We start from the raw sequence: 142,692 nt of genomic DNA, 5'->3' as shown, positions 1-142,692 counted from the left end.
TTAAAGAGGAAGTTAACACAACCACTGAAATGATAAATGAGTTCAAAGCAACTTGGAAGACAACCGGGGTTTTGTTGTTATCAGATGGTTGGTCAGACATGAGAAACCCAAGTCTAATCAACTTTTTGGTCAGCAATCAATATGGCATAGTTTTTTTTTGGAAAACGGTTGATGCATCAGGTTGCATTAAAAACGCTCAAAAAATTTTCGAATTGCTTCATATGGGGTTGAAGAAATCGGGGAAGAGATAGTCGTTCAAGTGGTGACCGACAATGCTAAGTGCATATAAAAAGGCCGGAGAGATGTTAATAAAGAAGAGAAAAACATTGTATTGAACCCCATTTGTCGCCCATTGCATCGATTTGATGCTTGAAAAAATTGGGGAATTGCCACAACGCAGAAATGCTTTGCTTAAAGCAAAAAAAGTTAGCTATTTCATTTATAATCATCAATGTGTGTTGAGTTTAGCACGAAAGATTCTTGGGAAAGATCTTCTTTGACCGGCCGCCACAAGATTCACTATGGCTTTTTTGACCATACAAAGTGTTTATGATTCGAAAGATGCTTTGCAACAAATGTTTGTTTCAAATGAATGGAAGCATTATGCTTGGGCTATGAAAGCCGATGGAAAAGAGGTAAAGAAAATAATCATGGATGAAAGATTTTTTTAGGTCTAGTGTGGTCTATACTATTCAAACCACAAGTCCACTAGTTGAAGTTTCGAGGATCGTTGATGGGGAGCGAACACCCGCAATGGGATTTATCTATGGAGCCATGGACACGTGCAAAGAAAAGATTGCAAATAACTTGAATTATGTCCTCGCTTCTTACAAAGAGATATGGGAAATCATCGATGAAAAATGGGACTTTCAAATGCATCGCGATTTGCATGCGGCTACCTACTATCTAAATCTGCAATATCGATTGAGTCTCAATGTTTCCCAGCATCCAGAGATTAAGAGAGGATTCTATGATGTCATGGAACGACTCGTTAAGGACACGGAAGTCCACATGAAGATTGAAGAACAACCCTTTCTTTATAAAGAAAGGATTATTCGGTTATAGAAGTTCTTTGGCAACTTATAGACACGTCCACCAGAGTACATTATTTGCTAGTTATGTTATTATAGACTTATAGTTTGTTTAAATTAAATAATTTTCTATTTTTTTAACAACTGTAGTTTTATGGTGGGGCGAATATGGAGATGATACCCCTGAACTCAAGGCCTTTGCAATGAAGGTTTTGGGTCTTACGTTTTCGACTTTAGCTTGTGAACGTAATTGGAGAACGCTCAATCATGTCCATACAAAGAGACGAAACCGATTGACCACCGAGAGGATGGACAACTTGGTTTACATCATGTACAATAGGAAGTTGAAGCAGAAATTTATGAAAAAAAAAACTAATTTAAAAGAAGATGATGATCCTTTACTTGTTGAAAATGTCATGTCTGATGATGTGTGGATAGCCCGCCAAAGAGATGATGAAGATGCAATTGAAGGTCACGCGGCAAATGAGGAGGAAAGTGAGGAGGCTATTAGAACAAATAGAGGTGGTGGGACAATTGAGCGAGGCGGGGGAAGTTCCTCATCTAAGAAAAGGAAAACCGTTCATTTGATTGACGAGGATGATGCTGATTGGGTTAAGGAAGATTGTGAAGATGATGTTTGTTATGCTATTTGAGTTTAATTAGAAACTATTTGTGTCTTTTTTATGTTTTTAACTATTGAATTTGATGAGAAAACTCTTTTTTTGATGTTAAGTACTTATTTTTTTATAGAGTTAACTGCCATTTTCGTCCCTGTGGTTTGGTCACTTTGGCCATTTCAGTCCATTTTTCAAAAATGCGCCATTTTCCTCCCCGACGTTCTGGAAAGGTGCCATTTCAGTCCAAAAATCATAACCCAGTTAAGTCAGTTAGTAAATAAGGACTGATTGTGTAAATTTGTAACATAAAGGACTGATTGTGTAAATTTGTAACACCACCACCACTAGCCCTGCCACCACCACCACTCCGCTGCCACCACCACCACCACCGCCACCACAGCCACTGCCACCACCACCACCACCGCCACCACAGCCACACCGCCACCACAGCTACACTGCCACCACAGCCACTGCCACCACCGCCACCACCTTTGTGAAGATCTTGAGCGGGCTAACTCCAGACTCGGTTTTAGAACACTTTCTAAAAAACAGTCCAACCCGTTATTCAATAAGTTAACACAATCCCTAGAGACATCTAAACCTTCAACTCGCAAATTGTGGTTCAACCTGTTCTTTAAAGAATTTGCAGCATGCAAATGACCACTGTAATGGCAAGTCTCAGTACAGTATGCAGAACCTAGACCATTAATGCATAATTTTCGTTTTTCTTGTGAGTGGATGGTGATGCCAAATGGCGCACTAACAGGGTTTCTACTATAAACACCGGGACTTATTGCATCCTGCTCAACTTCTTCCCCATCTTCAACTGAATTAACTTCAAGTGGCGGTTTGCTACCTAAAGAAAACAACTCAGTAGCACTTTGTTGTTGTTGTTGAACTTTTGTCGTTACCAAATGTTGGGGAAAAGGAACCGTTCGGTCTTTAAACTTTCTTTCACGAAGATTTGGTGTACGTACTTTTCTAGGGGACCGAGGAAACGCACATAGAGACTGTAGATCAGTCACCGGATGGGTCCCGTTAGGGACCTTTAAAGGCAAAGGACCATCACTCTTCGCACGTTTCTGAGGAGGTATTTTCGAAAGAGCAGCATTTTTCACAATAGCTATGATCAGTTCATTGTGAAGACGAACATTTTCCCGACCTATTAAACCGATACAAAGCTTATCAAACTCTGATTTCCCGAGCTTAAGATTTAAATACCTGATGACTAGATTGAAGTACTTCTCAGCCTTTTGTGAACCGAGCCTCTTTTCGATCTGAACCTTCAGCTCGAAAGTATCGACTCTGGAAAAACGCCGAACCGACGGCATAATATTGCTGTTATCAATATTCAATACCTTAGCATCATCAAAACATATTCAACACCCACTGCATCACTAAAACTAATCCAAATACCCATTTCGTTTTGCACGTAAACGTTTCAGAAAATGTATAAAACGATTAAGAGGAGAATTGGTGATAAAGGTCTGATGATGATGAAGATCGCGATGATGATGAAGGTCGATGATGATCGATGATGATGATAACAGTGGCTGTAGTTGCGGTGGTGGCGGTGGTGGCAGTGGCTGTGGTGGCAGTGTGGCTGTGGTGGCGGTGTGGCTGTGGTGGCGGCGGTGGTGGCAGTGGCTGTGGTGGCGGTGGTGGCTGTGGTGGCGGTGGTGGTGGTGGTGGCAGCGGAGTGGTGGTGGTGGCAGGGCTAGTGGTGGTGCTGTTACAAATTTACATAATCAGTCCTTTATGTTACAAATTTACACAATCAGTCCTTATTTACTAACTGACTTAACTGGGTTATGATTTTTGGACTGAAATGGCACCTTTCCAGAACGTCGGGGAGGAAAATGGCGCATTTTTGAAAAATGGACTGAAATGGCCAAAGTGACCAAACCACAGGGACGAAAATGGCAGTTAACTCTTTTTTATAACATATATAATTTTTATATTTATTTATAAATACCGCCTCGTGAGGCGAAGGGAAAACGCCTCGAACTCGTTTCCGTTTTTTTTAAACCTTGGCTAGTGGGTCGATTTGGATTGCCCTCTCTCAATCAGGTCAAGGGGATACGGGTCAAACGAGTTGAAAGTTGTGCGAATTATGTGTTAAATGCTGTACATGTTACAGCCCCCTAAGTCACTTTATTTTAAGATTTAATTTATTATTGTGATAATATTGTTTTTGTAATTATGATTAATAAAGAACATCGACAGTTTATGGGTCAACTTACCCAAAATCCGGCCCGTTTCAGACAAAAAAGATTGTTTTTTATCTTGTCTTTTCCAGGCAGAGCATAAATTACTCTCACCCGAAGCTAAAGAAGCCGCTGCTATCATTGGTCAACGTCTGGAGCTCGGGTCAAAGCTCTCTGAAATTGTCAAAACCAAAACAGACGCCCATGCATTACTTGATTTGTACAAAAACCAAGGCTACATTCTAACAGAGCAAAATGGCAAATTTTGTGTAAGTAAATTCAAATTATTACTCATTTTCTTTACTTTTTGTTTCACTTTTAGCGATAATTTATAAAAACTAAACAGGTGATATTGAAAGATACATGTTCACCGCAAGATATGCTCAAATCGATGTTCCATGTGAGTTACCTGTACTGGTTGGAGAAAAATGTCGGGTTAAAGCCCGTAAGCATATATGATGATTGCGGACCTGGAGGAATGTTGCAAATATCTTTAGAATATGTAGAAAGGGAATTTAATCATGCTAAACATGATGGTGAACTTGCAGGTTGGGTTACTGATAGTCTTGTAGCTAGGCCTTTACCTCATAGAATTCGACCCGACTATTGATCAAATGTCTAAAATATGCCATAGAAAAAGATAATTTTTGGTTTACAGGAATAGTGGAAGTAGGAAAAGGTTTTTGTTAGTATTAATGTCGTGAACTTGTGAACGATGCGCCTTTAACTTCTTGCTCGAGGGTGTGTTTGGGTTTGCGTTTTGAAACTGATTTTGTTATTTATTATTTTTTTGATATCTTAGCAAAACCAAATTAATGTGTAGATAAAAATATATTTTCTTATAAATTTTTTTTCCTAACATCATTCCATTTGATTGTGTTTTATAAAACACAATGCTAAAAACATTATGTAATCAATATTTTACTAAAACGCAATGTTAGAACACAATGAATTGGGTATGTAAACAAGCTTTCACACGATGTAATCAAACTTTTTTAAAATACAATGAACATGGTATGTTGTTAAGCTTTTATTTAAAAGCAATGTTTTCATGTGTTAGACTATCCGTAATGGTTAATGCCTCCTAAGGAGCATTTTTCGCCGTAGCAGCATCATAACGCTTCTCTGAATAACGTGTAATGGTTAATGCCTTTTAATGTTCTTTCAATCAATTAATGTGTAACGGTTAATAACACTTCTCTGAATAATGTGTAACGGTTAATGCCTTTTAATGTTCTTTCAATCAATTAATGTGTAACGGTTAATAACAGTTCTCTGAATAATGTGTAACATTTTAATGTTCTTTCAATCAATTAACTCAAAATCCACTATTTCTAATCCCCTTAGTAATCTGCAATCATGGGTGAATCATCTATAATAATAGAACTCAAAGAATCAAGCCAAACTATGCATATGTTCATGTGTGTGTTTATATAAAGATCCATTAACTTATTTTTGAAAACCGATTATTAGATGTTTGGGTTTTTTTTTTATTGGATCAAAGTTGTGAAAATTAGAAAAAGAATAAGTATATGCATGTATGTGGTATATATATATAGAGTCCGGTTAACGTACAATATTCCTTAACGTATGAGCGTACGATGTGAAATTACGCACGTTGTAAAACTCAAAACCCTAATCACGCATGTTGAAAACCATAATCACGCATGTTGAAAAGAAATAATCAAGCATGTTGAAAACCATAACATGCTTCATTACATAATTATAACATGCTTCATTAGCTAAGTATAACATGCGTGATTATGGTTTTTCAACATGCGTGATTAGGGTTTTGAATTTTACAACGTGCGTAATATCACAGCGTACGCTCGTACGTTAAGCAATATTATATTTTACAGTTTAACTGTATATATAAACAAAGTGATTGTGGTTTAATGTTTTGTACACGTTGATAGTTTTTAAACTTCACATCATTCTTTGTGTACTTATGTGATAGTCTATGAAAGTAGAAAATTTTAATTAACAAGTAGGTGATATGTATCTAAGTGATTTTCGATAGATTAACCAAATTGGCACATTTTCTACCCATACGAGAAGGTTATAAAATGAAGAAGCTAGTAAAGTAGTATGTAAATGAAATAATGGCAAGGCATGGAATACCAATTTCAATCATATCCGATAGAGATATTCGCTTCACATCCAGATTCCAGCGAACACTACAAAAGGCATTGGGGACACGCTTAGATATGAGTACAACATATCATCCCTAAACTGATGGTCAGAGTGAAATGAATATTCAAATCTTAGAGGACATGCAACAATTTGAAACATAAAGTATAAAACTCACCAATTCTAAAGACAAAGGACACCGTCTGAAATTATGTATAAAGATAAAGGACAACACTTGTAATTTACTATTTATTTTAGTAATGACCAACATATCTTCATGTTGGGTCAACTTAGTTAGAGCTAAATGACATAACAAGCAAAAGTTTGAAAACATAAATATGTTTGATGTATTTTTTGAAGGTAAAGGATATCGAAATCTAGTGTAAGAGCATTCAGATCCATGACATCAAATTTTGTGTGTGGTGTTTTTAAAATATAAAAAGTATAAAAAGTGATTGTGAGTGGAGTAGAGAGAAAATGTTACTGTTAATCTGTATATTTAGGGGGAAACTGTTCACCCCCAATAATTTTTTTTATATATTTTGAAAGTGGTTGTAAGTGGAGGAAAGAGAAACAAGTAATGATAAATGTATAAAAAAATATTATTTAATTGCAAAGAAGAGAGAAAATATAGTGTTTTTTAGTGTAATTTAGGGTGAAAATATAATGGGATGAATGTGAATGCTCTAAAAGCATTCACATCAATTCATCATATTTTCAGCCTAAATTGCACTAAAAAACACTACATATTCTCTCTCCTTTTCAATTAAGTAATATTTTTATACTTTTATCATTACCTTTCATCTCTCCTCCACTCACAACCACTTTCAAAATAAATTAAAAAATTATAGGGGGTGAAGAGTGTCCCCCAAATATAAAGATAAACAGTAACATTTTCTCTCTCCTCCATCCACAGCCACTTTTTATACTCTTTATATTATAAAAACTCTACACACATAATTTGATGGCATGAATGTGAATCCTCTAAGACCATGCGTAGTGGTAAGGGTGAATAATGCCCCCACCCTTGGGCGTTTTCCGCCATGTGACAGTACAGACAGCAAGGGGCATTATTGAGCGTTTTTATAAAATTGGTGTAGTGGAGATGTGGGCATTATGTTAAAAGGGTGTAAACAATTAAATAAAATAAAATAAACTAACAAAAAAAAGGTATTGGTCCAACCTAAAAAAGACAGATGTGATTGGCCAAAACAATGCCCCCATAGCGTGATTTAAATAACGCCAAAACAACAATTCCAGCCAAACATGCCCAGGGAGGTGGTGGGGCGGTGTGTTTGTGTAGGATCGTTATTGACGATCAATTGAGTCAATCTGAGCTAAACACCACTGTTTATGCAGCAGAAATACACAAACAGCTTGAATCAAAGTAGAATGGAGTAGAAACAGAATGCAGATTACTTTAAACACGTTTTCTCATTAATCTTTCTCAGAAAAATTCGGCAGCAGTTCGGCCACACGGTCGACATTCAGATGCAAAATGAGAAAACATCACAACTATATATATAGGGGTGATTTCGCTCCAAATGACACAATGTCATTTGGGGCGAAATCAGAACATTACAACACTACTTTACAAACAGCCCCCTATACTATACATAATTAACACTTCTGACCCCTAGACCCTATACAAGCTTAACTAAGACTAAGACGCAGGCTTTAGACATTCGTGCACCAACAAACTCCCCCTTGGATACAGCCGCAGTCTTCAGTCTTGTCTTCGGGTCTTCAGAGTGACTTGAACGTTTCTTCTCTAGGCTTTGGCTTCTTCCTAAGCAAGTTTCTTAGCCTGTCATTGTCTTTCTTCCGTTTATTTTCTTCCTCAGCTTGAATATTCATCCATTTTCCTCTGTTCTATTCAAGCTTTTTACGTTCACGATCAGCTTTCCTCTTTTCGTTTTCCTCTTTTCTTCAAAAAGTGTAGTAAAAAAGCTTTGATTATGGTATTCTAGCTCATAACTTGCTCTGATACCAATTGTAGGATCGTTATTGACGATCAATTGAGTCAATCTGAGCTAAACACCACTGTTTATGCAGCGGAAATACACAAACAGCTTGAATCAAAGCAGAATGGAGTAGAAACAGAATGCAGATTACTTTAAACACGTTTTCTCATTAATCTTTCTCAGAAAAATTCGGCAGCAGTTCGGCTACACGGTCAACATTCAGATGCAAAATGAGAAAACATCACAACTATATATAGGGGGGTGATTTCGCTCCAAATGACAAAATGTCATTTGGGGCGAAATCAGAACATTACAACACAACTTTACAAATAGCCCCTATATTATACATAATTAACACTTCTGACCCCTAGACCCTATACAAGCTTAACTAAGACTAAGACGCAGGCTTTAGACATTCGTGCACCAACAAACTCCCCCTTGGATACAGCCGCAGTCTTCAGTCTTGTCTTCGGGTCTTCAGAGTGACTTGAACGTTTCTTCTCTAGGCTTTGGCTTCTTCCTAAGCAAGTTCCTCAGCCTGTCATTATCTTTCTTCCGTTTCTTTTCTTCCTCAGCTTGAATATTCATCCATTTTCCTCTGTTCTCTTCAAGCTTTTTACGTTCACGATCAACTTTCCTCTTTTCTTTCTCCTCGAGCGACCACCAAGTAGACTTCCATTTACTTTCAGAGTTAATGCCTTTCTGAAAGCAAAGAGTAGCAACTCTTTGAAACTGCATCGCCTGTTCTTTATCTTCAGCCTGATAGTGAATCTTGTTAATGAATAAATATTCAATATCTTTCGTTGAGCAGTTCACTAACCACATCGGGTCATAAACATGTATTTCTCTTATCTCACTACCAGCACGATAAGTAATGACAGCCTCAGTCGAGATGTAACTGTATACCCAGCCCAAAAAGCCTTTATAGAAATCCTGCTCCATCTTTGGCACTGGTATATTTTTCATCGTCTTCGGCCTTTTAACATTAAGGATAGTTTCTTCAACCCCTGTTACCGGATCTACCCTTCGCACTCTCTTTGGATAATGCGGCTTCCAGTGTCTAAACTCTTTCAACGATTCAAACTTTATGTATCCCCACATTGGAACATCATTCTTGTGAACAGGATACCCTAAAGTTCTTACTTTCGACAGCTCCTCCACATCCCACCATGGTAATGACATTATGTCATATAAACGTTCAAAGTATTGCACTCCAAACTCCCTTCTGATCGCATATGCATTAACATGAGGCAGGAAACCCCAGCTAATGATGTCACCATGTGAAATGCTTCGATCCCTCTGATAGAACTTCAACGGCCTTTTGAATTTTCTCTCGTGACTGTCTTTAAACCATTTCTGCCGTTCTTCTTTTTGCATATCCTTCGGAGTACCATCGAAATTTTTATCTTTTAAGATCTCAGCGACCTTTCTTCTCAACTCATCTCTATTCTCTTCAGTAAAGAACTCCATCAGCGTAGGATACTGAGAAGTATCTTCACTAACACTCTCATCATCTGTGCAATCCTCAACCTCAACCCTGTCATACATGTCAGCATCCTCAACATACTTATACTCGTATTCTGGTTGGTGGTTGATGTCGAATGCATTTAATTCATCCTCAAAATCAAACTTGAAATCAGGATCAACCATACGCGTCATTTCTTTAATCTTTTCCAATGTATACGTATGAAAGTGTTCACCTTCTTCCATGTAAGTATCCAATCTCAAAATTAGCTTCTCAACATGTTCAACATTTTGAGCATCACCAGACTCCCCCTTTCCTTTAGCTCCCCCTGTCTCTTCATTTACAGAATCATTCAGAAAATCATCAACAGTTCTTTCACTGGAAGCTTCAGTTACTTTAATTCCCATACCACCTTGAGCATCGTCATCGTCATTATCAGAACTATGACTGCTAGCCGAAAAAACTTTCTCATCATCGTCATCTTCTTCATCATCACCCTTTTCCTCATCACCCTCTTCGTCGTCATCCTCCTCATCATCTTCCTCATCGTCATCAGTAGTAAGATCTTCTAAAGTTACAGGTTCTTCAAAAAGTGCCGACACGGAAGATATTGGTACTGGATTTTCAATTACTAAAGATGGAACAATTGATCTCTCAACAGCTGCCACACTGCTTTCAGCACCCTTACCCTTATCTTTCATCTGTTCGTCAATCTCAGCTTGGCGTTTTGCCCTAAGCTCTTCAACTTGTATCTCTTCGTATCTTTGTTCAATTGACGTTCCAAGCATATTCTCAACAACTTTGTTCAACATGTAGAAAGCATGCTCTTTTAATGCTTTTGCAGCCTCAAGCTCTTTGTTTTTCATCTCGAAATACTTGTTCTGCTCATCTCTGCGAGCCTTTTCTTCTTCAAGTTCAGCCACTCGCACCTTCAGGAAATCAATCTTAGTCTGATCAGTATCAATCTTCTTTAACAAGGCTTTGTTATCAGACTCTAATTTCTTCACGCGCATTTCGAGAATCTTTTCACGTTCAGCAACTTTCTTGCTTTCTGCTGCAATAACTTTGTTTTCATTCAACACTTCATCCATCTTCTTCTCTAACTTCTTAACTTGTTCATCATTTGCAAAGCCAAAATCTCCAATATCTTCAAGATTATCTGGAGGAATGTGAAGACCTCTGTGCCCAGAAGAACCAGGAGTTAGTTGAATTTGAGTGAGTGGTGGTGTTTGAAATATCTCTTGAGATGTAAGCAAGGTTTGTTGTTGTGGTGGTGAGAGATGTAGTGGTGAAAGATGTAGTGGTGATGGTTGTTTTGGTGGTGAAGGCTGTTTTGGTGGTGAAGGCTGTCTGGGTGGTGTTGGTTGTCGTGGAGGTGATTGATGTGGTGGAGATTGTACTGGTGTAGGTTCAGGTGGTGGAGTTGATTGTTTACTGGTTTCTTTGGCTGGCTTCTTCTTCAAGACAATCTTGGGCTTTGTAATCTTTGTAGTAACTTTCTTGATTTTTGGAGATACAATCCTTTTCTTTGCATCTGCTTTCTTTTTGCCGCTTGAAGGTGATTGAGATTCAGAAACGTGCTCAGGAGATGGAACATAAGCAGCATCATCTTTCTCCTGTCTCTTCATCTTCCGTAATTGTTTCTCTTTTTCTGTAGCCTCTTTAATTCTTCTTAGACGTTCAGTCTCATCTACTTCATCATCTGAAAAACTCGAAGAGCTTGTAGTATCTTTATCAACATCATAACCTTCGATATCATCAATAACCTTCTCTTTTTCAGCTTCCACATTAACTGCTTGATCAGACACTAAATCATCAACGTTAAGCATCACTTGATCAATACCAGCATACGGATCTTCTTCCGCAGTAACAACCGGCTCATCTACCTCAGGTTCATCAACCAATAACGTCTTTGTCACTTTCTTTTGCTTTTTCTTTGGTTGTGATGAAGACCCCTCACCCTCTTGTGATTTAGGGGTAACCTTCCTGCCTCTCCTTCTCGTTTCTTTGACAAACCAGTCATTTCGGGTAGTTTTGAACTCCTTAAGAGTTTTTAGCTCTTCAGCATAAGCTGCTTCCTTCATTTCTTCTTCGTTTCTCCAGTTTTGATGATCAACTGGATCAGGATCAACGTAGTTTGCATCCTTAATAAATCCGAAGAACTCAGCTACTACTTTTGGTTCTGGATGGTTTGGGTGATATCTCGCAAGCTGCTTTAGAGAATCGTTGCTCATGTGTGACTGTACTAACAAATCATCCTTCAAATCACGTTCAATCTCTGGATATGCATGATCGATCATGATCTGCACAAACCTTGGATAACACCAAGTCCGACTCTTTGTAGTAATATTCTCGGCCATATAATGAAAGACAATATGCGAGAAATTATATTTCTTGTTCAACACCAATGCAGTGACCATGTTCATCTGATAATCGCGCATTGTATCGTAACTTCCCTTGGTATGGCTAAGTGACATCAAAATACAATGAATAAGAAACTTGTAGGGTTTCTAGAATTTTGATTTCAAATAGTTTCCAACATTCAATGCACCTTGATAACCCATCCTGAGCATACAGCCCTTTACCACCCGTTCTGGAAACTTTGTTGGCGACTCTGCATCGTCCGGAAAATTTACAACCTCACGAATAAGTGCCTCAATAATCGAATGAATTGCTTTGTTTTCTTCATCATACTTTGAATGCTTCCAGAAACGCTTAATATGTGACTTGTACAATGGACGTTGATCAGTCAAAGCCTTTTGAATAGGGATTCTACCCATGAACTCCAAGATACTACTGAACTTTGCCAACTCTGTATTTTTCTCCATATCCAAGTCACAACAGCTGTTGTGAAGTGGATCAAATATCACACTTGAACCCTGCATAACATCAAAACATAATCATGAATCAAACACTTTGAAAAATCTCAACATTATGCACCTACAAGCGAAATCAACTAAGTACACTAGGAGCGAAATCAGATTAACATATAGGAGCGAAATCACTAAGTTGAATTAGGAGCGAAATCAGGTTGACATTTAGGAACGGAATCACATTAGGTGACTTAGAAGTGAAATCAGATATTTTGCTTAGGAGCGGAATCACCTATCCATCAGTTTGGGGCGAAATCACAGACAACATTCAAAACTTGTTGGATGATTAAATTGATTATGTTAACTTGTTAAACTGATGATTCCGACAATAGGGTTATGTTTTGATTTAATTTTTGCCCTTTCAAACAACCTTGATCTAAGAATTCACAATCAGTTCATCGTCAATCATGAAACAACCCTAAATCTTGAACAATCAAAACTCAAATCATAAACTACATCACAATCCGACAACATATGATTGATTTCAAGTTTAGATTTAACAGATAAAGGCCCTAAATCTAGGTTTCGTTCATCACAGATGCCGACAATCCAGAATAGACATGATTTCGGTTAAATCAGTTCACAATTTACCTTGCCTATGTTGAATCGTTGTGATTTCTAACAATAAACACAAGATTTGACAAGATTTGGGCAGCAATTCGTTTAGAAAACGATAGATTGGGGGTTTCGCTCTAAGTCGCTGAGAGAGAAATGGGTTGGGGCGAAATCAGACAAGTGACGGTAGGAGCGAAATCAGATGGCTTATATAGCTGGTCTGATTCCGCTCGAAATCACTTAGATGCTATGAGCGGAATCAGCTAAGAAACAGCTATGAGCGAAATCAGTTTTAAGTGCAATTAGAAGCGAAATCAGCTTTTAGTGTGTTTAGGAGCGAAATCAGAAAATTATTTTTCAAAAATTTAACTTTTAAGCAATTTCTGGTTGATCACCGACACACGCAGTTAACCAAGTCCAAGTTAATGACCTTGGTCATATGTTTGGCCTACCAAGTCCAAGTTAATGACCTTGGCTGACCAGATTATGAAGTACGCTGATGTTTAGATATGAAAACAGTTCAAATTAATGAACTTTCGAACATTTTGAGCTTTCAAACACTTTTTCAACACATGTACCAATCACAGTTTAGGTATCTCCTGCTTACCCAACCCTCATCAAACAGACATGATCTGCACAAGGCTTTGATCTTCTGATTCCCAATGTCGGTTGTCGAAAATAAGATGAACAAATAAAATCTTTTTGGATTTTTAGCAAGATAAACTGAAATATGTACACACAATCTTTTTGTGAGCGTGTTAGGGGATCATATCAGCATTTGACAAGACACAAGCACCGTTAAGCTACTATTTCATACCAAGCCTTAAACAATTCGCGTAGATTGCCGATATACTGATCCTCTTAAATTCTCACAGAACTTTCAATCTGTCCGGGATACGGAATTAATGTCTTAAGACTTAAACCTCTACATGTGTCCCACTTCAGTATATATTCCCGTATCCAGATCCCAATATTCAGTCTTACAGGTGAGTATACCTAGATGATATCTGTAATGGGGTGAATTGCGAGGGCCGTGAGAGCTCAGGTCAATACTTCCGTATACGCAGAGAGATGACGGCTTCGACTTTGGTGGGTCCCCTTTGGGGATCTTCTTTACAACAGCACATGATTATCATTTTGCAATGTTTAATCATTTTTTATGCTGAGGGGAGGCTTTACAAGTAAAGCATATGCGTAAAGTTTTATCCGGGGACTAGGTCAGTATTTCCATACAGCAGAAGTCCCGGGATAATACCCCAGATATCACTAAGCATAAAGACCTGGTATCCCAGAATAAGGGACCTTTCAAACGAGATTTCGGGGGTTACCCATATATCCTGGAGGTGTTCCCCACGTAAACGCAAGTAAATTTTAGGTTTATATCCCAAACTGATCTACTAATTTTGCAAAAACCTATCGGCACATCTTTAGCAAGACTGCTTAATTGCATTTTAAACGTTACATTTCTTTAGCGTACTGTGTCCGTCTAGCTGATGTACTATCATTTCCCCTATTATACACAAACTCTTTTTGAGGTTTTCTAATGTTTTTGGATTTTTGAATTTTATCATGTTTTTGTATTTTTCTGCGAATTTCTCCCCCTAAAAAGAAAAACATATTTTTGTGTTTTTGTTTTTATCGAAAAGCAGAAAACAAACTGCACAGAAATTTGACAACACGACATGGTTCACGTCAGATCGCCGCCCTCCTCGGCTTCACATTCTACTACCCTCCCAGAACTCAGATTTTTTAACCCATTCAATTTTGGAAGATAGCAAAATCTCTTTTTGTCAAAGGGTTTTGTATAAAAATCAGCTTTCTGATCATCGGTGTGTAGGTGCTCAATCTGGATTAACTTCTTCTCGTGACAATTGACGTGATGTCGTGGTCACAATCAAATTTAATCCCAAAAACAACTAAATAGATAGCGGTAAGTGGGTATCGATAACAGGGAGTTTGTGGAATATGTGCTATCTCGATGTATGTCTAACTTCACTAAAGTAAACTAAACTGAAAGAAAAATAAATTCAAGAGTGGGTTTGACTGGTTGATTTTTAAAACTAAGATTAACTAATTAAATTGCAAAAGAAAAGTTTTTTTTTTTTTGGTTGTAAACAATTTAGAGACGAGTGACCATCTTTAGTTTCCGGTTTGCTTCAACATTTGTGCTATCATTCACTAGAAAGAACTACATAGACATAGTTCATGTGCAATTACTTGTTGTGATGAAAGGGAACTAAGTACTCAGATTCCTAGAACGTGAGGTTGTTACCCGATGACCAATTGACCCTTACCCGATCCTAGTTCTACCCATGATATCTCGATTGCCAACGGCACCAAGAACGTATGGTTTCAAAATAGAATAATCATAAGCATCAACAATTTACAAGCAAATAAGAACACACCATGATAAATAAGACATAAATTCAATTTACCATTCTAGAAATATGAAATCAAGCACAATTGTCTCTACAAACTTTCAACTAAAGATGACCATAAAGAGTTTAGCTATCCATGGCTTGAACAACCCCCTTCCACCAAGTCCCCAAATTCGTTTTTTTTCCAAAGTGCTGTGTCCCTTCGATAGTGTGTAACCGAATACAAAAAAGAAAAATGATTAATCTCTACGTTGTAACCGAAATAGCATGATTGGCCCCTTAACTCTTCATCAAATGGTTATTAAATGCGATAAGTTACATATGCTCTCCAATCCATGTGATGTTTTGCTTTTATTTTGTGTCTCACGAAACCAAAGAAGTCTGCCGCCAATCTCCTTGACTTGCGTGGATCCCATGATGATCTGATGAGATTAGCGGCCCAATCCAAAGAGTCCACGATGCTCCTTACCATCAAAGCCACGCCGCCAAAGTCCAAGCTCACATGTAATTTTGTTTTATTCTCTCTTTGGTGATAGCGGCCCACTCAAAGAGATCCCAAAAGCCATCCAATGTAGTTGTCAGCCCAATGTTGCCGCCAATAGCAAAGTCAGGCTCCATATGTGCGGCCCAATGAGAAGAGTCCACATGAGTTGATTTTTTTCTCAATCCATTTAATCCATCAAGTCCATGTGATATTGATGGATCACTTTTTTTTGACTTCTCATACTTCCACTGCCGTCAAAGATGATAATGTTGAATTGATTATTTTTATGACATAACAATAATCATCCATTTTAATTAAAGCTGCCAACCAACCCCTCAAAAATGTGAATGTGATGTTGTTTGCTTCCTTATATTCGCGGGCCCCCCAATCCATATGCCAGCCGCCTTCTGAGATGATGGTGTGTATATTTATTTGACTTGCACGTGATGTTAGTGATGGATCTTGGCGGCCCACTCCAAAGGCTCCATGTGTCCACAAGCCCACATGATCGGCCCAATTAACAATCCACATGTGCCTCTCAGTTTGTTCCCATCTATGCCGCCAATTCTCATCCCCTATGCTTGTATGCGTGTGTGATGATGATGTTAGATGATTATGTTGTTTGACTTCTTTCCTTGTGATAACTGCTACTCCCCCAAATATTTGTGCCATCCTTCACGTGACTTCACTTTTTGAGAATATGGCTTGTATCTCAGCTGCCAATTGTGTACATGATGTCACCAAACATAAGGTCCAATGAGAAGTCAACATATGGTGCCGTAAGCTACGGCACCCGCCATAGCTTACGGCGATCAGTAGATCCTTACGCCACTTTGCTTCTGTCTTACGGTGGTGGATGTTTCACAAACATGGGAGCCGTAGCCTACGGCCAGAGCCGTAGGTTACGGCGCTGAGTCTTTCTTTTCTTCATTTCTTCATGCAATCTTTAACTTTTTCGCATATTGTTTATGCCCGGCTTCCGTCAACCATTCAAACTTCCTTAAACCCACATTTCAAGCACTTTAACACCTGCAAATCCAAACATCTAGTGGTTACCATGTTCAAGCAATTAACCGAATAAAGTATAGAATGTGCATTGTATTAAACCTTTTAAGGGTTGTCCTACGGACCACCCGTCACATCCCCACACTTACCCGTTGCTTGTCCCAAGCAACTCATTCAAAAACCATTTTCACACATACGCGATCAACATAAAGCAAACAAAACATGTTGTCCTTTTAATAACCCGTTCTTAAACACCCCAAAACAACACACCCCTCACTATATCTCTCCTCTCGGCTACAAATAAGCACTAACAAAGATAAGCTAGACACACAAAAGGCAAACGGGTGATTGCACAAATATATGCTTGTACCTAAATCGGTCCTTCTCCTAAAGCGTGTCAAACATGAATGCAAATCAAAGGGACTTTTAAGGTTGTAACGTGGCTAGGCATATGGTAGGAAATGGAATATATATGTAGTAGCGAAGGACTTACCCGGTCTTTTATTACATAATGAAACAAACAACAAACAAACTTAAACTTATATACAAGACAACTCAACATTACTTTTTTTTTTCAAACATTCAACATAACGTCGAACGTATCTACACACTACTAAAATAACTACTAGCACTATAAGACCGGGTCAAGTCGGGTAAATTTTTAGGAAACTAGCTAAGGAGTAACAAACGATAGGCTTTTAGGCACAAAATTAGGCAACTAAATGTCCAAACCCCCGCCCCTCTCGCAACCATGCTCATATATATAATTAATGAGGTCCAACCCCCCAAATCCCACACTCGCACTCACCATGACGAAGCTACCTAATTGCCCTTATCCTTTTTACATTCATGTTCAACTAGGGACTCAAACCGTATCGAGGCACAAGTTCTAATGCACCTCCACCAGTTGCCACTCTCATCAAAGACAAGTATTATTTATTTACATGTATGGCTTCAACTCTCACCAAGAACAAAAGGGTATTAAGGGTTGCCGGTGCATCATTTGGAGTTAATCCAAGGTGTTCAAATTCTCACAATGTTTTGCTTGATTTAATTTTTTTTTTAAACCTCAAAATTTTCTCCCCATCCCCACACTTGGGATACATTGACCCCAATGTATGGTTTTGAGGAAAAGATCGCTTTAACCAAAAACATCAACAAATGCTTATACTCTCAAACCCCAAATTTCTTTTTGTATTTTTATATTTTATTTATTTATTTTTTAATTACTAGAAACACCACCAATCCTTCACAACCCATAAACTAAACACATCAAAACACCACCCAACCGTCCAACCGTAAACTTAAACATGAATATATACAAAGGTGCACAAAATGAGAACAAGACACAACCTGATTAGTAAATCAGCAGTGTTGGTAGTGATGCAGCTGCGGTAATCGGACCGGTTCATAAACATCTCTTGGATTCGCCGATATCTCAACGGGGATGTTGCCAAACATCCCCACACTTGAATCATTGCATCCGCGAGGATTGAAACGTAATAACCTGCCAAAACACAAACACAACACCAAAACAAAACCAAACAAAGCAAAACAAAACAAAAATACAATACTCTACATCCTCGGGCTGCCTCCCGAGAGCGCTAAGTTTAAAGGTCTTTAGCCAGACCATACCTGATATGCGTTATGGTGGTCTTAATGCACACTTACTTTTTTCGTTGCTGATGTAAGCACGGTGTTTGATTCTTCTATCGTGTGTGTGCTTTGTCACGTCCCATCTTTCTTTGCAAAATTCTTTAAATCCACATTTTCCTACCGAATTTCCAACAAATGCTCGGTAGTTTACTCTCCACTTCACTACTTCGTTTTCTGTGCCCAACAAATCCAAACTCTCCCATAAACATAACTTATGAATGAAATCTCCCACATCATGAAGTGCCACCTTCCTAAATTCTAAACATGCATCCTTAACACTCTTGGTTTCCACAACCACCACAGTCGGAGAGTTGTAATCAACTTTGATTGGTTCATCAAGTAAAAGGCCCTCAACTTTGCTCTCCATAGGTGGTTCCTCCACAATAATTTCAATTGTATATTCCTCATTTGGCCCTAATAATTCAGTTTCAAGTTCGGGAGGACTCACAACCTTTTCTTCTACATCACCCATAGGTGTCATTTATTCAATCTGCACATATATCCAGTGTTGTTTTGCTTGACGTTTTTCCAATATCGACGTCCCTGGCCTCATCTCTTTCACCTCTTTTGGTAACAAATCATATTTCCATTCCAAAAGTTCTACTCGTTCTTCCATTGACAAATGAGGTTTTGTTAATTCTTTTTCAACATGAACCATGTGTCTCTTTCTCATCATCTCGTCAAGACTTTCAGATTTATGTGACTGATAATGCAAAGGAGGTTGTTGGGTTACACATTCATAACCATACTGATCAAATGTATACTGAGCATGATAATAGTCTTGATCGTACATCTGAGGGCCTTCATATGAAAGTTGGGAATATTCATCATAATAATCACCGTAATCGTACTCCTCTTGGTAACTCATTTTTTTTTAATTTTTTAATTTTTTTTTAAACTAATACACAAGATAACACATGTTGCGCACTACTCCCCGGCAACGGCGCCAAAATTTGACGTGATGTCGTGGTCACAATCAAATTTAATCCCAAAAACAACTAAATAGATAGCGGTAAGTGGGTATCGAACACAGGGAGTTTGTGGAATATGTGCTATCTCGATGTATGTCTAACTTCACTAAAGTAAACTAAATTGAAAGAAAAATAAATTCAAGAGTGGGTTTGATTGGTTGATTTTTTAAACTAAGATTAACTAATTAAATTGCAAAAGAATTTTTTTTTTTGGTTGTAAACAATTTAGAGACGAGTGACCATCTTTAGTTTCCGGTTTGCTTCAACATTTGTGCTATCATTCACTAGAAAGAACTACATAGACATAGTTCATGTGCAATTACTTGTTGTGATGAAAGGGAAATAAGTACTCAGATTCCTAGAACGTAAGGTTGTTACCCGATGACCAATTGACCCTTACCCGATCCTAGTTCTACCCATGATATCTCGATTGCCAACGGCACCAAGAACGTATGGTTTCAAAATAGAATAATCATAAGCATCAACAATTTACAAGCAAATAAGAACACACCATGATAAATAAGACATAAATTCAATTTACCATTCTAGAAATATGAAATCAAGCACAATTGTCTCTACAAACTTTCAACTAAAGATGACCATAAAGAGTTTAGCTATCCATGGCTTGAACAACCCCCTTCCACCAAGTCCCCAAATTCGTTTTTTTTCCAAAGTGTTGTGTCCCTTCGATAGTGTGTAACCGAATACAAAAAAGAAAAATGATTAATCTCTACGTTGTAACCGAAATAGCATGATTGGCCCCTTAACTCTTCATCAAATGGTTATTAAATGCGATAAGTTACATATGCTCTCCAATCCATGTGATGTTTTGCTTTTATTTTGTGTCTCACGAAACCAAAGAAGTCTGCCGCCAATCTCCTTGACTTGCGTGGATCCCATGATGATCTGATGAGATTAGCGGCCCAATCCAAAGAGTCCACGATGCTCCTTACCATCAAAGCCACGCCGCCAAAGTCCAAGCTCACATGTAATTTTGTTTTATTCTCTCTTTGGTGATAGCGGCCCACTCAAAGAGATCCCAAAAGCCATCCAATGTAGTTGTCAGCCCAATGTTGCCGCCAATAGCAAAGTCAGGCTCCATATGTGCGGCCCAATGAGAAGAGTCCACATGAGTTGATTTTTTTCTCAATCCATTTAATCCCCTCAAGTCCATGTGATATTGATGGATCACTTTTTTTTGACTTCTCATACTTCCACTGCCGTGAAAGATGATAATGTTGAATTGATTATTTTTATGACATAACAATAATCATCCATTTTAATTAAAGCTGCCAACCAACCCCTCAAAAATGTGAATGTGATGTTGTTTGCTTCCTTATATTCACGGGCCCCCCAATCCATATGCCAGCCGCCTTCTGAGATGATGGTGTGTATATTTATTTGACTTGCACGTGATGTTAGTGATGGATCTTGGTGGCCCACTCCAAAGGCTCCATGTGTCCACAAGCCCACATGATCGGCCCAATTAACAATCCACATGTGCCTCTCAATTTGTTCCCATCTATGCCGCCAATTCTCATCCCCCTATGCTTGTATGCGTGTGTGATGATGATGTTAGATGATTATGTTGTTTGACTTCTTTCCTTGTGATAACTGCTACTCCCCCAAATATTTGTGCCATCCTTCACGTGACTTCACTTTTTGAGAATATGGCTTGTATCTCAGCTGCCAATTTTGTACATGATGTCACCAAACATAAGGTCCAATGAGAAGTCAACATATGGTGCCGTAAGCTACGGCACCCGCCATAGCTTACGGCGATCAGCAGATCCTTACGCCACTTTGCTTCTGTCTTACGGTGGTGGATGTTTCACAAACATGGGAGCCGTAGCCTACGGCCAGAGCCGTAGGTTACGGCGCTGAGTCTTTCTTTTCTTCATTTCTTCATGCAATCTTTAACTTTTTCGCATATTGTTTATGCCCGGCTTCCGTCAACCATTCAAACTTCCTTAAACCCACATTTCAAGCACTTTATCACCTGCAAATCCAAACATCTAGTGGTTACCAAGTTCAAGCAATTAACCGAATAAAGTATAGAATGTGCATTGTATTAAATCTTTTAAGGGTTGTCCTACAGACCACCCGTCAACAATCACGGATGAAGTGGTGACGGATTTCGATATGTTTCGTTTTAGAATGGTGAACCGGGTTTTTAGTGATGTTTATAGCTGCTTCATTGTCCACATAGATCGGAGTATCCAAGAATTGCAAACCGAAGTCGCGCATTTGCTGTTGGATCCATAGGATCTGTGAGCAACAGCTGGAGGCTGAATAGCTGAAACGTATTTAGCCTCACACGTAGAAAGCGCCACTGCGGTTTGTTTCTTGCACTGCCAAGTAACGAGTCGAGTTCCGAAGAACTGACACCCAGCAGTGGTGGACTTAGCATTCTGCTTGCAGCTTCCAAAATCAGAATCAGCGAAACCTGATTGGGAGAAGTCACCCGAGCGAGGATACCACAAGCCAATGCTTGGGCAGCCTTTCAAATACCGTAAGATACGTTTGACAATGGTCAGGTGTGACTGCTTTGGGCTCGACTGATATCTGGCACAGAGACATGTCGGGTACATGATGTCTGGACGGGAAGCTGTGAGATACATCAGGGATCCAATGATTGATCGTTACAGTGTCTCGTCCACTTTCACTCCACTTTCGTCTGGACAAATCCCGTGGTTCTGTGCAAGAGGGGTTGCTGCAGGACTGCATTCAGTCATGTCGAACTTGTCAAGCACGTCCTTCACGTATTTCGTTTGGTGAATGAAGATTCCATTGGGCATCTGCTCCACCTGCAGCCCGAGGAAGAACTTCATCTCCCCCATCGAACTCATCTCAAACTTTTTCTTCATCACTTTCTCAAACTCTTTACAAAGATTATCGTTGGTGGAACCGAAAATGATATCGTCAACATAAATCTGCACGATCAACAAATGTCCTGCCACTTCCTTTGTGAATAAAGTACTATCCACTGTCCCTCTTGTGAACCCGTTGGTCAACAAATATTGGGAAAGCGTCTCGTACCAGGCTCTCGGGGCCTGGTGTTGTCCGTAAAGCGCTTTGTCCAGCAGATAGACTTTGTTTTTGTGCAGTGGATCTGTGAACCCCGGCGGTTGTCCCACATACACCTCTTCTTTGATTTTTCCGTAAAGGAAGGCAGATTTGATGTCCAGCTGGTACACTTTAAAGTCTTTCCATGGCGCGAACGCCAGGAAGATCCGAATTGCCTCGAGTCGAGCAACAGGCGCGTAAACTTCGTCGTAGTCGATGCCTTCTTGCTGACTAAAGCCTTGTACCACCAGTTGTGCTTTGTTTCTCACCACGACTCCTCTGTCATCCCGTTTGCACTTAAAAACCCACTTTGTCTTTATCAACTTCTGATTCTATGGCAGATCGACCAGTCTCCACACACCTAGCTTTTCAAACTGTAATAGCTCCTCCTGCATCGCATTTATCCAGCTATCCTCCGTCAACGCCTCTTTGTAAGTCCTGGGCTCGATCTGCGAAATAAAACACTTTAATGAGAATTCTTCTTGCAAATGAGCAACAGAAGAATAAAAACATGTAAGAGCTCGGTTTATTTGGTCTCGGGTTTTGACACCACTTTGCAGGTCACCAATTATTTGCTCTGACGGAGGTAAGACAATGTTCGAGGCATGAGAGTTTCAGGCACATTCACTTCCGATTGCAAGTTCGATATATCAACGGTTTGATCAACGGTTTGATCCTCAGCTTCCATCGAAGTATCATTTAGTTCCTCGTCAAAGGTCGGAGCGGGTTCCACCTCTGAGTCGTCAGAATCGTCAAATGTTGGAGCTGGTTCCTCTGGTGGTTCGTGAGCTATTCCACTCGGTCCTGCTTCATCATTGTGAGTACCCTCGGTGGGTGAAGGAACCACTAGCGGTCTAGGCACTTGCTCCTGTGACATATATTGCTGGTACTGGTACACAAGTGCTAGTTCCTCGTCACTCGGCTGAACCGGTAGATGAAACGACTCCCAGAGCTTGTCGTAATCGAACAGGAATCTTTGTCCGGGAAGTTGTGGTGATGGAGTATGCTTCTGACAATCCACATGCTGAACTTGAATCACTTTCCCCAGGCACGGTACGAACACCCTCTTCAGCGGGCTTGCGTAACCTACAAAGAAACCCTCATTTGATTTAGCACCAAATTTTCCATTCTCATCAATAAACGTACACAGAGACCCAAATGGCTCCAGAAATTAAAGATTCGGCTTGTATCGGTGCAGCAGCTCAAAGCATGTCTTTTTGTACTTTTTGACAGTGAGTACACGATTCAATGTGTAGCAGGCTGCTGATACTGCTTCGCTCCAGAAGAAGATTGGTACTTTGGAATCGGCTAACATTGTGCGTGCTGTCTCTATTAGGGTTCGATTCTTTCGTTCAGCAACGCCGTTCTGTTGTGGAGTATACGGTGCACTGAATTCATGAAGAATTCCCTTCTCATTGCAAAACTCGTACATTTTGTTGTTTTTGAATTCCGTTCCATTGTCACTACGAATTCTCCGGATTGGCAGCTTATACACCGTTTCCATCTTCTTGAATAACACCATCAATGACTCAAAAGTTTGATCTTTTCTTTCTAAGCACACTACCCACGAGAATCTTGTAAAGTCATCAGTCACCCCCAAGCAATACAAGTCTCCACTGATGCTCTTTACGTTGACAGGCCCGAAGAGATCCATGTGTAATCTCTCAAGAGGTAACCTGATCGAATTAAGTATCTTCGGTGGGTGTGACTTCCGAGTCTGCTTCCCCTTTTTACATGCAACACAATCATCAGACAAGTGAAAATTCTTTAGATTTACACCTTCTACCAAATCATTGTGTACTAGAAAATTCATTTTACGAACATGAATGTGGCCCATCTTTCGATGCCACATAATTGTTTCTTTTCGGTTTCTTTTGATGTTGACACAAAACATTGTTTTTGATGAGTTGTTGGTGTTGCAACGCTCATATCAAGAATATAAAGGTCGTAAACCCGTGGAGCGCGCAACAACACCATCTCATCAGGGATTTTAAACCTTGGTTTTAAAACCACACACTCATTCTTTGTGAAATGTACACTGAAAGACTTATCACATATTTGCGAAATGCTAAGTAAATTGTTTTCCAACTCTACGATATAGTTCACTTTGTCGAATGAGATGACACCATTTGTCAACGTTCCCTGTCCAACAATTCTCCCGCCTTGATTTCCGGCGAAGCCCACATAACTTCCATTTATTGATTTGACATCGTAAAGAAGAGCTAGCGTCCCTGTCATATGTCTCGATGCACCACTATACATGATCCACTTCGAAAGTATATACTTGGGTAGCCCCTGCAAGCATCAAATCAACTTATTCAAACAATGACGCCCATGATTTCGTAACCTCAGAAACACTGCCAAACACTACATCACACTTCTCATCTGTTTTAGGAAAGTTAAATGTGACATTTGGTACATCATCTTTCACAACTGGTTTTACTTTGTTGTTAATCGGGGGAAACTCAGCAAGAAATTTATCAAGTTCATTTTCAAACTCAAAAACATCATCTTTTAAAACCTTTGTTTCATTTTTCAAAGCATTTTCCATCTTTTTGACCTCAACAGATGGTTTCGACTTCGCAACCCATGATTGGTTCTCAAAATTTTTGTTTTAGGATAAATTTTTGAAGTCTTGCGAAACTTGGAAGATTCGCCAACCTCGAAGGTAGATTTTGGCTTATCCTCGGACTTCAAAGATTCTCCTCTTTTTAGGATGCGAATCGGAGAAACCATTGGTTTTTTACCTTTTGTATCAACCGGTGATTTTGGTCGAGGTTTTTGAACAGTTGGTTTTTGTACAGTTGGTTTTTGTACAGTTGGTTTTTGAACAGTTTGTTTTTGAACAGTTGGTTTTACAAAAACAGGTTTCTCAAACACTTTCTTGCATTGTTTTGCCATGTGCCCGATTTCATTACAGCGATAACAGACTCTTTTGTCATACTCGACAAAAATTGATGCAACTGTCTCCTCTTTCAACTTTTTCGCTGCATTGAAATCGTCCACGACCTTTTGACTAATAATATAGTCCTTTTCATCATCTACACTCGGCCCAGCGACAAAAATATCATTCATTTTCTCTTTCGGCTTAAACACCTGCTTAGCCGTCTTCTTCTCAAACCCGATCCCTTTGTTTTTCAAATTGTTTTTCTTGTTATTACCCTTACCTTCCCACTCTTTCTTTCCCGAACTGGTAGGACGTGATGTAACAAAAGATTTTTAAGGTTTTGAAAAGAATTCTTTGTTATTAACTTCATCAATGTTCATTTCAACCAACTTGAAAACTTTCTCAACATTTTCAATCTTCACGTTCTGAAGAGGATACTCGAAATTGGAGTAAAGTTTGTCTGTTCCAATCATAGTGTATATCACTATAATCGGATCATCATTCACACTCTTATCCGATTTCGGTATGAATCGATCCAAGAAATTACCCTCATCTTCAGACTCACTAACAACTTTCTCAGATTGAGACTTCTCAGAGTTATCACTCTCCTCATCTAACACTTGATCGACAACGGTTTTGATAACCTATGATTCGTTGTCGGTGTCGGATGCTGAGAATGTAACATCAATGCTTTCAGGCAAATCATCCTCAATTGATCTCAACTTGAGATTCAAAGCACCTTCCACCCCATCTGGATATTTTTGCGTATAATGATTCCACATTGGGGGTGGAACGCTCTTAAAGACTGGTGCAGCATGTGGCTGCTGTGGGACAATTTGTTCAAGAACATAAGATGAAGCCACATAACTCATCAATTTTTTTTTTATCAATTCTCTCGTTTTCAATTTTAGCTAATTCAAGCTCTTTCTTTAGTGAAGCGATCGTGTCAAGATGAAAGTTAACCTCAACTTGTTTATCAAAAAAGTGTTGCTTTAGCCAATTTTGTTGCTTTGTCATTTTCAACACTCTCTTGTCGGATCATTTTAATTGACCTGGCAAGAGTATCATAAGCCTCTTTGACTTGTCCAAGGTCAAATTTAAGCATATCAGCATGATGTTTCAATTCCTGATACTTAGTGTCTTTCTCAAGACACTCCATGCACGGTTGTAAACACTTCTGGCATGGTGTTTCAGGGATTGAAACAACTTTCTCAACAACAACCTGTTCATCATACACAATTTTCACATCTTGTTTACCGGCAATTTTCAACTCAGACTCAAACACTTTGACCTCCTGAACTCCAGATTTCTGATCAGACTCCTGTTTGACTGACACGGTACTGACAGACTCTGACTTCTCAGGTTCTGTGTCTACCTCTTTTCTTTGTATCTTGGACACGATCCAGTTGTCGGTTCTTCGAAATAACGTGCAAAAGATTCAAACATGTTAGGAGGCATTATTGATTTCATAGAACTTGCCAATACCTCTGGTTCTGACTAGTCATAGTAAACTTCTGCAGTGATTTCTTCAATGTCAATCATATTCTCTACAGGAACATCTTCAACAACCATTTCTGGCTCAGTCACCATCTCTGGTACTTCAACTATTTCTGCCATCATGGCCTGCCCATCACTTCCCGGAATGTATTTATCCCAGGTAAAACCTTCGGCTACTTTTTCATCGTCCTGATTCACTATAAGAGCCTTCTCCGGTTTGTTTTCGATTTGCGGCCTCTGAACAGCAGGTTGTTGGTTAGGTCGATGATAGATCGCCTGCCTGTAATAATCGTTGGTGAACGGATTTTGATGGTTGTTCACTTCACGGTTAGGACATTCTCTTTTGAAATGACCACGTTCCTTACACTTGAAACAGGTAACCTTTGATTTGTCGAACCCCAGTTTCTGATCAGGACCTGAGAGACTGTTTCTGCCTGTGATCTCCATAAAACGTTGTGCCCTTCTAACCAAACTTGCCATGCACCATTTTATATCAATCAATTCAAGCTCCTCGGGGTCGATCTGGTCGTAATCTTCTTTTGTCATATCAGGATTACCGATCCTACCCGCCACTAAACCTTCATACGCCTCTAAAACGGAAGCCAGTAAAGCAATGTGTTGTTTCGCGGCTGTTTCAGTAATTTCATTTCCATTCTTAATATTCACCGCGATGTTGCATTGTACCCCAGAAACATAAGCCTGATTGTTGGAACTTGTAGAGCTTTGAGGTGAAGGCTGCTCTTGAGCTTTGAAGTTTGGATCATAGTTCACAAACGGTGAGAGCTTGTTTGATTGTGGAGTGTTTGTAGAAGCACTTGAATTTGTATCAGCACTAAAACCCGTTTGAATCTTTGTACTTTGATTTGTTGCAACAGGAGTGCGTCCTTTGTAGTAAAGAGATACGTCTTGCTGTACATTTGCTGAATTCATCTTCCTGATCTTCAACAATTCCAATTCATGAGCTTCTATCTTTTCAATGAATGCACTGAGATTCAAATTCACAAAATCTGAGTTGTTTTTCAACATCATTAAGTACGTGCCCCATTCATCATAAGGTAATGCGTCGGACAACTTGTCGATCCATTCCTCGTCTGTCTTTTTAATATCCAATCTTCTCATTTCTACCACAAGATGGCAATAACGTTCAATCAACTGCTTCGTCGTTTCACCCTTCATCCCAGTAAAGATGTCGAACTCTTTCTTGATTAGGGCTTTCTTGCTTTTGATCATAGAAACACTGCCTTGGAACTTCAACTTTAATGCTTGCCACATCGATTGTGAGTCGTCATCATGTTGTAACAACACAAGAATATCTTCTTTTATGGCCTGTTGGAGAATACTGATCATCTTCTTCTCCGCCTTAAAATCATTCTGTTCAGTCTCAGTCAAACTTCCAATGCCTTTCGGTAATCCCACTCCATCAACAGGTGGAACATATTTTTTCTCTATCTTCATCCAACACTCAAAATGGTTGGCTTGAACCCAATTCTTGAAACGACCCGACCATCCAGCATACTCATCCAAGTTCATAAGCTTTGGCGGTTTCTGCATTGTTCCTAGTTCATTCTCCATGTTGACATTTTGAACTATGCTTGCCGGACTTTGTGTTGCCGGCATGCCGCTACCCGCGAAAAGATTGTAAAAATCTTGATTTTCCATTTTAGATGACAAATTTCGAAATTTTTTTAACTTTTTGACAAACAGGTTACTTATACGGAAAAACTTTTCTACACAGACTGAATTCCCAACACGATATCACGAACGAAACGGACTTAAACTCTCAAACCATGATTTTACACTAAAACAGGTTTTAGGAGCGAAATCACAATTTAGTTTTGGAGCGAAATCAAGAGTTGCTATCTGGAGCGAAATCAGAAAGTTTTTCACTCGAGCGAAATCACAACTTGACTTTTGGAGCGAAATCAGAAGGTAATTCCGAGCGGAATCACCTTTGGAGGGAAATCAGTGATTGAATCTCGAGCGAAATCAGAATTCACGAGCGAAATCACTGATTTTGCTTCTACTGCTCGAGCGAAATTAGAAATTTTTGGAGCGAAATCAACCACAAACATCCTCGAGCGAAATCAGGTTTCGAGACATTTTCAACCAATTTTAAGCCGTATTTTAATCTGAAACTCTCAAGGGTTTGTTAATTGTCAATTTTACACAATATGTCCAAATTTCAGTCCATTTTGTCCGTGGCAATATCCAGAAACTCAAAAAGTGTAGTAAAAAAGCTTTGATTCTGGTATTCTAGCTCATAACTTGCTCTGATACCAATTGTAGGATCGTTATTGACGATCAATTGAGTCAAACTGAGCTAAACACCACTGTTTATGCAGCGGAAATACACAAACAGCTTGAATCAAAGCAGAATGGAGTAGAAACAGAATGCAGATTACTTTAAACACGTTTTCTCATTAATCTTTCTCAGAAAAATTCGGCAGCAGTTCGGCTACACGGTCGACATTCAGATGCAAAATGAGAAAACATCACAACTATATATGGGGGGTGATTTCGCTCCAAATGACATTGAGTCATTTCGGGCGAAATCAGAAAGATGTGATTTCGCTCCAAATGACACAATGTCATTTGGGGCGAAATCCGAACATTACAACACAACTTTACAAACAGCCCCCTATACTATACATAATTAACACTTCTGACCCCTAGACCCTATACAAGCTTAACTAAGACTAAGACGCAGGCTTTAAACATTCGTACACCAACAGTTTGGGTGTTTTCTGGCGCAAAAAACGTCCGCTTAGGCACGACTACGGGTGGCCTAAGACATATAGAATGTTTTTTTTTTGTAATTTAATCATTATATATTATATATATGAATAGAAAGAGATCATGAACAGTACTTTTTGATTTTTTTTTATAGAAAGAGATCATGAACAGTACTTTTTGATTTTTTTTAATATTGTTTTTTTTTTCTAGGTTTTTATTATTATATTGTTTTATTAGTTTAATTGATTTAAACATATATTTTTATATAACTTTTAAGGTACGATATTCTTTTATTAGTTTAGTTGATTTAAACATATATTTTTATATAACTTTTAAGACACGATTATCAAACAAGAAATCATAAAAATGAATGTATACTGATACCGATATTGTTCAGTACGATATGGTTTCGATACGATATTAATTCATCGAAAGCAAAAACACTAAAAATAAATATTGATACGGATACAGATGTTATTCAATCGGTTTTGATTGAATTTGGTACGATAGCGACACAATATCCGTTTAAAAAATATATATGGTAATTGTTGAAATAAAAAGGGGAACAATTGTTTTTGATTTTTTTCAATATTGTTTTTTCTAAGGTTTTATTATTTTATTGGTTTATTACTTTAATTGATTTAAGTGTATTTTGTTCTCTCATATAATTTTTAAGATACGATCAAAGTACCCGTTATCAAACAGGAACAATAAAATAAACATAAAATGCAAGCGAACCGAACCGATATCAACTGAACAACATATTATTCCATATATAACTTTGCAAGTTTTTTGTGCATCATAAGTTGTACAATGAGCTTTGGGAGTTTCTCCAAAAAAAAACTTGCTTTTTTTACTTCTAACCTTAAGATTTTTACCTTTTTCATTTTTAACCCTACATAATTTGTTTTTAACTTTAACCCAAAACTTTTCATTATTTACAATTTAACTTCGCAACTTTTGTCACCTTATACTTTTCATCTTTCGCAAATTTTCGTTTTACGTATAGTTCTAAATCTTTTCGAGTTAATACGACGCAACGTGCATGTATGGTTCAACGTTTTTACCTCTATTTTCCCATGTTTGATAGGTTCGTCGCAACACGCATACCCTAGGTCGAGTCAGTGTTGGTAGTCGATGACGGTTGTGTGACATGAGTACTATTTGACATCGTTTTACGCCCCGCTGCAACGCGGGATGTGCTTTGGGGTTTTTCAAATAAAAAATAGTTATGCATATGTTTGTCGTAACGTTGGCGTTGGGGATTTTCCAAAAAAAAAAATATTTTTTTTACTTTTCACCCAAAAGTATTTCATAAATTACATTTAACCCAAAGCTATTTGTTTTATTACTTCTAATCCAAAATTTTTTAACTTTTGCAATCTATCCTCATAACTTTTTTTACTTTCAACTTAGTCCTTTATAGTTTTATTTTTCTGCAAATTTTTCGCTTTATGCTTGGTTCTAAATTTTGTGACTTAACACATCGCAACGTGCGTCTTTGGTTTAACGTTTTTACGTTTCGTTCTAATTTTGCGAGTTAACACGACGCAACGTGCGTGTGTGGGTGAACGTTTTTACATCGTCTTTTTTTCTCCGTTTGACAAGTTTAACATAACATGCGGGTCCTAAATCGACTTAGTTATAACTAAAGATTCTCCGCCGCATTGCGGCGGGTCGCAATCCTAGTTTAGATAACATATCAACATGTGTTTTTTTTTTGTTTTCAACCGATGCAGTGCTTTCTCTTTCAATTTCTATATCGAGTACATAAGGGGACTCGGGGCGGTCCGTTATGGACTCCCGAGCACGCGTGATCACCTCCGAGCACACCGCCGCCGCCCCCATGATAACGCGTGGAATTTTAAACGCGTTAATTGTATAACGCGTTGTGAAGTATGTTGAATGCATAAAGCTGCCGTACAATCTGCATGTTGCACACCATCTGCCGCACACGTGTCCTCATGGCAGAATTTTGGAAGAATATTGGGTGTTGTTGGGTACAACACGTGTCCTCATGGCAGAATTTTATAAAATAAAAATTAAAAAATTTGGGAGTATAGAATTCCATCACTAGTGATTCCACCCCTCCTACATTTCTATCACTAGTGATGGAAATTGGATTGATGACATGGCATTACTTGATTGGATAGTGAGAGTGATGAAATTCCATCACTAGTGAACCACCCCTAGTCCCCTAACAAACCAAATTGATACCGGCTTAATCCCCGCCGCGAAAGCGCGGGGAAATATCACTAGTTAAGCTATTAAAATTGAGTAACGTCAACAGATTGCTACCGTGGTTCTCTTGCTCCTCTCGTCACTAACCAGTGAACAACCAACGTATCATGAATCTTCAACCAATTTTTATGGAAATCACATCAAAACCAACTAATTTCAAAACCATTTCACCCTCCCAGAATCCCAAAACCCATCACCAGCATATATATTCTTGTAGCAAATCATCCACCGTTCAGTTACCCCTTCACAGACCTCACCCGAAAATTCTCCCACCCATCAACAACCCAGAAAAGAAACTGATACCCACCACCACAACAACAACAACCACCACCACCACCACCACCACCTCCTCCGACATCCTACGGTTGTTGGACTGTCTTGGGTTTCCGGTCCCCGATGCGTTATACATTTCTCTTATCAAAGAATGTACCCACTTTGTTGACGCTCATGAGGCTGTTTTGTTACATGCCCATCTTGTCAAGAGTCGTTGTAACAAACCCCGTTTGGGTTTGCTTAATCGTGTGTTGATAATGTTCATTTCGTGTGGGTGTATGGAGAATGCACGCCAGGTGTTTGATGAAATGTCTAAACGAGATTTCAACTCCTGGGCGATAATGATTGCTGGGTATGCTGATCGTGAGGAGTATGAGGAAGTAATTAACCTCTTTACAGATCCTAAGTTGCAATATATTATGTATAGTTGTAGTAGTTTCCCGGTTTCTTGGGTTTTCGTATGCGTTCTCAAGGCGTGTGCCAACACATTGAACTTGAATCTTGGTAAACAAATCCATGGTTGGTTGATGAAATCGGGTTATTCGAATGATTTGTTTGTGAGTAGCTCGTTGATCAGTTTTTACGGGAAGATTGGGTGTTTCAAAGATGGGGATTTAGTGTTTAATGGTACGTCTTCGCGGCGTAATGTTGTGATATGGACGGCGAGAATCAGTAACAACTGTAAAGAAGAAAACTTTCGTCAAGTTCTTGATGTTTTTAAAGAGATGGGGAAAGAGGGTGTTCGGAAAAACAGCTTTACGTTCTCAAGTGTTCTTCGTGCGTGTGCAAATATAAATGATGATGGAAACTGTGGCGAGCAGGTTCATGCCAATGCTATTAAGTTAGGACTTGCGTCCAAGAGTTACGTGCAGTGTGGGTTGGTTAACTTGTATGGGAAGTTTGGTTCGATTAAAGATGCTAAACGGGTTTTTAATATGAACGGGAGCATGAGAAACCGGGCTTGTTGGAATGCTATGTTGACTAGTTATGTACAGAATGGATGCCTTATTGAAGCCATTAAGTTTCTTTATCAGATGAAAGCAGCTGGAGTGCAACCGCAAGAATTGTGGCTCAACAAATTGAGGTCATTGTGTGGGAGTGAAATTCTTGAAAATTGAAATTAAAGCGCGGTTGCATCTACTTAGATTAATGCTTTAAGGTCTATCTAAACTTCTGTTTATCCTGCCTCTATATATAATGCTGTTTATAGATTAAAGTTGGCTTACTGGTCCGTGAAACACTTATATATGTATTATGTATATATACCCATGCACTATCTATATAATGAAGTTGTATGTAGAGTTACTTGGCTCACTGTGCTAGTTGCTTGTTTTTTTGGTAAAGTGATCGACATACCAAGATGGATAGGGGCGGAACCAAGTTGTGTCAAGTGGTCTACTGACCCGCACAATACATTGGTTTAAGTTTTGTATGAAAAATAATATGTATATGCATTGCGCCTAGCATATTCCAAATGATCATGGCTGCCTCTATTATAGGTCATTGGTGATTGTTCGTGAATAGTCGGGGTGCTGCATAAGTAACTGTCACTTAAACCATCATGACCCTTTGTTTGGTAACCGCCGTAACTGATTGTCATAAATCAAATCAACACAACCCTTTGAACCATTTCTGATTGAATCAATGCGACCCAATCTATCTTCTGACTTGAATTGTTGCATCGCGAGCTTGGTTTTAAAAAGCGCGCCTTAAGCGCATCTAGGCGCAGGCTGGATCGCCTTGTGTGACACAAGGCGCACTATGTACAAAAAGCGCAGGTGAGGCGCGCTTTTTAGGGGAAAATCGACCTAAGGCGCAGGCTGAGGCGCACGCTTTTTGTACATGGGTTGTTTCTATGCTTTGCACAGGTAATTTTATTTTTTTACCTCTCGTCTGGGCTTGGCTTTACAAAAAAAAAAAAATGAAGGTTAAATGCAAAAACTGGCCCACGCGTGCCTGGGGTTTTCGGAGCTGCATTCGTGTCCGCAGGACGTGCGGGCATGCACGAGTTCAATTAAATTTCAATGCAGAAACTCATTTTTTGCACCCCCCCTGCGCGCGGGTAGGACTTGTGGTAAAACATGTCATAAAGCTACAATGGAGTAGTAAAGACTTTACCTTATAAACAACCACTCACTTTGTCCCCACACCGATGTGGGACAGAGTATTTACCACCTTTTGAGACTTTCATTCACACACCCAACATATAAGTCCTTTGCTACTAACTATGTGTACATTTATGTTTTTTTCATTTTAAAACATGTATAAAGCTTAATTATAGCTAAATCATAGGTATTGGAGGCTACACACTTATGGGATATATAAAAAATAAATTTTATAATCACTTTGCGCTTCGCGTACGAAAAGCTCACCGCTTTTGCGCTTCGCTTTAAAAAAAGCTTTTTTAGACCTCATCGCTTTTGTGCGCTTCCCGCTTTTTTAAACCAAGATCGCGAGACTTACCCATTGAACCCATGTCACTCCTCCAACGCGAACCAACACAAATTCTGGAATGTTGCACATTTTCACTAACCACTGTGAGTTCTTACCGAACCGTTTCTTACTTCGGTACTAACAATCAACACTAACTGAGCATAACAACCCGTCAGTATTCCTACCAAGCTGAGCCCATCAATGGTACGAGCCGTCCAAAATACAAAGGTGGCTCTCAAGCGGCTTATGGGGATCCATGTGTGCGAATTGCAAAGTGCGCCATCTAAACGCCACATTACACTCATCTAACCAAATTAACCAAACTGATAATTCGGTTAGTTGTATACGATTAACCGAAAATTACAGTTCAGTTTTGGTCATGGCATTACCAATACCAAATTAACCTAACGGACCGATTATACATACACATTTTGTCTAGCATGTATTGCCCATAACAAAAACCTGCATGAGCATAATGTCACACCCCGATATTTCCACATAATCCGGTGGGTCCGGTGGGGAGTATCGTGACGTAGTTGATATCATCATAGTCAATTAAACACAGTTATAGCACATCGGAAGGCTTGGAAGGTAAATTACTATTACAACCCAATTGTTCAAAGTACAAATAAAAGAATATACAGACGGTTGTCAAAAAGAATCCACAGGCGGATCTTAAATAAAATATAAAAAGGAGTTCAACAGACTTTAAGGCATCTAAGGACTTGCAAGATCCTCTTATTAACGCCAAGTAGCTCCCAGCCTATTACGCGTAGTACTAGTACCTGTCACTTAGTCTTTTCAAAGTACGTCAGTTTACACTGGTAAATACAATTAACCGACTCTTTTAAAAAGTGTTAGGAAAATTAGTTTAGGTGTACAAGGCGCAAAATCTTTTATAACTTGGGATAATTATATTTATAATCTTGTATACAGATTTACATGTTTGTCATACATTTAGGGTCAGGTATTGATGAAACAATGGTTAACCGGGCAGGGTTAACACACTGGTCTCGTCAAGAAGGGTTAATCCCTTCCTCTCGGAGATCGCTGGCTGGGTCACCGGTGGATGATCTCCTGCACAAGGAAACAAGCCGTGACTCGTAACAAGGAGGATGTGGTGGGGGGTGCTCCTTGTTACCACTCTCCGGCGTGAGAATCAGTAGTTTGCTTGGGAAGCAAAGCAAGATAATAGTAGTAGTTGAAGAGTTGTGAAGAGGTACCTCAAACCTGGTTTGGGGTCGGTATTTATAGCCGAGGAGTGAAGGAGGAGATTGATGGATGGGCTGACGACGAGCTGTACCGTTGCAGGTGTGTCAGTCTCGCCGGCCGTGGGGGTTACGCCACGTCAGCCCATTGCTTTAATAGCTCTGACAGGGGACTGTCGCCGGCGCCACTTGCCTCGTGGTGTCAGCCACTTGCCTGGCGTGTCAGTCCACTTGTTGGATATGCAGGGTGCGGTGCGAGCCGCATCGCTGCATGCGGTAACGCCGGAAGTTACCGCGTCTCCTACTTGTGATCAAGAAATACGCGAGATGCGGTGTTGGCCGCATCATCGTATGTGGAGACTATTTGCTCGCTTCCCTTGTCGTGACGAAAATGGCCATATGATGCGGTGCCAGCCGCATCGATATGTTCATCTTCTTTCGTACTTGGGTCAAGCTATTCATCTTCGAACCGAATGGGTTCGAAGGATGTGACATGTGACCGCATGGGTGCGGTTTGCTTACTGGTAGGGGTTTGTTTGATGCGGGTAATGGTCGTTTTGGGACCATACCCCTTCAAGTCCCCCCAGTCTAGTGTTGCTACCTTGTGCAAGTTGCACGTGGGAGGAGTACTGGACTTATGGTGTAGGAAGGTAGTGTGGCAGTCTGGAGAAAATTCTAGGCCAGATCAAACTGGTGATCTGGTCAAAAATCCGGCTATGCCTCTTCCGTACCGGTGAAGGGGTTTCGCTTGATGCGAAATTCTCAGCCGTTGCATGTCATCAGGTGGGTTGCCACCTGTTGTTGTGTTGAAGGCCTGTTAGGGACCTTCATAGTAATGCTGCACAAACTTCGAACCAACCTCTGGGATGGTGGTTCGAAGGTTTGCACATGTTTCGAACCTCTTGGAGGTGGTTTCTTCTTCGAACCATTTGCCAGAATGGTGCACGAAGAAGAAAAGAAAAGCTTTTAAACCAACCTTTGCGGTCTGGTTTGAAGGTTTTGGATGTTGTGTTAGGACGTTGCTCAAGTTCTATGTTCAGCATCCTATGACGAGATGACCATCCCTTTCTTGTGGGGTGTTCGTGTTCATCTTGATAGCTCTCAAGTAACCGTACGTTCTTTGCGGTTACTTCGTTGCGTCATTGTTGGCCCTGTTTGGTCGAACAATGTGGATCTAGACTATGGGTAAATAAACATGGTCATAGGCAAGGGGATGCCCATCGTTGTTTATTCCATGCGATCCATTGGTAGGTAAACAAAGTCCTAAGCAGACTTGTTACCGCGGTCCGTTGGCAGGTAAACAAAGTCATAGGCAGACTTGTTACCGCTGTTCGGACACTTGCTGCTTGATAAGTGCTTGTTTAGAGCACGTATCTGCGTTCTTTCTGGAGCCACTTTCCTTCACGCTCCAATACCGAGTTTATAACGAGGTAGCCTCGTTCGGTGATGTGGAGTGAGCTTTGCTCTTCCGTAGCAACCACTCTGCGGAAGCTATGGTTATGTCTGTAGCTCTTCATGGGTGTCTGCGATTTTGCAGTCCCATATTCGCTCAAAGTGTGCTTGTTGCACGGATGTAACTCTTGAAGGTTCAGGAGTCAGGGCTGCTGATGTGCGGGCGCGTAGATTCCGTTCCTTCTTTTTTCTGAAGAAGTTGTTCATGCACCCTCTGTGGTTGTGAACCGGACAGGAGGGATTTGAAGCTTGAAGAAAATGAAGGCAATGCGCTTTGCCTGTTCCTGAGATGCGGTTCAGTCCAAAGAACAACACTGGTTCTGAGCATCTGACACATCTGAATGGGTTCATGTGTGTCACTTCCGCATATTTCACGTGTGCTCGTGAGTGATGCGGAAAAGGTAATATATCCCTTTATAGTATAGATAGATATATTTCTACCTATTTTTTAGGGTATATAAAAAAACGACATGCGGTATGGGTTATGGTGCGGTAAACCAGAAAAACCGCATGCCGCTTAGGTTTTTGGATAATGTTGTCGCTTTTTCTTGCCTACGTGGCTTGATCGCACGTGTGAGTTGGTAGAAGTTGGTGAGACGTTTCTGCATGTGCTGAAATGAAAGGACATTTGCACTGCCCGAGGCATTAAATGCACTGTAGCAGGGAGTGTAAACGTCTTCTTTGTCAGGCGCGTGGGCGGCCACGCGCGCGTGATAACCGTCAGCTAAAACGGCGCTCGACACGTGTTGTTGCAAGATACGCTCTTTTTGAACGTGATGATTTGCTTTCTCCCTCCGCATTAATTGCGATGGGTATATAAGGGGAAAACCGTTTGTGGTTTCCTCTCACTTGGTCGAAAATTCAAAAAATTTGCCGTTTGAGAGAAAGTTGTCATCTGTCTTCTCCGACGATTTTTTCTGAAATTCCGGTGAGGTTTCTAGTGTTTCTGTTCACCATCTTCCGTTTCTTTGAGATTTTTGATGGCGGAACCATCTAGTCCACATAATGTGGAGGGTGAAAACCCTGAACAGCCTTTAGTGGCCGAAGAAGAAGAAGAGGGGGCTGCCGGTGGTGGATTACCGGCGCTGAAGTGGACCAGAAAAAGCTTTGATCGCCTTATGCTTGAGGTCCAAATGCCCTCGGAATATGGGGCTCGGTACCCATCAGAGGGTGATACTGGTGCCGACGCTCCGGCCGGTTATGTGACCATGTGGTCCGATTTCTTCGGAGATTGTAACCTCCGATTACCGTTGACGGTGTTTGTTGTGGATATCTTGGAGTGGTACAAGGTCCACATTTCTCAAGTGAGTCCGCTTGGGATGATTCGGATTCGTAATTTTGAGTTTACCTTCCGTGCTCTTGGCATAGAGCCTACCGTTGGAGACTTCCGACGGTTTTATCAGATGACAGTGTCCATGGGGTTCTTTTCTTTCCGTCTACGAGACGGTACCCCAAAGCTGATGACTCCCCCTAAGGGGATGACGATGTGGAAGAAGAAGTTCTTCTATATCAAGTCTGCTGCCCTTGCTGTGGATATGACGTTTCGGAATGTGACCGAGACGATCATAGCAGAGACCATTGCGATGCCCAGTTTGAAATCAGTGCAATGGTTCCCGCAACTGCAGACTATTGAGTCTGTGAAGTTGACCAACACGCAACTATGGCTGTTGCGTATGATGTTGAGGAGGGGCAAGAACTCGAAACCCGTGGTGCGGGAAAAGAGCGGTGGTACGTACTTTTTGTTTCTTTACGTTCTTTATCCTTACGTGTGTTACTGACCTTTGTGTCTACTATCAGAAGATGCTCCCGCATGGAGGATGTTTGCTCCGGATTTCGAGGGTACGGTTGAGACCGTAGTTTGTGCGGATGGTGAACAGGATCACAACACTATCATCCGTAGTAACTTCCGGGTGCCTACTGCGGCTGCACTGGCAGTTGAGTTGCCAGTAGGCAAAGGTATACTATCGAAGCTTGCTACTTGTGTTGATCATGTTGTGTTATTGACGTATTGATTCCATGCAGGTGATCTTGGGGCCTTGGGGGACCCTGAAGCGAAAGGTGTGCCAAAGAGGCAAACTGTGAAGGGCGTGCGCTTTCGCCAAAAGAAGATAAAGGAGGTCACTGCTGTGCCTCATCTGGTGCCGCAGGCAGCAGGTATCTCTCATTCCTCTTTTCGTCGACACAAGGATTATGTGATAGTATCTGATACCCTTGAGGGTTTGAGTACAGCCGCGGAGTCACGTTCTGGTGCTGCGAAGAAGCAGGCAGAAGAGGCGGCTGCGGGAGGGACAGCTGCGGGTCCCCCTATGATTGGTGAGAAGAGGAGGCCAGAGCAGAAAGCTGCTGGTGGTGTTGAAACCAAACGTCGGAGACTAGTAACCAAAAGGTCTGCTCCGGCGCAGAAAAAACCTGCGGTTGTCGTTGGTAAGTATAGGCTATCTAGTCTTGACTGTTGTGTAACTAGTTCTGATAGCTATTTGACTTTTTTGCAGAGCGTCAAGATGAAGATTTTTCTATCTTCGATGCTCCGGAGTCCCCTCCGTGTGCCATGGGTGCGGGTGGAACGGAGGTGCCGTCGACACCTCCCGTCAAGGTGGTACCTGAGTCAACCGTGCAGAAGGAGGGTACCGCAGAGAATGCTGCGGCCCAGATATTTGATACTGTCGACTCATCCAACAACCTGATCTCTCCCAATGAGGGAGACGATTTGAGTTTGCGGTTCACTGCTACTGAGAAGCAACATTCTGATGCTGAACCGCAAAAAACTTGCGCTGAAGCGCGGCAGCATGATGCTGGGCCGCAGAAGTCTGCGGTTGATAAGGGTACCAGCTCGTCTGCCGGTGGTGCGGGGTATGACGGGCCTCCAATTCAGCCTGGGGAGTCTGAATTGGAGTATTACTACCGCACCTACTCCCAGGATCGCAGTACGCTGTACCATCGACCCCCCTGGACTGTATTGCAGGGGGACGATATTGCTAACGACCCTGCGGCCTGCAGGGAGATCTTGGGTGGTCTGGGGACCCCCTTTGAAGTTGATCGGGCTCGTGCCGCACCGCGTGAGCTGCGTATAAACCAGCTCTCGACCATGTTGGTAGGGACTTCCATTGTGGCTAATGCCATTTTGGAAGATTATAAGGTGCTGGGCCGCCGCGAGGAGGAGGCTGTTCGTATGCGGGCGGAAGCCGAGAAGTTGGTCGAGGCTGCTCGTGCGGGTGCGGAGCAGCTTGAGAAGGATAAAGCTGCTTTTGAGAAGCAGAAACAGACCTCTGAGTGGGCTGCCACGGTGCAACTGAAACAGGTGCGTACCCTTGCTAAACTCCTTGCTGATGAGCGTAAGCGTTGGGAGGAAATTTCATCCAACGAGCGCAAGAAGTGGAACGAATCTTGGGCTAAGCAGAACAATCTTCTGTTTCATACTCGGCAGGAGTTAGCAAACGCCAAGGCGGCAAATGTTGCCTTGAGCAATGAAAAAGCTGCGGCTGAGGCCGCATCAGCTAAAGCGCTGCAGGCAAAGGATGAGGCCCTGAAGGCGCTTGAAGAGGCCAAAGCAGCCGGGGCTCGTGCCTCAAAGGCCCTTGAAGAGGCCGCGGAGAAAGAGAGCCGTTCTTCCAAGGCTCTGGAAGAGGTGAATGCGGAGCGCATTCGTTTGGATAAGGTTGTTTCCAGCCTTCAGGTATGTTTCGTTACCTCTGTTTTATATTTCCTTTATTGTTTTGAAAATATTTATCGGGTGAACCGTTTGCTGTTCTTGTAACAGGCTGAGGTTCAGGCCCGGGCGGTTGCGGTTACGGACCTTACTGCCCGCGTGTCTGATGCGGAGAAGCGAGCCGACGCTGCCGCTGAGGCCAAGGATGTCTTGGTGTCCTCTTTTAACCAGCTGGAAGCTGACCGTGAGTGGCTGCGGACTCACGGCATTGCGCGTGTAAGTGTCCATTGCCTTTACATTTGCTTGGGTTAGCATTCAAGACTTATGGCCTTTTTATTGCAGATTGTCGAGGCTATCATGAATGCTCCTGAGACCTCATCTGGTTTGGACCTGGTTAAGGAGCGTGCGCGCGATGCTGGCTTCAAGGCTGGTTATAACCGCTGCATTGGGCATATCAATGTATTGTCCGCAGGCGGTTATACTGATCAGGCATCCGGGTTCCGGGATGTGGATACCGAGGGTCGTCTGAAAGCGGCCGTAGCCTCCTTTTATGACACGCCCCTTGCCTGTGTAGGGGAGCTGGACGAGTGTTTGGAGGTTGCGGACTATGTTGACCGCTTGCGGATGCTTTACCCTGATGTGGAAGAGGAAGAACCCGCTGGTGGTGCCGGAGGAGACGCGGGGACCAGCGGTACAAAATAGGGTTTAGTTTGGCGAGTGTGCCTCCTTTTTTGTATTCCTCTTGTATAGAGTAGGAACTTTATGTAAATTCAGTAAGCATCATGTAGATACCTGAATTTTTTGAATATAAAGTTTCTTTGTTCAGTTTGTACAAGTGTCTTTAATTCTTGCATGTCTGAACGTGTGTATGCGTAATCATTACCCATTTATGAACGGGGTCAAGTATACTCCATACTTTTGTTGTATGGGTATGCATCAATTCTGTGATTTACCGTGTGAGGGTTTTAGAATTGCTTAAGCTTTGTAAAAGCTTACATTACCGGGACTCTACCCATTTGTGAATGGGGTCGAGTGCACTCCATACCTTTGTCGTATGAGTCCGCGTCAATTCCACTGTTTGCCTTTTTGGGCTCAGGAATTGTGTTAAGTGTGTAACAAAAACTTGTGTATCCGGCCGGATAAAACATGCAAGTCTTTTTGCCTTTTGCTGGCCTATTACAATAGTTGCGTGTGGCTACCACTTTGTATAGGTATCGTAAATGAAGATTTTGCCAATCTGTTTTTTGGATACCGCGAAGTGGAAACACGCCTTTGTAATAGTAGTAAACAAACAACAATGTATAAAATGACGTTTATTTATTTGCAAATGACCTGCGGTCCGATAGGTTACATAGGGAGTGTAAGAACATAGCTTACATATAGAAGCGTCTAAGCTGTTGTGCGTTCCATGTTCTGGCGATAGGTTCGCCCTCTAGTGTTTGTAACCTGTATGCGCCCTTCCCTAAGACCTCGCTGATGAGGTAGGGTCCTTCCCACTTGGGGGCAAGTTTTCCTGGGCGCTCGGCGTTAGATGCCTCGTTGTCACGTAGGACGTAGTCCCCTGGATTGAAAGTACAAACGCGGACTCGCGCGTTGTAATACTTTTCCAGTTTGGATTTGTATTTGGCCTCGTTGATGGCGGCGTTCTCGCGCCTTTCTTCTAGGAGGTCCAAATCGATCCTACGTTCCCTGTTGTTGTCTAGCTTTTCGATAGCCAACATTCTAGGAGATGGGAGGCCCATTTCTGCGGGTATTACTGCTTCAGACCCGTAGACGAGGCTGAAAGGTGTTTCCCCATTGCTTGTTTTTGGGCTAGTGCGGTGAGCCCATAAGATGCTTGGGAGTTCATCGACCCAGCCACGCCTGGCTGTTCCCAATCGTGCTTTGATTCCTTCGACTAGGCCTTTATTTATACTCTCGACTTGGCCGTTCCCTTGCGGGTGTGCGACGGACGAGAATATGTGTTTGATGTTCAGCTCTTCTAGCCATTTTTGGAATTCGTCGGCAGCGAAGTTGGTGCCGTTGTCGGTAACAATGTACATTGGTAAACCGAAACGGCAGATGATGTGCTCCCAAATGAACTTTCTTGTTACCATAGCAGTGGTGGAAGCGAGTGGTTTCGCCTCTACCCATTTTGTGAAGTAATCAACCGCCACTATGATAAATTTAACTGCACCTGGTGCGTCCGGGAATGGTCCCACTACGTCGATTGCCCATTTTTGAAAAGGCCATGCAGTAGTGACGGGGACCAGATTGTTCTTTGGTCGCAAAGTTTTTGGAGCATGGCGCTGGCAGTCCATGCATTTGCGTAATTCTTTGACGGCGTCCAGGTGCATGCCGGGCCAGTAATACCCGGCATTCATGATTTTCGCCACGACCGTGCGTGGTCCAGCATGTATGCCACATATTCCCTCATGTATCTCTCGGATGAGGTATGTGGCATCTTGTGGATTAACGCATCGGAGGAGCGGTCCGAGGTATGACTTTCGGTATAAGATACCGTCTCCCATTTGATAGTGGCACGCTTTGTATTGTAACTTACGTGCCTCTGTTTTGCTCTCGGGAGTCACACCTGACTGAAGGTACGCGATAATTGGTGTCATCCATGACGTTGTTCCGTATTGGATGACACTGACCTGGCGTAGAGGAACCGAAGGATTTTGCAAAATCTCGATACGTACCTCCTTTGCCAGGTGTTGGAAGCTGGTGGATGCAAGCTTTGATAGTGCATCCGCGGATTTGTTTTCGCTTCGATTAATGTGTCGAATATTGAATGAAGCGAATTTGGATTTTAGCTGCAGGGCTTGCTCGAGGTAGAGGATCATGATATCCCCTTTGGCGGCATAGTCGCCGCGTACCTGGCCCGCAACTAACAAAGAATCGACGTGCGCTTCCAGATGTTGCACGCCGATTTTGACTGCTAAACGTAGCCCGGCTAATAGTGCTTCATATTCTGCCTCGTTGTTCGTGCTTTTAAAATCGAGGCGGATGGCATATGTAAGCTCTTGGCCGTCAGGGCTGACGAGTCGCAGACCTGCGCCCGCGCCTTCCTCGTTGGATGCACCATCGGTAAATAGTGCCCATACTTCTGAGGATGGTGGTGGGGGTGCAGGATTTTGGGATTCTTCGCATTCTTGGATGCGATCCGCTGGTACTTCAGCGGCGAAATCAGCTAAGATTTGGCCTTTGATGGCAGGGCGCGGTTTGTAATGTATCGTATGTGCGCCCAGCTCAATTGCCCATTTTGCTAATCTCCCAGAGATGTCGGGTTTGGACAGGATCGGGCCGATCCTGTAATTGGTTAGCACTGTAATGATGTGGTTTACGAAGTAGCGTCGTAACCATCTTGAAGCATGTACCAGTGCTAGTACCAATTTTTCCATTATTGAGTATCTCGTCTCCGGGTCGTTGAGCATTTTGCTGATATAATAGATGGGTGTTTGAACCCCCGCTCTTTCCACTATTAATACCGCGCCCACTGCGTTGTCTGCAGCGGATAGGTATAAGATGAGTGGCTCATCTTTGCATGGTGCGGTTAGTGTTGGGAGTTGTATCAAACACTCCTTCATTTCCCGGAAGGCCTTTTCAGCCTCTGTGGTCCACTGGAATTGTTCTTTCTTTGAACAGCTTCGCAGGGTCTTGATGAAAGGGTATGACTTGGCTGCGTGGTTAGCCAAGAACCTGTTGAGTGCCGCCAGCCTTCCGGCCAGGCGTTGCATATCTTTCATCGATGCAGGCGATGGCATGCGCTCGATCGCCTGCACTTTTTCCGGGTTTACCTTGAATCCATCTTTGGTGACGATGAACCCAAGGAATTTGCCTTCTTCCATTCCAAACGAGCATTTCCCTGGATTGAGCTTCATGTTGACGCTTCGCAGAGTTTGGAATGTTCTTTCTATATCGATGAGCATGGTATCTTCCTCCATGCTCATGACGACCAGGTCGTCCATATAGATTTCGACACTTTTGCTTATTTGACCGCGGAAAGTGTCGTTCATCAGTTTCTGGTAGGTTGAGCCCGCGTTGCGCAACCCAAACGGCATTTTTGTATAGCAGTAATTTCCGGTTGGGGTCCGGAATGCCGTTTTGTCTTCATCCTCAAGTGCCATTTGTACCTGGTGGTACCCTTTGTAGCAATCGAGGAAACACTTCCACCGAAATGGCGCGAGGTTATCGACCTTTTCGTCGATTTCTGGAAGCGCGTAACAATCCTTGGGGCAGGCCTTGTTAAGGTCCTTGTAATCGACGCACATGCGCCAGCCCCCGGATGGTTTTTCTACCATGACAGGGTTGGATAACCAAGTCTGGTACTTGACTTCCCGCAGTATACCTGCGGAGAGCAGTTCTTCGATCTGCTCTTGCATTGCCTGATTTTTAGCTGACCCAAGGTGGCGTTGGCCTTGGATCACTGGCTTGATACCTGGTTTGGTATTCAAATAGTGCTGCGCTATTTCGCGTGGAACCCCTGTCATGTCTGCGGGAGTCCACGCGAAGATGTCTTGGTTCCTGAAGAGGAGCTCCTTCAGGTGCGCTCTGGTGGTCGAGGATAAGGCGTGACCCAATGTGACCTTCTGTTCTGGATGCTTTGGGTTGAGAACCCATTTTTCCGGTTGGCCGACGGGGGTGGGCCTTGCGACCTTTGTCGGACGTGCTTCGTCCGTCATCATGACGTCCTTGCGGGCGTAGATGATTGCAACCCCCGATGCGGTTGGGAAACCAACCGCGGAGTGGGGGACGGATGTGATCATATTGAAATCTCCTTGGGATTCTCTCCCAAGGAGGACGTCATAATTGGAGGTGTGCGGTAAAACCATGAAGTTTACCTCCTCCGTCCGCGTGTGTTTACCATTGGTAAGACGCACGGGAAATGTAATTTGACCTAGGGGAAAGACTGTTTCCCCTGCGAATCCGGCCAGCGGGTAATCTACGGCTTGCAACCGATCTTTGTCCTCTTGGTCAAATTGATTGAAGCATTGCTCGTAGATTATATCGGATGTACTGCCCGGGTCAATGAACAGACGCTCGGTGCAGTAATGGGCCAGCTGGCCTGAAATGACGACGGCGCGTCTGTCACGCGGTCCGCCTCGGACTTTTGGGAAGACGACTTACTCGTCTTTCCAATCATTGTCCGGTCTTCGTGCCGCTTTGCGCGGCCTACCCTTGCCTCCGTAGATCATGTGGGTGGAAGCCACGTACATGGCTTTCTTTCCGGAGGAGGTACCTTCGTTGTGAGGGGTGATATGCTTGGTGGGCTTTTGTCCACCTGGCAAAAGGTGTTGCAGCTTCCCCTCTTTCAACGCCCGCTCAATCTCCAGCCGGAGACTGATGTAGTTGTTGGTGGTGTGGCCCGAGTCCTTGTGGTACTCACAGTATAGTGTGAGGTCCTGACTTTTCTTGGACTTCATTGGTTGGGCCGGTCGCAAGAATTGTGGGTCTGCGAGGAGGACCTCTCTTGGCGACTGGTTGATCTCGGTCCATTTGCGGTCCCGAGATTCTTTTCTTGGTGCCCGAGTGTCTCGGGCAGGGTTGTAGCATTGTGGGTCAAACGTGTTGGGTTGCGGGAAATACGGTTTAGTAATATCGCGATTGCCCGCATCCCGGTTTCGTTTGTTGTTACGTTTGGACCCTTGGTGGGATGTTTCGGCTTGGGGTTTTGCCTTTTTGACGTGCGGTTCGAGCGACCGCTGTGTCTGGGCATATGTCTTGACTGCGGTCATGACATCCTCCCATTTTTTAGGCAAACCCTCCTTGCCAGAGATGGTCATGATCATCTCTCTGTCTTTGACGGCCCGAATAAAATGGTTTCGCGCCATTTGGTCCGCCACGTCGCCTATCTCTAGGCATTCTTTATTGTAACGGATGACGAATGCCTCGAGCGATTCGTCATCCCTTCGCCAGATGTTCATGACGTCCAACGAATCGCGTTCGTGGCGTCGCTGCTGGCTGAAATGGGCGAGGAACTTGGCGCGCAAGTCCTCGAAAGAATCCAGTGATCCCACTGGCAAAGAATCAAACCATGCCCTCGCCAGACCGATAAGGGTCTGGGGGAAAAAATTGCACCAGGTGGGTTCGTCCCACCTGCCATTGACGCCTGCGCCTGTGAAGATGTTCATGTGGTCGTCCGGGTCGGTCGAGCCACTGTATTTCCCAATGTTGACTGGGAATTTTGTCGTTGTGATATCGGCGTTGGCGATGTGCGGGACGAATTTTGAATTTTCGGCCGCGGCCCTTGGCCTGTATGGTTCGTGCACAGGGCGCTTTGCCGCCCTGAGGTATGTAGTGCGGGGGTGACTGGGAGGAACATAGTTGCGTCCCCCCGGTCTGCTGTTGGTGTCGTGAGACTCCCCGCGGTAGGTTTGATCGTCAGGGTCGGTATGACCGTACCCTTCCGTGTTAGGTTGCGGGCCCAGTCGGCTCTGGATGCCTGAGCCGCGCCTGGAGGCTGACCGCCTCATATCTTCGCCATAGGGGCCCAGGCGGGTATGCACTGGCCCTCTGGAGCGGGACTCATATGAGGAAGTATCCTCGTTGAGTGTATTGACCGAACAGTAAGATGATCCACGGTCGTCATGTCGGCTTCTGGAAGCCGGACGTGAGTGTAACCTGCCATCGTATTGGAGTATACGGTTGGCAGGTGTGTGTTGTATTGGAGTAGGCCCAGCCTGTACGTTTGCTTCCGTACAAGCGCGGTTGTAAGCCGCTATCAGCAGGTCAGTCTGCTGTTGGTACCAGGAGTGTAAGTCCACGCCTGGTGGGAGCACAGTTGGGGCCTGTGATAAGTCGTGTCCGAACGCAAAGGATGGGATCCTTTGGGTGGACGTGCCAATGTGTCCGGGTTGGGGGGTCGAAGGGTGGACCCCTGTTGGGATCGGGGGATTTGGGTTATCCGCATTGGTGTTTTGGTTATCAGTCATGATCTTGAGAGGGAGAGGGATGGATTAAAAAGTGCTAAGAGTAGCGGTGGGCACCAATGATGAAACAATGGTTAACCGGGCAGGGTTAACACACTGGTCTCGTCAAGAAGGGTTAATCCCTTCCTCTCGGAGATCGCTGGCTGGGTCACCGGTGGATGATCTCCTGCACAAGGAAACAAGCCGTGACTCGTAACAAGGAGGATGTGGTGGGGGGTGCTCCTTGTTACCACTCTCCGGCGTGAGAATCAGTAGTTTGCTTGGGAAGCAAAGCAAGATAATAGTAGTAGTTGAAGAGTTGTGAAGAGGTACCTCAAACCTGGTTTGGGGTCGGTATTTATAGCCGAGGAGTGAAGGAGGAGATTGATGGATGGGCTGACGACGAGCTGTACCGTTGCAGGTGTGTCAGTCTCGCCGGCCGTGGGGGTTACGCCACGTCAGCCCATTGCTTTAATAGCTCTGACAGGGGACTGTCGCCGGCGCCACTTGCCTCGTGGTGTCAGCCACTTGCCTGGCGTGTCAGTCCACTTGTTGGATATGCAGGGTGCGGTGCGAGCCGCATCGCTGCATGCGGTAACGCCGGAAGTTACCGCGTCTCCTACTTGTGATCAAGAAATACGCGAGATGCGGTGTTGGCCGCATCATCGTATGTGGAGACTATTTGCTCGCTTCCCTTGTCGTGACGAAAATGGCCATATGATGCGGTGCCAGCCGCATCGATATGTTCATCTTCTTTCGTACTTGGGTCAAGTTATTCATCTTCGAACCGAATGGGTTCGAAGGATGTGACATGTGACCGCATGGGTGCGGTTTGCTTACTGGTAGGGGTTTGTTTGATGCGGGTAATGGTCGTTTTGGGACCATACCCCTTCAGGTATAGAAGCCGAGGGATGATTAACCGACACACCACTAATATAAACCCACAAGGAGTTATCTCCAACATTGTGGGTATATCTTTTCACATACGCAACTGTCGGGTGTATGCCTACACCCCGTGCTTAAGTCGTGACCATTTACAATTAAATGAGCCTTTCATCACCAGAATTCAAATTTTGATTTTTAACACCCACGTAACCTTCATATTTCAACGGTATACACATGTCGTAGAGGAGAAAGGCAAAGGTAAGTCTATTCAAGATATCCCTGTTGTTCGAGATTATCCTGAAGTATTTCCTGAAGAATTACCTGGTTTACCTCCAACACGCCAAGTTGAGTTTCGAATTGATCTTGTACGTGGTGCTAATCCTATTGCTAAATCTCCGTATCGTCTTGCACCGTCTGAGATGCAAGAATTATCTAAACAGCTTCAGGAGCTTTCTGACAAAGGTTTCATTCGTCCTAGCTTTTCACCTTGGGGTGCTCCCGTTCTTTTTGTTAAAAAGAAAGATGGATCTTTCAGGATGTGTATCGATTATCGTGAGCTCAACAAGCTTACTATCAAGAATCAATATCCCCTACCTCGCATTGATGATCTCTTTGATCAGTTACAGGGTGCTACTTGCTTCTTAAAGATTGATCTACATTCTGGGTATCATCAGCTTCGAATGCTCGAGGAAGATATTCCCAAGACTGCATTCCGCACAAGATATGGGCATTATGAGTTCACTGTTATGCCATTCGGTTTGACTAATGCTCCTGATATCTAGGACACGGTCCCCAATGTTTATGTTATCAAACAAAATGGATGAAAACGGGTTATGTGAATTTATTAATCACAATCCGATTAAATAATCTCATACCCGACCAAGCGGTAATATTTTACCGTATCCCAAGCCCGTATAAGGGAAAATAAGTTAAAAGTATTTACTTGAGTTTCTAAATGCAAGATTTATCTACTCAGCCGTATAATGTACTTAGACTTGTGAAGGTAGCTTTTACTGGGGCTTCCTAGTCTGGAATGAAGGTAACATTAACCTATTAGAATACTCACGGGTCTTATTTAAGTCAAGGACTTAGACCAGTTAGTTTAAAGGATGATTTACGGTACTAAACGCTAGATTAACAAAATTCAATAAGGTTTGTTATTTAGTGACTAAAAACGCAAATAACAAAATATGAAATAATTCCTAGAATTCTGTTGAAGGTTGTTTAAGTCTTGGTTTGATTTATGTTGTACGGGAGAGGTAATTAATCTACATCACATAAGTATTTTTTTTCCTATGAACATTATATCTTCATTATCAAGATTCATGAATTTTTTTGCTTCAAAGACCAACTATGGAAAATATGTTACACTCCCGTAACTCTCATGTGTCTTTAGCTATATGACAATATTGGTCGATTTACATGCAAGATAGAAATTGGTAATGGGTTAACACATGTATAAACAAGTTGTATTTTCTTTTATTAATAGGTCACGATGAGTATAAAATGATTTTATTTGGTTTTATTATATCCAGTGACGGACCCAGGATTTTTTTTCCACTGGGATCCCATTTTCGCTGTTTAGATTTTTTACAACTAAACGTTAGAATTTTCTGGTCAATTGTTGGCCGGGGCGGGGCGAGAAACATAATAAAGTACAATATTAGATAAAACTATATGATCCTTACTCATTAGAAAACAAACAGTAAACAAAAGATGTCATTGAAATGAAAAAAAAAAACATCACAAATATTTTAAGTTGTTCCTACGAAAATCAAACGGATATAACTCAGCCAAACTTATCTTTTAAATATTAGACGCACTAAAATTATCATCCGGACACAAGTTACTACACGTAACTAATTCGATTGTTCCCTCACCAAAACGTTCAGTAAACTCTTGTATTTGCATATTTCAATCACATTAATAAGGATTAAATAATATTGGCACGATGTTCCCAATAATGATAGCCATGATGGCAGCAATTAATCCTCCTAGAATTATTCAAAAATGCCAAACTTGTAAAGTGGGTTGCTAAAAAAGAAACCAAACACGCTACAGAGAAGGGTCGAACTTAAGACCTTTTTGTTTGGGGAGAAGGGATTTACCACCATACCAAGTTTATTTTTAGTGCTATAGGGTCCAACGAATTATTTTTATGGGGTCCATAAAAAAATTAACATACCGGTTCTACTAATTTTTTAGAAAACATTAGGGTCCGGGGACCCCGATCCATCGTATATGGGTCCGCCCCTGATTATATCACTGCGGGTCGTAGTGGATCATATTGGAAGTTTATATGTCTATATTTGGTGATTATTTTTTTCTAGTGGGTCATAATCAGTTATTTGCTTTTAATGTGTTATATTATAGGTACAACGCTGAATGCAAAAACAGCACAACCTCGACAAGAGAAAGAATCAAAAGGGCTAGTGAACAGGGGCGGATGCACCTTGTATCAAGGGGTAGCCTCCGCTACCGCTTGGTCGGAAAATTTTTGACGTTTTTAGTGTAAATTTTGGAAAAATTTGACGTTTTTTCGATTTCGTTACCGCCTATTTATAAAACGTTCCCGCTTGGTCGGAATCCTAGATCCGCCACTGCTAGTGAACAAAAAGAAAGATTATAGAAACTCATAATGATGGAGCTCTTGAGGAAAGAAGGGTTGCAAATTGACAAAATGAAAGAGGAAAACACTTAGGACAATTTTTTCTCTAACTACTCAGGCATGTAATTTTTTTATGCTTCAGATGTTTGTTATCTTACCTACCTTTGGATAGTTATTACTGTATCTATCTTTGGATACCTTTGTTATTTCAAGCTTTGAATGTTTTGGTATTATTAAGAATTAGAACATTGTGAAGAATGTATAGAATTATTTGATTGGGTTTTGGAATTTCAATATCGTTTTAATTCTACACATTTATTGTGATTGAAATGGTGGTCACAAAATTGATTGCAAATTTGATTGTGAGTAAACTGCCATTTTGGTCCCTGTGGTTTGGCCAGTTTTGCCACTTTAGTCCAAATTTCAAACTTATTACATCTGGGTCCTTGTGGTTTGCATTTTGTTGCCATTTTAGTCCAAATTTCAAAAACCCCATTTTTTTGATTTGTTAAAGTAATTGTATTCAAAACATATGGATTTTTTTGGTATGTTAGGCTATACGAGTGTTGGTGTTCTTTATTATGGTTTTCGATCAATGTAAACACAAGTTATTATTTGAATTAATTCTCTTTTGGTTGCTTAGCGAGTGTCGGTGTGAAGAGTGTTGGGTTTGAATTTCTCTCATCTGATACGTTTTACCGGACTTCAAAGTTGTTAAGACATTAACATTTTTGTGGTCCACTTGTGGACAACGATTGATAAACAATCCAAAACCATTAAATGAGTGTGTTGAAAAGTGGAGCGAACCATATCACATAATTCACCCAAAAACGGATTAATGGATCTGGAGCCCAGAATCCACATGAAGAAGCCTCATGTGGTGCTCATACCATTTCCTGCACAAAGCCATATCAAGTGCATGCTCAAACTAGCCAGGCTCCTGCACCATAAGGGCCTCTATGTAACCTTCATCAACACCCACACTAACCATAAGCGACTCGTGGACTCCGGTGGGCTCGAGGAGGCTCCTGGTTTTTGGTACAAAACGGTTCCTGATGGGCTCGGTTCTGCTACACAAGAGGGTGCCAAAGCTATTGAAGTCATCCATGAAGTCATGGCCTACCTTACAACCAATTTCTTTGATTGTTTTCTTGATGTTGTATCCGGGCTTGAGAATCCGGTTACTTGTATCATTTGTGATGGTTTCATGACTTTCACCAACACCATTGATGCTGCTGAGAAGCTTAAGATTCCAATCATGCTTTGCTGGACCATGGCTGCATGTGGATTCATGGGTTTTTACCAAGCTAAAGTTCTGACAGAGAAACATATCATCCCACTTAAAGGTCAGGTGTTCCTGAAGCAATGTAACTTGTTAAAGTTTGGTTCTAATAAATCTTTTTTTATATATATAATTTCAATAACTTTTATAAGTGAATTAAAAATTTTTAAATATAAGCTAAAAATAATATAAATAACATTAGTCTCTTTAAGTTTAGATTCATCTAAATCTGTCTAGTATTGTTTTTAGTTTGCTGATTGTAGTTAACTTTTTTATTTAATGTCTTATATATTTTACAAATTATGATATTACATAGGAAATGATTAATTTCCAAAATGTAAATTGAAGATAAACTAGTGTTTAGTTTGTAGGAACTGGATCACAAATAATGTTGTATTAATATTTGTTAACTTCTTTGGTTTTTTTTTTTTTTTGTCAGAAATGTGTAGCAAAAAAATAAATCCTAAAAGATAATAATTAAATATATTGTAGGAGATTCGTAGCAATTTGCGACATAGTAGTTTCGTAGAAAATGTGTAGGTAGTTGCGTAGGAAATGCGTTGAAAACGGGTTTCCTACGAGCTGTTTTCCTACATCAGGTGTTTGTCATAATGCGTAGAAAAACCAGTTTTATGACGCATTTCCTAGGAAAACTGGTGTAAGAAGTTTCAGATTTTCTTGTAGTGGTTGATCTAGGACTCGCGCATTACGATGAACCCGCGTCTATCTTTTCCTGTTTGACAGGTTCATCGTAATCTATATATAACATATATCATTACCACTATACAAACCATAATGCATATATTACAACAACCATTGCATCAATATGTTGCAAATTATATTTATACAAGATTTTGGCTAAATTAATTAGATATTTACAAATAAAACAACACAACTTTGAATGGATCAAACCGATTAAATTTGGTAAGATAATGAAACCATTATTTGTTAGGGTTCAACCACTTAAGCACAATTTACAACCATACATGCATACAAAACAAATTGAATTTGGTAAGCTAATAAAACCATTATTTAATTAAAATACAACCACTTGAGCACAATTTACAACCAAACATGTATACAAATATTACAAATTAATAGTATATAAATATAAACATGTCTATAAATAGTAATTTAATACTTTTTACTTCATGAGAAATAAGTTGAAATCAAAAAAGGAAATCTAGTTCTACAAACTCTTAAAAGACAAAGTGATACACAGGCTTTGCCTTAAACCCCCTAAACTTTTATAATTTTGTGTTTCAAACCCCTCAGCTTTGCTACTCTTTAAACTTTTATAATATTTCATTTCAAGCCCATCAGCTTTGCTATGGCCCCTTCACTTTTAGAGTAATCAATTTTAGTCCCTTATCTAACTTTCCTATTCTTCTACTTTAACAATTGGCATTTTTAGCCCCTGGCTTTTTATTAATTTCTATATTACTTAAAGTACAAAGTCAGTGAAACCACCACGCTTTGACTTTCAAAATTTCCACTTTTAGCGTATAGTTTTGTAGTTCATATTTTTTGCATATAGAATTTTCCTTTTTTTTACTCTCTACTTTTGTAACTTGCATTTTTTACTTATACTTTGGTAATTTACGTTTTTTGCACATATGCTTTATATCGATCCCTCAACTTTTAAACTTTCCTTTTTTACATTTTGACGTAAATTTGGTATACGCTTTCGGCCTTTATGTTGTATGTTTCCTACATATGAATCGGGTCATATATAATACGTTTTGACTTGATGGTATAAATTCGAGTTAGTCGAGTCGCATCTCGCATATAATACGTTATGATTGTACAGTATAAACTCGATTTGCTTTACATTTTAATCCAATTGCAACACATCTATAGCTTACATTGAGTTCAGTCGGATACGTCGAAACGCACATTATTATATGATTAACACATCACATAACGCTTGGACTAATCCGTTCGACGTTTGCGATGTACCCGCGCCGCAACGCGCGCGGGTCTTATTACTATTACTAGTTGATATAAAATATATGATAATTGAATAATACCTTTTAAGTTACTTTTTTATGTTAGCAAATTTTAAGGAAGTTTGGTTTGATAACTTTACTTCTTTTAATTTCGAAATAACTTTGTTTATTGATTTTTTAAGCATTAGACCTCGCTACTACATTCTTGTGAAAGGGCAAACCAACAAAAAATATCGGATGACGATGGTGGACGCTAAGAAAATATGTGTGGTGTTCGTGATTAGTTGTGTAAACAAATGACTGCTTGTGAACTACTTGATATCGTACAAATTTAAATCAAGTCTAAACTAGAGCCCAATTAGTTGACTAGACTTGCGTTTGACTTCTATATGTATACGTTAACTTATATTTTATACTAAATTAGTTTTTGAGTTTCTGTGTTTTAGTGGTTTTAACCACTTAAGTGCAAAATCAAAAAGTTTAATACTTTGAGTCCCTGACCGTTCATTTTATAACGTTTTGAGTCCAATTTTGTTCATTTTATAACGTTTTGAGTCCAGTTTTTGTTTAAAAATATCGGACTCAAAAGGTTAAAAAAATGAACCCAAAAGGACTCAAAAGGTTATAAAAAAATATATAGGAATTCAGGACGTTAAACATTTTAATTTTGAACTCAAATGATTATAACCACTAAAACACAAGTAATGAAAAATAATTATAAATTCAAGAAGTTTACTAATTTTTTATTAGCCTAAGTTCTCCTTAATTAACAAACTTACATTCTTTTTTGCAGATGAAAGTTATTTGAGGAATGGGTATCTTGACATGGAAATAGATTGGATTCCTGGAATGAAAGGAATCCGCTTGAAGGATCTGCCTGAGTTTGTACAAGCCACAAAACATGATGACTTTGCATTTAGTTACCTCCTGGAAATCGCTCAAGTGGCCGATAAGGTCTCGCATACGATCATCCATACTTTCGAGGAACTAGAGGCTAGTATCGTCAATGAGATTAGATCCATGTATCCTAATGTCTACTCCATTGGGCCTCTTCAGCTGCTTTTGAACCAGATTACAAAAACAGAAACTAATATTTGCTATAGCTTAAGGAAGGAGGAACCCGAATGTGTCCAGTGGCTAAAGTCAAAGGAACCGAATTCTGTTGTGTATGTCAACTTTGGAAGTTTGGCAGTAATGTCTGTACAAGAGCTGTTAGAATTTGGATGGGGACTTGTTAACAGTAACCATTATTTTCTTTGGATTATACGGACGGATTTGGTTGATGGGAAGCGTTCGGTTTTACCCCAAGAACTTGAGGAGGCGATAAACAAGAAAGGGTTTATAGGAAGCTGGTGTTCACAGGAAAAGGTGTTGAATCACCCGGCGGTTGGTGGGTTCTTGACTCACTGTGGTTGGGGTTCGATCATTGAGAGCTTGTCGGCTGGGGTGCCTATGTTATGTTGGCCATCTATCGGTGATCAACGAACTAACTGTAGACAAATGTGCAAGGAATGGGAGGTTGGTATGGAGATCTCGAGGAATGTGAAAAGGGATGAAGTGGAGAAGCTTGTGCGGGCGCTGATGGAGGGATTAGAGGGTGAAAGAATGAGGAAGAAAGCTTTGGAGTGGAAGAAAATGGCGGAAATAGCGACCGATGTTAATGGGTCGTCTCGTTTGGATACGGATAATCTTGCTAATGAAATCATCAAGTTATCATGAAACTAGATATTTTAGTAGACTTAGTTATGATGTATCAACTAAGGAGTTATTTGTATGTTTCCACTTTAAAGTATCAAAATTATAGGCCCTCACTATTTGCACACTTTGGCAGACTATCTACACACTTAGGGTTTACATACGCTGCGTAGAGGTCAATACGCAACGTATAGGGCTAACCCTATACGCTGCGTATTGACCTCTACGCAGCGTATGTAAGGGGCATGTACATGACCAGACAGTCAAACCTAGTACCATGTCAAATCATTCTGACATACGGTGCGTATTGACCAATACGCAGCGTGTACTGGTAACACTATACGCTGCGTATTGATCAATACGTAGCGTATGTCAGACTGATTTGACACTGATACGATGTTGTCTGGGCACGTGAATAAAGTAATACAGGGAGTAGAGAGCTATACGCTGCCTATTGAAGTAAATTTGAAAGTCTATTTATCCATGCATCTCTGGTTCCCTTCGAGTTCATCTTCTGCTTTCTTTTTCATCTTCTTCTGCACTAACAATTTACACCCCAAACCAAAATCATTTGTTCTGTTTTTTGCTCAATCTTGTTAAAATGTCATCATTTTGGACCGAGAATTATTTCGGTAATCGCTATTCTAACGACACATGGGGAGCAAATGATGCCAATGAGGAGGAGGAGGTTGTGTCTGGAGTCCCTGTTGATCAAAAAACACAGTTGCCAGACTTGAACAAGACTCCCACTCCACCTGTTGATGAACCAAATTACCCGGCGCATCAAGTGTATCCGGATTACGGATACGGGTACGAACCCTGATTTTGCTAGGGTTTTGCTAGGGTTTGGTGTGCCAATAGACACTTTAGTATGCCAATAGGCAGCGTAGATAAACCCTGATTTTGCTAGGGTTTGGTGTGCCAATAGACACTTTAGTGTGCCAATAGGCACACCCAAATTATAACCCACATAATGCTCAGTTTTAGCTGCCCCTCCAACACAACCAATGCCCAAGAAACTACCAAAACCTTTCTCTTTTGAAATTCACTTAGACCATACATAATTGGTGTCGATGAGGGTGTGAGGGGGATCCGAGTTGGCTCGAAGTGTGGTCACTTTTGCAGGTTTCCGGCGTGGATGGAGCATGAACACCGCGTCGGTGGGGCGTGGAGGGGGTGTGAGGGGGAAGGCGTGGTTCCAACCACACATGAAGAGGCGGATTGTTGGCGACATTGGGGTGGTCATGCCCTGGGCGTGGTCCACTACCTATGGTCTTAAAGTCTTACATTAGTATAAAAAGATTTCATTTACGTGGTTCCAAAGAAGTATATGAATTTAATTTATTATAATTGGAGGGGCCTCAAAGTCCTCATTTGACCCATCAACTTGTCTCAGACGATTTTGGCCCACCAAACTAAATGTGCACGTATAAAGCCACAAGAACATGTTTCTCGAACACTAGCACGAGTAAATCGATGAAATGCTGATCCAACACTATAGCACAACATCAACCACATGAAGCAATGATATATACTTATTATATAAGATGTACATATTAACAAAGATCATTCACCCAAAAACACACACATGAATTAATGGATCCAGTGCCCAAAATTGTTGACAAGAAGCCTCATGTTGTGTTCATACCATTTCCCACACAAAGCCATATCAAGTGCATGCTCAAACTAGCCAGGCTTCTGCACCAAAATGGCATCTATATAACCTTCATCAACACCCACACCAACCATAAGCGACTCGTGGACTCCGCTGGGCTCGAGGAGGCTCCTGGTTTCTGGTTCAAAACGGTTCCTGATGGGCTCAGTTCTGCTACAGACGACGGTGTCAAACCTACTGAAGCCATAACTGAAATCGTTGCCTACCTTGCAACTAATTTCTTTGATTGTTTTCTTGATGTTGTATCCGGGCTTGAAAATCCGATTACATGTATGGTTTGTGATGGTTTCATGACTTTCACCAAGGCGATTGACGCTGCAGAGAAGCTTAAGGTTCCCGTCATGCTTTTCTGGACCATGGCTGCTTGTGGATTCATGGGCTTTTACCAGGTTAAAGTTCTAACAGAGAAAGAAATCATCCCACTTAAAGGTTAGGTGTCTTGCATTTGTGAACATGAATAGTACGTATATATTGGATTTAATTAATATGAATATTTTCTCCTTGGTTTATAAGTTTTGCATTGTTAAAGAATTAATATCGGTTACTTAGTTAGTTAGTTAGTTAGTTAGTTAGTTAGTTAGTTAGTTAGTTAGTTAGTTAGTTAGTTAGTTAGTTAGTTAGTTAGTTAGTTAGTTAGTTAGGGATATCGTAGTATTAATTTGAATGTTTTCCAAAACCCACTCGGTTTGGAATTTTTAGTGAGAACCTATATAGAAAATATAGAATTTTTAGTGAAAACCTATATAGGAACCTACTGGAAAAGTTTCTTGGATCTGCCACTGATTGTGGTCCTATTTCTCTTCTATATAGCTTGTGAATATAATTTTTATTTATCCTTTCAATTTGTTTATATGCAGATGAAAGTTATCTGAGGAATGGGTATCTTGACATGGAAATAGATTGGATTCCTGGAATGGAAGGAATCCGCTTGAAGGATCTACCCGAGTTTACACTAGCCACAAGCAGTGACGACCCTATGTTTCGTTTCTTCATGGGATTGGCTCAAGAGGCTCATAAGGTCTCACACATGATCATCCATACTTTTGAGGAACTGGAGGCCCGTCTTGTGGGTGAGATTAAATCCATATTTCCTAATGTCTACACCATTGGGCCTCTTCAGTTGCTTTTGGACCAGACTACCGTAAAAGAAACTAATAATCGCTATAGCTTATGGAAGGAAGAACCCGAATGTGTCCAGTGGCTAAAGACAAAGGAACCCAATTCTGTTGTGTATGTCAACTTTGGAAGTTTGGCAGTAATGTCTGTACAAGATCTATTAGAATTTGGATGGGGACTTGTTAACAGTAACCATTATTTTCTTTGGATTATACGGACGGATTTGGTTGATGGGAAGCCTTTGGTTTTTCCCCAAGAACTCGAGGAGGCGATAAACAAGAAAGGGTTTATAGGAAGCTGGTGTTCACAGGAAGAGGTGTTGAATCACCCGGCGGTTGGTGGGTTCTTGACTCACTGTGGTTGGGGTTCGATTATTGAGAGCTTGTCGGCTGGGGTGCCTATGTTATGTTGGCCATCTATCGGTGATCAACGAACTAACTGTAGACAAACATGCAAGGAATGGGAGGTTGGTATGGAGATCTCGAGGAATGTGAAAAGGGATGAAGTGGAGAAGCTTGTGAGGGCGCTGATGGAGGGATTAGAAGGTAAAATAATGAGGAAGAAAGCTTTGGAGTGGAAGAAAATGGCGGAAATCGCGACCGATTCTAATGGGTCGTCTCGTTGGGACACGAAGAATCTTGCTGATGAAATCAACAGGTTATCAAGGAACTAGTCAAAAATTCGGTTACTCTCACCGAATTTATGTAAGAGTCTAGTCAATAATTCGATCGAATTTGAATTTAACGAGTGAGTACTAGAATTAATTGAAACTTTAGGCTCGTTGTATTATTTAGGACAACTTTTGATATATGAGTACACTATTTCTCTCATACGGGTCTTATCTTAACATTCGTTAGAACGTCTTTTACATTTTTTGTCGTTTTTGTCATGTATCAGGTTTGATTATTCGTTTTACGCTTCTTATTCTCAAAACTTTAATAATTTCATATTTACCAAAGAGTTTATAATTTAGCTATATCAAGTTGTGTAGTAAAGATGTAAGTTATTGAAGAATCATTAAAAAAAGCATATTTGTCCGTTATGTAAACCTGAAGTTGAGCCATAGACTTTTAACATCTTAATCAAAACAAAATTAGGTTTTACAAACAGGATGACTTGGCCCCATGTACACGTGCAAAATGAGTTTTGACACATAAATTGTGCCAAATGAGTTTAAGGTGTGGTTTTTCCTCTACCATACAAAATAAAATTTGTGAAGTACACAAACTTACCTTACTATTAAGAATCATACATGCAAAACATGAAAATGATAACCTTTTTATTATATACTAATCTACTAAATAAGATTTTTAACAACAATTTAATCTACTTTTAGCTCTATATCATTGTCCAGGATGACTTGAATCCTCAAGCTTTTAAGAAGGAACAACATTTTACACATCTGGATATCATCAACAATTATTCAATCACTCACAACATCCAACAATAAACCCTCACATCCTTCCATTTATCACGCGTCAAAAAAATCACGTGAACCATTTGTTCACGCGTTAACTTTTATGGGTGGCGGTGGTTTCTTCCCTTATTTCACGCGTGGAAGTAATATATCACGGGGAAAGATTCCCCCACCCCGGGTCCCCTAACAAATCCATAAATTTTATTAAAGTACATGAGATGAGATTGTATATACGGTTTAACTTCTCAATCTATTATTTACATTTAAACTACATTTTGAACTACTTCTATTATCTTTTTAGAGTAAATTCCAGTTTTTATCATTTATATTTTTACCTTCAAAAATGTAAAAAAAAAAAAAAAAAACATACCTTCACTACTAGAAAAGTGTTTACTTTGTGACAGCCAAATTTGTAGCAAATTTGTAGGAAATTGGTCTTACCTACAAATTTGCTACAAAAAATTTCGTGCAAAATAAGCTTGTCGAAAATCAGGTTTGCTACAAAATTATGACAAAATTTCTCACAAATTTTCGACAAAAATATATCGTCACAAGTGTTGCCACAAAATACCTACAAATCAGTTTTTTATGTTTTTCCTACAATTCTTCGACAATTATGCCTATTTTTGTATTTATTTTATGATATTTTACTTTTAAAATTAATAACATTAATAAGAAAAATTATCCATAATTACGAATAATTATTTTTATTTTGCGACAAAATTCCTACAAAATTATAAAACTTTCCCTTAACAGTTTGCTACAAATTTCCTACAAATAAAAAAAAATATATTTTTATGATAATAATAATAATATTTTTTATTAATAATGATAATATTAATGTTATTTTATGTTTTTTAATTTCTGACAAAATACCAACAAATAAATTCTAATTTTTCCTACAAATTTTCGACAAATAACTTCTTATTTTTCTTACGAATTTCTGACAAATAGATTTTAAATTTTCCTACAAATTTCCAACAAATAAATTCTAATTTTTCCTACAAATTTCCCACAAATATTTTTCTTTAAGTATATATTTTCCAACAACTTTTCGACAATACATTAATTTTCGGTTTCCTACAAATTTTTGACAAATAACAACAAAATCTAAAAAAAATAAATAAAAATCAGTTTTTTCAGCTAAAAATGCAGAAAATATCTAATACAATTTGTTTACAAATTAACCACAGATACAATAACATAAACTCAAGTTATTACATATTACAAAACTAACAATTTTTAAGATATTAATCGAAACAGTACACAAAAAACTACCTTTAAGTATCCGGATAATCTAATTTTCTCATAACACCTTTCAATTGTTTTTGCATTCGCTGCTCCCCTTAATCTCCTTCAACCCGCTCACGTAGCTTTCTTTCTTCACATTTGGTTTTCCAAATCTTGTCAAGCCTCCCATTCTTTATCCAGCTGTGTTTGAAAACCAACTAAAAAATGATAACAAGCACAATAAAGAACAAAATGCTACAAGTTTTTATATTAAAAAAAAAAAGACAAAAAGTTAATATTTTTGGTACATGGTGCATTTTTACTTCAAACAAGAGAACAAAAGTTTCATTCCAGCTACTAATGCATCTACATGTGATACCTAGCTAATGCTATGAAGATGCATGCAAGATTGTGGAATCTCAGCTCAAATATGATAAAATATACCTAAAACTTTTATATGGGTCATTTTGGATCATTTATAAGATAGTATGGTGGGTTTGCATAAAGTGATTTAAGTCAAAAGGGTCAAACTGGGTTAATTAAAAATAAAGGTTATCGTCAGGTTCAATCTGGGTTGAGAAGGTGAAATGAGCGGGTTGCATAGGGTTTATGAAAAACAACATATCAAACCACGGTTAGGAACAGACCGATCATTCGTCGTACATCAAACATCGAGAAAGAATAGTCCCTTTTCCGATTAACCCCATGCGAAATCTTCGTTCTGATTAAGTGTCAAGCATCTCTCAGTCGACCCGTTTGAATCCAGTTTGACTTCATTGTTTTCCTGTTTTATATTCTTGGCATTCGCTTGTGCCATCAGGATCTAACCATAGCTCTCGTTAATGGTGACGATTTGATTATAAAAGTCACAATTTTCACAGTGAAGTTTAAATTTAAAACTTGAATTGATATTGACTTTAACGAATCCGATAGCCACATGCTGCTCATTACTTAATTAGTTTATAGTTTAAATTGGCTTTGGAAAAGTTGTTTTATCACCTATATTCTGAGTTGATCTGTATCATATAGCTTTAAACCATTTCTTAAACCAACCCGTTCTGACCCAAAACGCGTTCTAACCCGCACCGGTTTCAACCCGAATCAAAATAACCCTTTCTTTAATCAAACAACGCATTAAACACCTCTTCTTGGATACACGAAAAGAAACTTACACAGTGTAGACATGTCCTCCCTAACCACTTAAGCAATCACGGTCAACTGATGATATACGTGCTTGGGAGATGGTTTCAAACTGCTCCTCATGATCCTACATACACGATAACAAGTAGAGATTACATATTTATAACACATTTGGTTGTGCAGGTGAGAAAATCAAAACACACATTACTTCTAAAAATTTAAAACTACACGTGGCAAAACAGGTCAAATGGGTATTCTAGTTATCGTATTTTTTCATCTCATACTGACAAAACAGGTCGTTGGGTAAGTGGTTAGTGGTAAAAGGTTACTTCTAAGATTGGGTTGACCACTTGACCCGTCAGTACATTTTTTAAATAAATCAGCTAATATTTATATTATATATATAAATACTGTATTAGTAAACATAATTACAAAAAACTATATTATTAAACAATAATCTCATTGTTTTAAATTAATAAAAGTATAAAACAATTTAAAAGGTAATAAGCATCAACCAATTTGACCAATTGACCCAGTTCCTTTACAGTAACCATTTTGAATCAATAAATACAAGACAAATTGGTCCATTATCATTTAAATGGGTTGAACATGCAACCTCTGGATTTAAGGGGGACTTTTAAGATGCATTGCTGATTTTTCAAAGACTAAATATTTAATGGCTCATAGATATACCTATAATTAAACAAGGTCAGTTGCAAATGATATTAAAAGAATTGAAATGCTAAAAGAAGTGGAATATAGAAGGTGCCATGTTACTTAGCTAGGGACTAAATGCGTTACAAAGTGCAAACAATAGGGACCAAATCCAAAATTTTGGTAAACCACATGGATCATCTGTATACTTTACTCTAAAAACTAGTACAAGAGTAAGGAAAGTTATTAACTCTGCAAAAGAATATCTTCACTAATGTCAAATTTAAACTAATGTCAATTACCAGAAGAAGAAAAAATTGTAAATTAATACCTTTTTGCCTCGAATAACAGCTCCTGCCTCGCCTTGAATCACCATATATTTGGTCCCACCAAGGTGTAAGCGGTAAGCCAGTTGGAGCAAGTGAGCCAGGCTCATTGAAGTCACTGATAATAGCTATTATTTCCTCTGGCTTCACCTGCATATCAGCAAAACTATACTTAACAAAGGGCAGAGTTAAAAAGGGTATTATATATTAGCTTACAAACTGCATTTAAGTTCCAACACTTGTTTAATAATGGTGATATATAACTTGATTGAACCGAGACAAAACTAAATATTTTTTTCCTCAAAAGCATTAGCAGATATATCCAAGCAAAGCAACAGACTTCAAGTCTTTTTGTATTTTCTTAATTAAATAATACTTCTTTTTTTTTTCTAAATTTTCCACTCACAAAATGTATGGGAATAGATTTAACTTGGTAAGGAATGAATAGTGAATCTGCATACCTATGGAATCAATGTAGCTTCCCTAAAATTGTTCCTTATTTTGAGGTTCCTTTAGCCGATATCCTTAAATCTTTTCTAAAATTTAGATAAAATAAGTTGTTAGTGTTTTAAATTAAAAACAAGTGTAACCGTTTTTTTGTTCTGTTTTAATTCAACCTTACTCGGGTCTGGAACCTTTGCATCCCCTTTAGATAAAATCAAATGTCAAAATCAAGATCATATCTATTTATTGAATATCAAAACAAGCATTCGTGACCTAACAAAAAAATTTATCCTAGCGCCAGTAGAAACTGACACTAAAAAGTAAAAACAGATCGCAATTGACACATCAGCTGTCGTTAAGCCAGATCAACATACAAGCTCGTTGAAATACACCGACTGAACTCGAAAACTCAACATCATTAAGCCAGACAGCAAACAAACGCATTGAAATACATAGATTAAACTCGAAAAACTCAACGCATCAGCAATCGGTAAGCCAGACATCAAACAAACTCATTGAAATATACAATAATTAAACTCCAAAAAATCACTGCATCAGCAATCGTTAAGCCTGATCAACAAACAAACTCATCGAAATACACTGATTTAACTTCAAAAACTCAACGCATCAGCAATCATTAAGCCCAGAGTCCCAGACATCAAACAAACTCAATGAAGTACACCAATTAAACTCAAAAAATACAACGCATCAGCAATCGTTAAGCCAGATCAACAAACAAACTCATTAAAACACAGCGATTAAACTCAAAAAACTCAACGCATCAACAATCATTAAACCAGAACAACAAACAAACTCATCAAAACACACCGATTAAACTTGAAAGACTTGACTCATCAGCAATCGTTAAGCCAGATTAGGTCAAATAACAGTTTCACCTAAGCTGATGAATCTGAACCAATATACAACGATATCGATTAGATCCGAATACCGAAACTCAACCAACAGCAAACACGCTTAAGCATCTCAATCGAACCAAAAATGACACAATGATCGATCAAATTAACTGGATAAACAATCAAAGCATGACAACAATCAAATAGATTAGAATTTAACCCACTTGTAATTAGGTTTATTGAACCAAATAGTAAACAAATACCACTTTCAATACATGCCATTTACAAATCATTTCTTATAGATTAGAATTTAACCCACTTGTAATTAGGTTTATTGAACCAAATACTAATTTGATTTATTTTAAATAATAACAAAACATAATGGAAGGGCCTTTTTTTTTTCAAACTCGAACAGGGTATGTGAATTCTCAGAGACGCCTCTGAACATGGTGTTCTGCGAATGTGGGAAAGAAAAAATAATCCTTACATCATGGACAAGTAAGAATCCAGGTCATTGATTCTATGCATGTCCTGACCAAGTAACTCCTGATTAAAACTTTTTACATAAAATCTTGATCTAAAATGACTTTGTTTAGGGATCAAAATGTCGATTCATTGGACGGTTTGATTATAAAAGGGTCAAAGATGCATGGACATCATCCCGAGTCTGCTTAGAGTTAAGAACAATCTTGAAGACAAGTTCAAAGCAAGTAAAGCTGAAGCAAGCAAACTCAAGAAGATGTTGACTTTTAGCTGATAGGTTTCATGAAGCAAGCTGATAGGTTTCATGAAGCAAGCTGATAGGTTTGTTTTAGCTGAAAGTACCTATAACCATGTAATGTTGCTTCAGTGGTAAAAAAAATCAATTACTAAACATTTTGGTAATCAGACTTTGTTTTGCAATTTTGGATAGTTAAAATAGTCTGCTATGAGAATGGATACCATTGTCATTACATATTTTCAAACAAGTTCCAAACATAATTGACTCAAACCAAAATGGACATATTGTCACACCTCCCATCAAGGCGAAAACGCGGGAATGTGATGAACCATAAGCTATCAAGACGATGCCTCTAACATGTAAGATATTCATGCAATCGAGGCGTCAAATGCAAGTCTCTACTAAGTCCAAGTCCATAGCTAACTTCGTGGTTGTCACCTATAAAAAATATGTTAAAAGGGTCAACTAAATTGTTGGTGAGACGCATATTTATAGTTTCACGCGCTAAAACAGTTACATAAAGTTTTTCTTGTGCTTGCATGCAACATGTATAATGGGGCCTTACAAAATGAGAGGTAATGGTAAACCTTAAAGTACAAATGGGTTGTTCAAAATAACTTAACATCTAGTTAAAGATTCAAACAAACTTACAATTCGTCTTGACAGGTCTTCATACTTTCAAAGTTCTTTATGATGTCATCATTGTTAATCTTACATAGAACTTCTCCTTCTATATAAGAGACTAAACGATCGTTTAACAACTCATCACTTACATTATCCTTCAATTTTTTCTTCACAAAACTCATTGCCGAAAAAGCTCTTTCAACGCTAGCCATTGCAACCGGAAGGATCAACACCAATTTGATTAGTAAATAGACAAGGTTATACACTTCATGTTTTTTCACTTCCACAAGCTTCTTCGAGAGCTCTTTAAGATCTTTTAATCACGTAAATCTTTCATCTTTCCTCACATCATAAATGTACTTGTCAAGTTGATCATTGAGATGATGTAATTTAATACTTGAAAACTCATTAGGATAAAATTCTGCAAGTCGAAGCAGCTTTTGCTTATCGAAGGAACAAAAGGAATCAATGGGGCTTAAGCTGCCCATACAAACAAGCAACTCCATAACTACCACATCAAACCGACTGTTGAGTTCTTGAAGTTGTAGATCGATGATTGCGAAAAACACCTTAACTTGATAATGATGAAGGTTTGTAGTGTTTGGTTGTTCGTGTTTTTTTCTTAATGGACGGATATACATGTCTTCCATATTTGGAACTTTAATGTTGTTTTTGTTGCAAAAGGAAATGACCGAACTTAAGAGAGTTTCCCATCCATCATCTCTTATTACTTGCAATCGTTCCTTGACCGACTTCACAAGCGACATTGCAGTAACAATATTCTCATCCTTTTTCTGTAAAACACTGCTTAGTTCATTTGTAACCTCAAATATTGTCTTCATCAAATGTGCCGAAAACACAAAGTCAAAATTCTCGATAGTATCAAGAGTGTCGAATAATAAAACATGACTCGATCCAATTCTATCTCGATGCAAAGGTGAACACGGAGACTCATTCTTAACCGCGTCGACCATCTCTAGTATCACAGGATAAAAGTCAATGACATTCGAAAGCAACTTATAATAAGGTCCCCAACATGTATCATCATTCAATCTCCCCACTCTTGCCTTTTGATTCAAACACGTACGAGTTTCAGTTGTGAAATCCTCGAAGCAGGGGCGGACCTGAAGGCTTGTGGGGCGGAGCCCGGGCTACGGCTCAACTTTTTACTAGAAGTGTAAATTTTTTTTTTCGATTTTTATACATAGGACACCCCTGAACAAGCACGAGGACACCCCTCAAAAAATTTAACAGCCCAAATAATAGCAACCTAGTTCAACTGTTCAACAAATGTAACAGCCCAATTGCCCAAATAACAGCAAGTTAGCAACCGAATGACTGAATGAGCCCAGTTATGAATAATAGCAAACTAATGACTAATGAGCCCAATAAAGTAATAAAAGCCCAACTGCAATTCTCATCATACCAACGAACGTCGACTCCAATTCCTTATTGATTTGGGCGGCATATCAAACGTCGACTCCATTCTCATCATACGAACGAACATAGAGGCAAGATTGAAGGAAAAAAATCGAACATCGGAACATAACTGGAACTTCGGCAGGCCGGCGATCATTGAACGAAGACGAAGTGACGAACACGGAACACTTACAGGTTTGTTTCAGCAGCTCATTCTCCACTTCCTGTTCGGACCTGTTCAGCACTTCAGCAGGTTTGCTTCGATTTCGATTTTTCGAACATATTGTTTGATAATTGTTACTTTTTATTTGATGATTGATAATGTTTCGATAATCGGCACTTTGGCAGCACAGTCGCACAGCAGCGAATCGAAATCGAAGTTCGAACAGCAGCGATAGAAACAGAATTCAGGTTTGTTTGATTGTTATTCACTTATTTGATTGATAATTGTTTGAACTTTGATTGTTATTTGAACTTTGAAGTGATGACGAAACCAAAATCCATAAAACAAGCTTTAATTGGGAACTTTTTCAAAAGAAAATACGAAGAAATTAATGATAATGACTCCAGTCCGAATGTTGGTAATGATATCCAAGCAAATGATGACGTTGATGCAAGTCCGAATGTTGATAATGAGAATATCCGAGCAAATGATGACGTTGATGCAAGTCCGAATGTTGATAATGATAATCCTACAACTTCAATTCCAAGAAATGATTGCAAACTATTATCGATTACTGGTTCCGTTATGAGTGCTAGATTTTGTTTAGAAAACTCTTTACCCTTTCGTGGCCATGATGAGTCGGAAAAATCTAATTCTCAAGGTATGTTTCTTTCGGTGTTAAACTTGATTAGTACTAACCACCCGGAAATTGGAAAGTACACATTAGGGAACGCAAAAAAGAACAATAAACTGACATCGCCAAAGATTCAAAAGGAGATTATTGAATGCTTTTCAAAGGAAGTAACAACAAGCATTTGTGCAGAAATTAAAGATGATGTGTTTGGGTTGTTGGTAGATGAATCTAGTGATGTTTCTTTGAAGGAGCAAATGGCTGTAGTTGTTAGATTTGTTGATAAACTTGGGGTTGTTAGAGAGAGTTTAATCGGAATTATTCATTTGAACGACACGGCTTCTATAACTCTTAAAGAAGCCATTGATGATTTATTAGCAAGCAACCAGTTAAGCATAAAGCAAGTAAGTAATAAAATTCATAGATTCTTTACATTATTGTAATAATCATTATTTGTTAATGTTATAATTCTTTTTTGTTTTAGGTGAGAGGGCAAGGTTATGATGGTGCAAGCAACATGCGGGGAGAATTTAATGGGTTAAAAGCGTTGATTTTGAAAGATAACCTGTCAGCACATTACATCCATTGTTTTGCTCATCAACTTCAGTTGGTTATTGTGGCTGTTGCAAAAAAACATACCGGTGTCAAAACTTTCTATGAGTTCCTTTCCATGGTTGTCACTACGGTTTCAGCTTCTTGCAAACGAAAAGATATATTAAGGGAGGAGAAAAAGGCTAGAGTGGAAAAAGAATTACTTGAAGGTGAAATTAAAACGGGTAAAGGATTAAACCAAGAGGTTTCCCTAGCACGAGCCGGTAATACGCGATGGGGTTCACATCATAGAACCATCATCAGTTTGCTTAGATTGTTTCCGGAAGTTGTGACCGTACTCCAATATGTTAAAGAAGATGGAGATTGCAGTCAACAACGAACAAATGCAAAAGGTATTCTATCGTATTTTAAAAAAACTCGAGTTTGTTTTTTATATGCATTTGATGGGAGATATATTAAGTTACACAAATGCTCTTTCAAAACACCTTCAACAAAAAGGTAAAGATTTATTAGAAGCGGCCAACTTGATAAATGGTACAAACGAGCATTAAATGCTTTAAGACAAAATGGGTTTGAGCCGATGTTGGAAAAAGTGACTTCCTTTTGTAAAAAATACAACATTACAATGTTGGACATGACGGAAAGTTATGGTAACCCAAGAAACCGAAAGAATGTCATTACAAATCGACATCATTTTGAGGTTGACATTTTTAATGAGGTTTTAGACATGCAAATTCAAGAATTAGGAAATCGATTTAGTGAGGTAACAACTACTTTGATAAAAAATATGTCGGGTTTAAATCCTTCTAACGGTTTTTCTAAGTTTGACCCATCGAAGATATTGGCGTTTGCTAAGATGTACCCGGATGATTTTACTACACAAGAAATAGGGACTCTTTTGGGTGATATTGAGTCATTTCATCACACAATAAGCGATGATGATAACTTTGACAACTTGAATGGAATAAGTGATCTTGCGCGTCTTATGGTTGAAACGGGAACGCATATTTCTTTTCCTATAGTTTATCGGGTAGTTAAGTTAGCTTTGCTTGTACCGGTTGCAACCGCAACTGTTGAAAGATGTTTTTCGAAATTGAAGTTTGTCAAGACGGATTTACGCAATCGAATGGGCCAAGAATATTTGAACAATGCTATGGTTTGTGCGGTCGAAAAGGATTTTCTTCGTGAAGTAAAAGACGAAGATGTGATGGAACGATTTCAAGCTACGAAAAAAAGAAGAGGACAAATCTATTAGGTAATTCTTTTACTTTATTTATTTATTGTCGTTTTTTTTTTAATATTGTATGATTGCACGGTAAAAAAAAAATTTAGGATACCCCTAACTTAATGTTCTAGTTCCGCCACTGCCTCGAAGGCTTGATTAACTTTTTGAAAACGAATTTCAGTCAGCAGACCATTTTCCTTCCAAGAAACTAGAACCACATTTAACAAATCTTCAAGATAGTAAAAAAACGAACCTAAAAGGCTATTGCTTTTGGTAATCTCAGCAAGCGTTAGTTCAAGATGATTGACAAAACAATGAATGTAATAAGCCGATTGTGTTTCTTTCTTGATCAAACTTCTAAGACCACTAAAGTCGCCATCCAAATTGTTAACTCCGTTATAACCTTGCCCACGAATGTTAGACAAGCTTAACGAATGCTTCTCTAGCAACGCATCAACTGCATGTTTAAGAGATAAAGCCGTGTCGACCTCCATGACATTCATGATACCAAGAAACCTCTCTACGACATCTCCCTCTTTGTCAACATACCTCAAACACAACGCGATTGGCCTGTTATCATTGACATCGACATATTTATCCACCAATATGGCAAAATAGTCACCACCAATGTCTTCTACAATGGATTTAGTTGTTTCTTTTGAACACGCGTCGATCGAATCTCTTTCAATTAACGGAGCATTCTTAATCACAGCCTCGTTAATATTTTCATCGTATGCAGACAACATTACAAGAAGCTCAGCAAGATCACCTTTGTTGTCTGCTCCGATGACACCAGGACCATAAATATCAATTCCTTGATCGAACAGAAACCTCACACAAAGAAGGGGGGCAACGAGTGGATGTCGATACTTTTTTATACTACAGTAACCGATCAACGCCATCAATTGCTCAAACTGTGAATTAAATATGCGAGCAAACGGGCTTTCAGTTTCGCAACATTCCAAACCATCTGTTTCACTCGATTTTCCCATTTCAGTTTCTTGAGTTTCATTGTTAAGATCATTCTTAGAACCAACTTGTGATGAGGATGAAGCATCTTCTCTCTTAGTTTTCTTAACAAACCAGTCCAGTGTCCGCTGTTTCTGTTTCTTCGGTTTTGATGAATTATTTTCATTCTCATTCATTGTCTGATAAAAACAACAAAAGTACAGATTAAAAAAAAAAACACATGAGGACTGCTAGAGGTAATGTGTTTGTCAATACAAAACAAAGGTCGCCTATGAATACATATACAGGAGACTGAAGTGAAATGTACAAGTAACTAATGCAGCTAAAACAGACTATAACAGAAATGTACAAGTCCTGAGCTAAGAGTGATAACAAATAAACAAGAGTTAACTTCCGTTTTACATCCTGTGGTTTTGTCACTTTAACGGTTTTGCGTCATTTAAAAACGGTCATTTTCCTCCTTAATGTTTCGATCTTCTTACCAGTTTGCTCCCCGGCTCTAACTCCATCCATATTGTATGTTAATTGAATGGGTATTTTTGTAATTTCAAGTTAACATACAAATCCAAGTACCCTTGTGCTATACTTGAGATTACCAAAATACCGTTCCAATTAACATACAATATGGATGGAGTTAGAGCCGGGAGCAAACTGGCGAAAAGATCGAAACATCAAGGAGGAAAATGGGCGTTTTTAAATGATTTGGGCAAAACCGTTAAAGTGACAGTTATCTAAATAAACAATATACTCTAATAACTAGTTAACTACAATTGTTTACTTTGTGTTTGCATAAATAATGATAATTAATTTGTGTGTGTTCAAAGTCATGCTAATAGACAAGTAACAAAATGCATGTTTATATCAGGATTCAATCAAAATAAAGGGACATATCGGTCAAACTATTCTTCTATAATTGTCAAATATAACTCATATTGCACATCAAGATCAACATAAATATAAAAAAATAAAAAATAAAAAAAAAATAACAGAAGACTTGAGAACGTATACCTTTATGATTTTACAGAGAGAATCGGAGAGGATGGCAAGAAATAAAGTAAAATGGTGAAAATTTAAAACCAAGGTCAAATGTTGAAGGACTATGGGTCAAATTAGCTTTTCAATTTGGACTTCAAAAGCTTTTGGGCTCATGGGCTTTATTTCAATCTTAAGGAAAGATGATTATAATTTTATGGAGTAAATTACGTTTTTAGCCCCTGTAGTTATATCACTTTTACTATATTAGCTCAAAATAAAAATTTTTAACATATATGCCTCCATGGTCTCTATAACTAATCATTTTGGCCCCTAAGTCTAACCATTTTGGCCTCCATAGTCTCTATAACTAACCATTTTGGCCCCAATGATCTCTAGACTTAGTGGCCAAAATGGTTAGTTATAGAGACCATGGGGGCAGATATGTTAAAAATTCTTATTTTGCGCTAATATATTAAAAGTGATATAACCACAGGGGCCAAAAACGTAATTTACTCTAATTTTATGTGAGATCTATATTATATTACACTCTGGAAGAGTGTCCACGTGATATAGTGGAAAAACACACACATTAAGGGTAAGGGTGTGCATGGTTTGGTTATTATCTTCAACCAAAGTCAGCGATTAATCTATTTTATTATCCAATCAATATTTGGTTAATCTATTCGGTTTATTCGATTAGATTGACGGTTTTTGGTTCGGTTCATTCAATTTCGGTTAATAGCCAAAACCAAACTTGGGCTAAAACTTTTGTTTAGAAATACATTAAATTGAGGTATAAATACGTGAAATTGATGTATAAATACATGAACGGAGGTATGAAATATGATATTCATGAACCGAAGGTATAAATGATAGAAATGTATAAAAATATCAATGGTTAGTTTTGGTTAAATAAAGGTACAAAAAACCGATAACCAGATTTTGGCAAATTCAGTTTTCGATTAATCGGTTTTCAGCTTATTTAGTCTTTTGTTAATTTCGGTTCGGTTTCGGTTAATCATTAAGTTATTGTTGACCTCTAACATTGTTGATTTTGGTTTGGTTTTGTCTGTTTTGGCAAATGCTTGTTTTTATGGTGTTATTTATTTAGAAAAATATTAATGTACGAAAAAGTTATAGTTGTTTAAAAATCGTAAAGGGTTGTTAGTTTTTTACAAGGAATAAAGTGTAACTACCAATCAGTTAACCAGATATTAGTTAAAGATGAGGCGTTAAAGTGTAATTAAGATGTGGGTATTAAAATGTAATTATTGTTTAAAATATTCGTTTACCCTTATTTTAATATTGTATTTTATGTATTAAACTAAAACAAAGATTTGAAGAAGTTGAGAGGGTGGTGACGAATTCAAGGCCGGAGGAAGAAACCACGCCCGGAAGACCTTTGCATGCATCTTATTATCTTTTCAGAGAGAGAGAGAGAGGGGGAGAGAAGAAAGATTAAGGGGATAAGGGTTTGACTTGTGTGTGATTGCGAAAATGAAAGAAATAAAAATTTATATAATAGTAAAATTACTAATCTACCCTCATGTGCATAGCACATGCCATAAAAAAGAGTAAATTACGTTTTTGGCCCCTGTGGTTATATCACTTTTACTATATTAGACCAAAATAAGAATTTTTAACATATCTGCCCCCATGGTCTCTATAACTAACCATTTTGGCCCCTAAGTCTAACCATTTTAGCCCCCATGGTCTCTATAACTAACTATTTTGGCCCCCGTGATCTCTAGACTTAGGGGACAAAATGGTTAATTATAGAGACCATGGAGGCAGATATGTTAAAAATTCTTATTTTGGGCTAATATAGTAAAAGGGATATAACCACAGGGGCCAAAAACGTAATTTACTCTTTTTTATAATTGTTTTTAAACTTGAAATGAGTTTAAATAAAGTTTGAAACTATTTTTATATAAATGAAACTTGAGGGAATATTTATCTTAATTGAAATATGTTTAAACAAAAAAAAAGAACAATACGTGAGGATAGAGGCGCCTCATCTGTGTTGTTCGACTTTAACATAAGAAGAAAAAAGTTATGTGTTTAGGGTTCTTGAAGCTTTCAAAACTTCAATCATTTATACATATTTTCTCATTATTATAAATATTTTGGTCTTTTGTTTGTTAAACAATGTTTAGTTTTTCTTATGTGTAAGAACGGACCCTTTAAATGAATGAAGATTATTTAGTTTTATTTGGAGTTATTATTGTTTGACCTGGCCCGAATCGAATAGCCGACGCAAACATATAACCCGAAACATAGCAATAGGAAAAAAATTGGGTCACATGACTTTCCGTCCCCGCGAAACTTTTGGTCGAGCTTCACCACTGATGATGAGTTGGAAGAGAGAAAGAGTAGAGAGGGTAGAAAAGTTCTTGGCTAAGTACATACATTTATGAAGAAAGAATGGGGTTTGTCGGTAATGAGGTCTTAAATAAAGAAAGAGAATAAAGAAAAAAAGTAAATAGTGAGATAGTGTGGCAAAAAAGTTTTACAAAGAAAGAGAATGAAGAACAAAAGTAAATAGTGAGATAGCGTGGTAAAAAAATTTTACGATTTTGTATTTGTGATGATCTGAACTTGATCAATTGATCAAGTAAAAGACCTTAAAACTAGCGAAACTTAGCTTTCTTAAGCTTAAATTCTTGCATCAATCAAACCTTTGATCGATTTTAGGTTTTAGAAACGGTCCATTAGCATAAAAAAAAATTGTTTAGTTAATTTAAGTTAAAAAATGCACAAAAGGGTTATAATAAAATAATCAAATCTTTCTATACTAATAAACAAAAATCCTTTTTGGACACGTGTCATTATCTGGTAATTTCTCACTCTTATTTTTTTATTTATCTCTTTTTTAAATAATAACAATAATAATAATATTAAACGTCAATTTAACTAAATCTATTTATCTCTTTTGTTTTCATAGTCTGAAATTGATTTCTTTTTTAACTCTAAAGTTTCAATCTTTGGCAATTTTTTCTTTTTTAACTCTAAAGTTTAAATCTTTGTCAATTTAAGTCTAAAGTTTCAATCTTTGGTATTTTAACCCCTTTGATTAATTTGATTTTTCACTTCCAATTCAAAAGTTTTCATCTTTTGCAATTTAATCCCTTTAATTTTTTTTACTTTCAACCCAAAGCTTTTAATCTTTCGCAATTTAATCTCAACACTTTTTTTTACTTTCAACTTTAGTCTCTTATATACTTTTCATCTTTCATAAGTTCTCCGTTTAAAGTGTCATTCTAAATTTCCGAGTTAACACGCCGAAACGTGCGTGTGGGGTTCAACGTTTTTTCATCTATTTTTTTCCTGTTTGACATGCCCGTCGCAGCGCGTCTATTTTTCCCGTTTGATAGGTCTGTCGCAACGTGCGAGTCAGAGATCGACTTAGTTATTTTTTTCTCGGCTTTACACATAGACTCGTGGTCATGTGAGAAACATTTGTCTTTCATCTAACGTAATATATAACTAATGATCCCCGCCGCATTGCGGCTGGTGATAATTCTAGTGTTAAATAAGAAAAACATTAAATCACAAAAAAATAATTAAACTAACTCCTGACGCTGTGCGACTTTTGAATCGGGTTCAAAAAGTCGTTAATAGTAATTCTTCGTCGCTAAAGGTTTCAAACTTTGTATTTAGTAGAATTGGTTTTTCTATTCAAAAGGGGGTGGCGGCGCAACTTGTTGCCCGACTACCTGCCATTGCTTTGTAATTGCCCTTTTTCGTGTTAACTAATTGAAAATTCGTTATATGATTAAAAAAAACTAACTAAAAAAAGATAAAAAGGATAAAAGAGGAAGAGGGGAAGGGGAAGGGAAAAGGGTCTAAAGTTAGAGGTGTTTATCGATTCGGTTAACGATGTAATCGATTTATTTGGATTGGAAATTTTCTTGTCCTTAATTGATATCTGAACAACGGTGTTCTAATCTGTGACAACCGTCACCAAGCACGGTTAACTTTAGCCTTGATTGTGACCTATCATGATATTGTGTTAATATTGTCTGGTAGTAGACAAACTTCCTATATTTAGTAGGAATTTCAAACCAAAACCCTAGATTTATCCTGCTAGTTATAAAAACTGCCAAGACTTGATAAGCATTGTTGAATAACCGGTAATTGTCCAACTTGATAAACATTGGTGAATAGCTCCTAAATGTCCATTTTTATAAGCATTTGTGAACAACTGGAAATTGTCCAACTTGATAAGCATTAGTGAATAATCAGTAATTGTCCAAATATGAAAATTACATCCAACAATCATTAATACATGTCAATAAGTATTATTTTATGCTTAATTAAACGCAAAAACGACTAAAATTTCCTTAAACACAAAGCTTAGTTGGAAAACTCCAAAAACATATCTTTTATCGTAAAACCTCATGAACATCTTTTAGAAAACAGAATGAATACATATCAATAAGTATTATTTAATACTTAATTAAACTTAAAAACTACAAAAGTTTCCTTAACCAGAAACCTTAGTTGAAAAACTCTAAAAACATATCTTTTATGGTCAAACCACGTGAACATCTTTTAAAAAAATAGGATATAATTGTTGGGCGAATTGGTGCGGAGGCTCGGTCAAGGGAGGGCGGCCGACCCTAGCTTTGAGTCGGCCCACACGTCTTTATTTGCCTATTAAATTAGGGTTTTAATTTAGCCGGCCCTAGTTATCTCTATGTGGGCTTGGGCCTAACTTGGGGATCAAGTTTCCTAACCCTAGATTAGTCTCCATATATTGATATCATTGTACTTGTAATTCCTTGAGCACTTGAATAATAAAGAAACTCTAGTTGCAGCACAGTGGATGTAGATCAGCTCACCAAACCACTTTAAATCTTCGTGTCGTTTATTGCTTTCGTGTGTGTGTGTTCAGTTTCGTGTGTGTGTTCAGTCCTAACGATCCTAATAGCTGGTATCAGAGCATTGGTTCTAAATCGGGATCACACGAGAACCGCCACCTTCAGTTCTTTCGTCATCAGCCACCCCGTCAACCGTCGCCGCCACCCTAGCGCCGCTAGGGTTCTGTCGCCGCCGTTAGGGTTTCTGCCGCCGTCGCAGAAGGAGTTTTAGGTTATGTTTTTTCGAAAGCTTTGACAACCAGTCCCGTATCAGCCGAAATAAGAGATTTGTTTTGTAGAAGAACGGTTTGGTTGAATCAAAGAGACCGACTACCAAAACCTAGAACCAAGTCAATCGCGTTTATCAGGTTTTATCGTTTAAGATAAAGTTTCAGTTTTGATTATCAAGTTCTTATTTCGTTGCGTATTAAATAGACTGATTTGCTATGTTTGTCTCTATTTATCCATAACCAGTGTTTCGTTTAGTCACTGCCATGGCTGTAGACGGAAATGTTATAATAGAGAAGTTTGATGGGAATAAGTTTGGCTGCTGGAAGATGCTGATTGAGGCACTACTTTGTCAGAAAGACTTAGATGCAGTGCTTGAGGGTGAGAAGCCAGAAGGAATGTCACTAGCAGATTGGGTGAAGATGGATAAGAAAGCCAGAGCAGTGATAACGCTAACTCGGTCTGAGAATGTTGCCTATAACATCCAGAAGGAGACCTCAGCTAAAGGTATAATGGAAGCATTATCTAACATGTATGAGAAGCCTTTTACAGCAAATATGGTTTATCTTATTCGAGAGCTTGTGAATACTAGGATGAAGGAGGGTGACTCGGTAACAAATCACATCAATAACCTAAACTTAATCTTGTCTCGCTTGGTGTCTGACGATATTAAGTTTGATGATGAGGTTCAAGCCCTACTATTATTATACTCATTGCCTGATAGTTGGTCCGGAACCGTAACTGCTATTACTAGCACTTCGAAATCGAGTAAGTTCACGTTTGCGAAGATGCGGGATCTTATTTTGGGAAAGGATGCTCGACGTCGTGGTTCATGTGAATCTTCGAGTTCTTTGTTGAGTACAGAGGCTAGGGGAAGAAAGAATCAGCGAGAAAGTCGTCAGAGCAAGAGAAGGATTGTATCTAAGGCTCGGAAGGATGTGGTATGTTGGAATTGTAATGAAGTAGGACACTTTAGGAATCAGTATTCGAAACAGAAGAAAGAAATAAACTCTGCAGGAGATTACAGTGATGATGATGCGTTAGTCTGTAGTGTGGAGAGCAGTGTGGATTCATGGGTCATGGATTCTGGTGCTTCATTTCACGTTACCCACAGCATTGAAGCACTGCAGAATCTGAAAGAAGGAGACTTTGGAAAGGTAAAATTGGCGATTGATGAGGTACGTGATGTTACGGGCATGGGTGACATTGTTTTGAAGACTTCAGTCGGTTCGTGGACTTTAAGAGATGTCAGGGTTATTCCAGGTCTGAAGAGGTTGTTGATTTCAGTTGGCCAGTTGGATGATCAGGGACATGAAGTTAAGTTCGGGAATGGACAGTGGAAGGTTGTTAAAGGGAATATGGTCATGGCTCGTGGAAAGAAAAGAGACTCATTATACATGGTCAGTATACCATCAGAAGGAAGGGACGTTCCAGTTCTGAAGTTGGATGACCCTAGTTATCTCTATGTGGGCTTGGGCCTAACTTGGGGATCAAGTTTCCTAACCCTAGATTAGTCTCTATATATTGATAGCATTGTACTTGTAATTACTTGAGCACCTGAATAATAAAGAAACCCTAGTTACAGCACAGTGGACGTAGGTCAGCTGACCGAACCACTTTAAATCTTCGTGTCGTTTATTGCTTTCGTGTGTGTGTGTTCAATCCTAACAATAATGTCATGTTTTCGTACTGTTTAAACGAACTTTGTAAGACCATATGGTGTGGATGGCGTGGGCACGACGTTGAAGCGTCCACCACGCCGGCACAACTCCCCGTGCCTTGGCGTGGTGGTAGAAATCTCACCGAAGTGGAGGCAAAGGCTAGGCGACGTGGAGACTTCTCATTTGGATGGTGGGTTTTTTTTATTGATTTTCTTTGTTTTTTAAATATAAAATAAATATAAAAAGTGTATCTCACATGTGACACCACTCCACCATTATTCCATGCCCCATCCCACCCCACGCTTTTTGACACCACGTCACCCTTCTGACAGACGCTAATGTAACTGCCATGTAACACTTCATGCCCCTCTCAGACCGTATAGTCTAACTAACGAATATCCAAATAAAGATAAAACAATTAAAATTATGAACTAAGAAACATAACTAGACAAAACTGAAAATGACAAAATGGAACTATACATAGAAAAAAGGGTAAATTACTTTTTGAGTCCCTATGTTTTAGTGGTTTTAACTAGTTGAGTCCAAAAGCAAAAAGTTTAACGACCTGAGTCCCTATAAGCATTTTCATTAACCATTTGAGTCCTTTTGAGTCCAAATTTTAACCTTTTGAGTCCAATTTTTTGGACTCAAATCGTTATAAAATAAACAAAATTGGACTCAAAACGTTATAAAATAGATGGCTAGGGACTCAGGGCGTTAAACTTTTTGATTTTGGACTCAAGTGGTTAAAACCACTAAAACACAGGGACACAAAAAGTAATTTATTCTAGAAAAAACCAATAAATCGTAAAGAGTATAGTAATAATGATGAATCAAGGAGCAGAAAAAACACCCATTGAAGGGATAAATGATAATTAACTGCCCATAAATACTAATCCACATCTAATTACTCAAACCACATTGTTCTTAAATCACTTTTGGTGGCGTGGTAATTACAGGTTATGAAGATCAAACAAGGATTTTGATTATGTTTTGGAATTTATATTGAAATATATAAAGGATATAGTGTAGGCATTTGAATAGATCAACACCAGTTTAATAAAACCCAACAAAATGTAATCATAGTATCATACAACTCAAAATAAGAATGGGTTGTTCAAAATAGCAAATCTTTTAAAAGATTCAAGAGACAGATTCAAATCAAACTTGCCCTTGCTCTTGACGGATCTTCGAACTTTCAAAGTTCTTTATAATGTCATCATTGCTAATCTTGAAGTGAACTTCCCCTTCTACGTAAGCAACTAAACGATCGTTCAACAACTCATCACTTACGCTATTCTTCAATTCTTTCTTCACATAAGTCATAGCCGAAGAAGCTCTTTCAACACTAGCCGTAGCAATCGGAAGGATCAACGCCAGTTTAATAAGTAGATAGACAAGATTATACACTTGATGTTTTTTCACCTCCACAAGCTTCTTAGAGAGCTCTTTAATATCTTTTAATCCCATAAATCTTTCGTCTTTCCTCACATCATCAATGTAGTTGTCAAGTTGATTGTTGAGATGACGCAAATCAATACTTGAAAACTCATTAGGATAAAATTCTGCAAGTCGAATCAGCTTTTGCTTATCGAAGGAAGAAAAGGAATCAATGGGGCTTAAGCTGCCCATACAAACAAGCAACTCCATAACTACCTCATCAAACCGACTGTTGAGTTCTTGAAGTAGTAGATCAATGGTTGCGAAAAACACCTCAACTTGATAATGATGAAGGTTTGTAGTCTTTGGTTGTTGGCGATTTTTTCTTAATATAACTTTCCTCACGTCTTCCATATTTGGAACTTCAATGTCGTTTTTGTTGCAAAAGGAAACGACAGAAGTTAAGAGAGTTTCCCATCCATCGTCTCTTATTACTTGCAACCGTTCCTTAACCGGCTTCACTAGTGACATTGCAATAACAATATTATCATCTTTTTTCTGTAAGACACTGCTTAGTTCATTTGTAACCTCAAATACTGTCTTCATCAAATGTGCCGAAAACACAAAGTCAAAATTCTCGATTGTAGCAAGTGGACCACGACAAGAGGATAAAAGAGGACTCCATCCAATTCTATCTCGATGTAAAGGTGAAAACGGAGATTCGTTCGCAACCTCATCGACCATCTCGAGTATCACAGGATAAAAGTCAATGACATTCGAAAGCAACTTATAATAAGGTCCCCAACATGTATCATCGTTCGATCTCCCCACTCTAGCCTTTTGATTCAAGCATGTGCGAGTTTCAGTTGTGAAATCGTCAAACGCTTGATTAACTTTTTGAAAATGACTTTCGGTCAGCAGTCCATTTTCCTTCCATGAAACTAAAACCACATTTAATAAATCTTCAAGATGGAAAAAAAACGAAGCGATTTTCCTATTGCCGTGTTCGGAAATCCCAGCAAGTGTTAGTTCAAGACGATTGGCGAAACAATGAGTGTAATACGCCGATTGTGTTTCTTTCTTGATCAACATTTGAAGACCGCTAAAGTCGCCTTTCATATTGCTAACTCCAATGTAACCTTGCCCACGGATATTACACGAGCTTAACGAATGCTTCTCTAGCAACGCATAAACCGCATTTTTATAAGATAAAGCCGTGCTGGCATCCACGACATTCATAATACCAAGAAACCGCTCTACAACATCTCCGACTTTGTCAACATACCTCAAACACAACGCGATTACGTCGTCATTATTGTTATCGTAATATTTACCCACCAATATGGCAAAATAGTCACCACCGACGTCTTTGACAATGGATTTGGTTGTTTCTTTTGCACACGCGTTGATCAAATCTCTTTCAATTAACGGAGCATTCTTGATTACAGCCTCGTTAACATTTTCATCGAACGGGGACAACATTTCAAGAAGCTCAGCAAGATCACCTTTGTTGTCTGGTCCGATGACACCAGGACCATAAATCTCCACTCCTTGAGCTAACAGAAACCTCACACAAAGAAGGGGAGCAACGAGTGGATGTCGATGCTTTTTTACACTACAGCAACCGATCAACGCAAACAACTGATCACACTGTGAATGAAATCTGCGAGCAAATGGGCCTTCGTTTTCGCAAGATTGCAAATCATCTGTATCACTCAATTCTCCCATATCAGTTTCTTTGTTAGGATCATTCTTAGAGTGACTTGAAGAAACAATTGGTGATGAGGATGAAGAAGCGTATTCTCTGTTTGTTTTCTTAACAAACCAATCTAGTGTCCCCTGGTTCTGTTTCATCTTTTTTGATGAATCATTTTCTTTCTCATTCATTGTCTGGTGAAATCGAAAACAAAAATGCAGATTTAGAAACACATGAAGGCTACAAATGGCGGAGCTACGCATTAGGTGCCAATCGCATTTCATGTAAAACTTCAAACGACCCATAGCTGTTAATAGCAAATGGCTGACGATAGCGATGAGCTACCTATACGTTATGTAGCGATAGCGATGAAATAGCGGGCGCTATTTCATGTTTAGCGATACACTAGAAGAAAATTTTAAAAATGTTTTATATGTATATTTCACCAAAAAAATATAAAAAAAAAAACAAAAAAAAATTACAAAAATCTCGCTGTTTACCGCTATTTGTCGCTACCAGCTATATAGCGACACACGAGCGCTATAGTGGCCGCTATACTCGCTATTAACAACTATGAAACGACCCAAACCTTTTTCTACGATCAACCCCATTGGTTTCATGAAAAAGAAAATTGACCCCATTGTACATTGGTTTTTTGAAAAATTATATATATATTTTTACTTAAAATAAAAATTGACCCATTATATAGTTTTATGGGTTATGTTCGTAATTGTAATAAGTATAATATAATGTAATAATGACCTGACTCGAAAATTTTGACGTCGGGTTGTTATATATCCAAGCACCCAAAAAAACCGAGACTGGCTACTTATCTGATTTTAACCAAGTTAACAACAGTTAACTTTAGGGTTTAGGATTTAACCAACTTAACTATGAATTTTAGTCCGTTAGTTCCTACTTATCTGATTTTCTATCTTGCTAAACCACATGTGATGTAACAAAATGCATGCTTATATTATTATATAGTGACTTAATCAAAATCTAAAGATATTTCAGTCAAATTAGAGTAGTCATATACAGCTCACATTGCACGTGAAAATCAACATAAAATAATCAATAAAAAAAGGAATTAAAGAACGTGTGTGTACCTTTTGATTTTACAGAGAGAACGGGATCGGAGAAGACGGCAAGAAATGAAGAAGTAAAATGGTGAAAAGTGAAAACCTAGGTCAAATATTTTGTTGACTTCAGAAGGTTTTGGGCTCATATTTAAATGGGCTTTTGTTAATTTTGCCTCAGAGTGTGGGTTTGAAAAAATGCAAATTTTGGTTTTAATCTCTTGGTTGTATTTTTTTACTTTAATTTCTTTTCTTTGTTATTTTTAAATTGTAAACTGTTTTACCTTTTAGTTTAAACTTAACTAGTGTGTTACACTGCGCTACGCAGGGGTGACACGATTTTAACAAATTTTACATAGAAACATAGATGCAATGGTAAAATAACGTTAATGTCAGGAATTCATTGGTATTGATTTGGTTCATTAGTAACTGATACTCACTATAAGAATTGAAAGAGGAACAAAAAGAAAATAATAAAACCATGATATGATCAAAAGGATATCGAGACATTTTTACATCTATAAAAAACAACAAAAACGAATACCGATACTGACATTGTTCGGTCGGTATCAGTCCGGTTCGTTTTGTTATATATACACTAATGGTAATCGGTATACTTAAGAAACGCAAGTTACTTAGTGATGAAACTTAAAACAAACACAAAAAAAAAACTTTATAAATTAAGAAAAAAAAACAAAAAACATTGTACGTATGATAATTAAAAAAACAAATATAATTTTATTTTATTATTGTTACTAGTATTAAGCCCCCGCGTTGCAGCGGTTGTCATAAAACTATATCATTGTCAGCGACCACCAATACCGAAAAAAGCTCGTAAAAGCAAAATAAATAAAAACGGGAAAAAAATAACGCCGAGCGAAAAGCAGACGTAAAATCTTTGAATCACTCACGCTCGTTGCTGAAAAATTAAACCGAAACGTAAAACATAGAAAAAAATAACTTAGTCCATCCAAGACCGCGTGTTGGACAAACTTGTCAAACGCAGAAAAATAGATGTGACACGATGGGTCAGTCAAACGGGGAAAAATGTACAAAAAAATGTTGAACCCCACACGCATTTTGGAATGCGTTAACTTACAAAATTTAGAACGAACCGAAAAACTTGGGAAAGATGAAAAGTATGGTGGACCAAAATTGAAAATAAAAAAGAGTTGGGATTAAATTGGAAAATATGAAAAACTTTGGGTTAAAAGTAAAAAAACAAAGGGTCTAAATTGCAAAATTGAAGTTATTTATTAATTTTAGATAAAGATAAGGATATATAAAAATAAGTGATATTTATATATTGGTTATTAATTAATATTAACTAGGGTTAAGACCCGCCCGCGTTGCGGCGCGGGTACATCGTAAATATTGAATGGATTAGTCCAAACGTTATATGATGCATTAACCATATGAAAACACACATTTCGACGTATCCAGTTGAACTCAATATAACCTGTATAAGCATTGTGATTGGATCAAACATAAAGTAAATGGAATTCATATCGAACAATCATAACGTATTATATGTGTCCCAACTTATACAAAGAAAACGTAATGGGTATGAAGGAAAATATGCACATGTAATCGAAAGGGATTAATTAGAGCTTTCGAAGAAAGGGGAGAAAAAGAAACCATAATTTGACTCCACTCAGTTCGAAACAAATTTTACGAAACGTACATAAAATAAACACGAAAACATATTATCTTTGACCTGAATCATTTTCCGATAAAGTTTACGTCGAAACATAGAATAACTTAAATTTATACGAAAACGTACATAGAAATATGCACGTAAAAATGGTTTCTTTAAACGAAAACGTATTAGATTTGACCTGACTCGTCTATAAAAAAGTTTACGTCGGAATGTAAAAGAAATCATATTTACACATACCCGTACATAAAATATACACGTAAAAAATAGTTTTTAAGTAAAGGAAGTATAGGGGTAAACCGAAACAAAAAATTAGTAAAAAATTTAATAGGTTAAAAACGTTCGTAAAACCGTGCCAAGTAGCACCAATGCCACAATCACATCGACTCTCAACATCGTAAAAATAAAATAGATAAAATGGTAAAAATTACACTGAACGAAAAGCTGACTAAAATCGTTGAACCACACACACCCGTTAGAGTGTCTTAATACGAAGAAATTAACCAGAAACATAAAACGTAGAAAAAAATAACTTAGTCGATCTACGACCCGCCCGTTGTGGCGAACTTTTCAAAAGGGGAAAAATGGACGCGTTGCGACGGGTCTGTCAAATATGAAAAAATAGAGCAAAAACGTTGAACCTCGCATGCACGCTACGACATGTTAACTCGCAAAATTTAGAATGAAACGTAAAACGAAAAACTTGCGAAAAATAAAAAGTATGGGGTACGAAAGTTGTAGATAATAAAGTGTTGTGTTAAATTATAAAAGATGGAAAACTTTGGGTTAAAAGTAAAAAAATGAAAAGGGGTTAAAATGTAAAATATGAAATGTTTGGGTTAAAAGTGAAAATTCAAGTTTTTTTTTGAAACACTCCCTAAACTCAAGGTACAAGTTATGATGCACATATAAGTTGATTATTAATATATGGAATAATATTAAAAGAAATTTATTAAAAAAATAGAAATAAAATTTATGAGATTGAAGGAGAGAATGCCATGTGCCATTATTTGGAGTCTTTTTATTATATGTTAGATTAGATTAGATGAAAAAAGAAAAAACAAAAGAAAATTGAATTCTTAGAAATGAAGATGAGGATGAGGCCAATATTAGATGTTTTGATGAGTAGACAAAAAGACAACTTCTACCGACTAATTTTCATTTTACCCCACCTGTATGGCCACTTTTTTTTCTTTGAAATGAACAAATGGCATTATGGTAATGAACCTTTTATTGATGGCCTTTGTCTCTAGTGTAGCAAGGAGTTTTGTTTTAATATATATATAACTAGGTTATCACCCGCGAATTTTGCGGGTAGAAAAATTTACTTTATATTAATCGAGTTATGTCATTAAATAAAATAAAAATACATATTTTCAAACGTAATTTTTTTATAATTGTTTTGAATTGAAAGTTGTAGTCAATGGGTTGCGAGTAAGGTCAGAAACTTCGGGCAAGAACCGGAGGTAGAAACTTGCCTCTCTGAACGACCCATGAAACAAAAAAAAAACTTTTCTTTTTTATAATAAAATATACACATGAAGTTGTTCGAACCTGCAAAACAAACTCATTTAATTAAATTTAGAAGTTAATTAAAAGTTTAAATTAGAAAATATAAACAACAAAAACTTTATTCATTAAAATATACACATGAAGTTGTTAACCTGAGCTTCACCAACATCTCTGCATCATCGACATCGCAGAGTACATCCAAAATCATTTAACATCCTAAACCTGTAACAACCACCCAGATAAGAGACTTAATCTTCCAAGTACCTCGAATGGTTTGTCGGATCATTCAAAATCCAGTATGTTTAACGCAACTTCACAGCTCTATGAAACAATCGGCTCTGGATCTTTGGAGAATTCCTCAAATAGAGATATACATTGGTCATCTACAAAAATGGTTTATTAAGGTCAGAAACATCAAGTTTTTCATAAAAGTGTCCCGAGTCAACCCAACACAGCCGTTTTGACCCTAAAAACCATGTTTGACTACCTACCCAATATAGTCCATTTTCCACAAAATATTATTAAAAAGTATAGTAGATTTTAGAAGCATGGTTACCTTATATTTTTGGTTTTAAAAATGTGGCAACTCTCTCTCTATCCTCTTTTCTTTGTATTAAATTATTCTTTTTTCCTTTTCCTTTCAGTTTTTCGTTCGGAATATAATTCAGATTATAACAACCTCTCATTTTTTATACTTAAATGTGAATCTAATTGTTCAAACTTATTTGTCTACAATCAACAAAATCTCATATAACCAGCAATTTCATGCACAATCAAAGGTGTCACAATCAAACACAAACATAATTCAATCTACACATTTCTCAAAACACAATCTCTAACATCACTAACCTGTAGCAATTATTCAAAACCCTAACTAATGTGTTGTGCACTCACTAATATCTGCTACACATGTCTCACTTATTCATCTTCACAACTTCAAACACATCTTATCTAACACCTTATGCCAATCAACAAAATCTCATATATACATAAACCTTGAATATTACTCAAACACATCTTATTTAATGAATCAAAATAAAAACACATAAACCTTGAATATTACTCAATTTATGACTACTATCCCACAAAAAAAAAAACTTTGTCAACAAATTATACTAACTTATGCAATGGTAAACCATAAAAATAACAAATTAATTTAGATGATTAGCCTTGCAGAAAACCCAAATCGGGGAAGTTTACCAGAATCGTTAACGAAAAAAATCAGACTCAGATTGGGTTACTCAAGCGGATATTAATCACGAAAAAAAATCAGACTCAGATTGCCATTACTTCAAAATTTAAATTTAAAATAATGATTGAATTCAAAATTTAAAATTTAAAATCTGAAAATCAAATCACTAATATCCAATCCCGTAAATCAAGCAAACTTATTAGAAAAGTCTAACCTTTCAAATTTAAATTCAATATACAGATTCGAAATTTAAAATCAAACACATTAATGGCAAGCTTTCAAATCTAATAAGTTCTGTTCAAACTTATTTGTCTACAATCAACAAAATCTCATATAACCAGCAATTTCATGCACAATCAAAGGTGTCACAATCAAACACAGACATAATTCAATCTACACATTTCTCATAACACAATCTCTAACATTACTAACCTGTAGCAATAATTCAAAACCCTAACTAATGTGTTGTGCACTCACTAATATCTGCTACACATGTCTCACTTATTCATCTTCACAACTTCAAACACATCTTATCTAATACCTTATGCCAATCAACAAAATCTCATACATCAATCAGCAATACAATGCACATTCAAAGACCTCACAATCAATTTCAAACATCAATCAATATACAAAATTTCTCAAGGCACAAATTTTAATATCACTAACCTAATGCGCTACTACTCAATAATGTGTCGGTGCCATGAAAAAACATCATAACCTTAACTAATGTGTTAACTTACCAAGGCTCAAGGCTGTATATTTTCCCAATGTTGTTTGTCCGACGCATCGTCACAAATTTAACAACCGAGTCAATCAAATTATTAGTTAAAACCCAATAAACAAAGTATACTAATATCCAATCCCGTAAATCAAGCAAACTTATTAGGAAAGACTAAATTTTCAAAGTTAAATTCAATTTACAGATTCGAAATTTAAAATCAAACACATTAATGGCAAACTTTAAAATTTAAATTTAACATAATAATTGACTTCGAAATTGAAAATTTAAAATCAAACACAATAATGGTTTATTCCAAAATTTAAATTTAGAATAATGATTAACTTCAAAATTTAAAATTTAAAATCTGAAAATCAAATCACTAATATATAATCCCGTAAATCAAGCAAACTTATTAGGAAAGTCTAACCTTACCAAGCAAAACCAACCGACATGGTACCAATATACATATCAAAAAACAAACAACACCAACAAAACTGAACTAACCTGTTTTTGGTCGACGAACAATTCGAAAAATATAGGATCATAGTCCTCAATCGACTTTAATAACGAAGGAGCATTGTTTTCATTATCCATAACTGCAAAGGAAGTAGCCATTGTTTAAAAAAAAATATAACGGTAATCTATTTATAGAAACAAAGTCTATTTACAGAAACCGAATCATAATTTCGAATACAAAAATCATCTTTAACAACACTAATCTATTTATAGAAACAAAAACAGATTCAAAAAGAAATTAAAGACATCTTTAAAGAATTAAAAACTAATTAAATACAAAAATTATAACTAAAATACAAAAAATTATAACTCACAAAACAGTGCAAGATATACCTTTTCTTCAACTTCTCATAGGAACTCATTCAATAGTTCCTTGTAGGGGAAGGAGTCTGAAAGAAGCTCTTCACCTAAAATTACAAAACACAAAAAGTTTGTGAGATATGCAACTCGAGTACAAAAACAATACTCAAAGACTCGAAGCATCCCTAAAATTACAAATAATATAGTCAAAGCATCTCATAAAAAACATCAAGATTTCAAAGCATACAAAATTTAAAATCAAACACAATAATGGTTTACTTCAAAATTTAAATTTAAAATAATGATTGACTTCAAAATTTAAAATTTAAAATATGAAAATCAAATCACTAATATCCAATCCCGTAAATCAAGCAAACTTATTAGGAAAATCTAACCTTTCAAATTTAAATTCAATTTACAGATTCGAAATTTAAAATGAAACACATTAATGGAAAACTTTTAAATTTAAAATTTAAATAGAAACCTTAATTTCGGAAAAATTATCATACTAAAAATAAATCACTAAAATTTAAATTTGAGGTTTAAAAAAAAATCATTAACAAAATTTAAAATTGCTCAAAAATATAAATTTAAAATTTGAATTCCGGAAATAGAAACCCTAATTCCGGAAAATAATCATACTAAAAATAATTCACTAATGAAATTTAAAATTGATCAAAATTTTAAATTTAAAATTTAAATTCCGGAAATATAAATAGAAACTTTAAAATTTTAAATTTGAGGTTTCAAAAAACGTAACACCATTTATTTATAGAAACAGAAACCTTAATTCCGCAAAATTATCATGCTAAAAATAAATCACTAACGAAATTTAAAATTGCTCAAAATTTTAAATTTAAAATTTAAATTAGAAACCTCAAAATTTAAAATTTAAAATTTGAATTCTGAAAATTATATCACTAACATCCAATGCCATAAATTATCATACTAAATATAAATCACCATTTATTTGCTATAAGTTTAAAACAAAATAAAAAAAGATAAATATCAGTTTACTTAAAATATGATTAGTAATTAGAATACACATAAACGTACCAAAAATATCGGGTCATCTTCATCAATAAGCTTTAAAAATGAAGGACTGTAGTGCAAGGGATGCATATCTGAAAAATATATATGAAGGTTTTTAAAAAAATAAAACGGTAAAGTATTTATAGAAAAACAATCAATATTCCTAAATCAACAATCAATAAGCTTTAAAAGATAATTTAATCAATTGAGAAACTTCCAAATTCAAAAATAAAAAGAAACGGTTTAAAAAAAATAAAAAAATATTTATTTTTTAGAACCAAAATCAATATTCCGAAGACAAAGACATTATACCGGATGAAAAAATATCAGACCACTGTAAATCTTCATCAACACAATCAAAAAACATCGGACACAATCAAAACATATGATCATCAACAACAAACTAAAAGGCTGTAAATAAAAATATGAGTAACATGAGAACAAAATCAAAACATCAACAAAATATCATTTCATATGATTGGAATCGGATAATGCAAAATCATCATCAACAAACAACCAACAAACAACGAAAAAAAAGAAATACCGAACAGAAAGGATAAAATCAAACCTACACAAACTTAAAAAAAAAACAGCTATAACATTTAACTAACCTCTGTTGTTTCACGAATGATCGGAGTCCGATTTTATCCAAGATTTAGGGTTCCACATGAAAAACAAAATCAACAAAAATCAGTAACTTTGATATATGTAGATGATGATAATAAAACCTCTAATCTTGATTTTGTTTGCAAAAAAAAAAAAAAACAGAAAGATAAATGTTCAATCGCTAGATTAAAGATACACAATAGATAAACAACAAATTAAAACAACATACCTTCAATTTTTATGATCAGATCTACAAAGTTTAGGACAAAGAAGAAGTTAATAGCATTCGACACAATCTTTATAAAATCAAGTTTCTATAGAATTGAATAACATAAATAAAGTAGATTTAGGATCGATTGTGTAGATTACAATCGTAAAACAAAGAAATCAGAAACAATAAAATAAAAAACATAGAAACATACCTTTGATTGGTTAATAGGATTGATTTGTGTGAAGAAGATGATGTTGTAGAGATTTGGCTATGGTTTAGAATTGAGGATCTTGGTGGTGGTGATAGGAGAGAGGATGCAACTTAGTTTTTTAGGGTTTGTAAAGTGTGTGCAAGAAGAATGAGAAAAAAAAAGGAAATATATACTATGACCCGAATTCGAAAAACCCGACCCAACTCAATTCGGATCCCGCCTTTTTTCCTTGGAATCCTGATTGTATAAAGCAAATTGGGATTTCCCTCCTAAACCAAATTGCCACATCAGCCTAGATGGCCAAAGACAAAGGACACATAGCCCAAATCCATCTCATTTATATATATATATAGATATATCGAATTATTAGGATCTGCAGTGGGACCGTTAAACCAAACAAAAATAAACATAAAAATGTTGAATATGCACGCACGCTACGGGGTGTTAACTCAGCTAATTTAAACAACGAAAGAAAAAACCTAAAAAATAATAACACAAGCCACACAATAATGTTTTTAAAGTTAGATCAGTAATCAAACCAACCTCCTTACTGGTTTACTGTCAGATCAGTTGAACCGCTTTATAACCAGATTAAATTACGGAATTTAATAAATATATAGATATAAAATTAAAAGAACGAACTATATATAAAAATAAGTTTAATTTACACGGAGAATATACTAAATTATATAGTATAATCAAAACTAAAAATTAGAAAAAAAATAAAGTCATTTGTATAATAAATGTGAAGATCATTTATTAAAAGCCTAGTGCAAAAGAAAGATAGTTGGACTTAAAAGAAAGAAAAAGAAAAGGTGGACAAGATAGGGACCAATGAAAACACTCCAAATTGAATAGTAAAATATGTGTAGAAGAAAAGTTGTAAAATTATATAGGGTAAATGTAATAAAATCTAATTTCTTTCTTTTGTAAAAAAAATTATTCTTATTTTTTTAAGGAATATAATATTAGTACAAATGAAAATAAGAAAATTTATGGAAGTTGACTAAAGAAAACGAACGAGAAATATAGCAAGTCATGAAAGCAAAAGATTGCAAATTGCTATTATTTCTTGATGTATTAATTATATTTACAATTACAATGAATGGATAGCCTCGTTTATATAGACATAAAATCTATTGTACAACACTATTACCACTAAAAATTTCTAAGAACGGATATAACATTATTGCAATGTGTGTAGAAAGAGAAGATAATTTCCTTACAAAATTGTTTTTTTTTTTTTTGTGTGAAACATATGAAGTGGATAACACAATCTATTTACATCATTGCGCAACATTATATAAGAGCGGTTTTTCTTTAAGAATTGTCATTTCAGTTTATGTAAGAAAGGTTCAAAAAAAAAAAAACTATATTAATCTGTTTTCAATAAAAATGAAATGTTCACACCAAACTAATCTATTCCAATTTAATATTGAACACAATAAAATAAAATTGAACAAAAAGGGTCACAAACATGAATGAACGTGTTCATAGTTTATTCACTTTGTTGTTCTATCAATGCGCGCAAGGCTGATTCGACGTCTTCAAGTGGTTGACCGACATACAGCTTAAGTTGACCTTTCTTCACTACAACTACCTTCATTTTCTGTGATTTAACTTCCTCTTCAAGCTCCTGAATGAGAGATATAATATAAAATAAAATTCAGTTGTCACTAATCAAAACAACAATTGATTCCATAAAGATTCTCAGTTACTCACATTTGTTGGTATTGGTATGATATTAGTGCGGAAATTGTTTAAATCTTCGAAGAAAGATTCCAGAAGATAACAGAAGTTTGTTGCGTCAGAACGGTCTTCAAAAGCAACGGTGTGATGTAAACCAGAAGCGTTCCTTATAATAAATAGTCCTGATGATTCTTCACCATTACCGCCACTTTGCATTCCGACGGCCTGATAAACAACGTACAGATCAATGTAAATACTTGCAATTGTTAAAATCATAGTTCCATTTGTTCCATAAGTGTTCAAAATCAAACTGTAGGAAAGTTAACGATTAACATGTTAAATACATACCATAACGTATGGGATACGAGTCCACCAAAAGTCGGTTTGGGAACTAGATTTATCCTCAAGATTTCTGGCAGATTTTTTGTTTCCGCCCTTTTTGCCCTTTAAACTGCCATTCTTGTTTAAATCATCATGTTTGGTAGCATCATTGCTTTCTTTACCGAAGCCTCGAGGTTTCTTAGTCTCCAGGTTGCTTGTTTGCTTATCATATATTGGCTCCTTTGAAGTACCTATGTAACAAACAATTAACAATAAGATATAAGCGGCTTTTATAAATAAGTGATCTCTTAGGCAAATCATATAATACATAGTTAACAATTACAAGTCAAATCGGTCTAAAAGTTTCAAGTTTCAACTCCTGTAATGGACTGAAAGAAACCTTCATCTATAATGCTTTGAAAGATTCATATTTCCATATTTGTTACAATTAAAGTTAATTACGCTTTCGCCTTTTTGTCAATGCATGTAAAAATATGTTGTGTTCCCATTGTATGCAACACAACAAACTTTCAAATTTTTCCCCTAAGTGACTTTCTATAGCAGGTAGTTATTCGATGATGTGGTGGTGTGAAATGCTATAGAACGTTACATGCAATGATAAACAATTGAAAGTATGTTACATATAATCTTGGTTTTAAAAAGGGCGAAGTGTACAAAAGCGACGAGATCTAAAACCAAAGCGCAAAAGTGCCGGGCTTTTCGTATGCGAGGCGCAAGGAGATTATATAATTTCTTTTATATGTTCTATAGGTTTCTAGGATCGTTTACCTAATATTTAGACACAAATAAGCTTTATATATGTTTTAATATTGAAATTACATACATGTACGGCACAATCTGAAAAGCATGATGTACCACAATCTGCTGCAAAAAAAAAATATGTCATGTACATGAGGCGCGCGCCTCAGGGTGGATTTTTCACCAAAAAAGTGCGCCTCAGGTTGCATAAGACGCTGAAGCTTGCGCGGTTGCGCCTGAGGCACGCTTTTTAAAACCAAGCATATAATGGGGGCAAAAAAAACATTTTTTTCTTATATATAATGACAAGAAGGTGAAAGTAAGTGACAATTTGGTGTAACTAACCCTTATAAAACAATAAACAAGATATTATACTAACAATATAACAATCATAGATGCCTCAAAGAACCGTATATAGAAACATACCAGCTATCGATTCGGTCGTACTTGCTCTAGGTTCTTGCTCTTTATTTCCATCCTTACTTAAACTCCCTCCATTTTTCTCATCGGTTTGCAGTGTACCATCGTCGACACTAAAACCAGTTACCGCACTCCCATTAGCAACATGAAAATCTTTCATGCCACCAAACCCCTTCGGTTTATCCCCAGAATCAACCGAAGGACTTTTATACTTGTACTTCTTTTTAAACATCAACGAATCACTATCACTACTATTATCAACATCACCTTCTTTTCTTGAAACCTTAGTTACCGGCTTCTGGTAATCCCCTTCTAAACTTTTCCTCAACTTCGTCAACCGATCATCTATCTCCTTCTTCTTCACCATTCTATCAACCGACTCATCCTCAACATCATCGTTTTCTTCTTCACCTGATCCTCTCCTCTTCGCCTCCATCTTTTCTTGCTCCCGGGCCCGCCTCGCCATTTCTTGAATTTCCATAATCCTGTTATCCATTTCCACCCCACCAACCGACCCAATCGCACCCTCGTCCGTCTCCGCATAACCCCGATTCCCACTCGACAACAAACTCGATTTTGATTTCGCTTTCGATTTCTTTTCACTATTATAACCATCATCAATGTTCAAGGTGTCATCTTTATCATCTAAATCTTTTGACCCAAATATCAAAACAGCACAAATTGTCTGAAAAACAAAAGCCCCAACCAAATACAACCCGATTTTAGCAAAGGATTTATTCGAAAACTCACCCAAAATCCCATCAATAAAGGTAGGGCCTTTGGATGAGGAAAGGTGTTCTGAGTCAGCAAAGTGTTGCTGCAGTGTTTCTTGAGTGGGAATTGTGTGTGGGAATTGGGGGTGAGATGATGGGTCAGGATAAGGTTTGTTTTCTAGGGTTTTGAGGATCTTTTTACGGAGGTGATTGGTTCTTCTTTCTCGTTGTCGGAATGATGAGGGGAGAGAAGAGGCGGAGACACGTGGGTTTCCGGGGACCGGAGGTGGCAGTGGGAAGGCGGAGGAGGTGGTCGCAGCGGCGGCACCCGCCATTGGGTTTTTGAATTTGTTTTGACAGGAATAAGGTTTGCTTGTGGTTTGTCTTGTGTGTTGTTGATCTGATAAGCATGTGTTGTATTGTGAAATAAGTTTTGTCCTTGAGAGGGGTCAAACGCAATTTTTTTAACGGCAAAATATCTCACGTGTAAACTCATCTTATTCAGGATTATATCCAATGTCGACCGCCATAAGATCGTGCCCCCTATGCGTGGGAACCGGATGGAATCCGTAAACCCTCGCTTCCCGTCAGGTTCGAACCCGGGATTAAAGCCTTGATTCGTCCTTTCACCCAGATGTCCCTCGAAATGGCCCAAGCGGGAATCAAATGTGCGTCTCCACTAGGGAAAGCAGGCCTTTTGACTACTTGACCAACATCTCAGGAAGGGTCAAATGCAATTTGCCTATTTTATTGTGTTTTAGTTGAGGAACATTGTGTTATAAACACTTTCAAGGAGAAGAAATTGGGAAGAAAAGGATTCATCTTGCTGGTGTATTTGGAAAACTCGGAATGAGAAGGTCATCAATGGCAAGAACATCACTCCATACAAACTTATCGAGGACATAAAGATGTAACTTTTCCAGTGGGGAAGAATAGATCTAAAGAATGTAGTTTGGACTGAGTTGTCTGGTATAATGTCTGCTCTTTTTATCTTCTCGTAACTTTGCATTCGTATGTTTATGTAGGCAGTTTCTCTAGGATCGTTAATATATCACCGTTGTTAAAAAATATATTGAGGAGTATGTATCAGTTTCGTCTTCTTTTTTCATTTCAACATTTGTGAGTGTAAGTTTGCAATTATGGATCTAAGGAGGCTTTTGTTCAAGGGGCTTTCAAAAAAATGAAATATGTTCAAATGAATATAGTTTTAACATATTGAACTTGTAACTGGAAATTTTCAAAGTAATTGGAATCTGAGATTCATCTGGTTGATGAAAGTATCATGTTTGATGTCTTAATTTGTTAAGAAGCTGTAAGGAATGTTGTATTAAGTTACTTTAATGAACAACTAAGTACGCGGCCTAAACATATTAGGAACGAACTCAGATTCCAATTCCGTTGACTTCTAGCTAACCAAACACCCCCTAAGTTTAGCTCACTTTGATGGCAAACAAATGTTAAATGCATACCATGTTACATAAGTAGCCATAATCATTCTTTTGAATCTGAATTTGGTTGTTCTAAGAAACCACATTCCCATTGTAGGTCTTCTTGTGTCTTCAAATTACATATTTTTTACCCTGAATCATAGTTGTCAATAGCGAATAGCGGACGATAGCGACAAGCTACCTATACGCTACGTAGCAATAGCGATTAAATAGCGGGCGCTATTTCATGTTTAGCGATATACTCGAAGAAATTTTCAGAATAATTTTGTATGTATATTTTACCAAAAAAAATATAAAAAAGTGTAAAAATTTACAAAAATCTCGCTATTTACCGCTATTTGTCGCTACCAGCTATATAGCGACACATGAGCGCTACGCTATTCGCTATAGCGGGCGCTATGCTTGCTATTAATAACTATGCCCTGAATACTAAAAGTACATGTGCAACTATAGGGTAAGCATTATATATTGATTCCAGTTGATGACACTTAAGTGTGGAGTTTTCATCTCGTTCACAATCAATGCATCCAACATGCATTGGTGGCATTTGAGGTCGGCTTATAACCGAGTAGTTTTCTTGTGGTATAATGCGCGATTTACCTAAAGTGTCACGCTTTGCAACCAAATTTATCACTTTATCACTGGTTTAACTTTGATTTTACAAGGCCAAAATGTTCCATTGGAGGTTGCAGTTATAATAGTTAACTTATGGTTTGGTTGATTTTAGTTAAAAACTCACAAACACATGATTTACAACAACTGTAAACATGCAAGGACCGATTTTCAATTAGGTTTCAAGAATCCATTCCAACATATCATCCACAATACACGAATTTTCGTTTCCTAACCAAGTTGATTCTCTAGCAAGTGACTGAACTACAGAATTCCACAATACATAGTCAGGAACGTTACCTTTTTCCACCATTATTTCCATGATTTTATAACCATCTTCTATCCTCCCTCTAGAACACAACCCACCAATCAACGTATCATATGTCATCAAATTCCAAGCGATCCCAACTGTTTTCATCTCATCAAACATATCAAGAGCCGAATCTAACAAACCCACCTCACAGAACCCAAATATCAACACATTATAAGTCTCCGCATTCGGAAGACACCCTTTCATCTCCATCTCCTTCAAGAACCTAACTGCAGCCTTCACTTTCTTTAACTTACAAAAACCTTTTATTAGAGTGTTATACACGACCACATCAATCTCACCGCCTTTCTTCTCCACCCGTTCCAAAACTTCCACCGCTTCCATGGCCCGATCCTTGTCACACAGAACCTTGATAACTTTGGTTAGTGTAATGACATCGGGGACAAACTCAAGATCGAAACTTTTCTCTAACATCACAAGCGCCTGTACTATGTTCTCCGCTTTACAGTAAGCGGTTATTAGAATATTGAAAGTAACGTCGTTTGGTTCCACCATCTCATTCATCAAGCTCCTAGCCCTCCCGATCCCAAGTTTTCCAGTTTTGCAAAGAGCATGAAGCAATGTGTTGTATATAACAGTGTTTGGGGTCACCCCTTTATTCTTCATAGTTTGCAGAAGCTTAAAACCATCCGATATGCGATTAGTCAAACAAAGTCCCTTCATCAATATACCATAAGTGTACATGTCACCTTTAACACCACAACCCATCATCTTCCTCCTATAAAAGCCCCTCGCAATATCGATATCCTCTTTAACAAGAACATCAAGAATTGAGTTGTAGATTTTCACAGTGGGTGTGACCTTGAATCTTGAAACCAAGTCGGGAACTTTAACCACTTGTCGAATCATTCGGGCTCTCCCTAACCCGCGAACAATGGTGACAAAGATATCATCGTCTGGTGGCAGCCCAATTGAGGTTGGCATTTCGTCGAGCAGTTGGTGGGCGGTGTCGAAATGGCGAAAAGTGCAGAGCTTGTGGACTAGAGCTCTGTAGGTGGATTGGGTGTGTGTGAAATGGGGGAGTTTGGATGCCCATCTGAAAGTTTGAAGAGCTTCAGTTGGTGATTTTTGGTCTAATATAAGGTGTGAAATTTGTTCATGGGTAGGAACAGGGGTGTTACTTGATATGCATCTTGATTGATGATGAAAAAGTTTATGATTTGTTCTTGATCTGAATAATATGGATAGATTCTTGGAAGAATTGGATAAATCAAGCATGAATGAAAAGAAAGGAAAGGCCGATACACTAAAAAAGAGACGTTTTAATTGGATTTCATGTTCTTCCCCAATTTTTTTTGAACGACCAAGGTTTTTAGCGTGTGTTAAACGGGTTGTGTTTACGGATTGTTATGTGAAACTGAACACACAGCATGAATAATTATGGTTTGATAACTAAACCCACGATTTTTGTGTTGTGTTTTTGTACGATGTCAAAAATAACGATTCATATTGTTAATGGGTTTAGATTTTTCGATGTGTGTGGGCCTGCACATTTTATTTTGGAACTTTACGTAGTTTGTGTTGGATTTGTAAGATTTTGAATCTACTGAGTGTGCATTTGTATTGGTTTTAATTTAATTATCTTTTTCTTGGTTTACTATATGTGATTATTTCGAGTTTAAAGGGCTGGGTAATAGGAATTTCGATGGCACTAGTTTGGATATGACTAGTGATGGGGGCACAGAGAGCAGGGGCGGACCCACATTGGTGCCACCGGGGTCCCCAGACCCCAATCTTTTTAAAAAAAATAGTAGATTCGGTATATTAAATTGTATATGGACCCCATAAATACAATTAGGTGGACACCATAGAAATAAAAAGAAAGCTGGTGTAGTGGTAAATCTCCCTCTTTTCTACCAAGAGGTCACAGGTTCAATCTTTGATAAGCCCATTTTTCTTATTTTTTTTTTTAAATCTAGTTCAAACCTCACTTTAACTCGACCCGAACGAGGACCGACCCGAAAATGGACCCCATTAAAATAAAATCCTGGGTCCGCCACTGACAGAGAGTGTGAATGAAACGAGCCGAGCAGCTCGCGAGCTACTCGAGATCGGCTTGAGAAAAAACTCGAAACGAGCCGAGCTTTATCGAGCCCGAGCCAAGCTTGAGCCTAAAATAAAGCTCGTCTGTTTATCGAGCCCGAGCTCGAGCCTCGCATGTGAAGCTCGTTAGGCTCGTCAAGCCTTATCGAGCCGAGTCGAGCCGAGCTTATTCAAACTTGTTTACAAGCCGACCTCGGACCTAAAAATAAGCTTATTTAGTAAACGAGCTCGAGCTCGAGCCCGAGCTTCACTTATCGAGCTCACGAGCCTAAAAAGTCTATTATTTATATTATTTTTATTTAATATATCAATTAATAGATAATAAACGAGCCGAGCTCGAGCTTGAGAAAATACAAACGAGCCGGGCTCGAGCCTTGAAAACAAAGCTCAAATCGAGCCAAGTTAATCGAGCTCGAGCCTGGTCAAGCTCGGGCTCGGCTCAGCTAGTTTGCACCCCTAGTAATAACAAGTCATGTTGATGTTAAAGGCTTAGATTGTATACTTGTGGTTTTGACATGTGTTAGTGAGTTGGTTTAGGTTAAATAAAACAACATTACATCATGAACAAGTATTTTGATGTTAAAGACCGTCTATACTCTATAAGTTGGGTTTACACTTGCTAAATTTAATGATTGGCAAACTAAGTTGATGATGTCGTTATAGTAGTCTTAATGACTTTTTTTTTTGAATGGTGACTTTCTTTTTTAGTGACTCAATGTCACACTATCTAAACGGCGACCCTCGCCAAGATCTACCCAAACTATGTTGTCTTAACCGGTAACTAAGACCTAATACTAAGAGGAACACTATTATAAGTTCTTAAGAATTGATTATGTCAATAAATTACAATTTTATATAGTTTTATATAATTATAACAACATATACATACTAACTAATATACTAATACTATTAAATGTTATTAGTTGAAAATCGTTTAGAATATATTTTATTTTTACATAATTTTCAACAATAATATAAGCTAATCCTAATTCTATACAACTATTCACAATAGAACTTGAAACTATGACCTTGTATGAATAAACATTGTTTTATACATCATGAAACCGTTAGGCCAAAAACCATTTGGTTTGTTTGAAATAAAAGAAAAGTGGACTTATAGCCCTTAGAAAATGATACTTGTTGTTGCTTTATATTAAAAAGAAAAAAAAAACTGAAAATTTACCATTAAAAAATTAAATAATCATGCATTGTAATTTTTAAAATTAAACACAAGCTAATAATAATTACTTACTCTTTGCCTCTATACTGTAAGATGTAACATGTTGTCGTGGGGACACGTGTGAAATTCAATTAGTATCATGTTACATTCGTAAATTCGTTACGGTACCGATAGAAAAACACATCAACAAAAGACAAACCTAAAAGTTAAACGTAACAAAACCGTAATCATAACAATACGATTCGATAAAGTTTTATTCGAACGAGACTAATATATTTTTTTAATCATTTTGAATAACCAAACCGATAATGTCTTAACATTTGTATCAGTATCATATTCGTATTTATATTTTTCTCAATGTGACGGTATAAAATTCCATTGAAAACAAAGTTGTATTCACAAATAGAGTTTTTCTGCATCGAAAGCTATATCGAGTGCAAATACAATAACAATAGCATAATGAACCGAATTGATACAGACCGAACATCGGAACTTGTATTCATTTTCATAGTTTCCCGATCGATATAAAACAAGTTTTAATATCTTCTTGGGTATATATCTTTCGGTTTTTATATCGGATGTCTGTACATGCCAAATCAAATCGATACCGACCGAAAGCTTTCGGGTAATTCCACTAGAGGTGCGTATTTTGGATATTATCCATGATTTGAATGACATAGATTGCACCAGATGAAAAAACAAACGAGGATGATTCGTTAATTTTGTCAAATAAGCATCCTCTTGTTCGCATCTGCCATCACTTTTCACTTATCCAAACAAACCCCTTCTTAATTCTTCCTTTCGTTCTTCGTTAATGGAAGCCCACAAGTTGTAGCATCAATTCCCACTACTTACAGAACAAACTCGTCTGCAATGGCGATGCAAACTTCTCACACCGTAAGTTTTATAAATACATGTTTAGGATCTTTTTTAAAGGGGTTGAGTGGAATCTATTAATTTAGTTGCACACCAGGTGTTTGATAAAATGCCTATTCAAAGATTGCTGTAAATTTGCTCACTTTAGGATCTTTTTTAATAAGCTGTTGTATGGAGACAGTGTTTATAGAACGTCAAGAAAGCCTTTTCATGTTATTATCTTTAGCATATTGGTTCATATGGTATTTGTTTCAATATTTGCAAGTCAAGTTTGATATGTTTTTTGACATTTTATAGTGTTTCATTATTCTTGTTGTACAATAAATGTTCAGGTTATGTCATTGAGAAGTTGTTCATCGTTTAGAAAGACATCTTCTTTTAGCCTCGTTGATTTCCAAAGATGCTCTGCCATTGAGCTCTCGTCTCTTTTCCGTTTTACGTATGGCTGTATTTATCCTAGGAGTGCGTTTTGCACTCAGTCAAAGCGTAGGTCTCGTGGACCTGTGATGGCTGCCAAGAAAGAATCCAAAGGTACGAACTTGGTTAAGTTCTTTATGAGTTTCTTGTGTTAATTTGACCTTTAACTGATTGATGTATTCCGTTTTTTAGGAACAAAGCAAGGAGACGGAAAGTACAAGCATACCGTTGACCTTCCTAAGACAACGTTTGGTATGCGAGCTAATTCTGCTGTAAGGGAACCTGAAATCCAGAAGTTATGGGATGAAAATCAGGTTTTTAAGAACGTTGCCGAGAAGAATAGCGGGGTCGGTATTGAAGCTTATTCAATTTCATTGTTTGTGTTACAATGCTTCTCTCTCTGCTCTATTTAGTATTGCTTATTCTTTTGATAGGGAAGTTTTATTCTTCATGATGGCCCTCCATATGCTAATGGTGATTTACACATGGGACATGCCTTAAACAAGATTATAAAGGACATTATCAACCGGTATAAGGTATGGTTGCAATGTTCACTTTGTGCTGTGATATTTGAGTCACTTTACGTGATTTATGCTTATAGAAGTATAAATACAGTGAACATGGTGGATGTGTACGGTGTACCCGAACATTTATATCATTTTTTTTTGCTTTATGACAGCTGCTTCAAAACTGTAAAGTCCATTACGTTCCTGGTTGGGATTGCCACGGTCTGCCGATCGAGTTAAAGGGCAAGTGATGGTTTTTGCTGCTTTATTAAGTTGAAAATTTCATCGTAGCTTCTAGCTTTAATCACGTTAATTTTCGGTTAAATTGTCTTAGTATTGCAGTCATTGGACCAAGATGCACGAAAGGGGCTAACACCATTAAAATTGAGAGCAAAAGCAGCTAAATTTGCCAAAGCAACTGTGAAGGCACAAATGGCGTCATTCAAGGTCAGTTTAAAGTTTAAATAACTAATGCACATAATCGAAAGAGTAACATTTCCTTGTCTACTTAGTTACCTGTGAAATGTCCATGTTTTGGTTACATATTTAAATTATTTTTCCGTCGAGTAACAATGCTGGTCACCTATTAAAGTTATTAAGGATTTATTCAACATTGAACTTTTTTTTTACCTTCTGATAACAGAGATTTGGAGTATGGGCTGACTGGGATAACCCTTATCTCACTCTTGATCCAGAATATGAAGCTGCTCAGGTAATTAAGCTAAATTAGTATCACCTCCAGGCTATATCACCGATATATCGATTATCAGTCCCCATGTAAAAATCGGCGTCAAATATCGGTACCGATAGTATCGGCAATATTTGATTGATATATCACCGATTTTTCCCAATATCAGTACCTTTCTTCTTAGTTCTACCATTCTTCTTTCTTCTTATTGCTGTTATTAGTGTTTCAAGTCTTAATTGTTAATTGTTAGTGTTAAATGTTATTGTTTTAAGTCTTAATCAGTTCCTAATTGCTACAATTGTTAGTGTTTTGCAAGTTGGAAAAGGTTAATTTGTTAATAATAGGAGCGTATACTGTGTTAGTGTTAAATTGCTATAAATATAAATTCTACATGACACTAAAATTAGTGATACCTCACCGATATCCCACCGCGTTAACCTATATCTCAAATATCGGTCCTTGACTGATATCCGATTTTTTACCGCATTAACTGCATAGCCTCTAGGCTATTTCTAATTGCTCCGTGATATTATTTATATTATTTTATCCTTTTGGCCTTTTAGATTGAAGTGTTTGGGCAAATGGTTTTCAAAGGGTACATATATCGAGGGAGAAAGCCCGTTCACTGGAGTCCTTCATCTCGCACCGCACTTGCAGAGGCTGAGTTAGAGGTAAGTTTATCACCAGCCTCTTGTTTGGTTTAATATTAACTCTTCCTGTATAAATAATAAATATACTCTTTATTTAATCAAACTCTGTTCGGTCTTTTGATGCAGTATCCTGAAGGCCATGTTTCAAAGAGCATGTATGCAATTTTCAAAGTATTAAATACTCCAGCTAAAGACGGATTACTCGATGAATTTCTTCCCAAATTGTCCCTTGCAATTTGGACCACCACTCCCTGGACTATTCCTGCAAATGCCGGTACGTGTTTGTGTGTAGGGGTGTGCCCGATTCCGGTTCAGTTATTAGTATTAACCAAAACCGAAGTCATCGGTTAATCTATTTTGTTAACCGTTCGGTTTTCGGTTAATCGGTTCGGTTTATTCGGTTATTTTGTCGGTTTTCGGTTCGGTTCGGTTATTTTTGGTTAATAACCGAAACCAAACTTGGGCTAAAATTTTTGCTTAAAAATACATGTAATAGAGGTATAAGTACATGAATTAGATGTCTAAATGCATGAAATGGAGATATAATAATTGAAATGGAAGTATAAATACATGAAATGGAGGTATACAACATGAAATACATGAAAGAGAGGTATAAAGTCTAGAAATATATATAAAAATATGAATGGTTCTGTTCAGTTAATTCGGTTTTCGGTTAGATGCAGTTCGGGTTTTCGGTTCGGTTTCGGTTAACGGTTCGGTTATTGCTCACCACTGTGTGTGTGTAAGTTTACCAAGTTTTCTACATATATCCACATGTTTATATCTTCTTTCTTGCTTTTTTCCAGCTGTTGCAGTAAATCCCAAGCTCCAATACGCGATTGTTGAAGTGCTACCCGTTTCACCTGATGTAGCTTCATCTTCTGAAGACAAAAACAGAAGATTTGGTAATGTTTTAAAAGCCGACGAGACACCCTATTTCATTGTTGCATCGGATCTTGTGCCAACACTTGAAGCGAAATGGAATGTGAAGCTTGTGGTTAAAAAAACAGTTTTAGGTTCAGATCTTGAAAATTACAGGTGCTTAATGAGTTAATGTTTGAATAAACTGAATTACTTTTATCAAAATACTAATTAACATTGTTATACGTGTACAAATAGATACGCACACCCGATAAATGGCCAAGAATGTCCGGTTGTGATTGGTGGAGATTATATTACAACCGAATCTGGAACCGGGCTTGTTCACACAGCACCGGGTCATGGACAGGATGATTATTTAACTGGTTTAAAATATGGTTTGCCGATAATATCCCCAGTAGATGATGAAGGAAAGTTCACTGAAGAAGCTGGGATATTTAGCGGGCTTGATGTGTTAGGTGATGGTAATGCTGCTGTAGTTAATCACTTGGATGAACGTTTATCAATTGTTTTGGTAGAACCTTACAGTAAGTTATATTATCCATTCATAAATCCAAATCAAAACAATTTTTTATATACCGTTTAGTTGGTTTACTAGAAATTCTAATTTAAATGTTATTGCTTTTTTTTTTTACTTTTTAGAGCACAAGTATCCGTATGATTGGCGAACAAAAAAACCTACGATTTTTAGGGCAACAGCACAATGGTTTGCTTCGGTTGAAGGATTTAGAGAGGCTGCTATGGATGCCATTAACCAAGTTACATGGACCCCATCTCAGGTATTGTACATGAATACTTTTTTTTATAAAGAGTAAAATGCTATTTTCGACCCCGAGGTATGGCCAGTTTTACGATTTTCGTTCAAAGGTTTGTTTTTTCGCATCTGGATCCAAAAGGTTTGAAATCTTGCCACTTTCATCCGGCTCGTTAACTGCATCCATTTTTCTCCGTTAAGTTAGAGGTATTTTCGTCTTTTTTTGCTAACTTAAAGGGCAATTCAGTCTTTTTCACTTTATGTAAAAAGACCGAATACCCCTGAAAAAGACCGAATTGCCCTTTAACAAAAAAGGCAGAAATACCCCTGACTTAATGGAGAAAAATCGATGGAGTTAACGAGCCGGATGAAAATGGCAAGATTTCAAACCTTTTGGATCCAGATGCGGAAAAACAAAACTTTGGACGAAAGTCGCAAAACTGGCCAAACCTCAGGGACGAAAATGGCATTTTACTCTTTTATAAATATACATATTCCCCTTTTTTGAATTTTTCCTACAATTGTATATATAAATTTAATAAAGATTTCCTAATCTGGAAATCTGCACGGTCAATCATTCACTCTTTCAATCACAGCAACTGTTTGTCTTCATATTTTTCTCTATAGAGTGTACAAATATTAATTTACATTTTGTTTATTAACTGTTTTTCATTCAGGCAGAAAACAGAATTTCTACAATGACATCCAGCCGTTCCGATTGGTGTATATCTCGTCAGAGGACATGGGGTGTCCCAATTCCAGTCTTTTATCATGCAGAGACGAAAGAACCTCTGCTAAACGAAGAAACCGTTGATCATATCAAGTGTAATGCAAAAAAAAAAAAAAAAAAAAAAAAAACCTAAACTGAACAGTTTACTACATATTTTAAAATGTACTTATATAGTTATATTACTAAAATTTACCTTTTGATTATTGTATTTGGCAGCCATCATTTCACAAAAGGGCAGTGATGCATGGTGGTACATGTCAGTAGAAGAATTGCTTCCTGAGAATTATCGCGATAAAGCATCGGATTATGTGAAAGGAACTGATACAATGGATGTTTGGTTTGATTCAGGTAAATTCGTTCCTCTTTAAACATAAGTAATTCCATTACAAAATTTACAAATTACAACTTTGCTTGCAATCGGACATAATAATGACTTTTATATTTGCAGGTTCTTCATGGGCTGCTGTTTTGGAAAATAGAAAGGGCCTGAGTTTTCCTGCAGATTTGTACGTTGAAGGTACAGATCAGCATCGGGGTTGGTTCCAAAGTTCTTTATTGACTAGTGTTGCGACAAAAGGTGCACATTTTTAATCCAACAACATTAAATTCGCTGTAATCATTTATTATTAGTAATATTATTTTAATAAATGTAACAGGAAAAGCTCCGTATTCTGGAGTTATAACACATGGATTTGTGCTTGATGAGAAGGGTTTAAAAATGAGTAAATCTTTGGGTAATGTCGTTGATCCACGTACCATAATTGAAGGAGGGAAGAATCAAGAGGTTAGTGGCTGTTTTGCATCAATCATTAATTGTTTTAAAAAATAATCTTTTAATAGTAGATTATTAAAAAAAAAAAAAAAAAATCTTCCAGGAAGCACCTTCTTATGGAGCAGACGTACTTAGACTCTGGGTCTCAAGTGTAGATTATACAGGAGACGTTTTGATCGGTCCGCAAGTTCTTCGCCAAATGTCTGATATTTATAGAAAGCTAAGAGGAACTTTACGGTTTCTTTTGGGAAATCTTCATGATTGGAAAGTATGTAATGCTTTTGAAAATATTCTTTGGATATCTATTCGGTTTGAATAAAGTTTCTACGTTATTATATATATTGTGTTTATCTTTTGCAGGCTGAAAATGCTATTGCGTATGATGAACTTCCTGAGATCGATCAGCATGCTCTGTTTCAGCTTGAAAGTGTTGTGAAAAACATTAAAGAAAGCTACGAAAGCTATCAGTTCTTCAAAATATTCCAGGTAAATTCTTACTTTTTTTTCTTGACTAAATGTTTCTTATTGATTAGTGTCTTAGTGATTAATTATAAATGTATTTTGTTCCATTTCAGATCATTCAACGGTTCGCTATTGTTGATCTCTCAAATTTCTATTTCGATGTTGCCAAAGACCGCCTTTACGTTGGGTAAAACTTTCTTATGATTTAATAAAAGTCTGATGTTGTTTACTTGTTTATAGTCAACATGAGTTGACTTTGAGATGTTGACTTTTATTTCAGTGGGGCTTCAAGTTTTACAAGGAGAAGTTGTCAAACGGTCCTTGCAGTTCATCTACTGTCGATAGTGAGAGTAATAGCTCCAATCCTACCTCATCTGGCTGAAGACGTGTGGCAAAATCTCCCTTTCGAATATAATATCGACAACGCTGACATGGCGAAATTTGTTTTCGAGTCAAAGTGGCCTGAAGAAAATCAAAGATGGCTTGCATTTCCCGAGGAAGAAATAGAATTTTGGGGGAAAATACTTGAGGTAACCTCAATAATATACATATGATTTTTAATAATTCTATTTATTATTTATCATCATTTGTATGAATTTGGTAGTTGAGAACTGAAGTAAATAAAGCTTTGGAGAGCGCGCGCACCGGCAAACTTATCGGTTCCAGTCTGGAGGCGAAGGTGTATCTCCATAGCTCTGATGATAATCTTGCTGAGAGATTAACGAACATGTGTGAAGCTAAAGTTGATGCTGACTCACTGCATCGCATATTCATAACATCTCAGGTATTTCTATTTAATGTACTGGGTCAGAAAGGGTTTACGTTGAAACAGTGACGAAGCTTGAGATTTCCGACAGATGGTTGAAAACGTATATACCAAAAAGAAATTATAAAACCGGGGGGGTCGAAAACGTATATACCTAAAAAATTCTATACGGAAACTACATACCGGACACTACTGAGCGAAAAATATATTAGAAGGTTCAGTTTATGTGAACAATATTTAATTAAAAGGTTTAAATATAATAACTTAAATGTAAACATCTAAGAAAAATTCTTGATCATGGATTATACTTTTTATTTTTGAATCTTACGTAATTTTATTCCAAAACCGAAAAGACCGAAACCAAACGGTTTTCAATAACCAAAATCAAACGTTTCGGTTACGGCTTCAGTTTTACCTAAAAACTGAACCGAATTGGCACACCCCTAGATTACAAAGACAATATTACTTTAATTTTTTTGTTTTGACATCTTAGGTGTCAAAATTTGATGAAAGTTGACTGGACTGCTACTGGTCAAACTGCAGGTTGAGATTCTTTCTACGTTGGATGATTTACCAACAAAAAATATACCATATTCTGGAGAATATTTAATTCAAGGAGAAAATAAAATATGGATCGGAATATCGCGCGCAGACGGTACAAAATGTGAAAGATGCTGGAATTTTTCACCTCAAGTTGGTTCATTTATTGATCACCCGACACTTTGCAAACGTTGCTATGATGTTATTGCTGGCCAACCACTTCCTGCTCTTGCAGCTGTCAGTTGACGTGTAGGTGATCTCTTGACGGATAAATTTATCCCCTAGAACCGGCATAATGGGAAGATTTGAAAACGGGTCAAAAGGGTACTTTGTATGGATCGGGTTGACCCAAAACACATTCGTTTAGTGTCTGCAGATTATAAATCATGAAACATGATCTGTGATGCAGTGTGTTCTATTTATCTGCAATAAAAGTCTTGTGCAATTTATCATAATGGATTACTTTTTCACATACGATTCGTAAAGATAATAACTTACAGGTGACGGTTTCAACTTAATTACTTATGAATGGATCAATTCGGGTTATGTTTTATCTCTGCGATATATCTTAAATTGCTTAAAAAATTATTGCTTCTTTCATATGATTATTCTTGTTTGTTTATTATCCTATGTGGAGGTCATGTCATGTCACAACTAAGGTGCAACCCCATTTCAATTTCTACTTTTAATGCGGAGGTCAAAGGCCTGAGGTCAGAATTGAATATAGTTGTTTAAGGACTATAAAAATAATAATGCAATTTTCATTTAAAAATATTATTTTAGAATGTAAGAGGTCAACGGGTGTTTTATTTGAGCAATGGTTCTACGCTAGACGTCCTTAACCAATGATCCAACTTTTGAGTAGGTCTAACCGAGACCGGCATTGTCAACACTAGCCGGCCTTAACCAGGGTTCACATTTTGAGTAGGTCTAAACGACACCCACATCGTCAAAACTGATCCCAACTAACTAGAACCCAATTCTTTGGCAAGGTACTTAGTTTGTCAGGTCTTAAACCAACCTATAAGTTGTTTCACTTACACTATACGGAGTGGGAGGGCTTGAAAAGGGGGGCGTTGTGCGACATGTGGACGTCACGTTAGCAAGCGTCAGAAAAGTGGCGTGGTGTAAAAAGGGAGAAGTGGGACAGGGCGTGAAAGGGTGACGTTATTTAACATATGGCACACACTTTTTATATTATTTATATTTAAAATTATATAAAATCTATCAAGTTTAATTAAAAATACCATTAATACAAATTAAACAAATAACATTAATAAAAAAACATTGCATAATTTAAAAATCAAAAATATACATAAATTAGAAAATAAACGCTAGTAAAAGAAACATTACATAACGTGTGCCTGTACTCAACGAGGGCGACTTGGATGACATCGTTTTTGTTGAGCTCACCATGTTGTCCATAGCGTTGACAACCATCTCAAATCTCGAACTAGCCATACGAATAATTCGGAAACGTGAACAAAGTGCGTCCATGGTTCGGTGGCCTCACCGCTAGGCATACAAAATTGTTGGAAAAACTCGTTCCCAAAACGGAGGCGTGGGTAAAGGAGCCCCGTTGTCGGTAACCGTTGCGATCCACGATTCACGCAATGCAATGTACTCTTCTTCCTTCCATGGGTTCATTGCCATTTTTTACGAAAATTTTAAAGTGAAAATGTGAAAAAAGTAGAGAAAATTAGATGAATTGAGAGTTTGTAAAAATATGATAGAATGGGTGTCTATATAGGGGATGTTACTTATTATTCACAGGTAAAAAAAAAAATTAATGTAACCGTTGTCACACAACACACAACAGCTACTACCTACGCAAACCTTATTTCCACGCGCAAACCTTATGGTCCCACGCCATTGGTGTGCCGGTGTGCACGACATGGAGAGACCACCACACCATATTTCCACGCGCAAACCTTATGGTCTTATTTAACAAAGGTGACGATCATGCTAGGCTTAAACTGAGAACGTGGCCGATATAATCATGTGTCAAGGATAACCCTGACCCAAACACGTTTAAGGCCATGTAACCCAAACTGATAAAAAAAGTATTGACGGTTGTAATACACTTAGTAATGGATTGTCAGATTATAAACATGTAATAAAGTTAAAAGCTTGCTAAATGGGTTGAAGAGAGATTACATATTTTCCTTTTTTTTTTTGGAATATTAGTTTGAAAGTAAGAAGTGGCGATCAAATGACTTCATTGACAAAGTCTACTTCCTCTAGAAGCTAGAAATTAATTATTAGTCAAACTTGCTAAAAACAAAGTAGTGACAATACTCTAAAAGAGCAAAGAAAAAAAAAGGTCAACCTAATATACAGGCATTGCACAAGAGTAAAAGGCAGTCATGTAAATAACCCGCCTGACATTTCATGGTGCCTTGTATAATGTAACATCATGGATCACCCTGACCATTTGTCAACATCTCAAATGTATCTCTTCACGACGACTCAATGAATATGGACCGTCGAATCATTTGACGGTTGTTGGATAAAATCCGACCCGTCATCATCCAAAGACGGAAGTTGTAGATCCTGAAATTCCGGTCAACAAAATCCAGATCACCACATTAACAAAAAAAAAAAAAAAAAATAGAACATGTTTTTAAGGTAATTTGTACCTGTGATTGTAACAACTGATTTGGCTGTTGATCTTGGGCAACTGAATAGGCTTGCGGTTGAGACATTCGATAATATGGTTCTTTTAGATCAAGTCTGCAACTTGATGTTTGTAATATTCCTCCTTGTTCAGCACCAGGGCCCCACATTTTAGCTGCACAACCCGAATCTCAAAAGGTCACATATTTAGTAAAATGCCATTTTCATTCATGAGGTTGGGCCAGATTTGCAACTCTCATCCAAAGGTTTATTTTTCCGCATCTGGATCCAAAAGGTTTAAAATCTTGCCATTTTCATTTGGCTCGTTAACTCCATCCATTTTCTCCATTAAGTCAGGGATATTTCTGACTTTTTTGCTAACTTAAAGGGCAATTTAGTCTTTTTCACTTTATGTAAAAAGACTGGATTGTCATTTAAGTGAGCAAAAAAGACGGAAATACCCCTGACATAACAAAGAAAGATGGATAGAGTTAACGAGCCGGATGAAAATGGCAAGATTTTAAACCTTTTTGGATTCTGATACGGAAAAACAAACCTTTGAATGAAAGACGCAAAACTGGCCAAACCTCAGGGGTGAAAATGGCATTTTATTCTAATATTTAACTGATTATTGCAATTTAATGATGTTCTAGTGTTTGGATAAAGTAATTCTGATAATATTAATAACTATCTTGTAACCAACCTGACATGGTTAGGTTAATTGTGTAACTCTGAGCGCTATGTGCAATCATGTGAAGACGACCCGTAATTTCTTGGCCCGGCATGACATATATGGGTTGAGACAGGACACAACGCAGTTGGTACCAGTGAGTTGTCGGTGCACCAGGAGCCGTGGTTAGCCACCTTTGTACAGTGCTGTAGATCAACAAGTTTAATATACAAAATTTAGTTAGTAGAGAAAAACACTTTCACTTATAAATGGGTCGATTCGGGTTATGTTAGATATGTAATGAATCAAAAGAATGAAAATCGCCAAAAGTGTAATTTGATGCATACAATTTTTCTGAATCATTTATTCATTTAAATTAGATTTGGTCAAAAAATCTTTGTGCCAACCCAACCCAACCCGGCCCGTTTTGATATGCCGTTAACAGGATAAATTAATCACCTGCCGTTAAATAGAACATCAAACCAACACGCGAGGCCATGCACTCTTGTGCCCACAGAAGCTGAGAATTTCAAAGGTACGTCAATTTCGTACAAGTCCTCTTCCTGAAAATGGAATTATAAAACAAGTGTAACGTGTATATTCATTTAGTGACAAACATGAATCAGGCATAAATGATTTTCCTAGGTTACAATTAGTGTTTTGTTATGTTAATGAACACAGGGTTCTCTAAGAATCACGGCACAAGATTTTTAACCCTAAATGTTGAACTAGAACATAGTTATTTTTAAGAACGATGTGCATACAAATTTTTGAAGATGGTCACTGGTCAGCACATAAAACTATTCCGTCATTACCAATTAAAAATTGCGATACCTTGATAGTAGTAAAATTGATCACATGGGAAACTGCCGGAGCCACCAATAACCTCGGATCAAAAGCATCAACCACTGGCTGCAAACACAGTCGTATTTTGAATAAGTAATAACTTCAGTAAAGAAGAATGTGACCATTTTACGTACGTAAGCAAGCCAGACAAACCTGTGAAAAATATCCTTGAAATGCGGTTCCATGTAAAGCTGTTAGATCAACTCCATAATAGTTCTGTTGCTGCCAAAACAGGGCCTGCATAGCAAGAAGCAAAAATAAAGAATCAAGTATACCTCTTATAGTAATAATATCATATATGGAGACCACTAGATGTAAATAATAATCGAGATGCTCTTAATCTACGAAGAGATAAGAATGTGGCACATTAACAAATAATATCATAAGCAATATAAAAAAACGTGTACCTTGTTTGCAACTTCAACATAGAGATACTCGTCGCTGAATGGTGCCATGTGAATTCTACAAGATTTAAAAGAACACAGAGAATTGAGATTAAATGGCATACATATAGATATTATCTATAATAGAATTAGCAACTTTGATGGATAGTACTTTGACTTTTTGACTTTCCGTTTTTTCGGTCTTTTTTTGTCTTTTTTTATACTTTTACTCCTCAACTTTCAGAATTGACACTTACAACCCCTTAACTTTCTAAAGACTTTGTAACCGAGTTTGACGTGTCTTTTTATGTCCGTTTCGGTATAAATTAAGGTTGATTTACGTTTCCACGTAAATTTTCCTTGGAAATGAGCTGGGTCAAATATAATATGTTCTTATTCTTATTATTGTGTACGTTTTGATGTAAATTTTTTTTTTTTTTCCGGAAATGAGTCGGCTCAAATATAATACGTTTTCGTGCTTATTTTTATGTACGTTTTCTATTGGTCTTAAGTTTTGACGTAAAACACTATTTTCTTACGTGCTTATTTTTATGCACGTGTTGGTATAAATTCAAGTTGGTATACGTTTCGACGTAAATTTTCATTAAAGTCATATTTAAGATGGCGTTTACGTTAATTCAAAATCAGCCCTTTCCCGTTGTCCAATTTAAACTTATTTTTATGGTTTTCGATCGATGTAAAATACGTGTCGATATTCTTCTGAGCATATTTCTTTCGGTTGCTATACTGAGCCAAAACATATATGACTGAAACCGCGCAGCGTAGTACATATATCAACCATGACATTAAAGGACAGGTTGTCGTTAATTTTGCTTTGAGTTTGGATTAGAATTAAAAATATCACCTTCCAACAGTTGGGAACATTTTCCCATTAGGGACGAGAAACCGATCTCTTGCAATGACATACGACTCAAGCATTCTCTCATTAACTAACAGAGTGCCTGTAAGAGACAATAATGGCATGGAAACATGTGAAGAATCATTTTATTTTCAAAGCAATATAATAATAATACAATAGACATATAGTATAACGACTAATAAACTTACCCATAGGCTCGGAGATTAATATATCAGCTTTCTCAGGCAATTCTACATCTTCGACTTTCCCCTTGATAACCTACATTTTAACGGCAGCATGTCCACTAAGAATAAGACATCCAAGATCAAGAGTAGTTTAACTTGTTTTATGAAAACGGACTAACCGTAATTCTTTGTCCCAAAATAGGGTTCCCCGCAATAAGCTTTTGCGCATAGTCAGCCATCTCAGATGCTTCCACCGCATAAACATGTTTTGCACCAGCCTAACAAGTGCCAAGAAGATATGATTAGTCGCTGTACGTCAGAATGTGAAATCACGGATGTGATGTCAGCATGCGATAGTAAAAAGGTGTTTGGATGTGCGTTTTTGTAAGTACACCTGAGCGGCAAACAATGACAATATGCCACTTCCAGCACCGACATCAACCACCACACGCCCAGCAAAATCTGCTTGATTCTCCATAACCGCAGCATAGTAGGAACCTAAATAATAAACATTCATCATGCAATTCAGCTCCATAACATCCCGAAACAGTCATTTGAAGTTTCGAACCATGCTTATTGAAATGAATTAGTGCATCCTAGCATCACACTGTAATGCATGCTAACATGAGCCTGATAAAGAACAAGATGGTATATTGACCTGTCCTCACGTAATCCTGCAACATATTTTGCTGATGAAGCAGTTGCCCGTAGTAATGGAAGTACATTTTAGCAGACGATGATTCAATTTTATCATCGAACTTGCTTTTAGAAGAAGAAATTGTTCCATTTGGTAAGGTTGATCCTGTAAAAGAAACAATAAATATAATCAGCGTATGGTTTATTACCATTATCCATATTCCATCCCATAGTGAATAACTTTTTTCACTCGTTTGTTTCATGTCACTAGGTGCGATCATGAGATAAAGGAAATTACAAAATTAAAAAGAAACTATATCATCAATATATTATATATAATGTTTGCAAAGGGTAGCAGACCTTGAATCGTTACGTCACTTTTCCATTGCTCAAACGCACCATGAAAGGAGCTACTTTCTTCCTCCTCTTTAAATTGAATAGTAATCCCCTTTGAAAAAGTTTTCTGATTCAAACGTTAGAATATCATTGGTCACGGTATACTCATATATGCATAATGCACGTCATAATAACACAAATTAAAGGTTCAAAATGTTAACTTTTTTCTTATATCTATATGAACAGATATAAGTACTTTGTATAAAGGCGATATAGTTATAAACCAATCAATCGGAAATAAATATACAAAAATATAAGCTACACAACATAGTCGCAATGGCTTACCTCTTTGACGGTTTCAGAACCTTCTGACACACAAAGTGATTGTAATTCACCTAACCTGAAAAGCTGAAACCGCCAAAAGTTTAACATTTAAACAAATGAATACAAACCTTTTATCGTCTCTATTTAAGTTTCAAACTTTCAATAAACACAAATCCACAAAAATGGGACCCACAAAATAAAAAATAAGATCAAATGAATGAAAAATAACAATTGCTCATATTTACAGCACAAACAGCACATACTTTGGAAGGTGGACTGTGACAAACAGAGCACTAGTCCCTCTAGGCTCTAAGTGATCATAAAGGCATAAACTTTACCAACAAATTCATAACAGCAATGCTGAAACTTGTTCCAATTAATCAGGAGTTTATAGGGTTGTAAACGAACCGAACGTTCAGCGAACAGTTTGTGAGCCGTTCGGCGGGAAGTTTGTTTACGTTCGTTCATTTAGTTAATGAACGAACATGAACAAGGAATTTCGTTCGATAGTTAAATGAACGAGCACGAACAGATGTCTCGTTCGTTCAATTGTGTTCGTGAACGTTTGGTAACGTGTTTGTGAACATTCGTTCATGTTCGTTTGTTTATGTTGTTCATTAAATATTTTTTGCCATTTATTTATTTTATTTAAACTTTTTTATATTCTCGTTACCCAAACAAATAAAATAGAAAACCCTACCTCCACCTTGTTTATGCACCGTTCCCCTTTCCTTCTCATTATTCAAATTGAAAAATACTATCAAACTTCGTCGATTGTATCTGTGTTCGTGAACCGTTCATGAACACGTTCCTTTCCTTAACGAACAAAATCACAAATACAAACAAAAAATCTCGTTCGGTAGGTGTTCATGAACCGTTCGTGAACATGTTATAACCTTAATGAACGAACACGAGAACAAGGCCTTGTTCGTGTTCGTTCGGTTTGTTTCCTTTACAGCCCTAGGAGTTTACAAATTAAACAAAAAACCTAAAAAATGCAAATCAAACCAAAACAAGCCCCAACACAAAACCAATTAATCAAAACAACATATAAAAACTCAAATAACAACCTGAGTGGCTCTATAAATAACCTTAAAGGCTTAAACTTTACCAACAAATTCATAACAGCAATGCTGAAACTTATTCCAATTAATCAGGAACTTACAAACCAAACACAAAACCTAAAAAAAGATGCAAAACAAACCAATTAATCAAATAACAACCAAAGTTTAAAACTTTAACAACTAAAAAGCTATACCTGAGTGGTTCGAAGGTCAAAGTTAATAGAGTGTTGACCATCGGGCTCTAGGAAGAACTGGAGCTCCGGGAACCCGGAAGCCGACCCGAAAACCGCAGACAGAGGACCGGAAACATGTTTCGGAGGGGTTGAAGCGAGCAAATTGATCGAATCAACGGTGAAATTGTGGTGGGGTTTTGGATTTTGAGCAGGTAGAGTATCCATGGTGAATTGGGTGTGACTGTTTCAGTGAAAAGATTGCGTGTGTGTGTATATATATGTATGTATAGGTGCGTGTGTGTGAAGAGAGTGATATAGAAGCTAGGGTTTATGGGGGTAGAGAGAGAGAAAAGGTGAAGGTTGAAGGAGGAGAGTGCAAAAATAATAAAAATAAGTTTATAAGTTGTTGCTTTTGTTCTCACCTCCTTTGTTCATATGGTGGTGTGGTTGGGTCTCCATCATCCAAATGTTGAATATAAAACCCTCAAAAGTAACAAACAACTAGAAACAAATGCACACCACATCTTGTAAATTACAACTTTTTTGTGGATTTTGTTTTATTTTTTTTAATTATGAATTTTGTTGGCAAGTTTTTTTAGTGATAAAAAACTTTCTTTTTAAATGTTTATTGTCAATGAGCTAGTGGTGGAGTAGTAGGGGAAAGACTTGGGGTCTGTTTGGTATGCGGTAATGGAATGGACGAGTGAATGTAATGGACAAGGGAATGTAATGGATCATTACAATTTCATGTCTCATTTGGTTACCATGTAGGAATGGAATGAATTATTATCATGTATTGTTTGGTAGGCAAGAAAATTAAGGAATAAAATCAGCGGTGAGTGGTGGTGGTCGTGGTAGTGATTGTAGGTGGTGGCAGCGATCGGTGGTGGCGGCGATCAGTGGTGGCGGCGGTCGGTAGTAGCGATGACGATGATGAGTGGCGGTGAAGAGGGGTGGCGGCGACGGCCGTCGATGGTGGTTGGTAGCGGCAGTGGTTGGTGGTGGCGGCGGCCGTGGTTGTGACAACCCGAACTTTCAAGGTTAGTATTTCTTGATTTCCTCGACTTCTAGCTTGCATGGTTACATTTTATGTCTCACTACATACTGAACGAGCGTATGTTACGTTAAACACATGATGGCTCTATGAGATTGTTATTATTTTACTATTGTAAGTTGTTCGACAGTTCGTTAAGCCTGGTTGTACACTCCTTGCGTCACATGCGCCACCTCTCCTCATAACTTATATGTGCAATGCTTGACTGGTGGACTAAATCCTTAACTGAATGCTTAGGGGTTATTTTTGAACTCGTTTCCTTTGCACCATGTTATGTAATATAGTCTACGTGAACCTTGCATGAGGTGACCAATGTATTGATGTATTAATGAATAATTACGAGTATTAGGGAGTCATGTAGATTCATAAGAATGAATATTCAACGTAAAACAGTTTACACCAAGTATTAGGGTCGCACACTATCTTCTACTTCCTGGTCGAATGGGTTGTCATCGGCCCAGAAAAAACCCCTATTGTCTATATTTTGGTCTGCGGCCCAATTGAAGCCCGTTAGTGAGCCCGGTGTGTTTTCTTGTGCGTGTACATTCATATCGTGTCACACCCCGTTATTTTCACGTATTACCGGTGGGCCCGGTGGGGAGTACCGTGACGTAGTTGATATCATCATAGTCAAACAACACAAATTTAAATGCACAGCGGAAGCAAAAGATAATTATATTACAATCCGATATAAAGTAATATCAAAGTATTACAAATGGAAAGTAAAGGATCCACAGGCGGATCAAAATAAAGAGGAAACTTGTTCAACAGACTTTAACATCTAAGCTTGCGAGACTTCTATTTGATGCAAGGAGAGACCAGCCTATTACGCGTAGTACCTGCACTTAGTCTTTTTGGGAAAATACGTCAGTTTACACTGGTAAATACAATTTAACTGACTCATTTTGAAAATGTTTTAAAAATTGATTTGAATGCCCGCGGCACAAAACTTTTTATAACTTGGGATAATTACTTGCTTATAATCTTGTAAAAGAATTACATGTTTGTTATGCGTTCAGTTATCCGGGTCGTGCCGGGTTAAAGATTAATAGACACACAACTTAGTATAGTTCTGCCGCGAGACTTCTCTCATATCGACGATTATACTTTATTTATTTGAATGCACTACGGGTGTACGCCTACACCCGTGTGCTAAGGTCGTGGTCATTCTTTGAATGATGCCAAGGATATCTGGGACATGGTCATTAAACCCCCAAAGGCGTTAAACAAACAAAACAACATTTTTAAACGGGTCATTTTGACAACACTTAACCACCGACCGGTTAAGGTTAATTACCCGACCAAGCGGTATTTTATATACCGTACCCCAAGCTCGTATAAGGGAAAATAAGTTAAATGTATTTATCTGAGCAAATTTATACAATTTATCCCAAACGTATACCACCAAGCAAGTACAGATAGCTTTTACTGGGCTCCTAAATCTGGAACGAAGGTTTTTAATAACCTATTAGAATCCTAACGGGTCCTTAATTAAGCCTATGCTTAGACCGGTTAGTTTTCAAAAGGAAGACACAGTTCAAACGCATGATAAAGCGAAGACCGGTTTAGAATGTGGTTTTGACCCGACAAGCTTGTATGCTTGTATAATATGGGTAACCTAAACACATTCTGAATTTTGAGACAAAAACGATATGGTTTGACCCGTTTAGGCTAATTTATGCAAACTAGTTACATAAGCCGATCCGAACGCGAAAAGGGCGTAACGGGTAACCACAAGAGTCATGAACAGGTTTCCTAAGCTAATATGCCTTAAATATGTTGTGATATCAGTAGGATACCTTCCATTATGTCCAAAACGAGTTTAAGACCAATTTATGCCCCGTATGGGTATTTTGGTCATTTTAAAGGTTATAAGAGAGTTTAAATATCATTCTGAGTTCCAGGTCTGATGTAATCAGTAAAAATACTTAGTTTACCAAGTTATAACAGTAGGGTATAGCATATATGTGAAATTTACTACTTATAACCAAACCATGCACCGTAGGGGCATTTTGGTAATTTCACATAAGCTTAAAAGGTCAAAACTGGAAATCTGAGTTTAAAACTTTTCCTTACTGTTAAAATACATAAACTTACTTAAAATATCAGTAGGCATCAACTCTTATATGTTTAAAATGTTTTTAATACATACTATGCGTTAAAAACGCTTAAAAAGACGATTTAAAACCATTTCCGGGTTTTCAAAGGAAAGCTGATATTTTTATTATGCCAGAAGGCTCAAAATATTGTATTTATCATATTAGATCAGTAGAAAAAGGTTTGGGGTCAAAAGGATTTATAAAACTCATTTTATAGCCCAAAATGGCAAAACCGGCAATTACCGACTTAGAGCTAGAACCCTATGTTATGCTCAGCCTAAAAATAAATAAAAATCTTTAAAAATCCCAAAAAAGTTTGATATCAAAAATTGGGTTTAGATAGGCTATACGCTAGTTATGCCGTTTATTTAACATAAAGCTTTCTAACTACGCTATTGAGCATAACTCTTAACCTAGACCTCAAACTGATGTCAAATTTTAAGGACAAGTTTATAATTCAGTAGTGAAGGTTTCTATCCTTTCACATTTTCAAAAATATCGTTTTAAGGTCAAAAGGGCATAAAGCTTTCTAATTACGCTATTGAGCATAACTCTTAACCTAGACCTCAAACTGATGTCAAATTTTAAGGACAAGTTTATAATTCAGTAGTGAAGGTTTCTATCCTTTCACATTTTCAAAAATATCGTTTTAAGGTCAAAAGGGCATAATGGTCAACATCTAGGCATTTAACGGAAACAATCATGAACTAGGATTTCTATGGAACCAGGTTGTATAACCTCGGGGGATTATACTAACCTATAATATGGTCCTAATGGAATCCTAAGGCATAACTAAACTAAGCCAAATCGGGTCAGAACTGAAAGTCAAAGCAAAAGTCAACTTTCGCGACTTTTGGTTCCGAACCAAGCCTATACTTAGAATTGTCGGATTGAACATGCTTAGACATGTTCAACTAATGTTTACCAAGTTATTAAAGTGAGAAAACTGATGTTATGGCTTTTAATTAATAGTTATGCGTTTTATTTAAAGTTAACCTATTTGACTTTCATTTGACCCGACAATTAAACTAAGTACACGTGCTAATTAGGAGGCGCCCTTTGAGGGTTAATTACCTACCTAATTACGGTCACGTAGCCATGTTCGTTACGAACCATAGCTCAACCATTTACAAGTCAAAGCGTTTATCGATAACGCTTGACTTTTCGGTTTAAAACGCTAAATAAATAACTAAGCATGAAGGAATCACTTACAAGAGTCCAAAGGACTGAAAGAGGTTCTCAAGAAGCTCAAGACCCTCAAAGATTTTAGAGCAAATCAGAAAGAATGAATGGTGCAAGTGAAACCCAAAATCAAAGGGGGTATATATAGGTTTTCGAGAGCCGTTAGGATCGTTCCTCGATAAACGGGATTCGATCTCAGTCCTACAAGTATGTCCATAGATTTAGAAAACCATGGGTGCACAAAAACCAGCCCCTAGAATCAAGAAATGAGAGACAAAAGGCAAAACCACAGCTGGTTTTTAAAATCTGGTGTTGGGCATTGGTATACGGACCGTAAGGTCCTGTATACGGTCCGTAAGGACCTGGCCTGCACATGGGAACTTTCATTAATTGACAGTTTTGGCCCCTGCACTCCCAAATGTCATTTCTGACACGTTTAAGGCCCGATAAACCATTTTTAAGGCTCTACAATGATTCCTAAGCATAGGGAACATAAAACATGCTCAAAAATATGCCGTATGTCGGTTCGTTTGGTCGTACGGTCCCGTTGTTCGGCTAATTACGACGAAACACGGACGGACGCTAAAAACGATCCAAATTACGCGACGAGAGGAATTTTATCAATCCAAACACTAAAATAAAATATTTTAGTGCTTACATAAGTTTTTGGGTGTCCGGGGATATTCAGAATGCAAGATATGCGCGAAAATGCAAACTTGTGCACTTTTTGACACTTTTAGTCCCTGCATGACGTAAAAGTTTATTTTTGCACATCAAACACCTCCAAGCCTATATCTAAGCTATATAAAGAATAAATAGGGTATGTTTAACTCATGGACATATTCCGGAAGGTCCGTTACCATATGAATCGACCTACTTTTGCAGTTTGACGCAATTAGTCCTTTAATTGCGTAAAGTAGTGCAAAATGTCATTTAATGATATCTGATGTGCGTGAAGTGTGTTATATTTTAGATGTATATTTTAAGCCCTTTTTACACTTTTAGCCAAGTTTTAAATTTATAAAACACGATATTTACTAACACTAAACACACATATGGGCAAGTGCACCCATCGTGGACGTAGTATAGTGTTGGTAAGATACCGAGGTCGTCCAAGGACACAAGAGCTTTTAGTACCGGTTTATCCTCAACGTCTAACCAAATCAAAATGTTAGAAAAGATTTTTTTAAACTAAGAAAATAAAACTAACTAAATGCTGAAAAATAAAAATAAAAATAAAAACAGATAGACAAGATGAATCACTTGGATCCGACTCGTGTATTAGTATAACCTTTGATTATTTTCGCACTTTTGCACTTGTTTAAGAGATTATCTTAGTTATTGTAGTAGGCCCCTCTTTTGAAGGCGACATTACCCTCAACCCAGTAGTTTGAGTCAGCAAGGATACAATCCTAAAGGGTCGGATTATTGAAAGATAATGAATTAAGTTACTAATGCAAATTATGGTAGGCCCCTCTTTTGGAGGTGACGTTACCCTCGACTAAGTAGTCTGAGTCAGCAGGGATACAGTCCTAAATAGCCGGGTTATAGTATTAATAGTAGTTAACTTATGAGGGGGTCAAAGAGTTTGGATCCCCGCCATCCAATACCTATGGGTATTGAAGGAGATCCTGCTAAATTTGACCCAGGTCCCTTGCAGGACCTCTAAACGCTGAACAAAGGCAAGACCCTTACAAAACCGTTCCCTTAACCCCCGACCAGGTAGCCAACATACCTCCATATAGACCGTGGAGATATGAATGGTGAAAATCTTTTATTTTATATAGACAGTAAAATAATGCCAAGACACCACGGACAAACGATAAGGAAGAGTCACCTTCAACATAAGCAACTAGTTATTAAAGTCATTAATACAAAACCAAATAAAAAGTGCAAAAGATTAAAAATAAAAAGTATTATACTAAACATTTGTCTTCACCAAGTGATGTAAGAGACTTAGGCAAACATGGCCTTGATTGTCAAGAACTCTTACGATCAATCTTGGATCCCGAGACGACTCACACACTCTATGATGGACAATGGATGATGGTGGTGGATGATGGTGTTGTGATGGTGGTGGGTGGTAGATGAAGTGTGAGAGAGGTGGTGTGCCAAGGGATGAGTTGAAATGGCTCCAAGCACTCCTATTTATAGGCTAAACAGAAGCCTGGGCACGGCCCCGTGTCCGTCTGACACTCTCTCTCTTCATTAATTGTAATTCGCAATTACAAATAAATGCGCCTTCAGTACTCTGACCACGCCCCCGTGTCCGCTGGGCACGGCCCCGTGGTGGGCAATAGAAGCTTCTACCACTTTGTCTTTCGTGCCAGGGCTGACCATCCTGGACACGACCCCGTGTTGAGCTGGACACGCCCCGTGCTGAGCTGGGCACAACCCCATGCTCAGCTTTCTTCTTGTTTTTTCTTTGGGAGATGCTGTCGAGGAGTCGGGCATGCCACGTTTCTTCCTTTTCTTTGTATTTATGTTGGATTTGGCTGCATTTTTGCTTCTTTTGTTCATTTAAGCTCTTTTAACCCTAAAAATACAAAAGGAAGACAAAAACACACTTTTTCCAACATTAGTACTTAAAAAGGGTTAGTTTTATGCCTCATTTGATGTAATTTATATGTTGCATTTTACACACATCAATATCCAAGCCTTCCATGGCCCATAATGGGCATTCCCAAGCATATGCTTAAATATTACTACGCTCCCGTTCACTTAAATAGTCACCGATAGGCGTAGATTCAAAAGTTGACGCTTTAGGCCTCTCTATTGCGCAAACTTGCGCATCTCACCATTTAATAGCATTGAAGCCTTATCTAATCCATATTAGGAATTCATGGACGTATTATTAAACATCACGATGCTCTGGGTTCGCTAAAAGGTCATTCAGATGTATAATTAAACATATTGACACTTTTAGTCCCTCTAACTTGCAAAGTTGCGCGTATCTTTACTTATAGGCATAAAAACCTTAGTTGGCCAATAAATGGCATTCCCGAGAGTATAATCAAATATCATGAAGCTCCCGGTTTGTTAAAAGGTCACTCAGAGGTAAGAATTAACATGTTGACGCTTTTAACCCTTCATTGCGCAAACTTCTAGTTAATTACGCAAACGGCCACACTTAATCATCAAGTGGCACATTTGTGAATATAATCATCGTGAGAGGTTATTTAGAAACTTATTTTAGGTATGCTAACACTTCCAATCCTTTCATAATCAAAGTTTTCGATTTTTTTTCGAAAAATAAGTCCCTTAAATTCAGTATTTGACTTCATTAGGGTTTATTACACGTGTCAATACATCATTGGACGTGATTTTACGAGGTGTTACATTAGTTGGTATGAATCCTCATAACTTGCAAACGCAACAAACTCTAAACCCTCTCTTCCTCTATTCAAGATCGACGGCTGCCTTTTCTCTTGTCTCTCGAAGTCTCCTGATCTAGACATCTCAGGTCTACCCTAAATACGGTTAGTACTACCTGATAACGTTTGATTGAACATGTACTTCTTGATGTTAGGGGTCTGGTTGATTGTTTTATTGCATAGGTGTAGTTGTTTGTTGGCAAAATTTATAACTAATAATTATTGTGCATAAACACTAGGGCTTTGGTTAATAAAATATAAACACTATCTAAAGGGGTTGTCGATGATGTATACATGTGAGTTTTAATCTGATAGGGTCATGAACATGTGCATGAGCACTAGGGTTTGGTTAATAAATTCTAGTAATGATCCGATGATATTGGTGTGATATGTTCATACATGGAAAGTGTTATGTGATGGTAGGATAGATGGTTTACCATGATGATATGAAGAAACTGTTTATGTGAGATTAAATAATGATGTATAACAAGAATTAGCTCATGATTTCAAGGTTACGTGATGATGATTATGAGTTCAGGTTAAACTGAATATTGATTAGGATGATTATGACAATTGGTGAAATTGAACTAATAATAATATGCAAATCTGCTTTGGGCTAAAGAGTTGAACTGATGACTTGCAAATTCGATTGGGCCTTATGTGGGTAACCGGGCTGCATAAGCAAAAAGATCCATCTAAATTCACATGCGCCGCAATTGTTTCGGGGAGTGGAGGGGGCAGCCGCACAACCAGTGTTGGACTGCATCCTTGTGACGGGTTCATGAACTGGGCCGCGTATTAAGAATAAACTGTATGATTTTTAGCACACCCAGTTTGGGCCTGGAACCATAATAGGTTAGGTAATACTTGAATCGCACAATTCAGTTTGGGTTGTAATAACTGAGCCGCCCCTTTTGCATATGAAGGATGGAATTGTTAAATGTTTTAGTTGGGCAACAGACTGATGACGTGATCTTGTTTATGGCCCTTCTATGTGTTATGTGCTATGTGATGATGTGTGTGGAGTGCATTATGATGTTATGTGAATTGGGTGTACGTAAAACTAATTGATCATGGTAATCATACTAGGCTTCGATTGACTAAGTGTGAGCAAGTAATTAATCTTACCGAGCAATCCAAGGTGAGTTCATTCCTCTTGAGCATGCGTCCCGGTGGGTGGGACAGTCAAATGGGTATTCCTGAGAGGAATAATTATTTTGGGGTAAAAACTGGGATGTTAGATAATACACTCTTTTCCTATCACCTTAAGTCCCATCTTATACCGAATTAGTTACCTGAGAGGTAACGGGGTATTAGTTGATAGCGCTATTCAGCTTGGCAACCTCACACCGTACCTGAGAGGACGGGCGTGAACTAATGACCTTAAATCATGACCAATGCTTAAGATAGGGGGCATTGGGGACGGGCAAAACAATCTGGAAGCCATCTTGTACGGTACTCGAGTTATTATCAACATCATTATCAATGAACTGATCTAAACACTTGGTAACTAACGTTTTCGTAAAACTATGAACTCACCAGCGTTGTCTGACATACGTGTTGCATGCTCGCAGGTCGTTAGATTTCTTGGATATGGAACTTGTTGTCTGGAATGGTTGGAGTGGTCATGGGTCGAACTGATTGGATACACGTGACAGGCTTATTGATTTTCATACATTTGGTTTTGAAACATTTAAACAATGGTTTACTTATTGCTTCCGCTGAACTTGTTGGATTTTATTAAACTTATTGTTTGATACATTTTTATTTATAATTGACAACTCCATTTGAAATCTTGTTATGAGTTCAATATGATTAGTGGCTAGATTCTGGTATGTCACACGCCTAGCGGGGTTTCCGCAGGTGGTATTTTGGGGGTGTGATAGTGGTAGTGGTTGGTTACGGCGAGCGGCGTTGGCGACGACGATGGTTGGTGGCGGCGGTGGTTGGTGACGGCGGTGGTGGTTGTTGGCGGCGGTGGTTGGTGGCGGCGGTGGTTGGTGGGTGGCGGCGACGATAGGCGTCGATGGTGGGGGTGGTAGTGGTAGTGAGTGGTGGTGAAGGTGGTGAGTTGTGGTGTTGTTAATGAAGGGTGCAAGAGGGAATGAAATGAAAAAAAACATGAGGGGTGGATGGAATGATTTTGAGGGAATGGAATGCCTTATGGAATGGGTGATTCCATTCACTTGACCAGCCAAACACCCTTTTCTTCATTACCTCGAAATGACCCATTCCATTCCGACTCTCATTCCTGCATAACAAACACTACCTTGGTGTTCTAAGTGACCCAGGTTCAATTTCTGCCCCCAACATTTAATTTCTGCGGCACCTGGTGATGATGAGAGGCTAGGCGAATAGGCGGTGATCACTAGTTCGATCCTTGAACCGAGCGGATTTTACCTCACCGTACTGTCGTGCCTTCGGGCGAGTGTTCACGGGCTTCGCCCTAGGTCAGGGTTTTCCCCGATACGGAAGGCGAGTGTGTCTCGATGTGGTGAATTTCACCGGTAGCCTATTTGGAGGATTCGTTGGCCGGTCAAAAAAATGTTTATTTTTTTGAAAAAAAAATATGAATTTTGTTTATGTTCTTTATAAATCGTAACGGGTTTTTATTTGTCATTGATACACATTAAAAAGTATATGTAAATCTATGTGAAATGATTGTTTAGTTATATTCTTGTGCCTGTTTCCCACTCTTATCAGGCCTCTTGCACAGCACCATTGTTGCCACTATCATAACAATCACTAGAACCAGCTATGCAACAAGTCACCGCCTCAATCCCAATGTTAGTGTTATGGTCGTTGATCACTCGCATCTGCACCCAATACAAGTCATTATTGTCGATATCCAAACAAATGATGGCACAGGCGCGTCATGTAGCCTTGTTTCCTTCCGCTTTTGTTTTGGATTAGTTTCGGGCAGTTTGTTCGGATGTGTCGAGTTTCTCCACACTCGTAACAATTTGTTTCAAAACACATCTTGCTTGTATGACCTAACGTCTTGCAGTTTAAACATGTGGGACAATCAAATCTACAATGTCCCGAATGCATCTTCCCACGGGTTTTACATTTGGTTTATTTTCTTGACATTTACCATTCTTATAACTAAATCTCTTAATTCGTATTCCCAATATTATACTCTTTTTCTAATTTGTCACTATCTCATTTCCTTTTCAGAAGTGTGAGTGCCTTGCCCAGGTAATTTTCTTGTTATTAGGCTGGAGGGTGTGGTATAAAGCCCCTAGGGGCTTTATCACGCCACCTCACCCAGGGGCAGAACTAATGAACACCCATCCGTAGCACGGGCTACGGCTCAACCACATAGTCGCAGTGTATTTTTTTTCCGGTTTTATATATTAGAATACCCCTAAAGATATACGAGGATACCCCTGAAAATATGAAACCTGAAATTAGTAGTTAGCCCAAATAATAAGTTCATAATCATTAAGCACAAATTGTAATAAAGCCTAGTTTAATTCCATTACCCATTGATTAATGGGATGAAAATCAAACGTCGCAGGAGACCAGAGGTCGCAGACGCAGATTGGTGAAGAAAGGATCTTGATTCCCAAAGGTCACACACACAGAAACTGAACGCTTGAACCTGAACTGACAAACAATCGCACATTCGCATGCATAGTGGATTGGAACAGCCGAACGGATCCTCGCACAATCCTCGCACACCCAGTTTGTGAGTTTGATTGTCCTCTAAATCTGATTTTTGATATCTGTATATTTGATTTTTTGCACGTTCTATATCTGAATGTTCAATATATGTCTATTTGATGTTTGATAGTTTGATTTCTTGACTTCTTGACTTCTTGTATGATTGTATCAATGTATTATGTATTGTATGATGATGTTAGAATTCTAGTTTAGATGTTTAGTAGTAACTAGTAAGTAGTTTGTAATTTTGTATATTTGTTATTTGCTAGGTTTTAAGAGTTTATTTTTGTTGTTAAACTAGTTTATAAGATTTAATTCGGTAAAGTTTAAGGGCAGTTTTTTGGCTTGCCCAAAGCACTTGAAATTTCAGGATCGGTCCCACCCCGTAATGTAAGTAAAAAAAAATTTATGTTCCATAAATGTACAGTAAAAAAATTAGGATACCCCTGGATATTTCTTCTAGTTCCGTCACTGACCTCACCGCCACGTCACACAGAGGGCTTTAAAGCCTATACCTTTAACTTGCAGGGTGTGGTATAAAGCACCGCTTTACACTATAGCGCCCCCCTTTGACCATTCCTTCCTCGTTCAAACCAATTTCCCCTCGTTAACGTGCTAGTGAGACCTCCATGCGCACCTCGATAACTTGCGTGATGTGGCTAGTGGCGCCCCGGGGGCGATCACCAACACTGAAGTTGCAGCGTGTTTAATGTGAAAAAATTAAACTGAAACGTAAAACATATAAAAAATAACTAAGTCGATCTAGGACCCGGGCGTTACGATGAACCTGTGAAACGGAAAAAAAATAGACGACGAAAAAACGTTTAACCACACACGCACGTTGCGCCGTGTTAACTCGCAAAAAAATATTTATAGTATATAAATGAAATACAAATTTGTCTTTCGTGGTACAACCCACTAAGCATTATGTTACAAATCATAATGCATAGATATGTTGCAAATTATATAATATATATAATATATAATAATAAAAGAAATTGAAAAAGAAAAGCTGAATTATGTGTTTAATATTAAATGATTAATTATTGAACATCATAAATAAAAGATATAATTTTTATTTAGGGTATTAATGAATAAAACAAAAACTTCATTGCATGTTTAATATCAACGGGTGTCTGTCACATGTGACTGATGTGAGACAATAATCCAATTATTGCAGATAAAATTCAAAAGCAATCTCATATATCACGTTCTAAACTTGTAAAATTTTCAAAGTCAAGTTTAGAGCTAATAGACAGGGGCATTTTTGAGAATTCATATACCCTGTTCGAGCTCGAAAAAATGTGTCATTCTATAAAGATTTATCATATATCGGATATTTATAAAAACACGTGTCTCTCGAAATCACGAGTCATGTACGGTGGTCCTTCCCCGCACACCCTCATCACCGCCCATGCATATAGAAACGGACGACAACTCACAACCCTTTCGCTTTACCTTGCCCCACTCCAAACTCTTTCCTTCCCTTCACAAAAACCATTCTCTCCTCTCTCCCCTCATCCAGGGAAGAATCAAATATGGACGAATTTCACCCTCTCCTCCACTTGTTCGCCACCTCACGTTCGAACGACATGTGCACACCTCCTGTTGGAGATGCTCTTATTGTAAGACCATGCGTACTGGGGCAAGTAATCCCCATTTCAGGCCAACCTAGGGAGTTTTTGGGGCTTGAAGTGATTTGAATAACGCTATGATGGGTAATACAATAAGGGCGCTTCTATATAGGAAGTATCAGCGGCATATCCACCATGCCCTTATCGTATTATACTTGTCTCGTTATTCTAAATCACTGTTAGATTCTATGTTATAACGCCACACAACTTCACACACAAACATAGAAATCGCAATGAACTAGTGAAAGTACTATTAGAAATCTAATCAAGGATTTCGAATGTTAGATTCTATGTTATAACGCCACACAACTTCACACACAAACATAGAAATCACAATGAACTAGTGAAAGTACTATTATAAATCCAATCAAGGATTTCGAATGGTACTTTGAGGATCCAACAAAGATCTAACTTGTGATTTGTACTTTGTTTCACTGCACTTGATTTGCACGTAAACACTTAGCATAGAAACCAACCAAGAACTTGTGAAAGTAGTTTTAGAAATCCAATCAAGGATTTAAAATAGTACTTTGAGTATCCAACAATGATTTGGGATTTGTACTTTGTTTCACCACACAAGTTGTACATACAAAGAGCACTTAGTATACACATATGCCATACATGTTATTTGAGAAAATGGTTAGCACATATGAATCACCCCAAAACATTTTGAAAACATAAAATAGGTACTCTGTACTCACTTGATTGACGATGTTGTGCTTAATTGTGCTCACAAAGCTCAAGTGTTTCCTAGAAATAAGGATTTATTCGTCAAATTTTTGTGGTGATAATGTTTGTGGGTTATGGAAACATCCTAACTTTAAAGAAGTTTAGATGTGTTTAGAAGATAAGAATTTTGGCAGCCTTCTGTTTTGTTTTTGTAAAATACGTTAAAAATAGTAAATGTTGTTGAAAAATATAAAAACTTCTAGTTTACTAAATCAAAGTGTGTTCTACAACTTTCATTTAGAAAGTTTTTCTGTTTGATACCCGGAAAATAATCAAAACTATTGATCTTTACAAACTATTAAGTTTTGACATTTGGTTTGGTTTTAGACATTTGAGGGTCCAAACAGAGGTATTTGGCTATTTGTAGATGTATCATGCATCGTTGAAACCGCATTTTGATGAACTTAATCAAAATGTAAGAGTTTACTTTGTTTGGTTAAGTTTTGACCAAGCTATGCTTGGTTAAAGTAACAACACAAAATCTATCTAAAACAGGAAGTTTCCGTCGGTAGTCTATTAAATGCGTAAAATACCGATTTTGACGGAAAAGTAAATAGAAGTTAATTACAACTAACTTATCACAACCTCATAACTTACAATTTAATTAAAAAAAAAAACATTTACAATGTTTTCACCACTATTTATTACTTTTTTAGTATTATTGTTTTACAAATGTATATAATAAGATGGGCTATAATGACCCAGGAGAGAAATAAAAACTTATATAATTATATTTAGATAGCTGAAGATGTAACTTATTTCTTTGTTTCACTTTTTTATTTTATGTAATAAGTCATTTTTCACTAATAATAATTATATACAAGTTCATGATTTACAATTTTTTTTTATATTAGTTTAGAATATATAGCCAATAGCCCATCGGAAGAAAGTGCCTAGCCCAAATGCCCAATTTTAAAACTCATTACATTACATTACACTATATCTTAAAACAAAAGATCAATGGTGTCACATCACAGCCACCAATTTTGATTTTATATATAAACAATGTTTGAACATAAAAAAACCAAAAATAGAATTTGATCTGGTGGTTGTTGTGCCTTAACTTAAACAGGGGACCAGGAGTTCAACTCCTCAACTGGATCTTTTTCTCAAATGAATATATTTTTTCCTCAGCTGCAGCTTTTTCTCAAATGGAAGTATAATTTTATGTTATCATACTTACATGTTACTTTTTACTCTTGATTTATTATATTCTACTTTCTATTCTACTAATAAAAATATAAGTATATTAAAAAGTCCACTAAGTAGAAAAGCAGGGGCGTAGCTTTCTTGGGGTGGAAGGGGGCGCCCGTCCCCCCGAACTTTTCGACGCGTAGTGTTATGAACAGTACCTTCGTATAAAAAATTTTAGGTATATACGTTTTCGCCCCTCCGGAATTGGGAAAAATCGACCCTCCAATCTTCGCCAATGTAGAAAAGGTTATAATAATAAATATAGTTTTTTTTAATTATTTTTATTATCTTCTTTACTTTTTAAGTTAGATAAATTTATGTCAACTGGTACTGGTATCGAAAATATCAATACGGTTATCGGTACATGAAGGTAAAAACCGACACCAGCCTGGTACAGAAAACACCATAAGTCGGCATCGAATTGATTTTGAAAATCTTTTAGTTCGGAAAATTCGGTACTGCTACCCGGTACCATTTGCTCATCCCTGATCACGGGTGTCGTACGAACAACAACGGTATCGTACAACTTTTTTTGTTGATTTTCTTCAACTTTTAATGATTTTTTTTAGCTTCAGGGTTAGGGATGAGCTCGGTGCCAACCAATATTGAATCGATATAACCGAAAATACCAGTTACGGTACCGGTATATGAAGGTAAAAAACGGTAGCGAACCGGTACCAAGAACGTCAAAAGTCATATCGAATTGGTACTTAAGATCTTTCGATTCAGGAAATTCAGTACCGGTACTCAGTATCATTTACCACATGTTTCATACAAACAACATTATTACCATACAACTTTTTTGTTGATTTTCTTTTGGTTATCTTTTAGTATTTTTTCCTATATTTTCTTTTTATTCTTGTCAACGGTTTCCGTGCGCAACACGCTTGTAGTGATTTCAAAGCACATGTAAACACAGACTAAACAACAAAAGACGTTAGCCGCAACGCGACGATAGTAAAAAAACTAGTTAAAATTAATTACTTACATATAGTTTAATATTTATTTATTAGATTATAGAAAATAAAAGTTGATCCTTACACTTTCTAAATTGACATCTACACCCCCTATTATTTAAGTTAGTAGATTAAACATTCACTTCAAAGATAATTTGATTCGCCAACCTTTTCTACTTAATAACTTAACGTCTTATTTTTTTTGAATTACTTTTACGATTTTAGACCATAGTGTGTCATAAATTACTATACCTTTTTATATCTATGCTAAACCATGTTAATGTCTAAATTACTTTTACGATTTTACACGGCTGTTGAAATTACTGTTACAATTTTACACTGCAACGATTGAGACATACTCTTTTTTTATTTATTTCAAATGGTGTTAATGTTACGAACGTACCCTGTGAACAAAGTAAAAAACACGTAATGTCACGTGGGGATATTACACATTTAATGTCGTCATCGTAAATTGTAAGCGTAATGCTTATATAGGTTACACCGAGTTAGATCGGATACGTCGAAACACGTGTTTTCATATGGCTAACACATCACATAACGTGCCGCCATAAATAACTAAGGTGCCGCATCCTTAACGCGTGGCGTATGCCAGTTTTGACGTACATGTCGGTTTAAATTCACGTTTCAACGTGAACGACTCACATTTTGATGTAAACTTTTTCCTCAAACAAGTCTGATCAAATATAATATGTTTTTATACTTATTTTTTTGTACGTTCGTAAACTGTGTTTGATAGCGAGTGGGTTAAATATAACATTTTTTCATTCGACGGCGACCTAATTTTTCTCGAAAACAAGTCAGGTCAAATATACGGCATAAACTCGAGTTTTTTTTTTAACTTTCGACGCCGCCGCAACGCGCGGCGGGTCGAAATCCTAGTTAAAACTAAAAAAGAAATAATTGGTTTTGACAAGAGGACCGGGCCTAGGTGTGGGTTATTTAAAGTTTTCTTGTTGAACAAGTTGGGGGTTCGCATATATATAACTAACATTGATTAGGGTTCTTTCTGGATCACTGATCTTCGAATTGAGGAAGGGACATAAACACGTAGTACAGGTACGAGGATTACTATTTCTTTTTTTCATTGCCTTATTCCACAACAAGAAGAGATCGATCGGCAAGGTGTGTATTGCGTTTTTCAGATCACCATATATCAAAAATTTCCTACAAGATGTCTGAGAGAAAGGTGGTGAATAAGTACTATCCACCCGATTTCGATCCCGCTAAAATTCCTCGAAGAAGCCAACAACAGCAGCAGATTAAAGTTCGATATATGCTCCCTATGAGCATCAGATGTGGCACATGTGGCAGCTATATCTACAAGGGTACTAAATTCAATTCACGCCAAGAAAAACTGATTGGGGATGAGACATATCTTGGAATCATCCCGATATTTAGATTTTATATTAAGTGCCCCCACTGTTGCGCTGAAATTGCTATCAAGACGGATCCTCAACAGTCTGATTATGTTGTTGAGGCTGGAGCTCGAAGAAATTTCGAGCCTCATGCAGCAGAAGCACAAGATGAAGTGGGAGATGACATGGAGACCTCGAAAAGACAAACGGATATCCTTTCTGCGCTCGATGAACTCAAGTCCATGAAGTCAAGGCGTGCGCATCTAAGTGTGGATTCAATGCTTGAAGCCTTGCAGCCATTACCGCTTGAAGAAGAAGAAGAAGAAGACGACGACAAACAGCAGCTTGACATTTTCCAAAGATCACGACGCAGAAGGCAGCACGCGCATGTAACGGTGGATGATTCAATGCAGCAGCCATACGTTTTCCAAAGATCACGACATGATGACGACCAGCTTCATAAGAAGAGGAAGCCAACATATTATCACTTAACTACTGTCCCCAAGAAGAAGTCGCCTAAAACACAAGAAATTAAGAGCAACGGGCTTGTTTTATTATGTCAGCAGTATGACGAAGAAGCCTGACTCCATCATCATGTTTTCAAGGTTGCCATTAAAAATGAATTAGCGGCTAGGACCATTACACTCATTTTTGCTTCAAAATGTCTCTGTTGACGTGACGCCCACGTGGTGGAAAATGCCCCTTAGGGGCTTGAACCGTTACGCATGGTCTAAATAGATTTTGGAAGCAATTTGCAAAATGTCAAATACTTTTCATATCATCTACAAGAACCTTAACATTACATATTAAAAACCTATGTTTAAAAAAGTACGACATTTTGTAAAGTTGGAGCACATGAAGTTCCCTCTAAAATTTAGCCGCCTAAATATTTACCGATAAAAGATCGACATAAAAGCCTTAGATTCAACCGAACATGATCGATCTTAACACAAACACACGTTGACCAGTAACCTGATCAGCTCATTTTACCACGAACACTTGGCGGAAATATTATTTGTCTATTCCGACCCTAACTGGTAAACGCATAAAGGAGAAGCCACCGTAGTTAAACTACATACCTAACCACCATTAACCACCATGTGCCATTAGTGTAAGATCCAATCACTAATCACTATAGCCTATAGGTGGATCCTAAACCTACCCATTGACTTAAATCTAATAAAATTCAAGATCTCATTAAAGTTTAAGCCAGGTCAAACATCACTGCAAATGAATCAAGATCTCATCTGAGTTGACTCCTCCATCATCACCATGTTCTCTGATTTAACAAACATGATGTATGATGCAAGCCTCACAACAACTCATATAATATAAAAATCTACTGCAACAAATTATGTTCTAAGATTTCACTTCAACATTTCTCCACCATGCCATGACACACATAAATAAATAACCAAAATATGACATGTTTTCTTGATAAAATAGTAACAAAAGTTGGTTCAAGCTACTTGTTTGCCTTCCATATAGATTAAACTGGCTAATAACAAGAAAAAAAATCAATACAGTCAACGTGTTACGACAGTTGACGAATCAAGAACGATACAAGATCCAAACGTATCATATTGTAAACCACAATACCAATTCGTGAGTGAAAACCAACAAACTAGATTAAATATCGAAAGACTGTTTACTATTTCCCCTTCGTATTTTAAGAAGATGGTACCTTAACAACTTTATACGCAGGGTGTAGCAAACCAAGCTCATCCGTCACTTCAAGAGGATTACTACTATCGTTTCTTATTTGTTTCACCCTCCTGCTAGCAAGCGATTTGTGAGTGAATCCATACATCTGCAAAATCTGATTATCCCCAAAATTAAACGCGCGGTCCATCTGTTTCAAGCATCTTTCAACAGGGTAATCACCGAATTTCCCACAAGGTTTGCAACCGACAAAATGAGTAACAAGCGGCCATCTATGATCACCAAGACCAGGATGGTAATTCGCAATAAATTCCTCGTACCGATCAACCAAAATGCCCCAATAACCATGAAGATAATAATGATTCTCCAAATAAACCTTATCAGCCCATCGATCCTTTTGTGTCGCCAATATCCAAACCATCGCAGACTGATCATCCGCTTCGAAAACCGGTCGATCTTTAAGCTCTCTAGTCAAAACCTTCCCCGCTTCCTCTCTAATCTTCCCTTTCGGACCCATCGGCGCCCAAACGTCAATCAAATCCAACGACCACTGACAATTCCTCAACAAAAAACTACCCGTATTCAGCCCGATCCAATTCTTCTGATCATACACCATCTCGTTCCACCCGTGCATAACCAAGTTCCGATCTTTATACCTCTCCCACGGTATCTCAAACGCCATATCCGTAAACATCGCGTCACTATCCATCCACCACAAAAACTCAACCTCAGGATGACTCAACAACAGCTTCCTAATCAACGGCAATTTCGCCCAAAAACCAGCCATTTCAGCATCAAGCAAAGCCATATTATAAAATATCTCAATCCCATGTATCCTACAATAATCAATCTTATTCTTTATACTCTTCAACAAATAATGATCACCCACAGGATTCTCACAAGGCTTTGGTGAAGACCCAGTAACCAACAAAACCCTAGGCTTATTCCCATTAACATAATTATTAAAATTAGGGTTTTGTTTCAACCATTCACCTCTCTGTTCATCCCAATCTGAGATCTTGGGCCCAATACTGTACGGCACATTTGGGTCTTTCTTCACATCATCTTCTTCATCAACAAACAACTTCTTGATATCAAATTCAGCATAATTATTGGTCCCAGACGACGTCGTTTGCTCAGTTGTGGTCTCTATTTCTTCTAAAACTCGGCGCGGCTCGGCTCGTTTCCCGCGGTATTGATAGAATGTTTCGCGGATCTCTTTGAAATCCTGCTCCGGCGTACCGAACTTTCCGGCGCCCAGATTCGCGCGTAAAACGACGACGGTTAGGGCTAAACAGAGGAGTGTAACCTTGCCGTTGTGAACAAGCCGTTGGAGTTGACGTGTACGGCGAGGTCCGAGGATCCGATCCAGCATTTTGACCCGACCCGATCTGGAATTGGGGGAAAAGATTTGTGGGTTTTTTTGTGGGTTTTGTATGGAGGTGATAAAGTTCGGATCTTTATTGGATTTTGGTTGCTGAAAATGGAGAATTTGAGGGTTTGGAAGATTAGGGTTTGAGAGGTTTGAAAAGGGGATCCAGCATTTTAAACGGGTCGGATCTGAAATTGGAGGAAAAGATTTATGGGTTTTGTATGGAAGTGATAAAGATTGGATCTTTAGTAGATTTTGGTTGCTGAAAGGGTGGGATTTGAGGGTTTGGGAGATTAGGGTTTGGGGGATTTGAAAGTGGAAAGGGTGTTTGGGGAAATTGGGGATTTGGAGGATGAGATGAATGGGTTTTGGGTTTGAAGTTATGGAAGTGGTGATGAAGGTGGTGTTGGATTTGTAGATTTGGAAATGTCGGTGGGGAGAATGGTGGTGGTACAGTGGTGGGGAAGGTTAAGATGTGAAGTGTTGCATAGTTGGTCCTTGATGTTGTGTACAAGTGACAATAACAATTAGTGAAGGAAAAGGACCCTTCATGTTTGACTAAATTGGTTTTTCTTATGCCGATATTACCATCAAATACCGGTATTGTATCGAATATTTTGGTATTGGTACCTAGTTTTGGCGAATTTCAATACTGATACCACACTCATCACTACGTGATAATGTGAGATAGTTTACTTCCACATCAAATCTCTTGAAGTTGTTAAAAGAAAAAGTTAGTTAGATTGGATATCTTAAAGCTACTATCGGTTTAAAAGGTTGGGATGAGGAGTTGGATTAACTCGAAAGCACTTAGTATTTGTATTTTTTAATAATTAAAGAGACGTAATAGTTTATATATTTTTTTAAATTTACATTTAACTGATGAGAAATTTAGAACCACGCCAAACTAAACTATTAGGTAGCGTTTGGTATGAAGGAATGGAAGGTGGAATGCAATGGATCATTCTGATGGAATGAAAATAAACATGTTTGGTTATCATTGGTAATGGAATGGAGCATTCCAAGGGAATGTAACTACTTCCAAATATAACAATTTCCATTCCCTGGTATGTAGGTGTTTTTTTTCCATTCCTTCAAGGAATGGAAAGAAATATGTTATTATTATTATTATTATTATTATTATTATTATTATACTTTTATTTGTATTTATATTTATATTTATTAATATTCATACTAATATTAATATATATGAAAAATCTATTCTTAATTTTTTATCATTAATATATTATTATTATTATTATTATTATTATTATTATTATTATTATTATTATTATTGAGTCAATTATATTTTTGTCGCTTTAATACAGTTGTGTTTACTTCATCTTTTTTTTTGTTTATCAAATTGTACAAAGTAATGATTCATTCTATTCATATATGAGTAACCAAACATCACAATGGAATGGAATGATCCATTTCATTCCGTTGTCCATTCCATTACCTCGTTCATTCCATTCTCTCATCTATTCCATTAACCCATACCAAACAGACCCTTATTGTGGTTTGGTTTCACGATAGTCTTTTGGGCTTTCGGAACATTGATGCAAGTTAGGTTGAACCAAAACTTTATAACTATGTAATATATAGTTATATACATACAGTTACAATTAATTAACGTGTTATTCTTAAAAACAACTTTATGTAAAGAATAAAAGCATTAATAAGGGAAATTCTCTCTTAGTATATAACTAGATTGCTACCCTATGCCGCGCGTTGCAGCGGCAACGTCTTAGTTGTTTATAGTTGCCGGCACGTTATGTGATCGTTAATTATATGAAAACGCGTGTTTCAGTATATCCGATCTAACTCAATGTAAACTATATAAGCATTGCGGTTACAAAAGAAACGGAATCGAACTCGGGGTGGTTCGTTTAGTGAGGGTTCTACTTAACCACTATATCACCCTTACTTTTGTATCAAGACCTAGCGACGTCAAAATGTACACTAACTCGAATTTATACCATCAAATGAAAACGTGTTAGATTTGACCCCGCTTGTTTCCGAAAACAATTTAAGTAAAGAACGTGAATTTATACCTACACATAATAATAAACATGAAAATATATTATATTTTACTCGACTTGTTTCGAAAAAAATTATATCAAAACGTGAATTTATAATGACATATACTTAATAACAACCATATTATAAAATAGGTTTACGGCTTATACACGAAATAAAAGAAAAAAAAGGGAGGGAAAGACGAAAAAAATAGATAAAAAAAATAAATAAGAGAAAAGGGAAAGGGGGGAAACATGAAAAGAAAAAGCACAATGACACTTACTATTATGTGAAAGAAACTTCTAAGGGGTGCAATTAACAGGAATCGAACCAGAGCCATGAGATTGGAGCACCAAACATCATCCAATCCAGTGGCGGAACTAGAACATTAACTCAGGGGTATCCCAAATTTTTTTTTACTGTGCAATCATACAATATTAAATAAAAACGACAATAAATAAATAAAGTAAAACAATTACCTAATAGATTTGTCCTATTCTTTTTTTCATAGCTTGAAATCGTTCCATCACGTCGTCATCTTTTACTTCACGTAAAAAATCTTTTTCGACCGCGCAAACCATAGCATTGATCAAAAATTCTTGGCCCATTCGATTGCATAAATCCATGTGCTGCTGCCAATCAAAATAATAAAAGAATCTTCGAAATCGAACCTGTTATGTTCGTTCTATGCTGTGTTCGAACTTCGACGTCTGACTATAGTCGACGTTTGATATCCATCGACCCTCATTCTGATTAAATTGCCGCCCATTTGATTCAATCTTGGGCTTTCATTTAGTTATTTGGGTTTATCTAATGTGCTATTATTTAGTTATTTAGGCTTATTATCTAGTTTGTTATTGGGCTTATTATTTGGGCTATTTTTATATCACCAACTAGGCTTATTATTAGTTTGTAAAAAAAAATTTGAGGGGTGTCCTCGTAGTTGCTCAGGGGAGTTATATGTATGAAAATCGAAAAAAAATAAAATAAAATTTACACTACTAGTAAAAACTTGAGCCGTAGCCCGGGCTACGCCTGACACAAGGCCAGGTCCGCCCCTGATCCAATCCATCCAACCTTCATTTTATTACTAACCCTGTAGTAGTGTAATATATATCAAAGAGTAGGTCGGTGGCTTTTGATGTGACAGCCACCGACATTTACCTTTAAGATTATATAAATATTGTTGAATACTGTTAGTGCATGCATAGTGACAATTTCACAATGAAATACAAATACAAACGTGTAATACATAAGCTAAATATAATTCTTCCTGTTTTTTATATCATACGTTTTTATGGCATTTTGTGCTAAAAATGTACATCAAAGAGAGAAAAAGATCTATTAGACAAAATGAAGACAGTAAACTAATAATTCAATCGTGGATCGAAGGCAGATACTTATTATCAACTCATGTAAAACAAAAATGTCAAAAGTTCAATTATAGAGAGTGCGCGATCATTGCACAGCCCTGCCCAAAATTGATCACACCTCAATTATAGAGAGTGCGCGATCATTGCACAACCCTACCCAAAATTGATCACACCATAAGCTACACGTTAGAAGAGTTAGCAACACATGAACCATATCCAATAGCAGAGAACACACAATCAGTGGTGGACCCAAGAGTTATTTTCTGAGGTGCGAACAAGGGTTTTAACCAAACTTTCAAGAGGTGTAATCGAGATTTTTGCCTATAAAATACGCTATTTTTTCCCAAGGGATGCACATAATCGATAGTGTGCCATCAAATATGGTTATTGTGTTGCTTAATTCTTAAAAAAAAATCATTTAGCTTTTCTGGTGATTGATATGTATTAATGATGCGTGAACTATGTAGTTCAAGTTAAAAGAAAAAAGGCAAATAACCTTAGTGTATCTATACCACAAAAATGGTTATTAATAACTTTTAAAGTAGATAATGTAAGATTAAATATATTTATTTTATATTTAATCTGTTAGCCATTATAATCATTTACATTATATGGATCAAAATATATAACAATCCTATTAAATAATTAGTTGGTAATTGTTGATGGGCCCAATTACCCTTATTAACTAATTAGGGGTTTCCTCCTGGGTGCTTATATAAGGAGAATTGTATGGAGGTTAAGGGGTTAGACAGTTACACAATGAGACACCCTATTAGCCATAACATCATAATGTTCGACCTCCCTCTCCTACGGCCGATACCCTTTTCGGTTTTCTTAGCCACCATCATTAGATTGCACCCTAAGGAGGAACCAGACCAAAACTGACAACTATGTCAAACACTATTGCTGCATCTACATCTGTATTCTCTATTGGCCTGTACTGATGCAATCAAAGGTATGTTTTCATGTTTTCCATTATGTTTAGAACAGAACTGAACCAACATGTGGTATCAGAGCATATGTTGATTAGTCAGTTCTGTTTTCATATCCATAATTCTGGGATTAAAACTTGGAAAACGGATTTTTTGTAACTTTAAAACGGTGACAGCCGGTTTCGAGTCATGAAGATCGACTCGAGATCTCTGTTTTCGGGAAAAAGGATTAATTATATGTTCACTCGATTTCAACTGGGTTATGTTTTGACCGAAATCTGTTTAGAAAAACTATTAAAATTCAGGTTTCGGGTTCCAGAATTTATGTTTTATGTTTTTTAGGGTTCATCATGTTCTTAGGAAAATTCGAAAATTCTATTATGTTTTGGAATGTTTTAGGATTAATGAGTGTTTTTTCCATGTTTGATCCAATTTTATTTTTTAAGTTTATTCAAAAACTGTTATTAGATAAACAGTTATAATTTTCGAAATATGCTGATAAAATTAGATCATCTTAAAACAGGAAATAATATCTCATAATCCCTTAGAATTCGAATTTTCAGTTATGCCTTCACATTCACAGCTGTTAACAGGAAGTTTCGAGATCCCTTTAACGAGTCGAGACCATAAGGTTGCGACTCGAGACCATAAGGTCTCTACTCGAAATCATAAGTGTTCTCAAATCTTCATAACTCGAGACAACGATTTCGACTCGAGACCACAGGGTCTCGACTCGAGACCACTGAGGTTTCGACTAAGGGCTTAAATTTGTACAACTCGAGACAAAGGTCTCGACTCGAGACCATAAGGTCATAACTCGAGACCATAAGGTTGCGACTCGAGACCATAAAGGTCACAACTCGAGACCATGGTTGCGACTCGAAATCTCATCAAGCACTCGAGATTTCATAAAACACAGTAGTCGAGACCATGATTACGACTCGAGACCGTGGTTGCGACTCGAGACCTCATCATGACTCGAGATCTCATAAGATATAGTAGTCGAGACCATGGTTTCGACTCGAGACAACAAGGTTACGACTCAAGACCTCATAACTGACTCGAGATCTCATAACTCAGTCGAGACTTGACTCGAAACCTCATTATTTTAGGCTGTTTAATGTGAACTAAGATTTAGCTAACGGGTGGTTTGCTATTAAATGATTGGTTTTTGTAATTAATTAGTTAATTAATGAGGATCAAATAATGTTTTACAAAACCAAAATGGCTTAACTTGAATGAGTTTTTGATATATCATTTCTGGCCAAAGCTGACTTGATACATCTACTTATCATTCAAGTATTACGAAAGCCATGTTAAGTGTGCATCATAAACATGA

At 37.7% G+C, this 142,692-nt stretch overlaps 14 protein-coding genes and 3 long non-coding RNA genes across 20 annotated transcripts in view; 8 read left to right on the top strand and 9 right to left on the bottom strand.

The window, feature by feature from the left end:
* The window catches only part of LOC110930037 (protein root UVB sensitive 1, chloroplastic), a 10,297-nt gene extending 5,646 nt beyond the window's left edge, over positions 1-4,651 (top strand). Inside the window, exons 6-7 of one of the 2 annotated variants that reach the window (XM_022173251.2) lie at positions 3,948-4,124; positions 4,202-4,651. In XM_022173251.2, coding sequence (XP_022028943.1) covers positions 3,948-4,124; positions 4,202-4,465 — 441 coding nt within the window. In that variant the 3' untranslated portion in view covers positions 4,466-4,651. Of the gene's footprint in view, positions 1-1,181; positions 1,779-3,947; positions 4,125-4,201 lie in introns of those variants that run through there. The other variant, XM_022173252.2, reaches the window with a different exon arrangement.
* Positions 4,652-31,798: 27,147 nt separating this feature from the next.
* On the top strand, positions 31,799-33,347 carry LOC110930038 (pentatricopeptide repeat-containing protein At1g31790). The gene has a single exon (XM_022173253.2). The coding sequence runs from the start codon at positions 31,868-31,870 to the stop codon at positions 33,149-33,151; it is 1,284 nt and encodes a 427-aa protein (XP_022028945.1). The 5' UTR covers positions 31,799-31,867; the 3' UTR covers positions 33,152-33,347.
* Positions 33,348-37,845: 4,498 nt separating this feature from the next.
* Positions 37,846-50,932, top strand: LOC118490527. The gene is made up of 8 exons (XM_035988216.1): positions 37,846-38,854; positions 38,924-39,082; positions 39,149-39,204; positions 39,391-39,550; positions 39,619-39,910; positions 40,089-40,182; positions 40,425-40,634; positions 50,921-50,932. Exons 1-8 carry the CDS (start codon positions 38,107-38,109, stop codon positions 50,930-50,932), a joined length of 1,731 nt encoding a protein of 576 aa, XP_035844109.1. The 5' UTR covers positions 37,846-38,106.
* A 1,014-nt stretch (positions 50,933-51,946) lies between these two features.
* Positions 51,947-56,214, top strand: LOC110930039 (UDP-glycosyltransferase 85C1). The gene is made up of 2 exons (XM_022173254.2): positions 51,947-52,501; positions 55,180-56,214. Exons 1-2 carry the CDS (start codon positions 51,994-51,996, stop codon positions 56,103-56,105), a joined length of 1,434 nt encoding a protein of 477 aa, XP_022028946.1. The 5' UTR covers positions 51,947-51,993; the 3' UTR covers positions 56,106-56,214.
* A 1,339-nt stretch (positions 56,215-57,553) lies between these two features.
* LOC110930040 (UDP-glycosyltransferase 85C1) lies at positions 57,554-59,701 on the top strand. The gene is made up of 2 exons (XM_022173255.2): positions 57,554-58,185; positions 58,614-59,701. The coding sequence occupies exons 1-2, from the start codon at positions 57,678-57,680 to the stop codon at positions 59,543-59,545; spliced, it is 1,440 nt and encodes a 479-aa protein (XP_022028947.1). The 5' UTR covers positions 57,554-57,677; the 3' UTR covers positions 59,546-59,701.
* A 1,759-nt stretch (positions 59,702-61,460) lies between these two features.
* Positions 61,461-64,312, bottom strand: LOC110930041. 2 transcript variants are annotated; one of them, XR_004888585.1, is made up of 5 exons: positions 64,257-64,275; positions 64,101-64,175; positions 63,645-63,789; positions 62,692-62,786; positions 61,461-61,720 (listed from the first exon to the last, which is right to left on the bottom strand). It is a non-coding gene; the product is annotated as an uncharacterized LOC110930041 (long non-coding RNA). The 2 variants fall into 2 exon arrangements; XR_002587600.2 differs by having other exon boundaries at positions 64,101-64,312.
* Positions 64,313-66,602: 2,290 nt separating this feature from the next.
* On the bottom strand, positions 66,603-67,256 carry LOC110932225. Its single transcript, XM_022175577.1, has one exon. The coding sequence runs from the start codon at positions 67,254-67,256 to the stop codon at positions 66,603-66,605; it is 654 nt and encodes a 217-aa protein (XP_022031269.1).
* Positions 67,257-68,185: 929 nt separating this feature from the next.
* LOC110932226 (zinc finger MYM-type protein 1-like) lies at positions 68,186-69,598 on the top strand. Its single transcript, XM_022175578.1, has 3 exons — positions 68,186-68,899; positions 68,980-69,439; positions 69,546-69,598. Exons 1-3 carry the CDS (start codon positions 68,186-68,188, stop codon positions 69,596-69,598), a joined length of 1,227 nt encoding a protein of 408 aa, XP_022031270.1.
* A 10,410-nt stretch (positions 69,599-80,008) lies between these two features.
* LOC110932227 lies at positions 80,009-83,202 on the bottom strand. Its single transcript, XM_035987572.1, has 2 exons — positions 83,153-83,202; positions 80,009-82,237 (listed from the first exon to the last, which is right to left on the bottom strand). Exon 2 carries the CDS (start codon positions 82,232-82,234, stop codon positions 80,129-80,131), a length of 2,106 nt encoding a protein of 701 aa, XP_035843465.1. The 5' UTR covers positions 82,235-82,237; positions 83,153-83,202; the 3' UTR covers positions 80,009-80,128.
* A 3,185-nt stretch (positions 83,203-86,387) lies between these two features.
* On the bottom strand, positions 86,388-88,303 carry LOC118490198. Its single transcript, XR_004888584.1, has 2 exons — positions 88,227-88,303; positions 86,388-86,674 (listed from the first exon to the last, which is right to left on the bottom strand). It is a non-coding gene; the product is annotated as an uncharacterized LOC118490198 (long non-coding RNA).
* A 417-nt stretch (positions 88,304-88,720) lies between these two features.
* Positions 88,721-89,151, bottom strand: LOC118490197. Its single transcript, XR_004888583.1, has 2 exons — positions 89,057-89,151; positions 88,721-88,803 (listed from the first exon to the last, which is right to left on the bottom strand). It is a non-coding gene; the product is annotated as an uncharacterized LOC118490197 (long non-coding RNA).
* Positions 89,152-92,440: 3,289 nt separating this feature from the next.
* LOC118490196 lies at positions 92,441-95,394 on the bottom strand. The gene is made up of 4 exons (XM_035987571.1): positions 94,279-95,394; positions 93,121-93,344; positions 92,806-92,997; positions 92,441-92,719 (listed from the first exon to the last, which is right to left on the bottom strand). Exons 1-4 carry the CDS (start codon positions 95,318-95,320, stop codon positions 92,582-92,584), a joined length of 1,596 nt encoding a protein of 531 aa, XP_035843464.1. The 5' UTR covers positions 95,321-95,394; the 3' UTR covers positions 92,441-92,581.
* A 1,801-nt stretch (positions 95,395-97,195) lies between these two features.
* On the bottom strand, positions 97,196-98,862 carry LOC110930033 (pentatricopeptide repeat-containing protein At2g17525, mitochondrial). Its single transcript, XM_022173243.2, has one exon. It carries the CDS (start codon positions 98,592-98,594, stop codon positions 97,221-97,223), a length of 1,374 nt encoding a protein of 457 aa, XP_022028935.1. The 5' UTR covers positions 98,595-98,862; the 3' UTR covers positions 97,196-97,220.
* Positions 98,863-101,226: 2,364 nt separating this feature from the next.
* Positions 101,227-109,198, top strand: LOC110930032 (isoleucine--tRNA ligase, chloroplastic/mitochondrial). Its single transcript, XM_022173242.2, has 22 exons — positions 101,227-101,496; positions 101,808-102,006; positions 102,085-102,239; positions 102,327-102,428; positions 102,572-102,641; positions 102,733-102,845; positions 103,042-103,110; positions 103,650-103,757; positions 103,863-104,010; positions 104,543-104,774; positions 104,856-105,142; positions 105,258-105,394; positions 106,047-106,194; positions 106,316-106,447; positions 106,548-106,676; positions 106,756-106,883; positions 106,975-107,139; positions 107,232-107,357; positions 107,447-107,520; positions 107,614-107,863; positions 107,938-108,117; positions 108,643-109,198. Exons 1-22 carry the CDS (start codon positions 101,473-101,475, stop codon positions 108,883-108,885), a joined length of 3,219 nt encoding a protein of 1,072 aa, XP_022028934.1. The 5' UTR covers positions 101,227-101,472; the 3' UTR covers positions 108,886-109,198.
* A 1,647-nt stretch (positions 109,199-110,845) lies between these two features.
* Positions 110,846-117,190, bottom strand: LOC110930030 (probable histone-arginine methyltransferase 1.3). 2 transcript variants are annotated; one of them, XM_022173240.2, is made up of 15 exons: positions 116,753-117,190; positions 115,516-115,578; positions 115,195-115,297; positions 114,857-115,000; positions 114,593-114,696; positions 114,378-114,476; positions 114,223-114,292; positions 114,020-114,116; positions 113,179-113,233; positions 112,925-113,008; positions 112,760-112,837; positions 112,385-112,488; positions 111,959-112,131; positions 111,279-111,445; positions 110,846-111,192 (listed from the first exon to the last, which is right to left on the bottom strand). In XM_022173240.2, the coding sequence occupies exons 1-15, from the start codon at positions 116,954-116,956 to the stop codon at positions 111,109-111,111; spliced, it is 1,629 nt and encodes a 542-aa protein (XP_022028932.1). In that variant the 5' UTR covers positions 116,957-117,190; the 3' UTR covers positions 110,846-111,108. The 2 variants fall into 2 exon arrangements, with proteins under 2 accessions (XP_022028932.1, XP_022028933.1); XM_022173241.2 differs by having other exon boundaries at positions 111,279-111,430.
* A 16,472-nt stretch (positions 117,191-133,662) lies between these two features.
* On the top strand, positions 133,663-135,015 carry LOC110928093 (splicing factor YJU2-like). The gene has a single exon (XM_035987570.1). It carries the CDS (start codon positions 133,812-133,814, stop codon positions 134,577-134,579), a length of 768 nt encoding a protein of 255 aa, XP_035843463.1. The 5' UTR covers positions 133,663-133,811; the 3' UTR covers positions 134,580-135,015.
* Positions 135,016-135,402: 387 nt separating this feature from the next.
* LOC110930029 (xyloglucan 6-xylosyltransferase 2) lies at positions 135,403-137,496 on the bottom strand. Its single transcript, XM_022173239.2, has one exon. It carries the CDS (start codon positions 137,030-137,032, stop codon positions 135,665-135,667), a length of 1,368 nt encoding a protein of 455 aa, XP_022028931.1. The 5' UTR covers positions 137,033-137,496; the 3' UTR covers positions 135,403-135,664.
* Positions 137,497-142,692: the final 5,196 nt, after the last annotated feature.

The sequence above is a fragment of the Helianthus annuus genome, chromosome 3 (assembly GCF_002127325.2).
Source record: "Helianthus annuus cultivar XRQ/B chromosome 3, HanXRQr2.0-SUNRISE, whole genome shotgun sequence".
NCBI classification, from domain to species: domain Eukaryota; kingdom Viridiplantae; phylum Streptophyta; class Magnoliopsida; order Asterales; family Asteraceae; genus Helianthus; species Helianthus annuus.
Note: the sequence above shows the minus strand (reverse complement) of the source record. Positions and strands in the feature narration are given on the sequence as shown.

What these genes read in the sequence shown, in the direction of transcription:
- LOC110930038 (XM_022173253.2), top strand. Translation starts at nt 31,868, where the DNA reads ATGAATCTTCAACCAATTTTTATGGAAATCACATCAAAACCAACTAAT.
- LOC118490527 (XM_035988216.1), top strand. Translation starts at nt 38,107, where the DNA reads ATGGCGGAACCATCTAGTCCACATAATGTGGAGGGTGAAAACCCTGAA. An exon ending in GTGTGCCAAAGAGGCAAACT is followed by an intron (nt 39,205 to 39,390) that starts GTGAAGGGCGTG and finishes GCGAAGAAGCAG; the next exon opens with GCAGAAGAGGCGGCTGCGGG. An exon ending in TCGGGCTCGTGCCGCACCGC is followed by an intron (nt 40,183 to 40,424) that starts GTGAGCTGCGTA and finishes CAACTGAAACAG; the next exon opens with GTGCGTACCCTTGCTAAACT.
- LOC110930039 (XM_022173254.2), top strand. Translation starts at nt 51,994, where the DNA reads ATGGATCTGGAGCCCAGAATCCACATGAAGAAGCCTCATGTGGTGCTC. An exon ending in ACATATCATCCCACTTAAAG is followed by an intron (nt 52,502 to 55,179) that starts GTCAGGTGTTCC and finishes TCTTTTTTGCAG; the next exon opens with ATGAAAGTTATTTGAGGAAT.
- LOC110930040 (XM_022173255.2), top strand. Translation starts at nt 57,678, where the DNA reads ATGGATCCAGTGCCCAAAATTGTTGACAAGAAGCCTCATGTTGTGTTC. An exon ending in AGAAATCATCCCACTTAAAG is followed by an intron (nt 58,186 to 58,613) that starts GTTAGGTGTCTT and finishes GTTTATATGCAG; the next exon opens with ATGAAAGTTATCTGAGGAAT.
- LOC110932225 (XM_022175577.1), bottom strand. Translation starts at nt 67,256, where the DNA reads ATGGTCGACGCGGTTAAGAATGAGTCTCCGTGTTCACCTTTGCATCGA.
- LOC110932226 (XM_022175578.1), top strand. Translation starts at nt 68,186, where the DNA reads ATGACGAAACCAAAATCCATAAAACAAGCTTTAATTGGGAACTTTTTC. An exon ending in ACCAGTTAAGCATAAAGCAA is followed by an intron (nt 68,900 to 68,979) that starts GTAAGTAATAAA and finishes TTTTTGTTTTAG; the next exon opens with GTGAGAGGGCAAGGTTATGA. An exon ending in ACAACGAACAAATGCAAAAG is followed by an intron (nt 69,440 to 69,545) that starts GTATTCTATCGT and finishes TTCAACAAAAAG; the next exon opens with GTAAAGATTTATTAGAAGCG.
- LOC110932227 (XM_035987572.1), bottom strand. Translation starts at nt 82,234, where the DNA reads ATGAATGAGAAAGAAAATGATTCATCAAAAAAGATGAAACAGAACCAG.
- LOC118490196 (XM_035987571.1), bottom strand. Translation starts at nt 95,320, where the DNA reads ATGGCGGGTGCCGCCGCTGCGACCACCTCCTCCGCCTTCCCACTGCCA. An exon ending in TACGACCGAATCGATAGCTG is followed by an intron (nt 93,345 to 94,278) that starts GTATGTTTCTAT and finishes TTTGTTACATAG; the next exon opens with GTACTTCAAAGGAGCCAATA. An exon ending in TCATACCAATACCAACAAAT is followed by an intron (nt 92,720 to 92,805) that starts GTGAGTAACTGA and finishes TCTCTCATTCAG; the next exon opens with GAGCTTGAAGAGGAAGTTAA.
- LOC110930033 (XM_022173243.2), bottom strand. Translation starts at nt 98,594, where the DNA reads ATGCTTGATTTATCCAATTCTTCCAAGAATCTATCCATATTATTCAGA.
- LOC110930032 (XM_022173242.2), top strand. Translation starts at nt 101,473, where the DNA reads ATGGCGATGCAAACTTCTCACACC. An exon ending in TTGCAGAGGCTGAGTTAGAG is followed by an intron (nt 103,758 to 103,862) that starts GTAAGTTTATCA and finishes CTTTTGATGCAG; the next exon opens with TATCCTGAAGGCCATGTTTC. An exon ending in GAAATCTTCATGATTGGAAA is followed by an intron (nt 107,140 to 107,231) that starts GTATGTAATGCT and finishes TATCTTTTGCAG; the next exon opens with GCTGAAAATGCTATTGCGTA.
- LOC110930030 (XM_022173240.2), bottom strand. Translation starts at nt 116,956, where the DNA reads ATGGATACTCTACCTGCTCAAAATCCAAAACCCCACCACAATTTCACC. An exon ending in TTGACCTTCGAACCACTCAG is followed by an intron (nt 115,579 to 116,752) that starts GTATAGCTTTTT and finishes TGGCGGTTTCAG; the next exon opens with CTTTTCAGGTTAGGTGAATT. An exon ending in ATCAGTTGTTACAATCACAG is followed by an intron (nt 111,193 to 111,278) that starts GTACAAATTACC and finishes CCGGAATTTCAG; the next exon opens with GATCTACAACTTCCGTCTTT.
- LOC110928093 (XM_035987570.1), top strand. Translation starts at nt 133,812, where the DNA reads ATGTCTGAGAGAAAGGTGGTGAATAAGTACTATCCACCCGATTTCGAT.
- LOC110930029 (XM_022173239.2), bottom strand. Translation starts at nt 137,032, where the DNA reads ATGCTGGATCGGATCCTCGGACCTCGCCGTACACGTCAACTCCAACGG.